At 46.0% G+C, this 120,545-nt stretch overlaps 1 protein-coding gene across 1 annotated transcript; it reads left to right on the top strand.

The window, feature by feature from the left end:
* The first annotated feature begins 29,763 nt into the window (after nt 1-29,763).
* Nucleotides 29,764-113,941, top strand: IGSF3 (immunoglobulin superfamily member 3). Its single transcript, XM_052638029.1, has 11 exons — nt 29,764-29,824; nt 50,985-51,395; nt 53,839-54,249; nt 59,209-59,598; nt 61,009-61,068; nt 63,795-64,196; nt 69,577-69,981; nt 80,640-81,050; nt 84,640-85,047; nt 92,502-92,990; nt 113,492-113,941. The coding sequence occupies exons 1-11, from the start codon at nt 29,764-29,766 to the stop codon at nt 113,740-113,742; spliced, it is 3,699 nt and encodes a 1,232-aa protein (XP_052493989.1). The 3' UTR covers nt 113,743-113,941.
* Nucleotides 113,942-120,545: the final 6,604 nt, after the last annotated feature.

A 120,545-nucleotide genomic window follows, 5' to 3' on the forward strand; every position in this document is an offset into this window, starting at 1 on the left:
CTGGCTCTCACGGAAATGCAACAGAATAGACCGGAGGCCTGTCTAATGTAGTGTTGTTCACTGACATTTTTTAGTAGATTACGTCAGATCAATCAAAAGATCGGGGATACAGGGTCTAAAGTTCTCATGTGCTTTGCTTGGAACCCCAGCGTAACTTTGTATAGGTGTCGTGTATTAGACTGAATTGGATTGCAGCTGCTCTCCCAATTGTCATTTTCCTTTTTTCCCCACCCACTTTCTTTCTTTCTTATTTATTTATGGGTTCATTTAAATTTTTTTTTACTCTTTATTCGTGTATTTACTTGGCTGCACCAGGTCTTAGTTGCGGCACATGGGATCTTTAAGTTGAGGCATATGAACTCTTAGTTGCCCCATGTGGGATCTAGTTCCCTGACCAGGCTCTGCATTGGGAGCACGGAATCTTAGCCTCTAGACCACCTGGGAAGTCCCTTCACCCACTTTCTGAGGTTAGCTCTGGTTCTCACTACCAGAAGTGTCCTGTAGAAGAATTTGGTGAATATTACACCAAGCGCAGTCTTCGCTGCTTTCTCTTAATGGGGTGGTAAAATCCCTAACAGCGGAGACTAATGAAGAAGATTAGTTTGAATTAGGAAAGTGTCTGAGTTACCAAATATTTCTCAAGAACTTCACTGTTGGTACTTTTAAGTAAATACCATAACTCAGACTAGGCTAACGGAACACCTAATAAAGATCCTTGGGGGATGCTGCTTTAGGAGAGAAACAAGGTTGATTTGCAATTAACATACCAATTGTTTATGTAAATGGTATTTCTGAAACACTGGGATTGTGGTTGAAAGCAATTTGTTCTCTTGAATATTTTGAATAGGGCCCATGAATCCCCATGTGTGTATACTGCTGGCAGTTTATATGTGGTGTAAGGACCTGTTTTTCGAGGACCTAATTCAGAATTATCAGCAATATCAGAAATCCCAAGTTGGTGACCTTTAACTTCCCAAAGTTAGTTAGATCACTTAGCCAGATGTTTCCACAGCACCAGCACTTGTCTCCTGTAACACAAACTAATAAGTTTAACAGTGTGTGTGTGTGTGTTATGTAGAGGAGACACAGCCATCCTTGGGTGGTTTGTGTGTGTGTGCATGCTAAGTCGCCTCAGTCCTGTCCGACTCTTTGCCAAGCTCCTCCGTCATGGGATTTCTCAGGCAAGAATACTGGAGTGGATTGCCATGCCCTTCTCCAGGGGATCTTCCCGACCCAGGGATGGATGGAACCTGGGTCTCCTGCATTGCAGGCAGATTCTTTACTGTCTGAGACCCCAGGGATGCACATTACAGCATATAATGTGGGGGGAAATATATGGCATTCATAATTTGGACAGTGTCAGACTGAACACACATATTCAAACACTGCCTTTAGACAGTATTGAAGAAAGGTGAGCAGATTTACTATGGGAACAGTTTTGTTTTTATTTTATTAATTTTTGTTAGCGTATAGTTGATTTACAATGTTGTGGTAGTTTCAAGTGCACAGCAAAGTGAATCAGTGATACATATACATGTATCCACTCTTTTTTTAGATTCTTTTCCTATATAGACCCTAACAGAGTATTGAGTAGAGTTCTCTGTGCTATACAGTGAGTCCTTATTAGTTATCTAAGGTATCTATTTTATATACATATGGGCTTCCCTGTGGCTCAGGGGGTAAAGAATCCACCTGCAATGCGGGAGACCTGGGTTCATGAAGTCCCTGGGTCAGGAAGATCCCCTGGAGAAGGAAATGGCAGCCCACTCCAGTACTCTTGTTTGGAGAATTCCATGGACAGAGGAGCCTCCCGGGCTACAGCCCATGGTGTTGCAAAGAGTCAGACACGACTGAGCGACTCAGCACATACATTTTATAAATAGTAGTTGACTGAGTGACTGAGCACACACATTATATATATAATAGTATGTGTATGTTTCCATCTCAATCTTCCAATTCATTGCTTCCCTGCTCTTCACCCCAGGGTAACCATAGTTTGTTTTCTACATCTGTGAGTCTAGTTCTGTCTTGTAAAGAAGTTCATTTGTACCCATTTTTTCAGATTCCACATATCAGTGATATCATTTGATATTTGTCGTCTGTGTCTGACTTACTTCACTCATTGTGACAGTGTCCGAGGTGACTTTTTAATTAATGATTTAGTGTACTAGACTGTAAGTTCCATCAGGACAGGAATTACGGCTCTGTAGTTGGTCCTGGGGTCCAAAGCCCGTCCTTAGCCTATTGCCTGGCATAGTGTAAATATTGGGTTGAACTGTGTAACATTGCCATGTTTAGAGGTCAAAAACAGTCGACTATCAGCAATTAGGTCACACAGTTCAACCTAATATTATGCCATCTTTGTGTATTGAATGTTGACTATGTATCATAATTGAAGAGTTCTTAGATGCCTGTATTTAACACAGTTTTCTTGCTTTACTTTTTTTTTTTAATCTTTGTTTTTTCACTTGGCTGTGCCAGATCATAGTTGCAGCATGTGACCTCTTAGTGTTGCAGCATGAGGGATCTAGTTCCCTGACTAGGGATCAAACCCAGGCCCCTGGATTGGGAGTGCAGAATCTTAGCCCCTGGACCACCAGGGAAGTCCCCAACACAGTTTTCTGTAGCCAACGAGATCCCAGCTACAGTATTTGAAAAGGAACTCTAAAACTGCCAATAGCTAAAAACGTGTGGACTCGTGATGCAGAGCTAGGGCATCCGTGAGACTTGAGACTTCAGAGCCTCGGATTCAGTAGATTTTCTCTGCAGTTCTTGGTGCATTTTCCAGCCAAAGATGGAGGCGTGTGCCTTGGGGTCTGGAGTGCTGTCCGTAGCCTGAAGAATCTGGGAGGGTGTGCTGGAAAGCTGGGCTGGAAGGCAAAGACAGGGATAAGGTGGCCCGAAGAAGGCAGAGAGACCCGTGAGCCCTGTTGATGGAGCCGCGTCTGATCCTGAGTGAAGGGAGCTCTTGTTTTCACAGCCGACTTACTGCACTCAGGTGTTCATGGTCCATGGATTTGAGGTGCCCACAGTGTGCTCAGTGACTGGCTAGGCACTGCAGACCTCATTGGGAGCGTCCTTTGTGCCTGAGCCACTGCGGGCTGGATGTAGACCCTGGCCCAATGGAGGCAAGGGTTGAAATGAGGAAAAAGCCCAGCTGGGCCCTGCTGGGAGAGGTCCAGCACTCTGGCCTGGGGCCTGCTCCCTGGCTGTGGAACTGGGAGTCAGGCCCAGCCTAGGGTTTGGACTAGGGCTTCCCAGCCTCCTCTGCTAAATCCTTTTTTTTGCATCTGTTTGGATTTCATGGCTCTCTTTCCAGTTTCTATGCACAAATGTCCAATTGTGCCACACTATTATAACACTCACTGTTTTCTCACACCCACAGGATAATTCCTCGTTCGGCTCAATTCCACCACTATTTGTTGAGCAGCCATATGTGCCAGCACAGGATGGGAGTGGCAGGGGAGGGAAAGCACAAAGATGCATGACGCTGGGTCCTGCCTGTGGCAGACACTGTTGGTTATCTACACGGCAGCCATTTTTTTTTCCCTCTCTCTCTTCTTGTTGGCAGAGCCCTGATGTAGTTTGAATGTCATGCCTCCCTTCTCCACCCCCACCCCCCAACTCAAGGAAAAGTGGCTCTGCTTCCAGCTCTAGGGTGAAATGTGATTGATTCAAGCCATGCCCGTGGTCTAGATATGGGCATGTGACATCATTTTAGCCAGTGAGATATGAGAAGTCCTCTGGGGAGGGAAGGGAGTGGATTCTGGGAAAGAGGTCTTCTCCCTTAAAAGGAAACACAGAAGGGGCAGCTTCTTCCATTAGATTCTTGGAAGTGAGCAGCTATTTTGTCACCATGAGGAAAGGAAATCTGTTGAGGCTGTCAGAGGGGTAAAGATGGGAAGAAACAGGGTCCTTAATGACAGAGCCACTGAAGGCTGAGTAGGCCGATCTTTGCACTTTCTGTTGTCACTGGTTCAGCCAGAGGAATTATAAGCAGATAGAGTAGGGGCTCACCAGAGAAAGAGAACCAGGCATGGCTTTCTTGACACAAGAGAAGTCATTTTTGGCCTGAGTTATTTTTGAATCTAAGCCTGGCCACAGTGCTTGTCCTGGAACAGAACTCAGTAGTTAATGATCATAAGAGAACAAAAGAATGCAAGAACTGTTATCAGGCAAGATAAGTAAGGATAGCAAAGATAGTATATCAGTTAAAAAGACTCCCAGTTCTCTTTCAGTAGTGAAGATTAGCCTGAAATGTTTAACCTCCAGATCAACTGGAATGTAAGGGATAATGTTGTTCAATCACCAAGTCATGTCTGACTCTTTGTGACCCCATGGACTACAGCTTGCCAGACTTCCTTATCCTTCACTATCTCCCAGATTTTGCTTAAACTCGTGTCCATTGAGTCAGTGACGCCACCTGACCATCTCATCCTCTGTCATCCCCTTCTCCTGCCCTCGATCTTTCACAACATCAGGGTCTTTACCAGTGAGTCAGCGCTTCACATTAGGTAGGCAAAGTTTTGGAGCTTCAGCTTCAGCCTTAGTCCTATCAATGAATATTCAGGTTTGATTTCCTTTAGGATTGACTATTTTGATCTCCTTGCAGTCCAAGGGACTCTTAAGTCTTCCCCAGCACGACAGTTTGAAAGCATCAATTCTTTGGTACTCAGCCTTCTTTATGGTCCAAATTTCATAGAAAAGCTATGACAAACCTAGGCAGTGTATTACAAAGCGGAGACATCACTTTCCCAGCAAAGGTCCATAAAGTCAAAGCTATGGTTTTTTCCAGTGGTCACGTATAGATGTGAGAGTTGAACCAAAAAGGGATGATGGTGTTGACCTTTTCTAATCCTTGTGATTTCAGTCCACTAAAACTTGGACTCTCAAGCCTCCATGAATATGTATGTACTCTTAGCTTTAAACTAGCCTAACTTTGCTGGTCAAGGTGACACTGCCTTGGGAAAGACCTCTCGTGGTCTCCTTACTTGCTGCAATAATAAATTCTTTCTTCTCCTAATCTTTGGCGTGGTTGTGTTTTTCTTGGCTCAGCATCCACCAAGAGGTAAACCTAGTTTTTTGGGTCACAGAATTGATGCTTCCCACTGCTTAGAGCTGAAGGCAACCTGTTTTAGATGCTCCCTCAAGGGAGCAGGAAATAGGATTTATTCTTATAAAACAATAAAAGGTTCTTTCTCTCTTATAAAACAAGGAAGGTTCTCATCACAAGGCGCAGTGTTCAGAGCCAGTGCTTACCCCTGTGGTAAAGCAGAGGAGAAAGAGGTGAAGTATGTTAGTAGGAGGGACTCAGGTGAGGAGACTGTATTTGAATGGCTCCTGAGGGAGAGTTTGGATTTGTGTAGAAAGAGAGGGGAGCGGATGGCATGAACAGACCTGTGCAGACAGGAGTGGACGAGGCTCTGGCAGAGAACAGGGAGATTATGTCCTAATTCCACAGGCAGATTCTAGAGCACTGCAAATTGCAGGCTTAGAAGGTGACCCTTGATTTATGTGGTGCGGGGACTGTGGGCTTTTGAGCAGAGAAGAAACTAAGAAAGCGGCCTTGGAAGGAAGGGTTTGGCAGGTCATCAGAGGGAAGAAAGTAAAAGCTGAATGACCAGTTTAAGCTCCTGGAATGATTCAGTTGTTTGTGATGAGATGTGAGTTGAAAGCAGGAGGACATGGCAGAAGATATCAAAGGAAAATTGTAAAGGAAAGTAACTGTTAAAAGAAGGGAGGATTGAATGAAGGGGTGATTGAATCTTGCATCGAGAAAATGACTGTAAGAGTTTGAGTGTGATGACTTGACATAAAATGGAAATTCTGGAGAGGGGACTGAATTTAGGAAGCTGCTGTGTGGGGTTTGAGGTAATGATGGAAGCTCTAAGTAATGAGACTTTGAATTCATATGAAAATAGGGGCTTGACCTTGGGAATGAGAGGTCAGGGCTTCAGATGAGGTGGCGGAGGCAACAGCTCACCAGGTATGCGCACGTTCCTTCAAATTTTGGCAGATTTGTTGAGGCCGTGTGACTAATGTGAGACAATAAAATGGGTGAGGAGGTGACAGGTGTCATCTTCTGGCCGAGGCAGCTAAAAGCCCATATTTCTTCACTTCCTCCTCCCGTGCCACAGCACTCTTGGGGCCAGGGGCCAGGGGCCGGGGATGTGGCCACAAGGGGAAGAGGGCCATCCTTCCAGACTTGCATTGCTTCACCTTTAGTCAGGGAATCTTTGTGGAATCCTTCTAGAGCTGTGACAGGGTGGCACTCTAACTGCTACTTGTGTGATCTGGGTGATAAGTGATCTTCATGTTATACTTTGTCCGCCGACTTCTGACTTGATTTGCTCAGAGATCTGTGTTGGAGGGGCTAGAGCATGCTAACTGACTTTCCTTCTCTCTCTGGGGCTCTCGGTATTTCTGGAGGGTGAGTTTACTTCCCCCCACCCCCTGCCCCAAGGCCCTTTAGCTTTCCAGGGAGGGGATCCCTGTCCCTGAGCCGTGCCAGCAAGATGACTGCTCTGCCCGCTGGTCACCAGGATGTCAGTGGCTTTCAGAGGGGAATGTTTTGGTGACTGGTATCTAACTGGTGACCAGCTTGAGCATCTCAATCACCTGACTAAAGGTGAGAGCTTTGGGAAAAAGTTCCAGACTTCTAGACTAGACTAAGAACGAGGTCTGAAGTCCTTTTCATCTTTCCTAGTCTGCAGAGATTCCAAATGTGCTTTGCTTAAAGGCTCAGGAGTGCCGAGCTGGCCCGGAGAGCACAGGCGCACTTTGTTTGAGGCTGCGTGCACTGGCCTGGCTGATTCAAGTTGTTTTCCTAAGGGCAGGGGCCCTGGTGCAGCGCTGGGAAGCATTTGGCATCTGGTTTTCGTCAGGCAGCGAGTAAAAGTGCAGATGCTGAATCTGATTTTGCTTGAAACAAAGCACAGTTAGACACAAAGGAAAGGCCTTTGTGCAGGGTCTCTTCTGCTTCGATGTGATCTCTGCTGTGTCCTGTTTCTCTTTTTACTGGAGACTTTGACTCTACAGACACTTAGACTCTACAGACACTTAGAAGAAAACCCTTTAGACCTGGGGACAGCTGGCCTGGGCCACTGGGGTGTTTCTCTATGACTTGAAAATTTAAGGACAGCGAGGGACTCTTTCTCTGTTTCATGGATAGTTGGTGTTTTTATTTTTCCTCCGCTTTCAGCAGACTAGGGCTGTCATATATATTTGTGAATGATGCCTTGTTCATGGGCTCGGTTTATTCACAGCTCTCCCTGCTCCCTCTGACAGGCCCAGAAGGGCCACGTCTAGTCGCAGGAGGAGCTGTCTGTCAGCCTGGCCTTGCCTTCATCCATCAGTCCATCCAGTCATCCATCCCTCCATCCACCTGATCACCGTTCGATAAGCACTGGTTATTGAGCCAGCAGTGTGATTTGGAGCAAATTACTTAACTCTTCTAAATGCCCCTTTCCTCATCTGAAAATAACGGGAGCCGCCCGTTTGGGTTGTTGGGTGAATTTAGTGGAACCATCGGGAGACAGTCTTTGTGTAGGGAAGGCTCTGTAAGCTGTAGTGATTGCTCATCGTTGTTCAGGACCAGGGTGCCACCCTAATCAGCTGACAGCCGCAGATTGCCTTAGTTAGACATACATGTCGTTTGGAGATTGGATTTAGGCCACAGTACATAGTGGCGAGCCATAAACAAACGCACAGCTACCTTTGGACCACTTTGACACCTCTCTCGGGCTATCTTGCTTTTCTTGCTTCAGCCTTGGCGAGGCTGTTGTAGCTGAAATCTCCTGGCCTTTGACCAGATGGCCCCTGGGCGTTCCCCAGCTTTGAGGTTCTTTCATGCTGAGGTGGCTCCAAGGGGTCCTCCCCGCATTGTCTGGGGGCTGCTGCCTGGATCTCTCCTGCCCCGCACTTCAGCTCTTTGCCACCTGCCACCTCCCTGCTTCTGGTGTCTTCACAGTGCCCACCACTCTTCCCTCTTCCCTTCTCCATCTCCTCAGCACCTGTTCCTGTTGGCACTGCTGTCTCTTGCCTGTTCTTCAGGGTCCTGGTACTTTACTCGGGATTCCCAGGTGGTGCTGTGGTAAACAGTCTGCCTTCCCGTGCAGGAGACATGGGGTTCAACCCCTGTGTTGGGAAAATCCCTTGGAGTAGGAAATGGCAACCCTCTCCAGTATTCTTGCCTGGGAAATCCCACGCACAGAGGAGCCTGGCTGGGCTGGAAACGAGTCAGACATGACTGAGCAACTGAGCGCAGGCACACCTGGTCCTTTGGGGAGCAGCGTTGACGTCCTCTGTGTACCGTGCTGGGCTTCACTCTCGAGCAGCGGCCCCTAACCTCCAGGATCTAATGCCTGATAATCAGAGGTGGAACTGATGTGATAACAACAGAAATAAAGTGCGCAGTAAGTGTAATGCACTTGGGTCATCCCGAAACCATTCCCTACTGCCCCCATGGAAGAAGTATCTCCCACGAAACTGGTCCCTGGTGCCAGAAGGGTTAGGGACTGCTGCTCGAGAACCTGCCCTGGCCCTGTGAGCGCCAGGCAGAAAGGATGTAATTGAATTGTCCTGGTGAAAGGGAGTTGCTTATCACTGGGTGGCGGGGACGGTTTGGGGAGGTGGTGGCCTTGCCTAGCTCGGTGGCACCTGAAACAAGGGCATGGAGCGGGCAAGAAGACTTGCCAGGCTTTCCTGAGGGAGCTGTGTTTTTGTGCCCAGTTTCCCGTGGTGCCCAGCTTAGCTGTCTACCCTCTCTGCACTTCACCGCTGACAGCTCACTTGATTCTGCCTCTGGCAATCCTAGTTTCCTGTGGATGCTTTTCTATGGCCGCTTTCTGCCTCATTCTAGCTCTCTTCAGAGAATTGAGGAAGCTCCCACCTTCATTACTTAGGAGCCAAAACTAGCCCTGTCTTGGCTGGAAAGTGTATTGTGCTTAGAGGAACTTTCTAAGTAAAATTAGACCTGGTAGAGAACCACACCTTGAATTTCCAAGCTTTTAAAGTTCCTGGAAAGTCCTTTGGATCCATTGTTTCTTTTTGACCCCTCCCCTGCCCCAAACCCTACCCCGCCTTCCTTCTCAAGATCCTGATGGTGGCATTTAACCAGAAGCCAGGCAGAGGAATGCTCTGTCCTGGCGCCTGTGGGAAGGGACGGAGAGCGGCCAGAGCTTGTGCCCAAGGGTTCAACGGATGGAAATGAACCGCAGTGTGTCATAACAGAGACTTTGTCCTGCCCCAGCTCGGCTCTGTGTTTACTCTGACGGCTGTATAGGGAGGTGATGCAGTTGTGGGAAAGCACTTCTGTGGCCCCTGGTTAAAGCAGAGGAAATGAGAGGCCTGCAGGCCACAGCCAGGCTGGCCTTGAGCAAATTGGTTGAGTGCTGGGCTCCGCCACCAGCCTCTGTGCTGTCTTTGGTCTCAGCCCTGCCCCCAGCAGCCACGTCCATGGCCTCCCCCCGCCCCCCCCCCCCCCCCCCCCCCCCCCCCCGCGCCCCTTACCCTCCTCCACCCCACTGGGCTGGGGTCTTTGTCCCTCACCCCCCTCAGTGTTTCAGTTTGTCACCGGGGCTCCAGTTCATCGCTGTCCGGGGCTGGTTGAAGGCCTGTGGATCAGTAGAGTCGCTCACTTGCACTGATGGGGGAAGCAGAAGCTGGCCTTAGGGAGCCCCGCTTCATGCCAGCTCTGTGCATTCACTCCCGTCCTCCAACTTCACCCTCGTAGTTTTGAGCCAGGGGACCGTGACGCAGCCCTTGTATAGGTGGCACAGTTGAGGCACAGCAAGGCTTTGTGATTTATCCAAGTCACAACCAGCCCAGTCTACTTCTCTGAGCTCCAGTTAAGCAAAAGGAACCTAGTGTTGTTTTAATTCACTTGATGGTGGTGTAATTTACATACAACGGAATTCACCAGCTTTAAGTGTATACCTCACTGAATGTTGACAAATGTAAACAATTATGGAAACCACCATCACAATCACATACAGAGTGTTCCCATCACCCCCCAAAATTCCCTCCCTACCCCTCCAGGTCTGCCAACCACTGATCTGATTTCTGTACCTACAGCTCTGTCCTGTCTAGAATGTGGTCCACATGGAATCCTGTAGTATGAAGCCTTTAAAAAAATTTTTAGTAATGTTTTTTAGGATGAAGCTTTTTGAATCTGGCTTCTCTTCATCAAAATGCTTCTGAGATTCATTCACGTGATTGTGGGTGTCTGGTTCATTCCTTTTTATTGCTGAGTAGTATTCCCTTGTATGGCTGTATCGCCATTTGTTTCTCCACTCCTCGGCTGAAGGACATTTGATCTGTTTGCAGTTTGAGGCTGTTATGAATAAAGCTGCTTTTCTCTGTGTTATGTCTTTGTGTGGACGTAGGTTTTCAGTTCTCTCTAGTAAACACCAGGAGCGGGATTGCTGGGCCATATGGTGAGTGTGTGTTTAACTTTTTAAGAAGCTGCCAGATTGTCTTCCAAAGTGATGCGCATCTCACATTCCCATGAGCAGAGTGTGAAGGGGACCTAGTACATTTGATTTTGTACAATGGTACATCTTGGGCCTTTCTGGTTATCCTGTAGGGTCACTTGCTGCTGAGGCGTTAGTGCCTGATAGTCACATTAATGAGTCCTGAGCCTGCCCTTGTAAGAGGGGATGTCAGGAGAGGTTTCCGGTTGATGCTGGAGAGGTTTTCCTAAGGTGCCCTCCAGCCAGCCAGGGCGGCCTTCTCCTCTGACAGCCCCATGCCTCGTGGGCATCCTCTGCTCACGTTCCCCTCAGACCGCACCTGGTTAACAACTAAGAGTCACCTGTGGATTCCCTGCTGTAACTGGGACCCCCTGGCAGTGTGGACACTGGAGCATTCCACACCGTGCTGCTCACTTCCCTGGCCAGCGTGGCCCCAGGAGGATGGCTGCCGGCCCGTGCTGGAGCAGGAGCCACTGGGAGCTGTGGGCGGGCTCAGCTCTGGTGGGCTGTCTGCTGGGGCCCGGGTGGCTGTGTGGGGGCTGCAACTTCATAGGCATCTCGGGACTGGAGCTCGCTCAGGATGCTCCTGAACAGGTGTCCAATGACTGCAGGGTCCTGGATTGTTTTCTTGTTATGTGCTGAGGTTTTGACCAAGCCAGTGAACGGTAGAGGCGGGTGCAGTTTGTGCTGATGTGACCTCCAGGGGAAATGGAGAGGAGGAGTTTGAGGACCTGTGGTTGGGTGTTACTTTTTTCTTTTATTTGTGGCAACATTTCCTGAACCGTGTTCTTGGTAGGGGTCCATGGAAGGACGCACAGGTCATCCTTTCTAAAGCAGTGATATCTGGAGTGAGAACGTTGTGGCTGTTCGTCCTGTAGCACGTGCACTTGTGAATCGGGGTCACAAGTCTGGGGAGATCAGAGCCCACTGGTGAACCTGCCTGCAGGGCCAGAAAGAGCCCTGCCCTCAGAGTGGGAGCCCCTGGCTGTTGCCATTTCCCTGACTCCTGCTGACTTCATGACCTTGGGTGAATCCTTGACCCCTTAGCCCTTAGCTTCCTCACAGTGGAGTAGGAATAGCACCCCTGTTGCCTGGGGATTTCAGTGCCCATGGGGAAGCCTCCTGAGTGCATGAAGGCCTGGCCTCGGCCCCCTTCCCTTCCCCTTTCTTGGATCTGATTGTTTCCTGGCACCTTCAGGAGGACCAGGCATGGATGGGTGCTTCTGGGGCAGGCTACCACCAGGCAGAGTCTGCTGAGAATGGTCAGGGTCTGAGCACCAGGCCTGGGAATTTCCTGCTTGCTCCCTTGGACTGGCAGGAATAGGTTCACAAAAGAGAAGAGAGCTATTGACAATCAGCCTGGAGTCGACACTGCAGGGGAGTGAGTCAAGGCCTCTGAAGGTCCTGCCACGAGTGTCCATCCAGATGAGGCCTCGGTGACCCTGGGTGTGAACAGAACCAACGCCAGGATTCCAGCACCAGGAGGATGCTTGGAAAGGGGAGACGCAGAACTTCCCTGGTGGTCCAGTGGTTAAGACTCCTTGCCTCCATTTCAGGGGGCACCGTGTTGATCCCTGGTCAGGAGCGTTCATCGCTCAGTCGTGTCCAACTCTGTAGCCTGCCAGGATCCTCAGTCCATGGGATTCTCCAGGCAAGAGTCCTGGAGTGGGTTGCCATTCCTTTCTCCAGAGGATCTTCCCAACTTAGGGATCGAACTCAGGTCTCCTAGGTTGCAGGCAGATTCTTTACCGTCTGAGCTACAGGAAAGTCATGGTTGGGGAACTAGATCCCCATGCCACATGGCCGAAAAAAAGAAAGGTGAGGGAGGCGCTGTGGGAGGGATGAGAGCCCTGATCTGGGAATCTGGCTTCACTAAGCCCTGTTGTTGGCAACTGGTCAAGAGACCTTGGACAGGTTGACCTCAGCTTCCTCTCCTGTAAAGGAGGGGATGGGACCGGATGGTGGGCTCTGGAATGCGTTGCCTCCGCAGAGGAGCTGGCGCCACAACCTCGGCCCCTCTCACTGTTCACACTGTGCTTTCTGGACCCCCAGCCTTGGCTACTGGCTGGCAGATCCCTGTGGTTAGTGAATAGTTGCTTCAGGGCAAAAGTGGGGGAGTGCGGACTGCGAGTGGAGACATGGGGGACACAAGTTCCACCAAGGTGAGATGATTTCAGGCAGCAACTTGCAGAGGAACTTGGAAACGACTTGGCTAAGCGGGTTTTGCCCTGGGCTTGCTGGCAGGTGGCCCTGGGGGCCCCCTGCTGACACCTGCCAATTGAGCTCCCGAGGCCTGGTTGGTGCTGTGATTGATGACACTACAGTGGGGCCTCTGCCCCGCGCCTGCCATTCAAGATGCTTCAGATGCCTTGAGTCCTGGTTCTGAACCACTAGCTGTACCTCTGGTTGAGGCTTTTCCTTTTCCACATTTCCTTAACCCATTTGAGCTAATCTGCCTCTTTCTGTGTGACAAGAATTTTTAGTTCTCTGGTCAAATTTTGGTTTGTCTGGAATCCCACTCTGTGTTTTTTTGGGGTTTATCTTTTACATCCTAGGCATCCTGACCTGGACCCTTTGCGCCTTAAGCGTGGGGACTCAGGTCTGCCTGCTTGGAAGCATCCAGAGCTCTCATATGATTCATCATGATTGGAGTTTCACTCAAATACATGCAGTATGACATCTTATCCTTACTGAAGTCATTCTAGACTTAAAAGCCAATTTTTTTTCATTAAAAAATTTTTTAAAATGATGTAATAGGTCACATCATTTAACCCGTTACATCGTTTAACCTGTTTTCACATATTGAACAACAAATTTGGGAGTATGAAAACAAATATTCTATAGTTCAGAGTAAAATTTCATGAAACAAAAACTTGAGTGATTTTTGAATGGTCCTCATTGTATCAGTTGTACATGTAAAATCTGATAACATTTTATAGGTATTTCTGACTCCAAAGTCCATACCCTCAGTTGTCCTGCCACTTAACCTCTGAGTATCAGAAGGAGGAAATGACATTTCCATGTACCTGAAATAAAAGTTGTTTCCTTCAAAATAAAATAAAATATGATAACATTTTATTAGGTGATAACATTTTATTATTTGTGAAGGGTCATCAAAAACACTAATCTCATAAATAATGTTCCTGACTTGAATTACGACACAATTCAAAGCCCCTCTCCAGCTTCCCTTTGTCCTGTGCTCCCTGCAGCTCCAGGCTCTGCCCTTTCTGAAGGCTGCCTTCTGTCCACTGTCACAGAGGCGCCTCTTCTTCACATTTTCTTTGCTCTGGATGCTGTAACTGCTTTTCTGTATTTTAATTTTTATTGTGGAAAATTTCAAATATAGACTAAAGTGGAGGAAATAGGATAATGAACCCCTACACACCCATCACCCAGTTCTAACAATTACCAGCTTATGGCCAATCTTGTTTTATTTGTACCCTCTCTCACTTCCCTATCCTTCCTGTATTATTTTCCAGCAAATCCAAGGATCACACATTCTATTCCCACATGTTGTGGAAAATTCTTGCCCACTAAGCTGCATTTATTAGTTATGTTATTGTTCTTGTTCAGTGTCTGTCATGTCCAGCTCTTTGTGACCCCATGAACTGCAGCACGCCAGGCTTCCCTGTCCTTCACTATCTCCCAGAGTTAGCTCAAACGTGTATCTGTTGAGTCGGTGACGGCATCCAACCATCACATCCCCTGTTGCCCCCTTTTCCTTCTGCCCTCAATCTTTCCCAGCATCAGAGTCCTTTCCAATGAGTCGGCTCTTTGCATCAGATAGCCAAAGTATTGGAGCTTCAGCTTCAGCATCAGTCCTATTATTTTCTCATTTAAAATTAATTTGCAGAATAGCAAGGAGATAACATTTCATCCCTGTCAGATTGGTGATAGTGTAATAGATGAACAATACCAGGAGTTGAGGAAGATACAGAAAGAATACTTAAACACTGACCTTGAGAATATGAAATTGGTGCATCGGTGTTGCAGAGCCATTTGGGCCAAGTCTCCTGTGACTGAGGATACCTCTAGACAAACATTTACAAGAACATTTACTGCTGTGAAATGTTGGAAATCTCTGAAAAGTTCATCAGCAGAAAAATGAATTTAAAATTTGTGATACATACGATGAATATTCTTGCAGTGATCTGTGATCTGCCGCAATCAGAATGAATTCACTAGACTGACATATGTCAACAAGGATTACTCTCAAAAATGTCTTGCCGAGTAAGAAAGATGCAAAAGAGTGCTTACAGTGTGATGCCATTTTAAAAAGTTTTAAATCATGCCAAAACTATGTTTTTGGATACACGCATATATAGTAAGAGCATAAAAATGCATGAGAGTGATAAATACCAAGTTCAGGATGTTATTTCTGGAGTTGGTGGGGGTAACCGAATTGGGAAGGGAGTGAAATAAGGGACTTGATCAGTGCCTCTAATGCCTTCTTTCTTGAAAGAAAAATCTAAAGCCAGTGAGGCAGAATATGAGGATTTGACAGTCTTTGATGTGTACAGGTATTTATTATTCTCTACATTTTCTGTATGTTTTAAATACTTCCTCATTCAAAAGTTGAATTTAATTGTTTTTCACGTGATGAACCTGAGACTGCCATTGTGTCACCTGATGTTGTCAGCATCTAAACTGAAGCTAAACACACTTGTCCAATCCTGAGAAAATGCTTATTTCCTTTGTCATTTAGTGATACTAGATCACAGATTGCCCCCTAAATTTAATGGATTTCTAGAAGTCCATGACTCCATGTATTTTCCAGACGCTTCTATTGATAGTTAGAAAAAGCCAAGTAATGAAGTCCTAAGGATTTGACTTACCAAGCTTGCAGAGGAAGCAGTTGCATTGTATTTTCTTTTCCCTGTTGCAGAAGGTGAGGACAGTGTGAGAGAGAGGCTGAGGAGGGCATCCTGCCTTGCCTGTGTGTGGACTGGTCCCACAAAACCTGCACTTGCTTAGCACCTGTCTCTACACCTGGTTTGCACTGGAGTAGGGCTCACAGGCCTTGGGAGAGGGAGGGTTTAGATAATGAGAAGAGAAGTGGTTGATCTGGTGTGTCTCAGGATTAAGGGCCCGCCTATAGTGAGACAAGGGGCTTCCTAGGTGGCTCAGTGGTAAAGAATCTGCCTGCCATGCAGGAGCAAGGTTCGATCCCTGGGTCAGGAAGATCCCCTGGAGAAGGAAATGGCAACCCACTATAGTATTCTTGCCTGGAAAATGCCATGGACAGAGGAGCCTGGCGGGCTACAATCCATGGGGTTGCAAGAGAGTCGGATATGAATGAGCATGCACCCACTATAGCTAGACAGACCTCTTGAGATCCGGTCCCTTCACCTCATCTTCATCTCTGCTCAGTAGCCGCCCCGCCCAGCCCTGCTTCCAGCCGGAGCCCTCACCAGCCCTCTCGGTGAGCTCACCCTTTGTCCTCTGGCTTTGCATGTGCCCTGGCTTCTCACATGGCATAAGTGCCTCCCCATACCTGCCTGGGCTGCCTGCCCGACTCCTGCTTCCCAAGACTCGGATCCAGGTAACCTCCGCGTGACACCCTCCCTGACCCTCTAGACTGACCCCGCCTGCCCCAGCACAGTTGGCTCCTTGTCTGGGTGGTGCTTAATTCCGCGCTTATCTCCTACACTTACGCAGGTGGAGTGGTTCCAAATATGGGCTCGATGGCTGCCCCGGGCAGATTACTTAACCTCTCAGTGCCGCTCTCATCTGCAAGTGAGGATGCGGATGGCAGCTGCCTCCTGTTGCTGTCAAGGCTCAGTGTTGTCCTGTGTGCTGGCATTTATAGCAGGGCCTGGCAGGGTGTCGTCGTTTTTCTGCTTTCTTCTTTTCTTCACTTTCTTTTCACTCTTCCTCTTCTCCCTTCCCTCCTTCCTCTTTCTTTTTCCCTTATTGTGTAGCTCTTCAACACTGGAAGATGGAAACCATGGGAAGCAACACCCAGTGACCAATAGCAGACAGGTGTGAATGACTAGTAGCAGACTTGGGGGGAAAAGGCAAATTTTGGAAGGACGGGTGGGAGTCAGATTAGATAGATGTGGGAGAGGGGCCAGAATTTGGAAACCTTGAGGCCCAAAAGGAGGAGTTTGGGCTTGAAGGGATGGGCCGAGTGGTGCGGTCATTATGCATATGGCGGAAAACTGCTGCAGCGCACTTAAGTGGCAGTGAGCTGACTGGGGCAGAGAGGGAGAGTGGCAGGAGGAGACAGGTTTTAAGATTTGCTAAAGAGCTTTAAGACTGAAGAGAAGACAGGTGGATCGGGTTGGTAATGGTGGCGGAGGAACTGGAGAGGTTCTGGCAAGGAAGGGACAGGGCTCAGGTGAAAGGGTGGAGGAGGGCAGGGCAAGCTGCAGCCTAGCGCTGAGATTTCTCACCAGTTGCTCTGCAGGAAGCTACCAAAAGATGGAAGATAGCAACGAGAACATTTTTTAAACTTTATTTTTACTTTTAATATGTGTGGAAGTGTGAAAGTGTTAGTCGCTCAGTCGCTCTTTGCAACCTCATGGACTGTAGCCCGATCTGTCCGTGAAATTCTCCAGGCAAGAATACTAGAGTGGGTTGCCATTTCTGTTTCCAGGGGATCTTCCTGACCCAGGGATCAAACCTCGGTCTCCTGCATTGCAACCAGATTCTTTACCATCTGAGCTACCAGGTGTGGAATGGCTTTGAATTTGGCATCAAATTGGTGTAGTTATTGATGATACCTACTGTGGATGCTAGCAAGAGGCACTGTGACCTCATATACTTACAGGCAAGACAAAAGTGGGGAAATAATATTCCAAGCATCATCGTCAGAGTTCTCTGGCTGGGATAGGTGTTGGAGGATTCAGTCCTCTACCTTTTTGCATTGTTCTAGTCTATTTTGATGAAGGTAGAGGTCATACTCTTCCAAATGATTTAAAGTTATGTACATGGCTGTAAAACAAGAACGGACAGCAAGTATGTGTCTTGATCATGAAGGAGGAGATGGGCTGATGGTCTGGATCCCAGTAGGATGGACAGAGATACTTGGAAGGTTTTGAATCCAGCAGCCCAAGTGTGGGAGTGAGAGGCTGTGGGAAGGATGGAGGGTTGATGCTGGCAGGCATCAACCATGCGATATGGCCACCAAACAAAGCTGTCTTGTCTGCAGCTAAAGGAAATGTGGTGTCTAGAACTGGGGTATGGTAGTCTACATGCCCTGTGCTGGCCAGACCACGTGTTTCAGAAATGGCAGGAAGTTCTGGGCCACACCCTTGGTGGGACAGAGGTGAACTGGAGCCTGTTTGTTAGAAACAGGGAAAGAGACCAAATCCATGTCATGCACAACCACAAAAGATCGCCAGCTATTCAGCCCAGGATTCGAGAAGCTTGAGTTTCTAGGTGGCAAGCTCCTTGAGGGTCAGGATTATTCTGTGCGTCTGTAGCCTCAGTGCCTCTTCAGTGTCTGGTGCCTAGAATATGCTCAGTTATTACCCACTGAATGGATGAGTGATAGACTGGGCTTGTCCAGGATCCTGGAGCCTACTTTCAGTTCAAAGTAGAGAACTTTCCAATAGAACTTTCCCGCCTGGGCTGCTATCAATGGTGACGTGTCTCTGCCAGGAGAGGGTCCGCAGGCAGACATGAGTCAAGTTTAGGTGGGTGGTTAGACCAGTGGACCCCAAGAATCTATCATTGTTTACATGAGTCAGGACTTTTTGGTGGAGGAGAGTAAGGGGGAGTAGGGAAAAAAAAATCTGTGATCACTGAGGGGTGGCCAGGAACAACTAGATTTGTAAACGAATCTGCTGGCAAATTTATTTACAAGTACATCCCCCCTCAAAGTGCTTTTTATAATTTCTAGATAAAATGCCCTAATTTGAAATTAGCATCAAGTGGAATTTAAGTTAATAGTGTGAATTGCAGTCCCATCTGCTTGGCTTCATGGCCCAGTAGATCTGCAGAGCCATTTGTCACAATTTGTTTTAAAGCCAGGAAGAAAAATACTCCTGGATGCCATCCAGAACTTCCTGTGGAGACGCTGTCTTTGGAATGTGGAAGGGGTGGGTGGTGAGGATGCTACCCCCTTGGGCAGAAGGAGGGCCGTGTGCTGGGAGCCCAGAGACGGGGGTTCCAGTTTCCCTCAGTGGCTTGCTCATGACCTTAGGGGAGCTGTACAACCTCTTGGGTTTCAGTGCCTGGTGTGGAGGGGCCTGGCAGACCAGAGCTGCTTCAGGTCAGGGCTGAGCCGGTTGACTGGTCATTCTTTCATTCATTCAACTAATAATTTTGAGCTCCTGTTAAGCGTCAGGCATCATTCTCAAAGGGCTTCCCAGGTAGCTCAGATGGTAAAGAATCTGCCTACAATGCTGGAGACCTGGGTTCAATCCCTGGGTCAGGGAGATCCCCTGGAGAAGAGAATGGCAACCGACTCCAGTTTTCTTGCCTGAGAAATCCCATGGACAGAGCAGCTTGGCAGGCTATAGTCCGTGGGGACGCCGAGAGTCAAACATGACTGAGCAACTAACACTCACCATTCTCGAACCTGGGGATTCAGCAGTGTTAATGCTTTTTCTAAGACCTAGGACGCTAAGAACATCACCATCCATTTCACTAATGTTACTGGAGAGCAGCGTTTCCTCCAGGCATAAGAACCATATGCGGGGAAAATTGTTCTGAGCTGGGAAAGTTGTGACCAGCCCTCCCGCTGATGTGCTTGAAGCCTGAAGGGGAACTAGGGCTGACTGGGAAGTGTGTGAAGATCAAGCTGCGAAGGCTTGGCCAGCTGAACAGATGCTTCTAGAGGCACCTTTGAGCATGGGAGGAATTGTAAACCTGGGATGGGGCATTCTTCCCAGGACAGGTGGCTGTGGAGTGGGGCTTTCAGCTGCACGAGGGGTCCTGCTTTGTTCAAGGAGAGGCTGAGGGAGGCCTCAGAGTGGGTGTGGGGTGATGTCAGCCCCTGTGAGGAGGGGCGCTGCACAGAGAGGATGTTCCTGGAGAAGAACCAATAGATTTATCCCACAAGCAGTAACCAGGAATGGGTTAAGGTGAGGCCCTGATTTAAGGTGCTCCAGGTCTGCGAGGTGGGTGAGTGCAGAGATAAACGTTGGTGCTGGGCAGGCACCACGCATGGAGAAAGTGATTGACAGCCCTCGGGGGTGAGGAGGGCTTCCCAGCAGAGATGACAAATGAGCTGGGCCTCCAAGTGTGACCAGGAGTTGGTAGGGTGTTGGGGAAAGAAAAGGCCATTCCAGAGGAGGAGCCTTGGAATCTTTCCGAGTTCAGCTCCGTGTGGTGGGTGGAGGCCAGGGACCCATAACCAGAGGGTGTTCATTTGATTCTTGGAATGCTGGGGCTAGACTGCTTCAGTTCTCCCCAAAGGAAATGATCATCCCTGTGTTTGAGGATGAGAATTCTTGGTGCTCAAGCTGCCTGGAGTCTTTTCTGGAAGATCGTGGGTGTAAAACAAACAAAATAGTCCTTCCTGCCCTGTGTGTGGGGAGGTGGGAAGGCTGAGGGATAGGGATGGGGAGGTGGCTGATGCAGCCCCGGGTAAAGGCCTGGGAAAGCGGATGTAGATGTGGGTGCAGAGAGGCGAGGAAGGATCGGGTCTAAGAGCTCCTACGGATACAGAGTTTAGGGACAGTTCCATGAGTGGGGGTGAAATTCAACAAGGAGAGGAGGAGAGCCTGGCCTCCTCAACGCCAGGAAGAGAACTTAGAAAGGCAGACATCAGTGGGACAGTTTTGGAGGAACAGATGTTATGGGAAGATACAATGAATTTATTTAAACAAATTTCTGGAACTGGAGATTCAAGGGCTCAATCAAGCTCAGTGCCTTAGAATCAGTAAGAAGTGGGCACCTAAAGTGAGTTTGAGATGGGTCTTTGGAATTCCGCTGTTAGAGGTAGCTTATTAGTTATCTAGTCTGGAAAATCCCATGGACGGAGGAGCCTGGTAGGCTGCAGTCCATGGGGTCACCAAGAGTCGGGCACGACCGAGTGACTTCACTTTTACTTTTCACTTTCATGCATTGCAGAAGGAAATGGCAACCCATAAAGTATTCTTGCCTGGAGAATCCCAGGGACAGAGGAGCCTGGTGGGCTGCCATCTATGGGGTTGCACAGTGTCAGACATGACTGAAGCGACTTAGCAGCAGCAGTGCTTTGTAATCAGTCATCCCAAATCTCAGTGTCTTAAAAGTTATTTTATTTTTCAGGAGTTGTCTGTAGCTCAGGACTCCAGGAAGGGCTTGAGTGGTGGCTAAGTCTTGATTCTTTCATGGAGTGGTGGTCAGCCAGTGGCTGGGACTGGGCCAGTATCGATTGACCTGGAATGGCAGGGCTACCATCTAATTGTCTTTATGGGGTCACTCCTGGGCGCTGGCTTGGGATCCTCAAGACGCGGTGCTCAGCAGTCAGGCTGCTCATGTGGCTCTCAGAGCTCCAGGTAAAGTCACAGAGGGTCACGACTGCCACAGTCATGTGTGCGTGTGTGCATGCTCAGTCGAGTCTGACTCTTTGGGACCCCCTGGACTGTAGCCCGCCAGGCCCCTCTGTCCATGGAATTTTCCAGGCAAGACTACTGGAGTGGGTAGCCATTTCTTTCTCCAGGGGGTGCAGTCATAAGCCACAGTCATAAGCACAGCCGGATTAAAGGGGAAGAAACACTGATCCCATCTCTTTATGGGAACAATGTCGAAGTCACGTAAGCGGAGCTGGTGGGATGGGAGATCGTGTTGCAGACAACTTTGGGAAATAACACCTGTGCTCAAGTGCTTCTGGAACAGATGAACTTCCTAATAGTGTGATGACGAGCAGAGGGGAGTGGGGGCACAACCCGGGTGGGCAACCTGAGTCTCTGGGCAGGGGGCAGGAGGAGACGCAGCCAGTGACGGAGGAGATGTGGGCAGGGGTGGAGGAGGAGAACCAGATGTTCTGGGCGCACAGCTGGGCTTGCTGTGGGGACTCCGAGGCAGATGTGAACAGTGAGGACAGGAGAGCGGCGGGTTTGGCCAGGACATATGGCTCTTGCTTATCAGTTGTTTTCTTCACTAGCTCCAGCCCTCTGCTCCCCCCCGCCCCTTGCCCCATTTCCGCCCTTAGCTTTCGAAATGACATTTCATTAGGAGAAGTTTTAAATTATCGTTGTCTTTTTTTAAAATTGTTTTCCTATTTTATTTTGGTATGGCGTGCATTTTTATTCATTTTTTTTGAATGGGTAACACCACCATCCAATTAATTTAAAAGGATGACCTAGAAGGTAGACTGTGAAAATAGTCTGCTTCTCATCCCATCCCTGCTGAGGTCACTGATGTTAAGTTGCACATTGTTGTTCAGTCGCTCAGTCGTGTCTGACTCTGCAACCCCATGGACTGCAGCATGCCAGGCTTCCCTGTCCTTCACCACCTCCCTGAGTTTGCTCAGACTCATGTGCATTAAGTTGGTGGTGCCATCCAACCACCTCATCCTCTGTCGCCCTCTTCTCCTGCCTTCGATCTTTCCCAGCATCAGGGTCTTTTCCAATGAGTTGGCTCTTCGCATCAGGTAGCCAAAGTATTGGAGCTTCAGCATCAGTCCTTTCAATGAATATTCAGGACTGATTTCCTTTAGGATTGACTGGTTTGATCTCCTTGCAGTCCAGGGGACTCTCAAGAGTCTTCTACAACACCACAGTTCAAAAACATCAATTTTTCGACACTCAGCCTTCTTTGTGGTCCATCTCTCACATCTGTACATGACTAGTGGAAAAACCGTAGCTGTGACTGGTTTCATAGATATTCTTCAGAAACTATTCTGAGTTGCTGCTGTGATGCTGACTGCAGACTTCTGCTCCCTGGCGTCCATTTCAGCCTGCATAGCAAGGGATGGGGTAGAGAGGGCGGTGCTTCATGAGCCGGCACCTCCTCTCCAGACCAATCCCGCCACCTTCACAAGCAGTCAGGGCCTGCAGACTCAGGGCTGACTTCACCCTGAACTTTGTTCAGGCTTTTCTGAACCTATAATTTTAAATGTTGCTTCTAATTTAAGTCAGATTCCTTTCATGGTGGCTTCATTTCTGCTTTGTGTGGTTTCTAAGTGTTCTTTTACTCCTAAGATAGTGATTCAGATATTTCATTCTGTTCTATCATTTACATGTAAAATTTCTTGAAAGGGGGAAAATATATAATTAGGGGAGGTCCTGAGGCTTTGGATTTTTGTATCACAAAATTATTCAGTCTGAAAAGGGACTTTTGAGATTGTCTGTGTTTTCCCATTTGTGTTTTGTTTGTGCTTAAAATTAAAAAAAATCTTTTTTTTATTTTGCATATAGGGAATTTAGCACTAGAGAGGAAGCTAAAATATTACCTAAAGTTGCTCCCTTGCTCTACAAAATGCACAAAAAACCCCAGACCAACTCTGCTGTACATCCTGGTGGGGATGGTCACTTGCTGAGACCTCTCAGTTCCCTGGAGCAGGCAGTGGGGAGTTCCTGGTCCAGCTCTGGACAAAAATGCTTGAACCTGGGGTATTCCAGCTGATCCAAGCATGGAGACGTTTGGTGCTATGTGCAGGCCTGGGGCTGACTTCTCCTTAGCCTACTTTCAAAGGGACAGATTGCCACTGAACTCTGCACAGGGCTGAGATGCAGCTGATAGAAACCCAAGGCGGTCTCTCTGCAGTGCGCAGCATCGATCCGGAGCGTTTGAGGCTATTTTTTCTCTCTGAGTGTCCACAAAATTCATTACTTTACAATGAGCCTGTCAAGGAGAGCTGCAGTAAAGAAACGCTCCTCTCCGCTCCCAGGGCCTCATACTTCTGGAATTTTGCCTTAACAAGTGAATCAAATATTCTGTAAACACACTAATGGCACAGTCCATACCCACCAGGAGTTAGAACTTTCTCAAAGCCCCTTTCTATCTGGTGCCTCACCTGTTACTCACTGTAGTCCTTTATTTTTTCTGGATTTGCTTGGAGGTTCTATGAAAACAGGATTTATGTAGGTCCTTTGCTCTCCAAATGCCCCCCTCCCCCTGCCCTCATGCCCCGGGGCCTGTTCTCTGGGCTCTGCAGGTTTGGTGAGTTAATCGTGTCAGACAAGGATGGCTCTGCATTAATGAGTACCATCTCTTCCCTCCCTGGAGGATGGATTTCCTTTAAAGTCCTTCCTAACTTTGGGAAAACAGAAATATATGGCTGAAAAAGGATTGCTGGGCAGGATTAAAAACTAATCCTTCCGCATCCACATGCCCATTTGTTGCCTTCTGGGTTTGTTCTCCTCTCCACCTGCAAGGGCTCTTCACTTGTCACGTTGTGTGGTTAGTTATTCCACAGTGATCTTGAAAGTGGTTTTTGAGACGCTGTTTCAGTCCTGGGGGATATGTCACTGTGCAATGACAGTCTGCTGTGCTAAGAGATGCTGACACCCCATGCCCACCACCACACCAGATCCTTGTCTCATCTGGGCACCACAAAAGGCAACTGCTTACTCCAGTTATCAGCACCAGATGGGCTGGAGACCTTTGGGGATAGTCACCATTTTCTGATTTTCTCCATGTGCAGCTCTAGCCAAGTGATAACCTTCACAGCTATATCATCAGAGCCTATGTTACTGGGATCGCTTTCTATTTTGAATGTTGGTTGTCTTTCCTCTCTCCGTCAATCATTCCTTCTTTGATTAAGTTGCATGAGTCTAGAGTCCTTGACTGCTTTCCAGGAACAGGCTCTGCCCTTGTTGACTTCTGCTGCATCTTGACCTTTGTGGTGATGATGCCGCCTTTGGGAGCTGTGGGGTCTGTAGCCGATGGAGATGTTGAGGATGGAATGCCAAGTACTTGGGAGCAGCCTGGAATTCACTGTCTTTTGGCAACTTTCTCCAGTTGATTGCTGGTTTATTATGGCCTAACAGGCCCCTCCCATCTGAGTGCTTGCCATCCATGAGCTATGTGACTGGTCTCCGCTCTCTCTGTCCTGCCAGGGGCTGGCTGGAGGAGATGATTTCTAGCTGTACATGATGGGGTGGTCTGGAGAGCTGGATGGGCCCAGGGATAAATTCTCTGTCCAATGACGACATCATCCCCTCCCCCCCTAAGCCTCCTCTGTTCCCATTCTGCATACCCACTCAGTTGCCTAAGATTACAGGGGTTGTTCTGGACGGCTCCCTAGACATCCTCGTGCACTCTTGACTTCTGACGTCATTTCCTTAGAATTTTTCCTGCCAGACCACCCCCCTCCACTCTCTGTGCTCTGCTCTAGCTGGGACCTCAGCAGCTCTCATCTGGGTCACTGCTGGAATCTTTGCCAGGACCATCTTCCTGAGACATGATTCAGAAGATTGATTGATTGATTTTCCCTTATTTACACCCCTCCCCATTGCCTGTGGACCATGGGCCAAAGTCTCTTTCCAGCCACACCCTGATCCACCCCTTTCTGCTGCTTCCTCTTGGGCTTCCTTTGCCCCTGTGTCCTCCTCACCTGTCAGCCAATTGCTCCGTCACTCTGGCCCCTCCGGCTCTCTCCTGGAGGCCTGCACACAACGTGGGCTGTTCTGTGCTGAGGCCCATGAAATATCCTCCTGCCCTCAGCCAGCAAGGGTGCCCACTCCCCTTAATTAAAACCTGGCTCAAGGAAACTCCTTCTCTGAAGCCTTTCCTGACTTCCCCTGGTTAGAAGGGACCCTTCCCCTGTGTCCTCCAAGTGTCCTTGACAGCCCCTCGAGCATATTGCAACCTGCGTGTACGCATCTGTCTCCCCTCCTAGACTGGGGGTTTGGGTCTGCACAGTGCCCGGCAAAGAAGAGCACCATCCATATTTGTGGAGTGAATAAGAAAGCTGGCTCTGCATCCACTGACAGCAAATTTCTCTGAGCGCCAGTTTGTCTCATCTGTGAAATGGGGTCATTACACTTACCTCATGAGATGGCTGTGAAGTTGAAATGAGCTGACACCTGGAAAAAAGTTGGTGTGGGGCACATTTGGTGAGTGCTTGGAGCTGAGGAGGGACTCAGTCCTTCTTGTCCACTTCTGTTGACAGCGGGGAGAAACCCTCAGTTTCAGGACGAGTCTCATCCTTACCTTCTCAGAGCAGCCTTCTCAGCTTGTCCCTATTTGGAGAGTGTGCCCAGGGCTCCTTATAGAAAGAGGGCTGGGTTTGCCACCATAGGGCAAAGGTGTGTGAGCCCTCCTCACTTTGTGGGGGCCTCAGCAAGTGTTTGGGCTTCCCTGGTGGCTCAAACAGTAAAGAAATCTGTCTGCAGTGCAGGAGACTCAGGTTCAGTCCCTGGGTCAGGAAGATCCCCTGGAGGAGAAAATGGCTACCTGCTCTAGTATTCTTGCCTGGAGAATTCCAGGGACAGAGGAGCCTGGCAGGCTGCAGTCCACAGGGTTGCAAAGAGTTACAATGACTGAGTGGCTAACACATTCACTTCACTTTCAGCAAATCTTCAGAACCCAGATCTTGTGCCTCACAAGTTTCTCCAGGGCCTTGGATAGTACACCTGCTGCGTCCAGTAGGGATTAAGAAACAGCCCTGTGTAACAGTGGCTGCCTGCATGTTAATGCCTGAACTTCTTTCTCAGGATTTCTCCAACTCTCCGTCACTCAGGTACCTTCTTTGTGCCCTGGAAGGATAAATTTGTCATCGAGGCTCATGGTATCTGTTAATGCTGCACAGAGGTGTCTAGTTGGAAGAAGCAGAAGAGATAACGTTAGAGAGATCAACCTGAAATGGAAAGTTTAATAACTTGGAAAATAAGGAGTTTTAGGGAAGTGACTAAACAGCTTTAGAAAAAAGGAGATGAGGTCAAACCTGTTCAACCAGGCCCTTGAGCAGAACGTAGCTCAAATAGGAGGCAACTGATGAACCACGTGACGCATCACACACCTGCCAGGCCACTTGGCCAGTCTGGCCCTAGCTCATTTTTGCATTAGTTTCTATCTCATCCCCTTCCCTATTTTACAGCACCCCAGCCCTATCCACCACCACCACCACCACCCCCCCGCCCCCCCCGCCAACTTACACAATTTCTGGCCTGTGTTAAAATGTTCGCCCGTCTTGACTGCTTTCTTGGACAGTGAGGAGGAAGGTGATTTAGGACCATTTGTCCTCATTATGAGCGTAATCCATGCAGAGCACAGAATGGTTAGAAAACCCCACTGAGTGGAGAGAAAACAGTCATCGGTTACCCTCTTGCCTTCTGGCATTTTCCTGTGTGTCAGCTCAGAACTTTCCCCACCCATGTGTGTGGGAGTGTGGGGGCGTTTTTTTTTTTTTTTTTTTTTACAGAAATACTTTCAAACGTTTTTAGAGCCTTTTCCTCCTGTAACTTAGTAATGAGCCTTCAACAGTGTTGACATCCGTCATTATTTTTCTGTGATTTTTAGTGGCTGCCTAGTATTTCACCACATGGGGCAGTGCTGTAATTAACCCAGTCTCTAGGTAGGCCTGTCCCAGCTTCTGGGAATGCCCCAGGGTGTGTTGCCCCATTCATCTACCTCCTCCTGGAAGGGTCTTGCACTTTGCCTGCATAGCCCTCCACATTCCAGTAATGTGTCTAGGTTCCTTCTCCTCAGTTCTCTGTTCAGGGTTATTACAGAATTAATCTCCACTCTCATGGTTCTGTATTATGCATCTGTGCCCCCATTAAGAACAAGTAGGGCTCGCTGCCCACCACCTGTTCACAGTCCTGTTCAAATCATATTCCTCTAATTGAATTGGGAACAATATGCAACCCCAGGGCTGCCCACAGAGGAGGGCAAAGAGCTAGTGACTGAACCACCAACAGGGAACGTTAAAGCTGAGATAGGGAGCGGGGCCACAAGTTGATCTTTTGTGTAACAGGTTGGCGGGGCAGAGAGGGAATCCCCGGAAACCATGTCAATGCACTTAACTATGAATTTTTAGTTGAGTGTCGATGTCGGTGTTTTAGCGTGCTAGATGCATAGGGTGCCTGGCTATCCACACTTAAAGCAGAGGGTGTTCCCCTCCCTGCATGGTCCTTGCTGCTCTGCGTGGTTATATGCCAGGTTATGGAGTGCAGATTGTATCTGGTCAAGCCTAGTGGACCTGCGTGGGATGAAAGTGTGTGTCGTGCGCACGTGCAAGTGTGCAAAGTTGCTTCAGTTGCGTCCGGCTCTTTACGACTCTGTGGACTGTAGCCTGCCAAGCTCTTCTGCCCATGGGATTCTCCAGGCAAGAATACTGGAATGGGTTGCCATGCCCTCCTCCAGGGGACCTTCCAGACCCAGGGATCGAACCTGCATCTCTTGCATCTCCTGTATTGGTAGGCGGGTTCTTTACCACTGGTGCCACCTGGGAAGCCCATGTATGTCATGACTGGTGCTCAAATCTCCAGTTTGGGAGGGCTGGTTAAGAGTTGGTCAGCCATTGAGGTTGCTGCTGGGGAATTTGCATCAAGAGGCATAGCGGGGAGCTGCCGGTGAGTGCAGCAGCAAGAGTAGGTACCTGTAGGCTGTGTTTTTGGAGCTCAGAAGCCGAGGCCAAGGATAGGAAGCACCTCCCTGAAGTTTTCAGTCCTGGGCCCTCCAAGGCTTAGCTGTGCTGTGACCATACTTTCGGGGTGCTCTGAGCGTCCACTCTGCGGGTACTCCTCGCTTCATTTTGCTCTGCTGATACACTCGAGCTAGTTGAATGGGCTCAGTTTCCTGTGATTATCCTAACAGGGCGGCCCACATGTGTCGGAGGTGGTCATGGTCCAGGAGGATAGTCATCTCTGCTGCCCATCCAGCCGCTGCCCTTGCTGTCCTGTGCAAACAGCCCAGCTCCCAAAGCTGCCCATCCTTTTCCAAGGGACACTGCTTGGGAACCTCTGGAACCAACTGTTAGGGCTTTTCCTAACCATGGAGAAGTGGACACTGGGAGCCAGGGCCCTGCTGGAGTCATCGACTCACATATCCGTGATGTTTACAGAAATCTCTCCTGGCTGAGCGCCGCCCAGGGCAGCACAGATAGTGACACAGTCACTCACTGTTTAGGGCCTCCAGCCTGGAGAGGCCAGCGGACCTGGAGGAGGAGAAGGCTTGGGGCAGGGGCCTTGGGTGGACTTGAGAAGAGCATCCATATATTGCATGAGGAGGCTTACGGGGCGGATTGTGCCAGGAGTGGGAAACTGGTGTGAGGTCCCCTGCAGGCCTGGGTTCACACCCTTGGCAGCGAGACAGCCCCCGCTTTCTAGTCCGGGTACTCGGAGGCAGAAGGCAGGGCATGTGTCTAGGAACATGGCAGACTGACCCCTGTGAGCTTCCTGACGCAGAGGCCATCCCTTCACATCACGTCTTATTCCTGATGCCACCAGGGAAGCCCTCTGGAAAGGTCCTCTGCTTCCCTCTGCTGCCCCACGAGCAGGCATCCTGATGCTGCCCGAAGAAGCCCATTGAGATGGTTCAGGAATGACCTGGGCTCAGTGGTCCTCTTCCTGATGGGACCTGCCATCCAGAAGGAAGGGCAGGAGGATGAGTGGAGGGCGGCTGAAGAGAAATTGCTCTGTGTGAGGGGAGGGTGTGGCAGAGAGTGAAGAGACTGTTGTGAAGCCCAGCAGACACCTCTTGATCAGACTCAGAATCTAGAGCAGCTGGAACACCTTTGGTCCAGAAATGCACCCTAAAATAGCAGCATGGCAGCAGTTCTGAGATGTAGGCTTGTGGGAAGGACCAAGGCAGTCAGTGGTTGTGAGTGATGCTCGTTTACTAGAACTCACGGTAAGCTTATGGCTTCTAGGCCCCTGGACTTGGCAGGGGCTGTTGTGCCATGAGGCCACCTTGTTATTAAAAAGAATCAGCCTGACACTCAGTCCACTTCTGTTATCTTTGAGACCGGATGGAGGGAAACAGTGGTCAGTAGATCTAGAGTAATTACAGGGAGAGCATTTACAGGCAAGTAATATGATTCCATCTTTTAAATTTTTTTCCCCTCCGGAAAGCAGAAGGCAAATGCTGGTACTTATATTCCATTATAACCATTTTCCACTGGGTTTGCTGCCTTGAAACATGATGGGACTGGGAGAGGATCTGTCTCATAGCCATGGGCATGGTTGGCAGGGTTACAGGGCTACGCCTTGGCTGCCTGTTCTTCCAGAGGTTTCCATGCCATCCTTAGGTTGGGGTGAGGGGTGATTCAGGTGAAGAATATTATGGGGTGGGTAAGACTCTGGAGCATTATCCCTGGCTTTTAGGGAAAGGAGTGGAGGGTATTGGCAAGAGGTGAGTGACGGGAGAGGAGGAGCCCAGGTGGAAGAGCAGGGAGGTGCAGTCTTTCGGGCTGGTCCTCGTGCCAACGACATCGTGGGATGAAAGGGCCATCCTGGACGTACACATGTCGTCCCTGTTGTTTAAACAGTCAAGGATAGAGGAGCTGGAAGATGTTATAAATTCAGGTGAGGAAAGGACAAGAAATTGAAGGCATGTGAAAAAAAGAAGGGTTTGTTGGTTATAGCCAAAGCTGTTCAGTTCAGTTCAATTAAGTCGCTCAGTCGTGTCCGACTCTTTGCGACCCCATGAATCGCAGCACACCAGGCCTCCCTGTCCATCACCATCTCCTGGAGTTCACCCAAACTCACGTCCATCGAGTCAGTGATGCTATCCAGCCATCTCATCCTCTGTTGTCCCCTTCTCCTCCTGCCCCAATCCCTCCCAGCATCAGAGTCTTTTCCAATGAGTCAACTCTTTGCATGAAGTGGCCAAAGTATTGGAGTTTCAGCTTTAGCATCAGTCCTTCCAAAGAAATCCCAGGACTGATCTCCTTCAGGATGGACTGGTTGGATCTCCTTGCAGTCCAAGGGACTCTCAAGAGTCTTCTCCAACACCACAGTTCAAAAGCATCAATTCTTCCGCCTTCAGCTTTCTTCACAGTCCAACTCTCACATCCATACATGACCACTAGAAAAACCATAGCCTTGACTAGATGGACTTTTGTTGGCAAAGTAATGTCTCTGCCTTTGAATATGCTATCTAGGTTGGTCATAACTGCTTAAAGGTTTGTTATATTGTAACTAAAATTTTTTAAAGTTTTGTCTAAAGTAAGTATTAGAATGTTTAAAAAACGTTTGAAGTCATAGTTTAGCAGTCCTGTGGCAGCTTTAACATTTAGCAATGAATAAATTAGGCAAAAGCTCAAACTACCAGGGGCTTATTAGCTAGATGTCCTGGGATGTGAGGCAGCCTAGTGACTCAGCTGTGCGGATGTCACGGAGATCAAAGTTGGTTTGGGATGAAGTGATTCATTGCATTTGCAGCCTTCTTTGTTCTGGAGCTGGTAGTCACACTTTAGAAGTGGCATCAATAATTTAACATTTATTCATCATTGTCTCTAGACCATCTCTTTTAGGTACCACTAGGGATTTCAATTAAAAAAAGAACGAAGAAATAAATGAGTGATGTTTTTGTCCTTGAACTTAACACCAGGTCAGGCCCTCATCTTGTCTCACCTGATTCTTAATTTGGTCTCCCTGCTTCCAGTCTTGCCCTCTGCTCTGTCCTCCATGCCACTTGGCTGATGATTCAGAAACACGAATCTGATCTGTCTCCTGCTTCCCTCTTCTCAGCTTCCTCTGGCCCAGAGGAGGGGGTTTGACTTTAGGAGTGTGGCTTTCAGTGCCTTTTCCCACCTGGCTGTGATATGCCCCACAGTCACGGGGCACAAGAGACCTTGGTACACCTCTGGCTAATTCTGGGACATATTGCAATGTTTTCACATGACATGTACCTCTCCTTGCTTGCTTCAAGACCCATGTTACTACTTCTGTAAAACGTTTTTGGCCTTACTTTCTCTGCTTTTGAGAGGTCTTAACCTTGTACTTTGCACCTCACTGTCATCACAGCCTCTTGTATAGTATTAATTAGTTACATGTATTTTTGGGGGGAGTTATGTTTTTTGTTTGTTTTTAAAGTGTTTATTTATTTTCTTTTGGGATTGTCAGCTTAGGATAAAACTGTGGCTTATTCATCTCTCCTTCACAATCTCCATGCTAGTCCCCTTCTTGTAACAGGTATTCAGAAAGTGTCGGCTGAAAGTGTAGCAGAGTTCTAGTTATCTTTCCCATGTAACACATTGTTCCAAAACTCAGTGACTTAAAATAATCACTTTATTATGCTCACAGAGTCTGTGGGTTGAAAATCTGGGCAGACACAGCAGGAGTGCCTTCTCTCTGCGCTATAGTGTCTACGGCCTCGGCTGAGAGGATCCCGAGGATGGGATCACTGCGGCTCCCAGCTCAGGCCTGGCACCTTGAAGTATTGTTCCTGCACTTACCTGGCTGGTGGTGCTGGCTGTTGATTGTGAGCTCTGCTGGGACTCTGGGCTGGAGTACCCTCCTCGTGCCCTCTTCCTGGGCCTTGAACTCCCTCACAGCATGGCAGCCTCAGGTCTTCTTCCATGATGGCCTCAGGTTGCAGAGCGGATGCCACATTGCTTTCTATGACCTAGCCTTGAAAGGCACCCCATGTCACAAACCTGCCCAGATTCAAAGGGAAAGGTTATGATAAACTTCATCTATTGGTCTTGTTGCAGAAGAGCACGTGGGACAGGAGATATTACTGCTGTGTTTGGATGGGGCTTCCCAGGTGGTGCTAGTGGTAAAGAACCTGCCTGCCAATGCAGGAGAGACAAGAGAAGTGGATTCCATCCCTGGGTCGGGAAGATCCCCTGGAAGAGGGCACAGCAACCCACTCCAGTACTCTTGCCTGGAGAATGCCATGGACAGAGGAGCCTGGCGGGCTATGGTCCATGGGGTTGCAGAGTCGGAAACTACTGAAGCGACTTCGCACGCATGCACATGTTTGGATAATAGAACCTATGGTGGTGATGTGGGAGAGGTTAGTTCACAGCAGGAGCTAATATCACTGACTGCTATTGCTTCTGGGACTTCCCAGGTGGCGGTAGTGGTAAAGAACCCGCCTGCCGATGCAGGAGATGAAAGAGGCACTGTTTTGATCTCTGGGTTGGGATGCGTCCCTGGAAGAGGGCATGGCAACCCATTCCGGTATTCTTGCCTGGAGAATCCCCACAGGCAGAGGAGCCTGGCGGGCTACAGTCCATAGCATCGCACAGAGTCTGACACTGCTGAAGCGACTTAGCGCACACTACTGTTACTACTACAGATGCAGGTTGAATGCATATTGAGTGCTTACGATGGGCCAGGCACTAAGGGTCTTAAATGGACTAAATCATTGATGCCTTCAGCAACATTATGAAGAATATATTACTTTAGAGGTGAGGGTGCTGAGGCACAGGGAGGTTGAGTAACCAGCCAGGGTCTCACAGCTCCTGCCTACGCTGGAGAGATCAGGGACAGAGAAGGTTCTGGAAGTAGCTCCATTCTTCAGGTCTGCTGCTGGATTGTGCCACTGCACATATCACGTGGGTGTTGATGGCTGCTTCAAGGGATGTTTTGATGAAAGTAAGGACCCGGATGCAGGTCTTTATGCTGGTGCTCTAGGGAAGCTGAACTGTGAGCCATCCTGGCTCTGTGGCTCCGCTGTGTTTGGACCTTGGTCAGGCCGCCTTTGGAGGGCAGAGACATTGACCATCCTTGTTAAGTGTTTTCCATAGTGTAGGTGTCTGCAGCCTGGCTCCATTAACCCCTCCCCCACCCCAACTCCTGCCTCAGGTTCTGATTCTATATGGTGAGTCCCTAAGAGGATGTGCGTATTGGGTTGCTGTGAGCATTAAAATTAATACATGTAGCTCACTGTCTAAAATCAGGGCCCGGCAAGTGCTGGCTCTCGTTGAGCAGGGCCAGGCTCAGTGTCTGTCTGTCCCCTGTCCAGAAAGGGATCAAATGAAGCTTGTTTTTAGCTCGTGCCCCTTCTTATCCTGCCTTGGCTGAAGGCCGGAAAGTGGGAATCCCCAGCCTTGTCATTGGAGTGGCCTTCCTCACTGCTGTCTCGGAGCCTCTCTGTTCTGTGAGGCCCTTGGGAGGCTTAGTCTCCACTCCATGGTCGGTCTGTTTGGCATTTTTAACCTGAGACCCTGCAGATACCCCATCACATCTTCAGGACCAAGTTGGCAAGGAAGCTCAGTGGGTAGATTGTCATCACTTATCACTGATATTCACTAGGCATGTTCAGTATGAACCACAGACTCAGAAAACCAATAATCATGTTCTTTGTCTTGGAGAAAGTGATTTAACCTGGAAGACCCTTTCCTCACCTGGTAAATTTGGCTATAATGAAATCCCCCTTGGAGGACTTCACTGATGGTCCAGTGATTAAGAATCTGCCTTCCAATACAGGGGATGCAGATTCGATCCCTAGTCGGGGAACTAATATCCCACATTGCTGCTGGGTGAGAGAGCCCGCCTGCTCTAAAGCCCGCACTCTGTGGTAAGAGAAGCCTATTTGAAAAGATAAAAAATAAAAAATAGATAGGTAAGGCCAAGAGACATTGAGTAGATTAGCAGAGTTAAATGAAATCATTTGTTTGTTGTAAGGATCAAATAAGATGATGTATGCAGAGAAGTTAGGATACTGCCTGACACACGAGAGTGCTTATCATCTTTGTCATTAACCTTCATTTTAAAACACATACTTGCTTATTTTAAAAAAATGGTAAAATAGAGGAAAGGAAAAGAGGGGGAAAAAAATCACTCACCACTCAGATTCAGCCCAGTATCAATGTTTTGCTTGGTCATTTTTCTAAGTACAGTATTTTTTTTAACATAAATTTACTGCCTGTGCCGTTTTGCATTTTTAACTGAAATTCAAACATTAATGTTCTCTTTAATGGTTTTACTTAGAAAAACTTTTCCTGTTTTTGGATTGGTACCTATCTCATGTTGATAGAACCAAGAAGAAAATTTTACATGTTCATTTGATGCCTTTCACAGTAGCATTTGATCTCTAGGATAACCTCTGAGCTGGATATGTGTTGTATTACATTATTCCCATTTTACAGGTAAAGAAGTATACTTACGTGGCCGAGTCACATGTAGAATTTGTAAAAGCTGTGTGCTGATTGAGCTCTGAGGCTTATAGAGGTCACAACTGAAATAGATGTGGGATGGTGAGCTAGATCCTTCTGACACTTTGACACTCTCACTTACGTGTCTTGAATTAGACATTAGATCCCGTGCTTAGAGATGTGAGTCTCTCAGCCCAGGCATGTTCCAGAAATGCATGAGAAGCTGACTTTCACAGGCACAGCAGCCACCCCTCCCTGCTCACTAACTCCTGAATCATACTGCCCCTAGCCAGGTTGTCTAGGACTCAGCACAAAGGAAACAGTGGGAGCAAACATGAATGAGCAGTATCTTGTTAAGCTGTATCATGTATTTATGTGAGTAGAAACTGTCCAAATTAATCTGAAAGGACATAGCCTTTCCCACTGACTATTTATTGTCTAAAGCAATGATTCTTAATCTTTTTCTTTTTTTTTCCTGGATCTTGAAACCTTTCAAGAATCTCTTGAAGTTTATGGAACTCCTTTCTAGAACATACACAAGTTCATGTAATATAATTTTTCAATCCATTTTAAGACCCATTGGTGTCTTTATCATTCATATGTTGGTACAAAAAAATTATCTCCAAACTTAAAGGAACAGTAAATTCTCATTTTTATTGTAAATGTAAAACTGCTCTAAAAAAATTGTCCTAAAATAAAAATCTTGATCGGAGAAACTGTGTTCTGCTGAACCACTAGTTACTGCAATTGTGAATATAATTCTTAAAGCGAAAACAAACAAACAAAAAACCCAGAGTATAAAACAATAGTAAGCATTATTCTCTCATACAGTTTCTGTGGATCAGGAATTCAGGAGCATCTTAGCTTTAGCTCTGGGGCTGGAGCTCCCAGGAAGGGTGTAGTCAAGATGTCATCTGAAGCTGCAGTCACTGAAATCTTGTCTGGGGCTGGAGGAGGCGGTTCCAAGAGTTGTCGGCGACCGTGGCTGGTTGTTGGCCCTCGGCTTCATGTGGGCCTGGTTATAGGCCTGCCTTGGTGTCTTTGTGACATGGCGTTTGGCTTTCCTCAGGATATGTGAGCCCATAGAGCGAGGCAGAAACCCCACTGTCTTTTTGCTTTGGAAGTCACACTCCGTTGTTTCTGCATTTCCTGTTAGTCACAGGTGTTAGCTCTATTAAGTGCAGAGGGCAGGTCTGAGGGAGTAGCTCTCCAGGTGTGCCACCTCCCAGCACTTTGACCTGGAAGTTCTCCTTATCCTATCATTTAGGGTTTTTATGCAGAGCAGTGGGGGCAGTGTGTGGTGTTACTACGTAGGCATGATTGATTAAATCTTTGGCCACTGGTGATTAAACTCTACTTCCAACCCCCTTCTCCTCCTTTAACTTCAGAGGGTGGGGCTGAAAGGTCCACCCCTCCAAGCGTGATGAGTCCCTCTGAAACTAACGACTCACCTTGAATTAGCTCATTAGCATAAACTTCTGTTTGTTCCCAGAGGCTCCTTGTGAATGACAAAAGACAGTGTAACTCAGGAAATTCCAAGAGTTTTAGGAGCTCTGGGTCAGGAACCAGTGACAAAAACCAAATACATAGTTTTTATTTTTACTGAACTTGAGTTTGGCTGCTTGCTGCTTGAAAGCCACGTAAGAGATGAGTATGGTTGGAAAGGAAAGGTTACTCTATTCAGGAGGTTGATAACCTGGGGAGATGACATTCATGCCCAACTCCCAACTCCGAAGATTCTGCTAGACCATGAAAGGGAAAGTCATCTGGCAGGGTGGTCAGAGTCTTCTTTATCTTCAGCTGTGTGCAGACTTTCTTCTCATTGGTTAGAAAGAAAAAAGAAAGTGAAGTTGCTTAGTCGTTTCCGACTCTCATTGGTTGGTGGTGAGGTAATAGGGTGGTGCTCCAGGAATCTCCAGCATAAGCTGAAGTTACCACCCTCTACCTGGGTGGGGGCCTTCGTACCTGTGGTGTGTGCTGTGCTTAGTTGCTCAGTCATGTCCGACTCTTTGCGGACCCCACGGACTACAGCCCTCCAGGCTCCTCTGTCCATGGGATTCTCTAGGCAACCCTCCTTCAAGGGATCTTCTCAACCCAGTGATCAAACCCAGTTCTCCCGCATTACAGGCGGATTCTTTACCGTCTGAGCCACCAGGGAAGCTGGATGGGGGCTTAGTACCTGCAGAATTCAAAACTATTGATGTTTTTTTGGTTTGTTTGTTTTTTTTGGTTTTGCCACATGGCATGGGCTTCGCTGGTGTCTCAGATGGTAAAGAATCTGCCTGCAATGCAGGAGACCATCTCGGAGGAGATGCAGGTTTGATCCCCAGGTCGGGAAGATTCCCTGGAGAAGGGACTGGCTACCCACTCCAATATTCTTGCCTGGAGAATTCTCTGGACAGAGGAGCCTGGTGGGCTATAGTGCTGGGGGTCGAAAAGAGTCAGACACAACTGAGCGACTAACACACAAACAACAACGACAAAAGTATGGGGGAATCTCAGTTCCCCGAGCAGGGACCGAACCTGTGCCCCATGCTCCCTGCAGTGGAAGTGTGGAGTCTTAACCGCTGGACCTCCAGGGAAGGCCCTCAAAAGCATTGTTTCTGTGTAATCCTTGAGGAAGAATCCAGACCCTGTCCCATGGTGGTGCTATTGTTTCTTAACTGTTTCTTCTCAATTTCTACATTTCTCTCCCTTCTCTGATTGTTATTTAGTCTTTGGAACCCCATGGACTGTATCTCACGCCAGGCTCCTCTATCCTCCACTGTCTCCCTGAGTTTACTCAAATTGGTCATTAAATTCTCTGATTAGCAACTCTTTGAATCTGCCCTTGGGAATTCAGAGAAGGTCAAGGAGGTTGGATGAAACCTATTTCCTATGAATGAGAAACAGGGGACCTGAAAAGGATTTGTATCCAGGAGGGCCCCATAGAGTCCTGCTCTGTTTCATTATTATTCATATATCACATGAGTCAAAACAGAAGAAATTTCGTGATCATGCATTGTTTTTATTTTGGTTAAATGTTTTTTCCCTAATTATACTGTTTGCAGAGGTCTGAGGGAAGAAGTAAAAATAAAGAAGAAAATAAAAATCAGTTGCCATTTTTTTCACCCAAGATTTTCTTTCTAGTCCTTTTATTTGTTTATGAGTTTCTTTTCTCTATGAAAAGATGTTTCTTCAAATATAATTGACATATAACATTATATTGGTTTCAAGTGTACAACATAATGATTCAGTATTGTATGTATGGTAAAATTGTTACCAAAGCAAACTCTGGTCTCCTGCCAGATGCATGCTGCAAAGCCAGTCTACTGACTGGTTGTGGTGAGGAAAGCACAGTGCTTATTGCAGGCACCAAGCAAGGCCGCTAATGCTCAAAAGATCCAAACTCCCCAATGGCTTTCAGAGAAGAGTTTTCAAAGGCAACATTAGAGGTGAGGGTTGCAGAATGTGTGATCAGCTCGTGACCTTTCTTCTCAGGGGTTGGTGGTGAGGTAATGGGGTATTGTTTTGGAAAACTTAACCATCAACCTTCTGGGTCTAACCAGTTTGAGGTCTAGTGCTTGTGGTCAGCATATAGTCTCCATCGTCCACCTTAGGTGGGAAGGGTCTTGGTTCCTGCAGAACAACTCAGAGATATGCATCAGATTGTTATATGTGTCTCTTGAGGAGAAAGTAGGAGCCCAGTGTCTCTGTTTGGTCTCTGCACTTTTGCTTAAGCTATCATTACTTTTCTTGCTAGACTGCTTTTCCTTTGTTCCCGCATTTCCTCAGTTCTCTAACTAGTTACTGCTTGAGTCTGCTGTTTGGAACTTGGGGAAGGCCTGCTGCTGCTGCTGCTGCTAAGTCGCTTCAGTCATGTCCAACTCTGAGCGACCCCATAGACGGCAGCCCACCAGGCTCCCCCGCCCCTGGGATTCTCCAGGCAAGAACACTGGAGTGGGTTGCCATTTCCTTCTCCAATGCATGAAAGTGAAAAGTGAAAGGGAAGTCGCTCAGTCGTGTCCAAGACTCTTAGCGACCCCATGGACTGCAGCCTACCAGGCTCCTCCATCCATGGGATTTTCCAGGCAAGAGTACTGGAGTGGGGTGCCATCACCTTCTCCACATGGGGAAGGCCTAGGAAGACTTAAAGCCTCTTTCTGTAGTCAAGAAATGGGGGACAGAGAGGGGCTTTTGTACCCAGGAAGGGCCGGCAGGATCCTGCTTGGTTTCAGAGTGATTACCTCCACAAATCTAGTTAATTAACATTAACTAGTTAACTACATTGCCACACGTAGTTATAGAACTTTTAAGATTTATTCTCCTAGCAATGTCGAATATACAGTACAGTATTGTTAACCGTAGTCACCATGCTATAGATTATATCCCTAGGACTTGTTTATTTTGTAACTGAAAGTTTGTACCCTTTGACCACCACCTACTTCCCACCTCTGCACCCCTGAGCATAACACCTCCAAGGTCTATCATGTTGTTGAAAATGGTAGGATTTCCTCCCTTTTTATGATTGAATAATATTCCGTTGTATTTATGTACCACAGGCTGTTTATTCATTCATCAGTTGATGCGCACTTAGGTTACTTACATGTCTTGGCTGTGATAAATAATGCTGCAGTGAACATAGATGATCATGTATGTTTTTGAGTTAGTATTTTTGTTTCCTTCAGGTAAATATCCAGAAGTGGAATTGCTGAGTCATATGGTAGTACTGTTTTTAATTTTTTTGCACAACCTCTGTCTTATTTTCCATAGTTCACTTCAGTCGTTCAGTCGTGTCTAACTCTTTGCAACCCCATGGACTGCACCACGCCAGGCTTCCCTGTCCATCACCAACTCCGAGAGCTTATTCAAACCCATGTCCATTGAGTCAGTGATGCCATCCAGCCATCTCATCCTCTGTCGTCCCCTTCTCCTCACTCATTTCAATCTTTCCCAGCATCAGGGCCTTTTTCAATGAGTCAGTTTTTTGCATCAGGTAGCCAAAGTATTGGAGCTTCAGCTTCAGCATAAGTCCTTCCAGTGGATATTCAGGACAGATTTCCTTTAGGATGGATCTCCTTGCAGTCCATGGGACTCTCAAGAGTCTTCTCCAACACCACAGTTCAAAAGCATCAATTCTTCAGTGCTCAGCTTTCTTTATAGTCCAGCTCTCACATCCATACATGACTACTGGAAAAACCAAAGCTTTGACTAGACAGATCTTTGTTGGCAAAGTAATGTCTCTGCTTTTTAATATGCTGTCTAGGTTGGTCATAACTTTTCTTCTAAGGAGCAAACATCTTTTAATTTCATGGCCGCAGTCACCATCTGCAGTGATTTTGGAGCCCCCCAAAATAAAGTCTATCACTGTTTCCATTGTTTCCCCCTCTATTTGCCATGAAGAGATGGGACCAGATGCCATGAACTTAGTTTTCTGAATATTGAGTTTTAAGGCAACTTTTTCACTCTCCTCTCTCTCCTCTTTCACTTTCATCAAGAAGCTCTTTAGTTCTTCTTTGCTTTCTGCCATAAGCGTGGTGTCATCTGTGTATCTGAGGTTATTGATATTTTTCCCAGCAATCTTGATTCCCGCTTGTTCTTCATCCTGCCCGGCATTTTGCATAGAAGTTAAATAAGCAGGGTGACAATATACAGCCTTGACGTACTCCTTTCCCGATTTGGAACCAGTCTGTTGTTCCATGTGCAGTTCTAACTGTTGCTTCTTTGACCTGTATACAGATTTCTCAGGAGGCAGGTAAGGTTGTCTGGTTTTCTCATCTCTATGAATTTTCCATAATTTGTTGTGATCTATACAGTCACCCCACTGCAGTACTCTTGCCTGGAAAATCCCATGGACGGAGGAGCCTGGTGGGCTACAGTCCATGGGGTCACTAAGAGTTGGGCACGACTGAGCGACTTCACTTTCGCTTTTCACTTTCATGCATTGGAGAAAGAAATGGCAACCCACTCCAGTATTCTTGCCTGGAGAATCCTGGAGACAGAGGAGCCTAGTGGGCTGCTGTCTATGGGGTCACGCAGAGTCGGACATGACTGAAGCGACTTCTCAGCAGCTTAGCAGCATACAGTCAAAGGCTTTGGCATAATCAATAAAGCAGAAGTCGATGTTTTTCTGGAACTCTCTAGCTTTCTCGATGATCCAACTGATGTCGGCAATTTAATCTCCGGTTCCTCTACCTTTTCTAAATCCAGCTTGAACATCTGGAAGTTCATGGTTCACGTACTGTTGAAGCCTGGCTTGGAGAATTTTGAGCATTACTTTGCTAGTGTGTGAGATGAGTGCAATTGTGCAGTAGTTTGAACGTTATTTGGCATTGCTCTTCTTTGAGATAAGAATGAAAACTGACCTTTTCCAGTCCTGTGGCCACTGCTGAGTTTTCCAAATTTGCTGGCATATTGAGTGCAGCACTTTAACAGTATCATTTTTTAGGGTTTGAAATAGATCAACTGGAATTCCGTCACCTCCACTAACTTTGTTCATAGTGATGCTGCCTAAGGCCTGCTTAACTTTGCACCCCAGGATGTCTGGCTCTAGGTGAGTGATCATACCATCATGGTTATCTGGGTCACGAGGATTTTTTTGTATAGTAGTTCTGTGTATTCTTGGCACCTCTTCTTAATATATTCTGCTTCTGTTAGTTCAGTCGCTCAGTTGTGTCCGACTCTGCGACCCCATGAAGCGCAGTATGCCAGGCCTCCCTGTCCATCACCAACTCCTGGAGTCCACCCAAACCCATGTCCATCGAGTCGGTGATGCCATCCAACCATCTCATCCTCTGTTACCCCCTTCTCCTCCTGCCCTCAATCTTTCCCAGCATCAGGGTCTTTTCCAGTGAATCAGCCCTTTGCATCAGGTGGGCAAAGTATTGGAATTTCAGCTTCAATGTCATTCCTTTCCATGAACACCCAGGATGTTCCTTTAGATGGACTGGTTGGATCTCCTTTCAGTCCAAGGGACTCTCAAGAGTCTTCTCCAACACCACAGTTCAAAAGCATCAATTCTTCTGTGCTCACCTTTCTTTATAGTCCAACTCTCACATCCATACATGACTACTGGAAAAACCATAGCCTTGACTAGATGGACCTTTGTTGGCAAAGTAATGTCTCTGCTTCTTAATATGCTGTCTAGGTTGGTCATAACTTTCCTTCCAAGGAGTAAGCGTCTTTTAATTTCATGGCTGCAGTCACCATCTGCAGTGATTTTGGAGCCCAGAAAAATAAAGTCAGCCGCTGTTTCCACTGTTTCCCCATCTATTTGCCATAAAGTGATGCGACCAGTTGCCATGATCTTCGTTTTCTGAATGTTGAGCTTTAAGCCAACTTTTTCCCTCTCCTCTTTCACTTTCATCAAGAAGCTCTTTAGTTCTTCTTCACTTTCTGCCATAAGGGTGGTGTCATCTGCATATCTGAGGTTATTGATATTTCTCCTGGCAGTCTTGATTCCAGCTTGTGCTTCCTCCAGCCCAGCGTTTCTCATGATGTAGTCTGCATATAAGTTAAATAAGTTAGGTTCATACCATTTATGTCCTTTATTGTGCCCATCTTTACATGAAATCTTCCCTTGGTATTTCTAAATTTCTTTAAGAGATCTCTAGTCTATCCCATTCTATTGTTTTCCTCTATTTTTTTTGCATTGACCACTTAACTCTCCTTGCTGTTCTTATCCCTCCTTGCTATTCTTTGAAACTCCAAAATCAAATGGATATATCTTTCCTTTTCTCCTTTGCCTTTAGCTTCTTTTTTTCTTCCTTCTCTCTTTTTTTCCATAGTGTCTGCACCAATTAAATTCCCACCAACAGGACACAAAAATTCCCCTTTACCACATCCTCGTCAACACTTGTTATTTCTTGTCTCTTTGATAGTAGCATTCTAATAGGTATGAGATGATTCCTCATTGTGATTTTAATTTGCATTTCCCTGATGATTAGTGATGTTGAGCATCTTTTCAGGTGTCTGTTGGCCGTTTGTGTATCTTCTTTGCAGAAAATAATCTGTTCAGATGCTCTGCCCATTTTCTCATCAGAGTGTTTCTTTGCTGTTGAGTTGTATGAGTTCTTTATAAGGACTTTGTTTTTTTTAGAGCAGTTTTGGGTGTACAGTAAGATTAAGAGGCAGATGCAGAGATTTTCCATATACTCTTAGTCCCTTAGGCATGCATAACTTGCCCCATTATCACCATCACTCATCAGAGAGGTAAATTTTTAAACCAGGAATATGTTAACATACTATAATCATCCAAAGTCCATGGTTTATCTCAGGGTTCTCTACTGGTGTTATACACTCTGTGGGTTTGGACAAATGCATAATGATATGTGTCCATCATTGTGGTATCATACAGAGTATTTTCACTGCCCTAAAAATATTAGTGCTCTGCCTGTTCATATCCCTGCCCTCCATTGTCAGTGATCTTTATGGAGACGGATCTGTCTCCATGGTTTTGCATTTTGCAGAATGTCATTTACTTGGAATCATACAATGTGTAGCATTTTCCGACTGGCTTCTTTCACTTAATAATATGTATTTTCAAGTTCCTCCATATCTTTTCATGGCTTGATTGCCCATTTCTTTTTACTGTTGAACAATACTTGGTTGTCTGGATGTATCACAGTTTATCCTTTCACCTACTGAAGGACATCTCATTTACTTCCAAGTTTCAGCAGACATAAAGAGAACTGCTATAAATATCCACGTGTAGGTTTTTGTGTAGATAGAAGCTTTCAGTTTCATTGTGTAAATGCCAAGGGGCACAAGTGCTGAATTGTACGGTAAGATACAAGATACCACGAAACTGTCTTCCAAAACGTCAGTACCGTTTTGCATTTCTACCAACAATGAATGAATGTTCCTCTTGCTGCACATAGTCGCCAGCATTTGGTGTTGTCAGTGTTCTGGATTTTGGCCATTCTCGTTTGTTGATTTAATTTGCATTTCCTTGATGACGTATGGTGTGGAACGTCTTTTCATATGCTCACTTCCAATCTGTATATCTTTTATGATGGGGTGTCCATTAAAGATCTTTGGCCCATTTTTTAATCAGGTTTTTTTTTTCTAATTGTTTTAAGATTTGGTTTTATATTTTGCATAACAGTTCTTTATCAAATATCTCTTTTATAAATACTTTCTCCCAGTTTGTGACTTATCTTTTAATTCTCTTGATATTGGCTTTCACAGAGGTGAAATTTTAAATGTTAATGAAAGCCAACTCATCAATTATTTCTTTCATGGATCATGCCTTTGGTGTTGTGGCTAAAAAGACATTACCATATCAGAGATTATCTGGACTTTCTCCTGTGTTATCTTCTAGGGGTTTTACAGTTTTGCATCTTACACTTAGGTCCGTAATCTGTTTTGAGTTAATTTTTGTGAAGTGTGTAAGGTCTGTGTCTAGATTCTTTTTTTTTTTTTTTTGGCATGTATCTAGTTGTTTGAACACTGTTTGTTGAAGAGGCTATCTTTATTCCATTGTTTTGCCTTTGCCTTATGTCAGAGATCAGTTGACTAAATTTATCATGCTAATGTAAGTGATTATTATGCTTTTAACTTTAAATTCTCATTTGTTAATTATTGGTTTATAGAAAAGCACTTGACTTCTGTATTAACCTATTGTATCCTGCAATCTTGCTATAATCACTTATTAGTTCAGTAGTATTTTGGCAATAATTTTTTTTAAATTTTAATACAGGCAATCATGTCACCTGCAAGCAAAGAGTTTTGTCTTCCTCCCCACTATGGATACCTTTTAAGAGTATACCAATATGTATACTCTTTTTTCTTGCCTTATTGTAAGGGAATGGCAAGAAGGGATATATTTGCGTTGTTCTTGATCTTAGTGGAAAAGTTTTGAGCTTCTCACTGGTCAATGTGATGTTAGCTAAAGGTATTTTGTAGGTAGTCTTTGTCAAGTTGAGAAGGTCTCTATTCCTAGTTTACTACAAGTGTATAGTGAATGAGTGTTGAATTTTGTCAAATGCTTTTTCTGCATCTGTTGATATGACCATGTGGTTTTTCCTTTTTAAAGTTTGATATGGTGTATTACATTAGTTGATTTTCCAATATTGAGTAAGTATACCTGGGATGAATCTCACTGGTTCTAGTATATATGTCTTTTTATACTTTTTGGATCTGATTTGCTAATATTTTCTTGGGAATTTTTGCACCTGTGTTCTTGAGAAATATTGGTCTGTAGTTTTCTTTCCTTATAATACCGTTGTTGATTTTGGTATCAGGGTAATGCTGGCCTGATATTAATAGAATGAGTTAGGAAGAGGTGTTCCCTTTGTTTCTGCCCAAAAAAGATATTGTGGAGAATTGGTATAATTTCTTCCTTAAACGTTGGGTAGAATTCACCAGTGTGACCCCATCTGGGCCTGGTGCTTTCTGTTTTGAAAGGGTTTTAATTATTGATGCAATGTCTTTAATAGGTATAGTGAAAGTGAAAGTCGCTCAGTCATGTCTGACTCATTGCGACCCAATAGACTGCAGCCTGCCAGGCTCCTCTGTCCATGGAATTCTCCAGGCCAGAATCCTGGAGTGGGTAGCCTTTCCCTTCTCCAGGGGATCTTCCCAACCCAAGGATCAAGTCCAGGTCTCCCTCATTGCAGGTGAGGTTGCTGAGCCAGCTTTACCAGCTGAGCCACCAGGGAAGCCCATACTATTAAGCCTGTCCTTAATAGGTATAGACCTATTCAGATCATCTTTGCTTCTTACGTGACTTTTGCAGATTGTTTATTTCAAGGAGTTGGTCTGTTTCATCTGGGTTATCAAATTTGTGGTCACGGAGTTGTTCATGCTACTGTTGCTAAGTCACTTCAGACGTGTCTGACTCTTTGCGACCCTGTGGACTGTAGCCCACTGGGCTCTGCTGTCCATGGCATTCTCCAGGCAAGAATACTGGAGTGGATTGCCATGCCCTCCTCCAGGGGACCTTCCCAGTCCAGGGACTGAACCTGCATCACTTATGTCTCCTACATTGGCAGGCAGGTTCTTTACCACTAGCACCACCTGGGAAGCCCAGAGTTGTTCATAGCTTTCCTTTACTATTCTTTTAATCTCCATGGGATCTTATAATTCCCTCTCTTTCATTTTGGATACTAATAACTTACATTCTCTTTTTTTCTTTGTTAACCTCGCTAGAGCGTTATTGATTTTATTGATCTTTTAAAAACACCAGCTTTGGTTTCATTGACTTTCTCTATTGCTTTTCTGTTTTTAATTTCATTGATTTCTGCCCTAATTCTTTTTTTTTTTCCTGCTCTAATTCTTATTTATTCTGCTTACTTTGGATTTACTTTACTCTTCCTTTCCTAGTTTCCTAAGGTGGAAACTTATTGATTTAAAGTTTTTCTTCTTTTCTAATTTAATACTATAAATTTTCCTCTAAGCACTGCTTTCCCTGAATATCATAGCTTTTGATAAGTTGTATTTTAATTTTCATTTAGTTAAAAAATTTATTTCTCTTGAGATTTTGTGTGTGTGTGTGTGTTATTTAGAAGTGTGTCATTTAATCTCCACATAGCTTGCTGTTTTCCAGTTATCTGTTATTGATTTCTAGGTTAATTCCATTTTGGTTTGCCAACAGATATTATATCATTCAATTTTAAAAAATTTGTTAAGGCTGGACTTCCCTGGTGGTCCAGTAGTTAGGAATCTGCCTTACAATGCAGGGAACATGGGTTCGATCCCTGGTTAGGGAACTAAGATCTCGCATGCCTCAAAACAACTAAGCCCTTGCACTGCAGCTAGAGAGCCTACATGCTCCTGAGCCCAGGCACTGCACCTGCAGAGTCTGCGTGCTGCAGTGGAAGACCCCATGTGCTGCAGCTCGGACCCAGTGCAGCCACATAAACAAACAAATGAAAAGAAGTTATTACGAGTTTTTTGTTAAGGGGTGTTTTATGGCCCAGAATGTGGTCTATGTTGGTGAATGTTCTATGTAAGCATAAGAAGAATGTGTCTTCTGCTGTGGTTGGATGAAGTCTGTAGATGTCTATTGTATCCAGCTGATTGAAGATATTGTTGAGTTCAGCTTTGTTCCTTATGGGTTTTCTGCTTGCTGATTCTGTCCATTTCTGAGAGAAGGGTGTTGAAGTCATCAGCTATGATAGTGGATTTGTCTGTTTGTCCTTACAGTTGTCTCACTTTTTGCCTTATGTAGTTTGAGGCTTTGTTGTTACATGCATACACAGTGAGAACTGTTATATCTTCTTGAAGAATTAACTCTTTTTTTAATCTCTATGTAATGTCCTTCTTCGTTGCTGATAATTTCCCTTACTTTGAAGTCTGTCTAAAATTACTATAGCCACTGCAGCTCTTTTGATTAGAATTAACATGGTATATTTTTCTCCACTCAGTGACTTTTCTTGTCTTTGTTTGCACTGGGCTTCGTTGCTGAGTGCAGCCTTCAGCTAGGAGCAGTGAGTGGGGCTTCTCATCACCGTGGCTTTTCCTGTCGCAGGGCACAGGCTTTAGGCCCACATTTAGTAGCTGTGGTGCACAGGCTTAGCTGCCCTGAGGCCTGTGGACCAGGGACTGAACCTGTGTCCCTGCATTGGCCGGCGGATTCTTATCCACTGAACCACCAGGGAAGTCCCACCCATTTATTTTTAATCTTTGTGTCTTTATGTTTAAAGTGGTTTCTTGTGGGTAAGATATTGCTGGGTCCTGTTTTTAATCCACTCTGACAATCTGAGTCTTTTAATTGGTACATTTAGATTGTTAACCTTTAAAGCAATTATTGATATAGTTGAATTAATATCTACCAGTTTCATTAATATTTTTTGTTGCCCTTGTTTTTTGTTCCTATTTTTGTTTCCCACTCTACTGTCTTTTGTGTCTGTCTAGTCCTTTTTATACAGTTATATATAATACTTGGGATTGTTTTAATTTAAAAAGTAATACTTGCTTATTGCAAAATAATTCAGAGAATGCAGAAATGTCCAAAGAAAAAATATTACTTAAAGGTGATCCCAGCCCGGAGGAACCTTCTGTTGTGGGCTGAGGGAAGATGAAAGGTGCAGTGGAGTTAGGGGATGCCTTGGCCAGGGTTGGGGACCTGGGTCTTTTTGAAGGTAGCAGTGTTTAGGAATGGCTTCCCAGGTGGTGCTAGTGGTAAAGAACCTGCCTAGCAATGCAGGGGACATAAGAGACACAGGTTCGATCCCTGGGTTGGGAAGATCCCCTGGAAGAGGGCATGGCAACCCACTCTAGTATTCTTGCCTAGAGAATCTCATGGACAGAGGAGGCTGGTGGGCTACAGGCCATAGGGTTGCAAAGAGCTGAACATGACTGAAGTGACTTAGCACAGCACAGCTTTAGGAGAATGAGATCTGGATGGTAGGGGCAGTGCCCAGAGAAGGAAATGGGGAAGGTGGGGGGTATGGAAGGGGAATTAGACCGCTGAGAAGAAAAAGTTCATTTCTATTTCTATGCTAAGGCCCACTTCCTAAGAACAGCATTATTTTCAGGGTTCAAAGGCCCTTTGTGTGGTGGGAGGGAAATTAAGGAGATATTTAATAAGCAAGGTAGCTGAATGTGTGTGGTGAAAGTACAGTCTACTCTCTGTTTGTTTATTTGCCAGGACTGTTTATAACCAGCTTCCGACAGGAGACAAGTTGTTTTGACCCTGGTGCCCTGGCTCATTCAGGCCACTTAGCACTGTTTACCTTTCTGGGGAATAATGTGTATGCTCCCCTGATGTAGTGCTTCCTTAAGGTCTGTAACTAGAATGCATGCTGGGTGGACTCAGCACTGTGTCACCGCAGCCAGTGTCTGATGGGCCTCAGCTGCTTTCTGTTGCCCATTCACTGGAGGAGAATAAAACTTTCTTGACCCAGATCGGTGAAGGCAGGAGTTCAAAGCTATTGAGAGCCTTAAATTAGTATCTGGTCTTTTCGTTTGAGCCCCTGGCTGATACTCTATCAATAGAGACATCTTGACACTGCTCTGTGTTGAGTTTAAAAAAAAAAAAACAAACCCTAATGCCCAGGTTTCTGCACACCAGATCAGTTACTTGGGGTGGGGTCCAGGCCCTGTTATTTTTTAAAGCTCTCTGGGTGATTCCAGTGCAGGTCTAAGGTTAAGTCCTGCCTTGAAGAAAGATGCTGGCTTGTCCTGACCTGTGTCCAGTCCTCTTTGTAGCAGGTGGGGACTGATTGTGGCTATTTTGTCATATAACACTAAAATGCAGGGAGACCTAAATGTTATGAATGTAGTTATATTGTTTTCAAAGTTCTCCATTTCCGGAGGGCTTCAAACATTTGGCTCAAGTGTCACTATGTATATATAGCACTCGCTCAGTCACGCCCGACTCTTTGCGACCCCATGGAGCCCGCCAGGCTCCTTTCTGTCCATGGGGATTCTCCAGGCAAGAATACTGTGGTGGGTTGCCATGCCCTCCTCCTGGGGATCTTCCCAACCAGGTCTCAAACCCAGCTGTCCTGCATTACAGGTGGGTTCTTTACCATCTGAGTCACCAGGGAAGCCTATATATATATATATATATATAGTTTGTTTGTTTTTTTACATTGTCAGAGAAAGAGTACACATAATAAAAACGCAACACACTACATTTTAACATACTGAAGATAACTAACGAGCTGTTTGTCAACCATCTTGAATACAGTCGTAAATGCTGTCAACCGGAATATGTCAAATGAATCCACATACCACTTTGATTTGATTTGCCACACTCCTACCCCCTTTTTCACTTTCCTTGCTTCTGTTGCTTAAGCCAAGATGGCATTCCATGTAAGATTTTGTTTGGGAAGGTCTGTTTTAGATTAGATCAGTTTGCTTTAAGGCCCAAGCATCCCCCAGGCTGGGCTTAGAGCTGCTTCCCACTAGGATTTGAGCCATCCCAGCTGTTCCCCAGCTGTATCCACTTCAGATACGTTTACACTGGGGCAGCCGTGATTGCCTTTCAGAGGGGGAGTGGGGGAAGTTTTCATGAAAATGGGAATGGGCTGCAGCTGTGGGTGGAAGTGGGTGGCCCAGAGATGGTGTCATTGTCAAGAGGCCATTGGCCTGACCTTGAGGGATCACTGGCCAAAATCCTGTTCCCTGTGGATCCAGAGCCATAGAATGTTCCAGCCAGAGCTCTTGCTATGTTGTTCTTCAGTTGCTATGTCCTGTCTGACTCTTTGCAGCCCCATGGACTGCAGCACACCGGGCTTCCCTGTCCATCACCAACTCCCGGAGCTTGCTCAAACTCATGTCCGTTGAGTTGGTGATGCCATTCAGCTATCTCATCCTCTGTCATCCCCTTCTCCTGCTTTCAATCTTTCCCAGCATCAGGGTCTTTTCTGATAAGTCAGCTCTTCACATCAAGTGGCCATTATATTGGAGTTTCAGCATCAGTCCTTCCAATGAATATTCAGGGTTGATTTCCTTTAGGATAGACTGGTTTGATCAAGCAGCTCTTCTTTAAGGACTAATTATGGGCTAGGCCCTATGCTAGGGGCGCTACAGATCTTGTCTTATTCAGTCTTTTTGATAACTCTGTGAGGCACACATGATTATCCCTATTTTATGGATGAGGAAATAGGCTTCAAGAGGTTAAGTCACTTATCCAAGGTCACAGGTAATAAGTGACAAAGCTAGTCACACATGCTAGTCCCCTCCAAAGCCTTCCTAGAAATCATCTTATGGATGAAGAGATCAAGGTCCAGAAAGGAAAAGCCTCTTGTCCAAGACAGTACCACCAGCTCCAGTTCCCGGCAGAGCTGCAACTAGCCCTTACCTGCCACAGGGTCATGTCCCCTGCCGCCTTCTCAGTGGCTCAGGCAGAGTCAGTTGTGCTGGCGTGGAATGAGAAAGCAAACTCACTATCTCTCTTGTCCCCAAGTCTGCAAGGGGAGACCATGTTAAGAGCATAGCAGAGGCCACTTGGAGAAGCAGAAGGCAGGCAGAGGCCACTTGGAGAAGCAGATCCCAGCCAGGACGTGGGGCAGCCGTTGGTGAACCAGAGCCCAGTTTCCAGGGCAGCCTGGAAACTTCTTTGACTTGGGGTGGCACTGACAGTTGCCCCCATCAGTGATATGTGGGCATCTGGGCTGCAGGGTTCTGCGTCAGCCCTTCCCATTCCTGTTCATGTGAACAGCAGCCTTTAGGAGCTCAGCTCTACTTCCACATGTGGAGGCAAGAGGGTGTAAGGAATGTGTCCATGGTGGCCTGGGAGTAGCTACCTTTGCAAATAAGGGTGTGGAACCAAAGAAAGGACCCAGGACTCCCTCCTTCCAGCTCTCCAATCAAGAAAGGAGCATTTAATTTCAGCCAGATTGCAAGGTGATTGCTTTTGTTCTCTGAATTTGTGCCAAGGATGCAACTTCCCATGCTCATTTTATTAAAAAACTTTATAAAGAGCACTAATAAGTAGATATAAAACTGCCGCCTAAATGACAGAGAGACTAAATGAAATTCCCAAGGGTCAGCCATTGAATAAATAACAGGACCATGTCCTTGCACGATCACATTCTCATATATGCAAATTAGGGACAGTGCCTTACCATGGAATGTTTTAATTAATATTTATAAATCACAGAGCGCCTCAGAAAGGGCCGCTAAGTTATTTATATTATTATCATGTCACTTGAATAACAAACCCTTGGTAGATTGCTGCCTGCTTTGCATTTTAGTCTGAGAAGTGAGAGAGCCCGTTGTGTGCGTCTCCCCCACAGGTGTCGTGTCAGCGCAGCGGCAAGTCAGCATCCAGGAAGGACCCCTGTACCGCACAGAGGGCTCTCACATCACCATCTGGTGCAACGTGAGCGGCTTCCAGGGGCCCTCTGAGCAGAATTTCCAGTGGTCCATTTACATGCCCAAGGCCCCGGAACGCGAGATCCAGATTGTCAGCACCATGGATGACACCTTCTCTTATGCCATCTACACGCAGCGTGTCCGCAGCAGGCAGATCTACGTGGAGAGGGTGCAGGGGAACTTGGCCCTATTACACATCATTGATCTCCAGACCCGGGATGCCGGGGTGTACGAGTGCCACACGCCCAGCACTGACGAGCGGTACTTCGGGAGTTACAGCGCCAAGACGACCGTCGTGGGTAAGGAGATAACTGTGTTCATGTGGCTGGTGTTCTGCCTGAGTGTCGTAGTGAGTTTGAGCTGTTAAAATAAATTATCATAGACTGGACTGGGTGCTTAGACAACAAGCAGTTACTTCTCACTGTTCTGGAGGCTGGAAGTCTAGATAATCAGGGTGCCAAAGGAGGGCCCTCATGGGGATTGCTGAGTACTAACTTTCTCTGGTCTCCTTACGTGGCAGAAAGGGAACAAGAGAGCTGTCTGGGGTCCCTTTATAATGGCACTAATCCCTGAATCTTTTTCCCTGGCAGTCTATGCTTTCAATGCAGGGGATTCAGGTTAGATCCTTGGTTGGGGAACTAAGGATCTAGTTGGGGAACTGCCATATGCCAGGCAGGGTGGCCAAAAAAATTTTTTTAAAGGAGCACTAATCCGATTTATGAGAACTTCATCCTCATGACCTAATCACATCCCAAAGGCCTCATTTCCAGATACCAGCACAGTGGGGATTGGGTTTCAACACAGGAATTTGGGGGACAGGGGAGAGCACAAACATTCAGTCCATAACACTAAGTCACTTCTTTTATACTACAGTTTTATTTGACTCTTTAGGGCTTCCCAGGTGGCGCTAATGGTAAAGAATCCGCCTACCAATGCAGGAGACGCAAGAGACGTAGGTTCAATCCCTGGGTTGAGAAGATTCCCAGGAGTAGGAAATGGCAACACACTCCAGTACTCGTGCCTGGAAAATTCTATTGGCAGAGGACCCTGGCAGGCTACAGTCCACAGGGCTACAAAGAGTTGTATACAGCTGAGCAACTGAGCACATAACATAGCATTTGACTTTAAAAGAAGAATCCAGAGCTCCCCAAATATTTTAGAGGTCACCAAGTGGCATAGGTGAAGCAAGTTTTGTGTGTTCACTTGTAAATAGAAGGTTGAAGCTGCAACCTAAAGAAGAAGGTCTAATGCAGATGTTAAGAACTTAAGAGGAGGTTAACTGACCCTCTTTAACTGATGAAAGGGGATATAAAAATATAAGGCAAGGACATTTGTGGTTGATAAGCTGAAGAACTGATGAGGAAGATGAAGCATGTGTCATCTGGAGGAAGAGGCCAAACCTCCAGGAAATGATGGGCCTTTAGATGGCGTCTCTGAGCCACCAGGGGTGCTGCTGTGTCAGGAAGCAAGTGTGGCTGCAGGACTCTGCTCAGACCTGGAGTGGGTCTGTGTGTCCTTTGGTGCCAGAGTAAGGAACTGTGCGCCAGCTCTTTGTGCACCAGTCTCCGTTTACCCCCGTGCTCCCTAGCTGATGGAGGGAGCTGGAGGAGGGAGGGAGGCGGGAGGGAGATTTCCGTGTGGTTGGCTCTGGGCCACATTGTTTCCCAGTGTGAAGGGTCAGAAATATCAAGGCCATTCTGTTTTTCTGTCCAAGTCATAACTTCCAGGCTTAATTAAGATAATAGAAACTGGAAATCAAAATTTCCACCCTTCAAATCAGAGAAGAGGATGGTGTTTAGTCTCCAGAGTAAAATGCTGACCAGGTGACCACAGAGGTAATCTTATCGCTTGCCTGACTCATCCCCATTTCATGGCTTCCTTCCAGCCCACGGACACATGTTGACACGAGTTATATGAAAATTAAACCTACTAAAAAATCGAGGACCCTGCTGTTTCCCTCTACCACAACCCTTTCTTTTTAAAAAAAGAGAAGAAATAGCTTTTATAGAGCACTGCATTGCTGACGTGAGTTGGGGGAACATGGGCGTGGAGTGGCTAGAAAGGAGAAAATGAGTAAGTTGTATTGAAAATGTGACGCTCCAACTTCCAGGAACTCCTTTTATTTGAAGATGAGTCAGTAGCCAAGTTAAAGTTCTGAAAGCAATTTCACCTTGAACAACAAAGTCTTACTTCACTTGACATAAAATTTCTTTGACATGTTATTTTCTGTGAGTTCATTTATTGTGTAAAATGAAATGTAATGTCTACAAACATTATTTTATCAATTTTTAATTGAAGTGTAGCTGATTTACAATATTTCAGGTGTACAGCAGAGTGATTCACTTACACACACACACACATAAATATATATGTACTTTTTCAAATTGCTTTCTGTTATAGGTTATTATAAGAGATTGAATATAGTTCCCTGTGCTATACAGTAAGCCCTTGTTGTTTTCTGTTTTATATATAGAGTGTGTCTTTGTTAATCCCAAATTCTCAATTTATCCCTGTGCCCCCAACCCACTTTTTATCCGAGTGTTATTGAAATACCAGACAGGAAGCACAAGTGCCAAACAGTTGCAGTCCAAACCCAGGCAGAAGTCTTGTTCTGTTTCTGTGCTGCCCACGGTCCTCCCTGGCCCCACAGAACTGTGGAAGCCCGGGTGGGTTGGCACTCAGCCCCTCGAGTGTAAGGTCTGTGGCCTACTGACCATGCTTGGGGCGGTTCCTGTGTTGCAGTGATCCCGGACACTCTGCAGGCCAGCTCTGTGCCCCAGACGTTGCACAAAGTGGAGCAGGACCGCCTGGAGCTCACATGTGACACGTCCACGGAGACGCTGCAGCACAGCCACGTGTCAGTGGCCTGGCTCCGGCAGCGGGGCGGCGAGAAGCCGGTGGAGGTCATCGCCCTGAGCCGGAACTTTGTGCTGCAGTCGAGCAGCGACTATGCGCAGAGGCAGAGCCTGGGGGAAGTGCGCCTGGACAAGCTGGGGGGCACCACCTTCCGCCTCACCATCTTCCACCTGCAGCCCTTCGACCAGGGCGAGTTCTACTGCGAGGCCACTGAGTGGATCCAGGACCCGGACGGCTCGTGGTACCCCATGACCCGAAAGCGTTCTGAGGGGACCGTGGTCAACGTCCAGCCCACTGGTGAGTCTGTCTGGTGGGAGGTGGTGCAGACTCCTTTGATGACTCTGCAAGTACTCTGGGTCTCTAGGGGCCAGGTATCCCAAGCCCTGACCCTCTCTCACTGTGCTCTCCCAGCCCCTGAGTCCAGCTGGGCTTCAGATTAGAGCTGACAGCTGTTGGTGGCTGCTTCAGCTGGCTGGGGGCAGGCGTACTATGGGCACTCAGTCCACTAATTTTGGTTGGAGGGTATGGTTGTGCCGGCATGGAGATGCAGGAAGTGCCCAAGGGTCCTTGCATTGCCACTCACCTCTAATGAGGGGCTGCCATTGTTCTGACAATCAGAGGTGTGGTTTGTGGGAGATGAGCTGGAGTGCCTGAAGTACAGGCTGTGGGGGGGACTTCTCTTCAGGACCTGTCTCTTGACTCTCCTGCCCCATTTGCTCCAGTTAAATGGTGGTGGTCTTGGTCTCTGCATAGCTCTCTTGTCACTTGTTCTGTCATTCTGGGGCTGTGCTTCTGACTTACCTAATAGCACAGATGCCCAGGCTTGGGCAGTACAAATTTCTGAGTCAGGCTTCCGGGTTGGGACCTGGGAAGCTGAGTTTTCAGTATACTTCCAGTGTATACAGTCTACGCTTTGTCAAGCACAGCTCTAGAGCCAACAGGGCAGAAGCGATTCTCTGGCTGCCTAATGGATGTTAGAACTTTACAAGGAGGGTTAGGCTCCTGGACTGGGAGCACTTTATCTGTTCTGTAGGATCCAGAGTATTTAGCAGCTTCTGAAACTTCTGGTACTAAGAAATCCACAGAAGGTGCTTTATTTCATATTTATCCCCTCCCTTCCTGGCTGGTTTTAAGAGCAGCTTCAAAAGTCTGGGCCACATTTTGAGTCTTAATGCTTTTAAATTAGGTTGCATCAGTTAATCTTCTTTATTTTAATCTTGCCAATTTGGAATCAGGATTTTTTTTTTTTTTTTTTTTTTGGAATTTGCTCAGCAAATGTATCCAGACTAAGCAAAGGGAAAACCAGGTGAAAAAAACCAAAAAGTCGATGATTTCACTCCGTGTCCTAGTGATGTTCTGGTTCAGTGGTTGTAGCCCCAGTGTTGCCCTTCTCTTACTTCATTTCAGTCACATTTAGTAAGTCTCTGCAGCACTGCAGGTGGGGTGATAGGCCTCGGGGACTCAGAGATGAAGAACCCTTGGTCCCTGCCTTAGGGAACTGCAGATATGAAAGCCAGGGGCTGAGTGGAGGGCAGTGAGTGTGATGATGGTGTGGTGGATGGGATGCCCTGGGGACACAGTGAATATAATTCTTCTAACAACAGTGTTTTCCCTGGATGGGGTCCTTAAAGCAGAGTCAGGAAAACCAACACATTTGGTGACTTTGAGTTGAGGCTTGAAGCTTGAGCAGGCATCAGGAGGAGAAGCATAAAGGTACAGAATTATTTGTCATGTTTGGCAAGCACAGAGAAATCAAGGGTAGGCAGATGCTGAGTTCCAGATATGAGTGGTGAGAGATAAGAGATAGGAGATAGGAAAGATGGCCTGAAGCCCTATCTGCTGTAATGTGAGCTTGGCTTTGACTCTCTGGTCCAAGCATCTCTCAAGCTGTTCTCTTTGGACTCGTAGGAGCCCCATAGAGGTGCCTGAGCAGTCGCTTTGTGGGTGGACGTGTGTGTGTGTGTGTGTGTGTGTGTGTTGGTGTGCGTGGGTAGACACCATGGTGGGAGGTGCTGAAGGAAGGCATGTGAGGCCTACAGTGTCCCCTCCTTGCCTCAACCAAATGTTTTCTGTATCGGGCAATAAAAGACTTTGTATGTGGAGAGGAAGAGCCCCCCTCTCCTCTGCCCAAGCAAAGTCTGAAAACCACTGCTGTAGACACTTGGAGGAGGGAATAGAGATTTGTAAACACATCAGTGGCACAATCAGACTGGGTTTGAGAAAGGAAAAACCATGGAGGCCACCTAGGGTTGACCTGACAGGTTGGATCTGAAGTCAGGAGACCAGGGAGGGAAGGGCTGATGAGGCCACAGCTGGGTCAGTGGCACTGACCTGGGAAGGGAGCAGTGGGTGCCAGGGGCAGACAGGATGGAGCGTACTAGGGAAGGAGGAACGCAACTGTTGGGAGCCCTGAGGCTGGGGCTCAGGGTGATGCCTTGAACTGTGATAAGGAGGGATGAGGTAATGTGCTGAGTCAGACTTGAAGGCCTCTGCTTCCCCTTGGTGGCAGCACTGGTTAGCTTTTCTGTTGTTCTTGTCAGTTTTGGTCAAGGAGGCCATCCTGCAAGCAGACTCTCACGGAGATGCTCTGTGTGTGAAGCAGCCAGCATGTCATCAGACATGGAGCTCAGTTGGAGCTTGAACTTGGGACTGATGAGGCCCCAGGAGAAGCCCGTGGGATGAAATTGGGAAAGGACCCAGGAGAACTGTGGCAGTGAGAGGTGGTCAAGGAAGCAAGTCCCAGTGACAGAGAAACAGAGTGGTCAGGCCAGTTGGCAAGAAGCAGGAAGGAAAGTGGTATGGACACAAAGTAGGAGAGCTGGTCCAGAGGCTAGAACCTAAGCCTTCGGCTGTGATGGGTTGGGGGGCGGGGGTGTCACTGGAGACATTTGCTCAGTCAGTGAAGTGTGGGAGAAGGTCAGAAGCAAAATTTCAGTGAGCTGAGGAGGGAGAGGGGATTGGAAAAAGCATAAATCAGAGGTTTAATTGACTAGAGAAGAGCAAGGGCAAATTGCTGGGCAGAAAGGAGGAATCTCATCTTAACCTGGCAATGTGAAGGCTTCACCATGTCAGGAGGGGGAATTCCCATGAGATCAGAAGACTCTAAGGAAGACTGCCACTGTTGCAACCAGCCTCACTCTGAGGAAGTGGGAAGTCTGAGGTCTGAGGGGCCTGTTTGTAAGTCTTTGGTGGCATTTATTTGGAAGGGGTGATTTTTTTCTTTTTTTTTTTTTAAATCACTGATGTTGAGTTATAAGTTACTGCAATGTGGTTGACCAGAAAGCTAGTGTCTGGCAGCTGGCATGGGTTCAGTCCCATGTGGGTGGGTGTGTCTAGACAGAGGCTGGCAGAGTGAAACCCACATCTCTCAGGTTGGTCTTTTGGGAGGGGAAGCGGAGGCAACAGGTGTCATTTTGGAAGTGAGACCCTAGAGTCATTGTCTAGTTCACTTTGTCAGCAAGTTTGGGTAATAAAAGGAAGAGGCTGATTCGCTGGAGAAGATAGGTATTTGGGGCAAGACACTGGCTCTGGTGGGAAGGGAGGAGATGAAGAGCCCGAGGAATGGGTGGGTACAAAACGAGGATGGTAATATGGAAGCAAGTGCTCTTGTGATTCCTGTGTTTTTAGGGAAACGGGATTCTCATCTGCTTGAATAGTGCATGGGATAGGGGATAAGAGCAAGGCAAGGTGGGATTTCCCTGGTAGTCCAGTGGTTAAGGCTGTGCTTCCCACACAGGGGGCGAGGGTTTCATCCCTGGTCATGGTAACTAACAGAGAAGGCGGCGGCACCCCACTCCAGTCCTCTTGCCTGGAGAATCCCATGGATGGAGGAGCCTGGTGGGCTGCAGTCCATGGGGTCGCTAGGAGTCAGACACGACTGAGCGACTTCCCTTTCACTTTTCACTTTCATGCATTGGAGAAGGAAATGGCACCCCACTCCAGTGTTCTTGCCTGGAGAATCCCAGGGACGGGGGAGCCTGCTGGGCTGTCGTCTCTGGGGTTGCACACAGTCGGACACGACTGAAGTGACTTAGCAGCAGCAGCAGCAGCAGCAGCATGGTAACTAAGATCCCACGTGCAACACAGGGTGGCCAAAAAAAAAAAAAAGAACAAGGCAAAGGCCCTAATAATAGACGTAAAGACCTGGGAATGCCAGTGTAAGGAAGACAGTTGAGATTGGAGCTTATGATTCTACAAGGAATTCAAACATCCCTGTGATGAGATTCTCCCTTCTGTGTTCTCTTTGGAGGAACAGAGCTGGAACTGGGAAGAGAAGGACTTGGGCAGTGGTTGAAGCTACAGCCTCCCCTACCCAAGGCTCTGTGACTCTGTTTCCAGAAGCTTCTCCAGCCCTTCACTCCTTTGTCCCCTGCCACCAGTGCCCATGAGATATGATAATTGTCTCATGGCATTGACTGACACACCATTACATGGTGTGCGGGACAGTTAGTGGCAGTGAGCCCTTCTTTGATCATTGCCCTGCTCCCTCCCCTCATTCCTGATTAAGCTTCTGGTTCTTTGAAGGGTGCTTGGGTTCATTGACTGTTTTAGAGGTCATGTGGCTGTCAGCGGAAGTAGGTACTTGCCCCCTCCATCTTTCTAGAGATTTGATCCGACGGATGATGGACTAGTGAAAAGACATTAGTTTTCACTTTTCCTATGCAATTTTGTTAGGGATTTTTATTTCCAGTATTCACATGAGGGTGGGAGACATTTTTCTCTCTATATATAAATAGACTGAGAAAAATAGACATTTTTTTTCTCTCTCCAGATAGATAAATAGACTGAGAGAAAGAATATTTATTAAGATTGGGGTCAGCACCTGGGGTAATTTTGTCTCACAAGTCTAGCAGGGTAATGTCTATAATATCTACTGAAAATATTTGTACTCCTGATGCTTTGATGGAGTTCTGGGCATATAGATCAAGGTTGGACCTTTGTAATCTGCCATGCAAGTAAAATTAGGAGTGATATTGCTTGCTGATCTCTGGGAGTGAAATCTAAGGCATTATAAGCTGCAGACAGAGCTTCGTCATCTTGATTGGGATTAACAAGACCCTTAAACTTTCTGGGTCTGGCTACCTTTGAGTTTCCTCTGAGATATTTGAGAGTTTTCTCTTAAGACAGGTGTGGCAGTGCCTTCCCAGTAGTCAGCTTGTTGAGAAGGTGGCGACGGTGGGAATTTGCTGATGCAGCTTGGAGCGCTGGGGCCCTTGGTCACCCAGAATGCGTCCACTTTGTTATTTGTTTTCTCAGACAAAGAGTTCACCGTTCGGCTGGAGACGGAGAAGCGGCTGTACACGGTGGGAGAGCCGATGGAGTTCAGATGCGTCCTGGAGGCACAGAACATTCCTGACCGTTACTTCGCTGTCTCCTGGGCCTTCAACAGCTCACTCATCGCCAGCATGGGGCCCAACGCTGTGCCAGTCCTCAACAGTGAATTCGCCCATCGGGAGGCCAGGGGCGAGCTCCAAGTGGTCAAGGAGAGCGACAGTGTCTTCGTGCTGAAGATCTACCACCTCCGCCAGGAGGACAGCGGCAAATACAACTGTCGTGTGACAGAGAGGGAGAAAACAGTGACTGGGGAATTCATCGACAAAGAGAGCAAGCGTCCCAAGAACATACCCATCATTGTCCTCCCCATCAGTAAGTATAGGGAGGGACCGCTTCTTTCCCCTCCTCCCACTGGTCTGGTCCTAGAGCTAGCATCATCAGGGAAGTCTGGGGAGAAGAGAAGAGCTGTGGGGAGGGCAGGGCAGGTTCCAGCAGCTGGCAGAGAAAACCTCCCTCCTTTCTCCAGCTCGCCTGCCCACACTTAGCACCCTGCCCCCTCCCCCCTCTAGTAGGCAGAGCATCAGATGTGTGTTTGCAGGCTGGCGAGGGGCATGGCAGATCCGAATGCTAGCAGCTCTGTAAAAATGCCAACAGTGCCAGCTCAGTTTGGAGACCAACCAGGACTCCAGCACAGCTGTTCACTCCCATGTGGGAATTAAATCCCAGAAGAAATGGGTGGGTGCCTGTCTTGAAACCTCACTTAAGAGGGTTGGTCTTTTATGGGAGGATTTTAAATCCTGAAGATCATTATTAGGAAAGATTTGCTTTCTGGGTTTGAGGGTGTAGGGATTGGCATTTCCCTAATTGTCTCTTCCCTCCTGGAAGTGGGCTTTTAAAAGTCAGTGGATGGGACCTCTCACATCATCCTGGAGCAGAGGCTTTTAAAGCTTTAGATCATTTCCAGGGTTGCTTAGGTGGGCTCCCTGCCTGCTTGTAGCTGGCATTGTCTGGGTGGGTATCGGTCAGGACTGCGGGATTAGGGGACTGCCTGTGTTTGCTTATCTTGGGTTTAATCATTCATAGTATCAGCATGTCCTTATTAATATCTCATTTCTCTCATAGTTTTATTTTTAGTAAAAAGAGAAACCTTAGAATGCTCTGATTTTAAACAAGATGGTGAAGTTTTTAAACTAACCTTTAACCTTTTTCTCCACTGCTCAAACTGTTCTTTCTCTTAGGCCTGTAATGATTCACTTTGTATTTTTATTTACACTTTGACATTTTTAATACAGTTTAAAGTGTGAAGAAAAACACAGACAACAGGGGTCTTGCCGCTCTTTTTTTTCTTTTCTCACCAACAGGATGGCTTTCTTTTGTGCTTATTTTTTTCTTTTTTTAAATTGCTCTCTGACACACATCTCATTGTCTTGAAATTCTTTTCTTTCTTATTTCCCCCTGCAATGCTTAGCATGGTGCTTTGCATAGGGTAGATGCTTGCTGAATATTTGTAGAATGGAATTTGTTGAATTGGATGCCCCTTCTTTACTATTTTCCTGTCGGTCTGTGCTTGCCTTAACCACGGACTCTCTACTTTTAAATCTGCTTGCCTTAACCACGGACTCTCTACTTTTAAATCTGCAACTAATTCCTCATTGTTCTCTAAGGATCCAGTGAAGGACAGCCACACTGTGTCCTTCCTCTGTTTTTTGTACTAAGCGATTTCCCCTATCCCCTTCCAAGAACTTGTTTGATGATCTGTGGCCTGCTATATTGCTTTTCCAGCAGATAACTGGGTAGTTAGAGTTCCCCAGCACCACCAGATCCTGCCCCAAGGCCACGTGGGTAAGTCTCAAAGAACACAGTGAATCACATCGGTAATGGTGATAATAAAGACCTGGATTTTAATGGCGCTTTGTCTCCCAAGAGCCCAAACTGCTTCTGCGCATCTCATCTCCTCCTCTACTCCCAGCCCTCCAATCCAGTAGTATTCTGTCCATCCTCTGAATGAAGAGACCAGAGCACCATACTGGGAAGTGGCTAAGCCGGTTCCGTTTAGTGGTCAAGCTTGCATTGCGTTAGAAATATCTGCTTCTAACTCCAGATCGACTGCTCTGCGCTTAGCCTGTGCTCCACCATCAGTCTCCTGATTTGGAATTTCGCTGTGACCATGCACTTAGATTCTCATTAGTTCTGTCCTGGTTTTCATTTAATCCAGAGAATTTTAAATTGCTGGCTGCCTTTTTCTCAAGCTTGGAAACACTTGTAAATAGTCTTAATGGGCAGTTAGCTTTGTGTCTGTATTTGCTTTTGCCTGGGCTGCAGAATGTTTTTTTTTTTTTTCCCCTTGTAGTTTCACATCTAATTGCTTGGTTTTTTCAGGCTTGCTCAAATAGCAGATTCCCAAACAGCAGCCCTCGTAACAAATGAGCCAGGGCTTATAGAAGAGCCCATTAGGGTGATAGTAGGGGGTGGGAGTGATGCCCTGTAAGTCATTCTGCTTAAGGCAAGAGGAGACTTTTTTTTTTCCATTGATGCCAAAGTTGCCCTTCTTTAATTTCTCGCTTTGAATTGATAGCACTGGAAGTGAGTCATTAATGAGTCTTTAATCTAAAGAGGAATATTGTTACTATTAACAATGATGAAAAATAATTATCTGATCTGATACTCTCAGTGTCATGACCTTTAGAAGTAGGACTATTAGTACTTCCATCTTGCACACGAGAAATGAAAGCTTGTGTAGATTAAGTAAGAGCCCCAAGACTGCAGGGTTAGGGGGCAGTAGACTGGGGCCTGGAACCTGGTCTGTCTGCCTCCAAATCCTAGTTTTTAGACATGAGTGCTGTAGAGGTAGCTACTCAGGAGATCTGTCATCACCATGAATCATCTTGGTGTGGCTCCTGGGAAAATTCCTATTCCCCACTCTGTCTATTTTTCATGTGAAACAAGCTTATCCAGAATGGGTGGCCAACACGTTCACTATAGCAAGAGCTCCATGCCCGGGCTCAGTGCTTATCTTTGCCTCTTTCTGCCTGTGGGGAAAACACAGGGCTAAGACTGACTCCAAATGCATGGTCATGGATATGCCTTTCCCCTCAGTAATTGGGTGTGCCCCTTGATCTGGGATTAGATTGATTGATTGATTCAAAATTGTTGTATATGTTTTATGTGGATGGTGCCCAGAAAATTGGAGCCAGATTAATCTGGTGCTTTCTGTTTTTTTATGCCTTGCTTTTTGATCTCTATAGATAATTATACAAAATAATATATGCATAGATCAAGATAGATTAAAATACCCAAAGTCTTTATGAAAAACAAATAGTTAATGGGAATAGTAAAATTAATTATCATGATGACCAGTTTTTGAAAACCTGTGTATTAGGTGATTTATAGACATTGGCTTATTTACTTTATAATCTTTAAAAAATTCACAATATAAATAACACTCTGCCCATCTAGCCCATTGAAGGCATGTAGAGCTTAAATAATTCCATTGGAGGAGGTCAGATAGCCAAGTGAGTAGCACAGGAATAAAGGGAGTGGAATCCTTATCCTGGAGTTTGATTGGCAGAAAGTCAGGGTCGAGAGCAGCAGAACCCCTGGGCGAGGTGGATGGCCACGGGAATGCGAGCCACTGCCTTCGGTCTGTTCCTCTTTGTTGATGAAAGCCTGAAAGGTTGCTCGCCACTCGCTCTGTGAAACGAGGCCATTGCCGCTGCATTGTTGCCCACAGCCAAGGAGGAAAGCATGTGCTGTCCTCCAAATACTTCCTGGCACTTTTTTTCCTACTTCCTAATATTGCTCTGAAAGACTCAAATGGCATATATGAATGCTCAGCTTTCATTTGACTGCTGTAGCCCTAAATGATGGGAAGATGAGGTGAAGTAGAATTTTCAAGCTATTTAACTCACTGAAAATCCAAGTCAAAAATTCTTAACCCTGCTGAAAACATTCCAGCCATCCATCAGACTCTGAGGGGGGATTGGTTCCAAGACCACCCCAAATCTGAGAATGCTCAAGTCCCTTATACAAGGTGGCTTTTTGGATTTACATCTAACCTACACTCATCATCTCTAGACTATTTATACCTAATACAATGTAAATGCTATGTAGAGCTGCCAATTTGCCAAAATTCAAGTTTTGTTTTTTGGAACTTTCTGGAATTTTTTTTTTTTTAATCTTTTCTATCCACCGTTGGTTGAATCCATTTATGTGGAACCTATGGATATGGAGGGCTGACTGTACCTGATGAATGGTTTTATGCCCTAAGGGTAATGTTTGATGACATATTTCTTAGGTTCTGATTCAGTCTTAGGTCTTAGGCCCTCAATGTCCCACATGTTATCTTTGCACCCAGCAAAGGCCCTCCTAGGTTGTCAGGTCTAAAATCCCAGGCAGCAAAGCCCAGAGCCAGCCAGGGCTCGTGGCAGCAAGCATCAGAGGGCTTGCATCCTCCCAGGTCCCCTGTACCTGAATAGAGTGACATTCGTACCCCTTCTCCTGTGACGTCTGTGGGGAGGGCACAGTGGAGCTCAGAAAGCCCCAGCGTGGCACTCTCTCCCTCTCCCCAGAGAGCAGCATCTTTGTGGATGTGGCCAGCAACGCCAGCGTCATCCTGGAGGGCGACAATCTGCACCTTACCTGCAATATCCGGACGACGGGCCGGCCACCCAGCCGCTTCTCCGTCATCTGGCAGCTGGTGGACCGGCAGAACCGCCGTAGCAACATCATGTGGCTGGACCGAGACGGCACTGTGGAGCCCGGCACATCCTACTGGGAGCGCAGCAGCTTTGGGGCCGTCCAGATGGAGCAGGTGCAGCCCAACTCGTTCAGCCTGAGCATCTTCAACACCAGGAAGGAAGACGAGGGCCAGTACGAATGCCACGTGACCGAATGGGTGCGGGCCGTGGACAACGAGTGGCAGATCGTGGGGGAGCGCCGGGCCAGCACTCTTGTCTCCATCACCGCTCTCGGTAAGTAAGCTCTGCTGTCTTTTGGTGGGACCGTTGTGGGAGATGCTCCCGTATCAAGACACTTATGAGAAAAAGTCACTCAGTCATGTCTGACTCTTTGCGACCCCATAGACTACAGCCTGCCAGGCGCCTCTGTCCATGGGATACTGGAATGGGTTGCCGTTTCCTTCTCCAGGGGATCTTCTCAACCCAGGGATCGAACCTGGGTCTCCTGCACTGGTGGACTCTTTATCATCTGAGCCACCAGGGAAGCACATGGGAAATGGACGGCACCTTCCAAAGGTTTTGATTGAAGAAAGCATTGACGAACTATGGATGGGTTCAGGGAACCAACAGTGGTTCAGCATGGTGGGCCCAGGGGATGGGTGACAGCCGGGCACTGTTACTACTCCTGGGCCTGGGTGGTAGGAATGAAGTTGTAAGGATTCTGGCCTGGGTGGTCCCAGATAGAGGAGCAAAGACCACTGCTAAAACTAACCTGGAAGAATGGAAGCAGGGGCTCAGCCCTCCTGGCAGTTTAGAGCCTGGCAGAGAAGGGTAGGACAAAACCTTTCACCATTTATTTAGCATTTACTACCCTTCCTGGCTGAGTGTAAATAAAGTTTAATTGTCCCTTAGAATCCTCACCTAGCCTACAAGTAAACACTGTCATTTTACAAGGAGACTCCTTAGAGGGGATAACTCATTTGCCCAGGGCTATAGCTTTTAAATGACAAACCCACAGTCTTGAACCCAGGAAGCCAGCAATCTGCCTTAAAATTTTTTTCAAAGCCTATGTTTTTATCTTTTCCTCCATACAGCTCTTCCTAAAGAAAGCCATTTCCTGATTAGCATGAAATTAAGATACCTTGATACCCTTGCTAAAACCAGGGTATATTAGATTTCCTTCTCATGGGGTAGTTAAAGAGGCTTCCATCAACATTTATCTGCCTAATGGAATCTGTATATTACATTTTACAAGACCAGTCAGCTACTTTGCTGGGAAGGTACCTTGTCATGTTAGGTGTTCCTGTTTGCCAAGAGACTGTGACATCAGTTGTCCTCAGCGATTTTGCATCCCACCCCTGGACCATGCTCACCTTCCTCGTTGGGAGGGCTGCTGCTGTTTCTGGGCACACCCCACTGGAAGGGGCAGCCCCAAGTGGTTTTGCCCTCACCAAAGCCCTGTGTCACCACCCGCCCCAGATCAGAACTACTTTTCCTTTCCAAAGCTTAATCCCAAAGATTGACCTGCTTTCTGCACTTACCATGCAGCTCAGATTTCTGTGTCTGGAAACCTCATCTAGTGGTTGAGTTTCCTGTTCAGCTCAATCCCTGAACCTCTGCTCAGCATCCTCTGTGGACATATGGGAAAGGAACCTATGAGGAGAGTCCTGGGTGTCCAACAGGGGGAGTCTCTCCTTCCTGTGAGGCTAGGAATGTCTTCAGAGGTGGTTAGAGGTAGAAGGAATTTTATAGCATCAGGTTGTCCTCTGAATTTTTTTTAAACTGTATATATATGGTATTTTTTTTTTAACTTTTGGCTTCTCTGGGTCTTTGTTGGGGCACAGGCTTAGTTGCACCATGGCATGTGGGATCTTAGTTCCCTGACCAGGGATCAAACCCAGTCTTCTGTATTAGAAGGCTGATTCTCAACTGCTGGACCACCAGTGATGTCCCTGTCCTCTGAAATTTTTTCATATTCATCGTATATCTGTGGTTCCCACAGCCAGGACTTACCAAGGGATTCTGACCTAACTCTGCCAAAAGATTTCATTCCGTACCTTGTCTTTTACCAATGAAGTTTAAAATACTTTCCTTTAAGTCTTTAAAAAAAAAAAAAAATGAACTATATATGTAACAATAAGTATTACAATGTATTACTATATATGTAACAAAATGCAGTAATACTGTAATAGTACCTTGGAAGGTACTATTCCAAGTATTTTATATATACTAACTCATTCAGTCTTCACAAAGACCCATTTTACAGGTGGGGAAATAGAGGCAGAAGATTAAGTAACTCGTTCAACGTCACACAAGTAGAAAGTGTCGAAGTTGAGCATCTGGCTCCAGGGTCTGTGCCTTTAACCTAACTACTGCCTTATGCTTCCCAGGAGTAAAGCCACCTAATAAGGTCCCTGGAATCAGTGATATACATGTTTGTAGTCTGACTGCCTTTTACTGGCAGCTTGATAGTAGGCAATTTATATACACTCTCTGGGCCTCCTCTGTTTCCTCTCTGTAAGAAAAGAGTGCTAAGCCCACCTGTCCTGCAGGTTGTTTTGAGGATTCAGTGAAGTGATGTGAAAGTGAAGCAGTTGGCACCATGCCTGGCACATGATCAGTTCAGTCGCTCAGTCGTGTCCGACTCTTTGCAACCCCATGAACCGCAGCATGCCAGGCCTCCCTGTCCATCACCAACTCCCGGAGTCTACCCAAACCCATGTCCATTGAGTTGGTGATGCCATCCAGCCATCTCATCCTCTGTCATCCCCTTCTCCTCCTGCCCCCAATCTCTCCAGCATCAGAGTCTTTTCCAATGAGTCAACTCTTCACATCAGGTGGCCAAAGTATTAGAGTTTCAGCTTCAACATCAGTCCTTCCAGTGAACACCTAGGACTGATCTCCTTTAGGATGGACTGGTTGGATCTCCTTGCAGTCCAAGGGACTCTCAAGAGTCTTCTCCAACACCACAGTTCAAAAGCATCAATTCTTTGGCATTCAGCTTTCTTCACAGTCCAACTCTCACATCTGTACATCACCACTGGAAAAACCATAGCCTTGACTAGATGGACCTTTGTTGGCAAAGTAATGTCTCTGCTTTTAAATATGCTACATTGGTCATAACTTTTCTTCCAAGGAGTAACTGTATTTTAATTTCATGGCTGCAGTCACCATCTGCAGTGATTTTGGAGCCCAGAAAAATAAAATCAGCCACTGTTTCCACTGTTTCCCCATCTATTTCCCATGAAGTGATAGGACCAGATGCCATGATCTTAGTTTTCTGAATGTTGAACTTTAAGCCAACTTCTTCACTCTCCTCCTTCACTTTCATCAAGAGGCTTTTTAGTTCCTCTTCACTTTCTGCTATAAGGGTGGTGTCATCTGCATATCTGAGGTTATTGATATTTCTCCCGGCAACCTTGATTCCAACTTGTATTTCTTCCAGTCCAGCGTTTCTCATTATGTACTCTGCATAGAAGTTAAATAAGCAGGGTGACAATATACAGCCTTGATGGACTCCTTTTCCTATTTGGAACCAATCTGTTGTTCCATGTCCAGTTCTAACTGTTGCTTCCTGACCTGCAGACAGGTTTCTCAAGAGGCAGGTCAGGTGGTCTGGTATTCCCATCTCTTTCAGACTTTTCCACAGTTTATTGTGATCCACACAGTCAAAGGCTTTGGCATAGTCAATAAAGCAGAAATAGATGTTTTTCTGGAACTCTCTTGCTTTTTCCATGATCCAGCGGATGTTGGCAATTTGATCTCTGGTTCCTCTGCCTTTTCTAAATCCAGCTTGAACATCTGGAAGTTCATGGTTCACATATTGCTGAAGCCTGGCTTGGAGAATGTTGAGCATTACTTTACTAGCATGTGAGATGAGTGCAATTGTGTGGTAGTTTGAGCATTCTTTGGCATTGCCTTTCTTTGGGATTGGGATGAAAACTGACCTTTTCCAGTCCTGTGGCCACTGCTGAGTTTTCCAAATTTGCTGGCATATTGAGTGCAGCACTTTCACAGCATCGTCTTTCAGGATCTGAAAGAGCTCCACTGGAATTCCATCACCTCCAGTAGCTTTGTTTGTAGTGATGCTTCCTAAGGCCCACTTGACTTCACATTCCAGAATGTCTGGCTCTAGGTGAGTGATCACACCATCATGATTATCTTGGTCATGAAGATCTTTTTTGTACAGTTCTTCTGTGTATTCTTGCCACCTCTTCTTAATATCTTCTGCTTCTGCTAGGTCCATACCATTTCTGTTGTTTATCAAGCGCATCTTTGCATGAAATGTTCCCTTGGTATCTCTAATTTTCTTGAAGAGATCTCTAGTTTTTCCCATTCTGTTGTTTTCCTCTATTTCTTTGCATTGATCGCTGAGGAAGCCTTTCTTATCTCTCCTTGCTATTCTTTGGAACTCTGCATTCAGATGCTTATATCTTTCCTTTTCTCCTTTGCTTTTTGCTTCTCTTCTTTTCACAGCTGTTTGTAAGGCCTCCCCAGACAGCCATTTTGCTTTTTTGCATTTCTTTTCCATGGGGATGGTCTTGATCCCCGTCTCCTGTACAGTGTTAGATGGGGCACACAGATAGTGCTCAGGAAATTCTGGCTGCTCTCAGTTTTAGGATCGTAACCAATGTGTTAATGGTCCATCATACTGTCAGGGCCGACGGGACTCTAATCACCCGTCCTGAGGAGTCAGTATTTGGGGTTAGGGATGCTGGAATATGGAGAGACTCAGCCTAGCACACCTGCAGGGCCCCGCTTTGCCCAAGGTCCCCCGTTCTGAAGATCGGTCCTTCCTGCTCTGGGCCCTTTGCTGCCTCTTTTCCCTGGATTCCATGAGGAGATGGAGGTCAGACTGGGGAGCCAGCCCGAGCTGCCCTGCCCAGGGAGCAAGGGCACCTGCCCCACCTGCCTCCCGCTTCTCCATCAGAAGCGCGCTGATGGGCCGGGCCTGAAGGCAGTCAGCACTGGGCTTCATTCGCCTGTTTCAGCGTGGAATCCAAGCTGTCTAGGGATGGTCCCGCCTCCATGCACTCAGTCTCTGCTGTTCAGGGGTGGGGTGGGCATCAGCGCGACAGAAATCCAACTGAACGTTTCACTGGGAAGGGTTTGCTAGTGCTGCTTAAGGAGAATCACCGCCAGCCTCTTTCTGTGAGGTCCTGTGAATTGTTGGGTTTGTGTGTCAACACGCTAGCAGAAGTAATACTGGCCTGAGCATCTAAAGAGCCCCGTGTTCTTCACATCTGTGTCTCTTGCTGTCTCGCATACAGGGTCATTGTTACCATCTTTCTAAATTCCATATATATGCCTTAATATACTGTATTAGTGTTTTTCTTTCTGACTTACTTCACTCTGTATAATAGGCTCCAGTTTCATCCACCTCATTAGAAGTGATTCAAATGCATTCTTTTTTATAGCTGAGTAATATTTCATCGTGTATATATAGCACAACTTTCTTATCCATTCGTCCGCCAATGCACATCTAGGGCAAAAACCACTACAATATTATAAAGTATATAGACTCCAATTAAAAAAAAAAAAGCCCCGTGTGTGAGCCTTTGTTCTGTTAGCTTTTGCCAGGAGCTGTCACTGCGTCCCACTGCCCTGAGGAAGCCAAGTGTCTGTCTCCATGCAGATGGATGTGTTTATGTACCTCTCTCTGCTCTCTCTCCAGAAACGGGCTTCTCAGTCACTGCCATCTCCCGCACGCCGGGGGTAACCTACAACGAGTCCTTCGACCTGCAGTGCATCATCAAACCCCATTATCTCTCCCGGGTCCCTGTGTCAGTGACGTGGTGGTTCCAGCCGGTGGGCACCAACGAGTTCCATGATCTGGTGACCTTCACCCGGGATGGAGGAGTCCAGTGGGGGGACAGATCTTCCAGCTTCCGGACCCGGACGGCCATCGAGAAGGCAGAATCCAGCAACAACGTCCGGCTGAGCATTAGCCGAGCCAGCGACACGGAGGCGGGCAAGTACCAGTGTGTGGCGGAGCTGTGGCGGAGGAACTACAACAACAGCTGGATGCGGCTGGCCGAGAGGACCTCCAACCTGCTAGAGATCCGGGTGCTGCAGCCAGGTGAGGGTCCCGGGTGGGTCCCACGTGCCTCTGCCAGCTGTCGAGATGCAGGGAGGCAGGACGAGTCGAGTGCTGAGCCCTTGGACGGGCTGCTTCTATTTCCCAGCTTTCTAGTTTGAGAAATTTCACGTGTGCAGGAAGCTACAAGACTCGTATTCCCTTCCTGTGATGACCAGTTGTTCACATCTTACCATGTTTGTTTCTCCCTCTGTGTGTCAGTTTTTGTCGATTTTGAGTCATTTAAGAGTTAAGTTGCCAACATCAGGACACTTCCTCCTAAATAGTTCAGTGTGGGTCTCTGAAGATCAGGACTGGGTCCCACCCAACCATAATACCGGGCTTCCCAGGTGGTTCAGTGGTAAAGAATCTGCCTGCCAAGGTAGGAGACGTGGGCTCGATCCCTGGGTCAGGAAGATCCCTTGGAGCAGGAAATGGCAACCCACTCCAGTGTCCTTGCCCAGAGAATTCCATGTGGTAGTGAAGAGCCAGACACGACTGAGCGCACGTACACACTCTAGAACCACAACAGCATTGTCAGACTCTGGGAATTTAACACGATTATAGGACAGTACTAGTATTTTGCCAGTTGTCCTGAAAATGCCTCTTATAGTGTTTTCTCCTTCCAAACCCGCATTGAGTCACGGGTCACAATCGTATTTAGTTGTCATGTCTCTTTAGATTCCTTTAATCCAGAACACTTCCCCAGTTGCGTGTATGAGTGTGCGTGTGTGTATGTGAGACGATGTTGACGTCCGTGGGGTATGCAGGCCAACTCGACTGTGGAAAGCTCTGTCTCTTAGCGTCGTCTCCTGTGATCCTCGCAACAGTGATGTGAACAAGGTACCCATTGTCCCCTGTTTGCAGACAGGAACCTCAGAGGCGAAAGGGAGAATACAGGCTCTCACTGAATGTTTGCTTTGCACTGGGTGCTTGGGATTATTTTACGAAAATTTCACAACAACCCCAGGAAAGATCAAGTGATCAGCCCAGGGTCATGTAGCTGGTGAATGGAGCCATGTTTGAATCGTTTCCCCCACACTGTTTGCCTGACCCAGGCCCTGCCCTCCTGCCCTGGATTTGAGCACTTGAGAGCTCCCCTCTCCCGGGCAGGTGGGGTCTCTCTTGCATCAGGTTGTAAGGACACACTCATTTGGGGAGCCTTAGTCAGGGGGCAGTGTGCAAACACTCTCACCTTAATCAGGCTCTTCCTCTAATGAGAGGGTAAGTTTCTGCTGCTCTTTCTCTGGGTCTGTACCTGTCTCCAGTTAGGTTGGTGGCAGGCAGAGGGAGGAGCCTGGCCCTGAGCAGGAGAGCACCAGTAGCCATGCAGTGAAGGGTGGGATCTTTGCAAAGACTTTGCAGAGATACCTCACCGACTTTGCAAAGAAGGTTTGAACACCATGCAAAAAGGGTGTTTCTGATTGCTCACAGCCATGGTGTGCGCCCAGACCCGGTCTGCTCCACCACTGCAAATGATCACAGTGTTTGTTATTTTCAGCAACGTGAGGTTACAAAGTGGCAACATCTGGGCTTATCCTTCACCTCTTCTAGCCCCCAGCAGGGTCCTGTTTGGAATGAATGACTTGGATAAGTGATGGGATGGTTCCCTGGCCAATTAGAGCTGAAACTTGGACAACAAGATGCCAGGGAGGAGGCTGTTCTGCTGAAGTGGATTTGGAGGTTAATGGGGGGTTAAGCAGAGACCCTGTTTTGTTTGAACCCTTGTTGCGGAAGTTGCTGAGGGATCCGTTTGTCTGCTTCTCTGAGTAATTGCATCCTTTGTGGTCTCCTCTGTCCTCACGGTCAGATTGTGAACCCCCTCAGTGCCCATCACATGGTTCCAGCTATAGAAGGCAGAGGAAGTACTGACCCTAGGACCTTGACTGGTGCTGCCTTTTCAAATAAATTCCTAATATTTGCTTGCTTGTCTTATTACTTAGAAGCTAAGACGGAATTTACAAAAAGAATTTGTTCATTGAAGATTCTAGTTATTTGGATTTGGATTAATTCTGGTGCTACTAAAGGGGAAGTAGGGCTTCTCAGGTAGCTCAGTGATAAGAATCCACCTGGGATGCAAGAGATGTGGGTTCAGTCCTTGGGTCGGGAAGATGCCTGGAGAAGGAAATGGCAGCCCACTCCAGTATTCTTGCCTGGGAAATCCCCTGGTGGGCTACAGTCCCTGGGGTTGCAAAGAGTCAGACATGGCTTAGCAACTGAAACAATAACAGCTAAAGGGGAAAGGGGACAGAAATGTACTAAATACCTCTTGGGTACCAGGCTTTGTGCTTAATACCTCTGTTTTCTTTTCATATTCATCCAGCAATGAAATAATATAGATGTCTTTATGCCCATTTTGCTAATGAGGAAACCCAGGCTCCCAGTGTTTAGGAGCCTTATAGGGACAGTTTGCTTGTCAGATGGAAAACAGATTGGAACAAGGAGCCTAGGTTGCTCTGATATCCACATACCTCCATTTTCCATTATATCATTTTATTGCCCCCTGAAGAGTTAGGGGACCCAGGATCTGCTCTGAGGGCTATATGTTTAACTCTCACATGGCTTACACTGAGTCAGTTTGTTTGTGATTTCACCATGAAGCGAGAACAAGCAGCGACTGGCATGGGAGACTTGGGAGCAAGTGCCTGGCTGCTTGGCCTCTGCTCAGAGGAGCATGGTAATGCACTTGGCTGGCCCTCTGGGGGCCGCAGAGAGCAAGGTGGGAGCTGAGGCTGAGCGTGCGCAGCTCCTGGGAGGGACTGCGGCACCAGAGAGAGTGCATCCCCCTTAAGTGTTCTGATCGCTCCTTATCAAATATTTATGCACTTAGCACTTAATATTTTCCAAAGGGCTTTGTGTTCATTTTTACTCTTTTCCTCACACACCCTGGTTGTTACTAGAGCTTTTATTTGGGGAAGTAGGAGTGGAGAAATTCCAGAGGGCTGGCCACGAGTCAGAGCTTGTATTGGAGACTTGGTGTGGATGGGCCTCAGTCGCCTTTCCTGCAGCCTTGAGAAGAAAATACTGCTTGCCCGTTTTATAAATGGAATATCTGAGGCTCCGAGAGATCAGGACTCGCCAGAATCCAAAAACAGTGGGAAGTAGGGGTGGGAATCCGGGTATGAATGTCATTCAGAAGCAGTTGGGGTGGATGAAAGGGAGACTTTGGCCTTTTTTAGACCGTATCAGAAATGATCCTTTCTTGAGCTCCCCCGGTGGTCCAGTGGCTAGAATTCTATGCTTCTACTGTGGAGCCTGTGCTTCCACAGGTTCCGTTCCTGATCAAGAAACTACGATCCTGCGTGCTGCATAGCACACTCCGTCCCAACCCTGCCCCCCCTGCGCCAAATCCTTTCTGCACTCAGTTAATCTCATTTACAGAAGCAGTTTCTCTTTGTAGGGTGCTGTGTGGAGGTGTTTCAGCACTGGTGGCGGAAGAAGTAACTGCAGTAGTGATATCAGCTGATCTCTATTGAGCACTTCTGGCGTGCCCATCACCACCCTGAATGCTTTATATACAATAAAGCTCTTCATTCTTAGTCCATGCAGTTCCACGAGGGGGTGCTGGTTTCACCCATTTTATAGGTGAGGACACTGACACAGAGGGTAAATAAATTACCCAGCGATCCATAATAAGTGGCGGAGGCAAGATTCAAATCCAGACAGGCAGTCTGGCTCCAGAGCCCAGGCTCTTAATTTAATTCTATTATAGTATTGCCCCCGCCCCCCCCCGCCTCAGGAATCTTCTTCGGTAACATATACTTTGATTTAATCCACCCTCTCTCTCAGGTTTACCATCCCTGAACCCCTTTAGCAGACTGTTAAATTTGTTTTCTTAAACTGGAATCACAAAGTCTCTGTAGAGGTTCCTCCAGACACAGTTTGCTCATGGTGAAGGAGTTTCAGTTGGGCCTCCTTGAGCACCTCTGATTCTTCTCACTTCTGCCACCAGATGGCTCTAAGGCCTGGGGACACCAGAGCTCGATCCAGTGCTGGCTTCTCTTCTCTTTACTCTTCTTCCACGTCTTGCCTCTCAAACCGTGGATTCTTAACCCTGCTCTGGTGTTTTCCACAGGAACATCATTGCCCCCCTGCCCGGCCTTTTAGAAGATGCTTTTGTTGAATATGCTTGTTCGAACAGCATGACGTAGAAACCCAGGGACTATTGGCTTGCTCATGGCGGTCCTTTTATCAGCCCTCTGCAGCTGGTGTCACCTGCTCCCAAGAAGACTGTGTGCTTTGTGCCCTAGACCAGTCCTTGTCAGGGCCCCTGACTGACCTGGCCACAGCACGGCTCTTTGTTTCTTTGAAATCCCTGGCTGGATGGCGTGATAAACATGTGGATCCAATTACTGACCATTCCAGAGGTACACTTCATGTTCCAAAGGCACATCCATAAGGACCTCTTCAAGGAATCCCGTCACCCTTCCTGTCTTGTTGATTTAGCGTAGCCTTTACTACCATTGAAGGCAGAGTGTGACACCACAGGGGCATTAAGCAGGACTCTTAAGCTAGTTCAGCATATTTGATTCTTAGCTCTTAATCACTTATTTTTCCTTTTAATTTTGAAGCATTGCTTTGCTTCCTTCTGATTTTCTTTAGCACCCAAAATACCCTCCAATTACATATTCCTAAATACAGAAGCAATAAGGGAAATGTCAGCACTCATTTTCCAAATATTTACAACCGTATCTTCGTCTGGCTATTAAATATTGCACATTAAAATTGACAAAGCAATAAACAAGCTTCTAGGAGGACAGCCTCCGGTGTAGAAAGCCGACTTGTCAGTGGGTGTATTCTGCGGGGATTTTGCTGATGGGCAGTTGGGATGAATATTTAATACCCTCTGGATGCTGCCAGATCCGTTTTCTCCAATTTCTTATTGCTGACCTGGCAGGTTGGGCGAGCTGAGGGCTCTTTTCTTTGACTTCCTTGAGTCCGGGGCCTGTGACAGTGGCTGTCCCTGTCACAGGCTAGTAGGTGACAGGCTGTCCTGTCCTTCAGAGAGGTTGGCCCCTCCTTTCTTTCAGGAGAACCTGAGGCTCTCTTTGCATCTCGTGTGCCTGTGGCTTCTGCCCAGTGGGTGTTGAGAGCAGGAGCGAGCCTGAGAGCAAGCGCCCTGGAGGAGCCCCAGCCCTCCCCCCATGCCTCGGGCCTGGTTGTCATGGTTACACCGGGTGCACCTGTTTGGAGCCAGTGAGCAAGGGTCAGTGCTCTATCTGCAGACAGGTAAGGCAGACAGGGCATGTCTGGGTTACCCTAATTAGCTGTTTCTACCTCCTGACTTTTGCTGGTTTCTCCTCGCCCCTCCCAGTGCCTTCTACGAGCATGTTTGAGCACCTGCTGTGTGCCACCTTCTGTGCTGGGTGCTGTAGCTGCAGTGATGGGTGTGTCACAGGGCTTGCCTCTCAGGCTGGCCAGAGGCTAGTCCAGGGGGTAGGCCACAGGGTTGAGCGGAGAATCAGTTTGCATGGGGGTGGGTGGCAGGAAGGAGCAGCACAGCTTTCAGGCTCAGAGTTGTGAGTAAAGAACATCACAAGGGAGGCAGCAGCGTGCTTGTGACTGAAGCCTAGGGTTGGGGAGAGGTTGGGTTGGCAGGGGCCAGGGGAGCCCCACTTCTACAAGACAGCGTGGAGTGTCAGAGTTCATGAAGGTTAGAAGCAAGGACAGAGCAGACAGCCTGGGTTTGAATCTTGGCCCTACCACTTATCAGAAGTATGCCTTTGAGCAAGTATTTTTATAGAACTGGGGATGATAATATTTATTGCATAGGTCTGGTGAGGACCAGACAGTTAATATTTATAAAAGGCTTAGAGCACTGCTTAGCACATAGAAAGGACTGCATAATTGTGTGAAGTAAGAATATTCTAAACTGGGCAGATAAGACTTGGGACTGCACTTATTATGTTTTCATTTTTTTTAATAACAGTTTTTAGTAGTCCCTTTCCTACTCTAAAATAAAATTTATGGAATCTTTAAGAATTGTTGCTGTTGTTGTTCATTGTTGTTCAGTTGCTCAGTCGTGTCCGACTGTTTGCTACCGCATGGGCTGCAGCACTTCAGGCTTCCCTGTCTGTCCTTCACCATCTCCCGGAGTTTGGTCAAACTCATGTCCATTGAGTCAATGATGTTACAATGCCCTTATGGTGGCAGAATGGAGAAATTTTTTTAGAAGTAGTTTGTAATAAAGCAATAAACTCTAACATGTCAGTGCTCGGGGGCGGCTACTGTGGGAGGATCGGTCCCCAGTTCCTGCTGCTGCCAGGCAGAGGCCCTGCTCCCCACCCCATTGCTCCGCCTGATTGTGTCAGTGGTGCCACTTCTGAGCAGCACTGCTGTCTGGACCAGTTTCCAAGATCCTGAGCAACTCGTGAGATAACGCTGAACAAAGCAAAGGAAACCCTTCCCTTGACTTGCCTAGCATATGTTAAAGCTATGGAAAAAAACAAAAAGTATTGTGCTGATAGCAAAATGAAAAGTGCTAGGTACTAGCCCCCGAGTTTTCACTTCGATTAATGTCGTGTGAAAGTCACATGAGACACGAGGCAGAGACCTCTTGCAGAGTCAACCCAGGTTGGTTTGCAGAATCTACTGGCTTTAGGCCATCTCATATTCTGTACCCTCCCTCCGCCACCCTCCCCCAACCTCAATTTCCCTGGTGTCCCTGAGAGCATTGCTGTCCTGTTGAGAACTGCAATGTGGGGAGCCACAGGCAGGCCCTAAGCTGGGAGCAGCGAGGTCCTGTCTGCAGCCTAGGAGGCTCTCCCTGGTGAGACTGAGGCTGGAGTATAAGGTCTGAGAAGGAGACAGTTAGGGGCTCAACCAGGGTATGAGCACGGGGAGGGAAGGGAGGGGTGCTAAGGTGGTGTTAAGGCTGTAGGGACTCTAAGGTGTGGTAACTGCTGACTAGCAGGTGCCTTTGCCCCCTCCTTTCTGTTTATGGGGGTTGGGGGAAGTTGGTTGCAGAAGTCTCTAGCCGTAGTGTTTTGTTTTAATTTACTTATTTTTCTCTGAGCTGGGTCCGTTGCTTTGTGAGGGCTTTCTCAAGTTGGGTGGGCAGGCTTCTCATTGTGGTGGCTTTTGTTAGAGCACAGGCTCTAGGTGCACGGGCCTCAGTAGTTGCAGGCTTCTGGCTCAGCAATTGTGGCGCAGGGGCCTAGTTACTCCAAGGCATGTGCAGTCTCCTCAGATGAGGGATTGAACCCGTGTCCCCTGCATTGGCAGGCAGACTCTTATCTACTGCCCTCCCAGGGAAGTCCCGCTCCTTCTTTGAAGATGGATAGGATTTGCACATGCATGCGCACACACACAACACACACACACACTTCTGCAGCCCTTCCTTCATTCTCTCCCAGTCTCCTGGCTGACTTAACGTCCCTCAATTTGAAAAACCTCTGCTGTCCAGCTACTGCCCCCTGTAGTCCTAACATGACTGATGACTGTCACAGATCTCTAACAAAGACAGAGCCATCCCTCTCTCCTTCTGCTCCTCACTGCCTGTTTGCTGCCCTCTGGCTACTGCTCACACCACTGCGCAGAAACTGTTATCTCCAGAGTTACCTGCAGCCACCTCGGTGCCACACCAGTGATTTCTCAAATTTGGTGCATCAGAATCACCTGGAGGGCTCCTGAAACCACAGGTCGCTGGGCCCCGGGCACAGTGTAAGTCAGTGTCTTCACCCCACATGATGCTGATATTGCAGGTCCACAGGTGATCGGAGGCCTCAGATGGAGACTCTCCAGGTACAGAAAGAGCCTTTCTCTCCAACAGCGTACAGTCCAGCTCTGGGAGCTGGGAAGTGCCTGGTATCTGTGCAGACATGTGGGGTGTGGGAAGGATCTGGCCTGCAGCCTCTCACCCATCTTCCTACCTTTTCCTCCTGCTGACTCATGGTTGGGAATTAACAAGTCCTCAGCGACTTTTCTTTCACCTTTGTGTTTATTGTCTAATTCCATTCCATTCACTCTCGCAGCTGAAAGGTTTCTCAGGCTTTCAGGTGCATTGGAACCACCTGGGGATCTTGTTTTTAAAAAGGCAGGGTCTGGTTCGGGAGGCCCGAGGTGGGCCCTGTGTATCTGCATTTCTAACAAGCTCCCAGGCGACACAGATGCTGCCAGTCTGCAGACAGTAGTTTCCGTAGGAAGTGTGCAACTTACGATTGGCAGTTCTTGACTTGGTAGGGAGCTTTGAATGTGGGATTGAGCCCAGACACCAAAAAGAAAGGGGAATGGTGAAAACATCCTGCATGTTTATTGTATACCAGGCTCTGTGCTAATTTCTTTCTGTAGAATATTGCTTTTTAATCTGCACAACATTCCTCGGAGGTGAATGCTGTGATGTTTCTCATCTTGCAGATGAAAATGCCTCCGATTCTTAAGGGGGCTGGGCTCTCCCCACCCCATAGAGGAAGGTGGTGCCGGCTGGCCGCACATCGCCCAGGGCAGTGCCGGGTAGGATGCGAGAGTGTTTCCTAATTACTGGTGCAGGCTGCCATCTCCCCTGGGCTTCAGGAAAGGTCCTTTCTGTCCTTGAGACGCGAGAGGAAATTCAGAACGTAGGCATGGAGCTGACCCCTTGCCCACCTGTCAGACATGCACCAGATTTCAAAAATGCCTCTCTTTCAAGCTTTTCGACACTTCACAATATTTTGACGTGGAAAGGAAGAAAAAAAAACCACCTGAAATGCTTTGAAACATTTCTCTTCCTTGGATTCTTGTTCTCAGACCATGTGACTAGTTGAAGTTTAGTCATAGGAATACAGTTTAACATATGCAGTTACTATAGCAATGGAGGTTTCCTTAGTAACAGTTGCAAAAATAATCTGGCCCCAATTAATAATACATTTTAAATCTCTTTCTATTCTACACTGAACAACCCAGTTATTTTGGCCAAGCACCAGACAATTCAGGTGGTGTCATTTGCTCTGATATAGATATCATTTGCATGCAGTGAATCGGGTTGGAAAGGAATGAAAAGGGAGCTGGTTGTTTCAAGTATTAGAGGCATCGGATCTGAAAAGTCGACTGGCTGGTTAATGTGAATCTAGTTTCCAGAGCTTGGGTGCTTGTTGGTGAAGCCTGCCCTGGATTCCAGTGCCCTGGGGATGTTGTGCGTTTGAAGAAGGAATAAGGCAGGAGACTGGGCTTGTTGCCCAAAAAAGATGAAACCAGAAGGGTGGGGTCATGGCCCAGGGGATTTCTCCCAGGTTATTTCAACCACATGTGTTGATGCCTTGAGAAGGTCTGTAGGTATGTGAATTCGGCTTCGTGAAGAGTGTCAACCTGATTTAGCACCGGAAGACACAGCCTGAGAGTTGCTTTTGTAGTCATGGTATTGTGTATTGGACTCTGCTATACTTAGCTTGCTGAATCCTTTCAGTCACTCAGAACCTTTGTCTGTGGCTTAGCCGGGTGTCCAGGTGACAGTCTGGAGCTTTCGAAAGTTTCAGTTGCCTTGGGGCGTGGGACTTGGACCTCGATCCTGCCTTTCCACTCTCAGCTCTAAGAGAGCCAGCCAGCTGGAGCTGACAGAGAGACCCAGGCATGACCAGTGGACTCAGTCCTGTGTCTGGATCAAGAGACTGATCAGCAGGGATGCTGGAGACAGGCCCAGGCCAACCTGCCCTGGCCTTCCCTCTGGGCAGACTCATTGGAGGAAGCCCAGCTTGCTCTCCCTGTCAGGGTCTGTGCCTTGTCCTGAGTCTCTTAGCTGATTTGGTCCTCAACACACACAGTAAGAAGAGAAGGGTGAGGGTAAAATGATGTGTTTACTTTTAGCTTCCTAAGGGAAACTCGGAATTGTGATTTTTTTTTTTCCCTCTTTCTCAGTAAGGGGAGGATGGTGAGTAGGGGAAGCAGAGCCAAGTATAATAATGATGAAGTGGGTGAGATCTCCAATTACCTTCATAAGATATATTTCATTAGACCATGGCTTCTTGGCACTTTAAAGAAGAGCACGGTAATTAATTAGGTAGGGTAGATCAGGAGAGAGGGGAAGGGGGGGCTGGAGTTAGCTCTGTTCTGTCCCATTGTCCATCATTTTTTTCTCTACCTTCTCCTTCCCCCTCCTCCAAGCAGAGCACCCCAGCATCCTCCCACTGACTGCTACCATATTTCTCCAGCTCACTCTCATTCACTCACCCACTCACCCACTCATGCATTCGCATATCCCAGAAAATGTTGAGTGAGTGAGTGCTCTCCGAAGCCCAGATCTGGGGGTGCAGTGATGAGAGCGTCTCCAGGCAGGACCATCTTATTCTTCAGAGCACCCCTACCTTTAGCCTCATGAGGGACATGGAGCGGGTATACTCTAAACAGTATGAGCAGTTGGAAGCTGCTAAACTGCTTCAGCAGGAAAATGCTATGGGCAGGTGTGTGTTTTTGCCAAATCTCCCTGGAGGCTCTGTGATGGGGTTAGCAGCCAGGAGAGACAGTGAGGACCTGAGCTGGGGGCGAGGAAAGGCAGAGGCAGGAGAGGCTGTTTGGGATGAGATGGGGTCTGTGCTGCTTCCTTGTGTGAAGCCATGCTTTGAGGGAAGCCCGTCAGTGTTGGGTCCTCTAGGAACTGTGCTAGACGGGGAACCTGGAGGCAGGACCTGGGATAGGCCGCATTTCCAGGAGTATGTGGTGATTCTGCTAAAGCGCCCCCTTTTGCTTTGCAGTGACAAATTTGCAGGTGAGCAAATCAAAGCGGACCCTCACCCTGGTGGAAAACAGGCCCATCCAGCTGAACTGCTCAGTCAAGTCCCAGACCAGCCAGAACTCCCACTTCGCTGTGCTCTGGTATGTTCACAAGCCCTCGGACGCCGACGGCAAGCTCATCCTCAAAACCACCCACAACTCTGCCTTTGAGTACGGCACCTATGCCGAGGAGGAGGGCCTGAGAACCAGGCTGCAGTTCGAGAGGCACGCGTCCGGGGGTCTGTTCAGCCTCACTGTGCAGAGAGCCGAGGTCAGCGACAGCGGCAGCTACTACTGCCATGTGGAAGAGTGGCTGCTGAGCCCCAACTATGCCTGGTACAAACTGGCAGAGGAGGTTTCAGGGCGCACGGAGGTCACTGTGAAGCGGCCAGGTAAGAGCAGGGGTGCAGCCTGGGCAGTGGGCGGAGTGCAGAGAGACTGCCTGGGGGTGGCAGGCTCCGCAGGTTCATGCTGGATGCAGTGTGGCACAGAGTGTCAGCCTAGTACACTGTGGGCCGTCCACTTTACCTCATGGGTCCTGGCACTGATGGCAAACTCAGAGGCGCATTCTTGACTCTGCTGTTGTAGACGGCATCTTCACCAGGGAAAAGCCCAAGGGACAGACGGGGGTCACAAGGGGCAGCAAGGCAGGGCCCCTGGTGCTCCCGGACCTCGGGCTGGTGCCAGCTCCATGCCCAGGATTCCTGCCCGGAAGGCGTTTTCTGGTGGCCTTCATCTGCTTCCGCCTTCTTCCTTTTCACCCAATCCCAGTCCAGGAGTGAGCCCTTCCTGTCCGGACCGAATCACCCCTCGGCCCCTCTCAGGTGCTGTAAGTGCGGCCTTTATCCTGTTGATGCTCTGCTCCGTGACCTCTGCTGGCGCACTTCCAGGGAGGGAGCGCTGACTGCCTCCGCCCCACTTGGTTCCACTTTTGGGTGGCCCTGGTCGTTAGAAAGTCCCCTTCCCTGTAATTTCCCTCTCGGATGTTAGGTCTGTCCCAGAACAACCCGAGATTAGTCTAAGTGATACCCTTTCAAATATGTGAAGGGAGCCCCTTCTCCTTGTTGAAGAGTTCTAGTTCTTTGCGCTTTTCACACAATGTGGCCTTGCGCTCCTCTCCATCCCGCATTCCTGCGTTACCACGACTGGTGCTTCCCGGTGGGCTGTGGGATGCTGTGTTGCCCCCTTAAGCCTTTGCGTATGCTGTTCTCTCCTGGAGTGCACCTCCCCTGACGCTTCTCCCCTGTCTTTAGCCCGTTTCTAAGACTTCACTCAGCACCTCTTCCAGGAAGCCTTCCCTGGTTTCTCCTGTGTCACCAGGGGTTCCACAGAAAACGCATAGTATAATAGGTGTTTTCATTTCTTCTCCACGATACTGTAAGCACTTAGAGGACAGGTGCTGTGCCTTTGGATCCCCAGCCACTGGCATGACACCCGTAGTAAATATTGGTTGCTTTCCCTGACACCCCCAGGGCCTTTGTGCTTGTTATCCTCTCACCCTAGGACATGTTGACCATAGATGTCCATCTATCTCATTCTTCCTCAGAGAGGCATTCCTAGCTCATTTTAACTAAAATGGTACCCGAATCACCTCATTGGAAAAGACCTTGATGCTGGGAAAGATTGAGGGCAGGGGGAGAAGGGGACGACAAAGGATGAGATGGTTGGATGGCATCATTGACACAATGGACAAGAGTTTGATCAAGCTCATGTGTGCCCGTGAAACATGAGACAGTGAAGGACAGGGAATCCTGGTGTGCTGCAGTCCATGGGATCGCAAAGAGTCGGACATGACTTAGCGATGGAACAACAATCTCTCTGTGTCTCCTTTCTCCAGCCTCTTCAGAGCATGTCACCACCTGGAACAGCTCTTTGTATATAAGTCATTATGAACTGCCTGTTCGTATTTATACTTGTGGACATTCGTTTATCATCAGTCACTATGTGTTACTTGTTTACTGTTTATATATTCAGAATCAGTAGGCGGGAAGCCCCATGAGTGAGCACAGGTCCTGTTTTCCGCACCATGCTATTCTCACGGCTTGTCTCCCAGGAGACCTCCATAAAAGGTTGTTCTGTAAGCAGATGAAAGCAGATGCAGAAGGGGTGGCCCGGCCCAGGCCGAATGCCATGGGGCTGGTCCCCTCCTCTGCTCAGGACACTGTATTTCTCAGGCCACCCGGTCCTGGGCTTCTCATCTGCCTCATGGTCCACCCCTTCTGAGGCATAAAACAGGAAACTCCAGTCTAAATGATTGCTGTTGGTATTTCCAGTGACCTATGCCCTGCCTGCAGGCCAGTCCCTGGGGCTTTTGAGAGCTGAAGATTGCCATTAGCCCCACAGATGTTCTCTTGGGTTTCTGTTCTTCGTGTCTGTTTTCAGTTCTGACCATTTTCCCCACTGGGAGGCCGTTCACCCCTCCCCCAGCATGTGTTTCCTCTTAGTCATCATTCCTCCTTTCCCTTTTCTCGTTTGTGCTGAAACTGAGAAGTTCTTGGTACAGCCTAAATTTATCAAGGGAATTTCCCTGTTGGGGATAACAGACTCAGCAGCAAGCTAACTGGGGCACAAGGGCTGTAAGGATCCTTGTCAAAACACAGCTAGTGAAATCTCTGTTAATGGGGAATATTAACACTGTAAACAGAAAACTCACAGGACACAGATTAAAACAACGCATTCCCCCTTTTTAGTTGAGATTAAAAAAAATTTTTTTTTGATGTGGACCATTTTTAAAGTCTTCATTGAATTTGTTATAGTATTGTTTTTATTGTTTGCATTCTTGTTGTTTGGTCATGAGGCATGTGGAATCTTAGTTCCCCAAGCAGGGATTGAACCCACACCCTTTGCATTGGAACGTGAAATCTTTACCACTGGACTGCCAGGGAGGTCCCCAGTTGAGATTTTTAGTTTGTATGTTTTTCTTTTTTTCCCCTCCCCTACTTCTTCCAGTACCCCCTACCCCCTTTAATAAGAAAGCATATACTCATAGAACTTTTGGAAAATACTAAAAACCACAAAGGAGAAAATAATCTTTCAACCTTGAGACGAGGGTATGTATATATTTTCAGAGATTGGTTATTTAAAATATTCAGTTGTTTTTTAAATTTTTTGACCTTTTATTACAAAAGTGGAATAAATGTGCCTTATAAAATATTGTGACAGTGTTGAAGTGGAAAAGTGAAAAGTGAAAGTTCCTCCCCCTCCCTGACTTAGGAGGTGTTCTTTCCAGGGGCTTCTGTGCATTTACAGTTTCATAGCTTTTTAACCCCTTTAGTCCAGAGAGGCTCTTTGGGCCCTTTTGAAATGGCAAGGATGCCATCAAAGCATGTTTAATGACCATATTTAATGACCTTTTTCTCTGGAGAACAATCTGATTGGCTGAGGTTTCAAACCACCGTCCATACCAGTCTTTTCTTTACTGATGTTAGATCAGTTCTGCTCCCATCTTCAGAGGAAACCCTTATGGTCTTTTTGTTTTTGGTTTTTTTGGTAGAGAAGGTAAGAACTGCAATTCTTAGGACCAACTGGTGTACATATTAAGCTGGCTTTCCCCTGCTGTTCTCTGAGGTTGATGGCTCAGCATATTCTGGCCATAATGTGGTCAGTTTTGAACATTTGCTGTTACTTCCAGCAGGGTTCTCACCATGCCCTTTCCATCTCTGCCCTGCCAACCCCTCCAGTTGGCCACGTTCCTCATGCTCTGCTGTCACTTGGACGTGGAGTTGTCTACCGTGCATGCTTGTCCTCTCCTAAGCATCTGAATCTATGAGGGTTATAAATTTGGGGGCAGCTGCTACTGTAACAGCAAATTCCTTGAAACTCAGGAACTCAGACCCATGATCAAGAACTCAGAGTGCACACCTGAGCCTGCCACTGTCCTCCTGTCTTTGGAAGGCATGCACTCAACATCCACTGGGAGAGGTTGCATGCAAGTGGCTCGTTGTTTGCCTGTTGGCAACTTCTCTTTCCTCACTTTTGCAGACAGCCGCCTGAAGCTCAGCCAAGCGCAGGGCAACCTGTCTGTTCTGGAGACGCGGCAGGTGCAGCTGGAGTGCGTGGTCTTGAACCGCACGAGCGCAGCCTCACAGCTGCTGGTGGAATGGTTTGTGTGGAAGCCCAACCAGCCAGAGCGGGAGACCGTGGCCCGCCTGAGTCGCGATGCCACCTTCCACTACGGAGAGCAGGCAGCCAAGAACAACTTGAAGGGCCGGCTACACTTGGAGAGCCCTTCCCCGGGCGTGTACCGGCTCTTCATCCAGAACGTGGCCGTGCAGGACAGCGGCACCTACAGCTGCCGTGTGGAGGAGTGGCTGCCCAGCCCCAGTGGCATGTGGTACAAACAGGCTGAGGACACCGCTGGCCAGATGGCTGTTCGCGTCACTCGACCAGGTGAGAGTTAACCTCCCCAGGCCTCCTCTCCTGTGATCGTTTATGCGTTGCATAAAATTAATTTCAAAATGAACCCATTGTTAATTAAATTAATACAATTAATTAGTTACTTGCAGTTAAATGTATGAGCATTTACGTTTTACATTTGCATTCACAAGTGTCTGAGATCTTTTTTTCCCCTGGTGAGTGAAAAACTGCACATCTGGCTTTGGCCTAAGGTGATTCCATTTCTTAACTAGAATAACATTTGTCACTTATTCCAGAGCCTGGAATACTTTTTAAAATTTATTTTTAATTGGAGGATGAGTGCTTTACAATATTGTGTTGGCTTCTGCCACACAACAGCGTGGATCAGCCATAGGTATACATATGTTCCCTCCCTCTTGAACCTCCGTCCTGCCCGCCACCCATCCCTCCCCTCCAGGTTGTCACAGAGCACTGGCTTGAGCCCCCGGTGTTATATAGCAATTTCCCATCAGCTTATCTGTTTTACATATGGTAATGTATGTTCAATGTTACTCTCTCAATTCGTCCCACCCTCTTCTTTCCCCGCTGCGTTCAAAGTCTGTTCTCTAGGTCGCCATCTCTATTTCTGTCCTGCAAATAGGTTCATCAGTACCATTTTTCTAGATTCCATATATATGTGTTAATATATGATACTTGTTTTTCTCTTTCTGACTTACTTCATTTGAGTCAGTTCTGGTGATGTGGATGAATCTAGAGCTTGTTATACAGAGCAGTGTTCAGCTGCTTCAGTTGTGTCCGACTCTTGTGACCCCGTGGACTGTAGTCCACCAGGCTCCTTTGTCCGTGGGATTTTCCAGGCAAGAATACTGGAGTGGGTTGCCATTTTCTTTTCCAGGGGATCTTCCCGACCCAGGGATCAAACCCTCGTTGTAGGCAGTCTCCTGCGTTGCAAGTGGATTCTTTACTTACTGAGCCACAGGGAAGCCCATTTACAGAGTAGAATATTTTCTTTTCAAAGAGTACATTCAGATTCAGACAGGTGGCAAAAATCTTGAAACAGTATAATCATGTGGTTCTGAAAATTCAGTTTGTGGATTTTCAGTGGAAAAGAATTGATTCACATGATTTAAATAGAAAATGAAGTAGCTGTAGCCTTTACACTCTCACTTCCTAATAATTTTATTGGTGCTAATGACTATTCTGTGCAGCCTCATGGTTTTCTTTATTGTTGGTTCTAAAGTACCCAAATGTGCATAATTACTGGGTAGAATTGTTGTTCCATATTCAAACACATAATTAAAGCAAAGATGTGCAGGATTCCTTTGTCCTCTGAAACACCATGTCATCACTCATCCCTATCAGACCACAGGTCAGTTAAGGACAGTCCCCTGAAGGACATGGGGCAGAAATGCACTGGGACCTGTATCCAGAGGAATGTTTTGTCTTATGTTCTGAGCATCCCAGGGTTCTGTTTGTGGTCACTGGTGCTGAGGGAAGCTTTCATGATGTTTTCACATCTAAGTAGAGCAGCTCTTTTTGTTGTTGGAATCCTGGAGCCTCACGGTTATGCCCGCCCCACACATCATGGCACACACTTCAGTGAGCAGATACAGCCTTTGTTATAGGAGAGGGACATTATCTCTGCCCTCCTGTCTTGCCTAAGCTGGAGAGGGAATTGCCTCTGCTTTGAGATGTATTTCTCATGAGCTTTCTTCCCCTTTCCCCCTTGCCTTGAATGTGCTGCATGTCTTTCCCCAAAGACAAATGGTAGATACAGCAGCTGAACACTGTCTCCCTCCTCCTCCCACCCATTTTGTAGATCCCCACATGAGGCCCCAGGCAGCATGGGAGCAGGCAGCCAGCTGCATCCCTCCCAGCCACAGAGGGGAGGTTCATGTTCAGTCCTCAACAGGGCCCTGAGTGTAGGTACTCTGGAGAGAACCAAAGCCTAATGAGAAGTGTCACACTGCCAGTATGTTGAGCAGACTGAGGGGTTGCCCAGGTTTCCCTCCTGCCACCCTGTGTGCTCAAAGTGTGGCCCCTAAATCGGCAGCCTCGAGTCTGCCTCCTGTCTAGCCAGTTGAGTAGCCTAGATTAACCAGCTGTCTGCCTGCCTCACTTCCTTCTCTGATTATATAAGGTGATCATACTAATAACATAGCATTTGGAAAACAGAAAAATACAGTTTTGAAATAAAAAATTATCTGTAGGGACTTTCTTGGCAGTCCAGTGGTTAAGTCTCCGAGTTTCTACTGCAGGGGCCGCTGGTTCAATACCTGGTGGGGTAACTGAGATCCTACCGCATGGTTTGGCCAAAAAAAAAAATTCTGTAATCTCACTGTCTGTATATCTTCATGGACTTCCCTGGTGGCTCAGTAGTAAGGAACCTGCCTGCCAAGGCAGAAGATGCAGGTTCAATCCCTGGGTCGGGAAGATCCTCTGGAGAAAGAAATGGCAACCCACTGCAATAATTCTTGCCTGGAGAATTCCATGGGCAGAGGAGCCTGGTGGGCTACAGACCATGAGATTGCAAAGAGTCAGACACAGCTTAGCGAGTAAACAACATATCTTCATATTCCCTCTGTGTGTATGTGTCTCTCTCTAAATGAAGTCAGCATCTTACTGTTTCATGTGATTCCCACCCTGCCGCCCCAGCATTCTTTTGTGAGCCTTTCCGCATGTCATTGAAAGAATTTCATGACCACCATTTTTACTGCTTGCCTAAGATTCTTTATGTAGATGTACCTCAGAGCTTTTTTTTTCTGATATAAGTTGAACATATAGAAGATTGGAAATAAAAGAGCTCTAAGAGTTAAGAATCGCCTGGCATTGCTTATGAAATATGGCAACTGAAGGAACTCAGTTCAGTTGCTTGATTGTGTCGGACTCTTTGCGACCCCATGAATCGCAGCACGCCAGGCCTCCCTGTCCATCACCATCTCCCGGAGTTCACCCAAACTCATGTCCATCGAGTTGGTGATGCCATCCAGCCATCTCATCCTCTGTTGTCCCCTTCTTGTCCTGCCCCCAATCCCTCACAGCAGCAGAGTCTTTTCCAATGAGTCAACTCTTTGCATGAGGTGGCCGAAGTATTGGAGTTTCAGCTTTAGCATCAGTCCTTCCAATGAACTGGAAGAGGTCAGTTTTCATTCCAGTTCCAAAGAAAGGCAATGCAAAGAATGCTCAAACTACCGCACAATTGCACTCATCTCACACGCTAGTAAAGTAATGCTCAAAATTCTCCAAGCCAGGCTTCAGCAATACGTGAACCGTGAACTCCCTAATGTTCAAGCTGGTTTTAGAAAAGGCAGAGGAACCAGAGATCAATTGCCAACATCCACTGGATCATCAAAAAAGCAAGAGAGTTCCAGAAAAACATCTATTTCTGCTTTATTGACTATGCCAAAGCATTTGATTGTGTGGATCACAATAAACTGGAAAATTCTGAAAGAGATGGGAATACCAGACCACCTAACCTGACTCTTGAAAATCTGTATGCTGGTCAGGAAGCAACAGTTAGAACTGGACATGGAACAACAGACTGGTTCCAAATAGGAAAAGGAGTACGTCAAGGCTGTATATTGTCACCCTGCTTATTTCACTTCTATGCAGAGTACATCATGAGAAACGCTGGACTGGAAGAAATACAAGCTGGAATCAAGGTTGCCGGGAGAAATATCAATAACCTCAGATATGCAGATGACACCACCCTTATGGCAGAAAGTGAAGAGGAACTAAAGAGCCTCTTGATGAAAGTGAAAGAGGAGAGCGAAAAAGTTGGCTTAAAGCTCAACATTCAGAAAACGAAGATCATGGCATCTGGTCCCATCACTTCATGGAAAATAGATGGGGAAACAGTAGAAACAGTGTCAGACTTTATTTTTCTGATCTCCAAAATCACTGCAGATGGTGACTGCAGACATGAAATTAAAAGCCGCTTACTCCTTGGAAGAAAAGTTATGACCAACCTAGATAGTATATTCAAAAGCAGAGACATTACTTTGCCAACAAAGGTCCGTCTAGTCAAGGCTATGGTTTTTCCAGTAGTCGTGTATGGATGTGAGAGTTGGACTGTGAAGAAGGCTGAGCACTGAAGAATTGATGCTTTTGAACTGTGGTGTTGGAGAAGACTCTTGAGAGTTGCTTGGACTGCAAGGAGATCCAACCAGTCCATTCTGAAGGAGATCAACCCTGGGATTTCTTTGGAAGGAATGATGCTAAAGCTGAAGCTCCAGTACTTTGGCCACCTCATGTGAAGAGTTGACTCATTGGAAAAGACTCTGATGCTGGGAGGGATTAGGGGCAAGAGGAGAAGGGGACGACAGAGGATGAGATGGCTGGATGGCATTACGGACTTGCTGCGATTTATGGGGTCGCAAAGAGTCGGACACGACGGAGCGACTGAACTGAGCTGAACTGAACTTCCAATGAACACCCAGGACTGATTTCCTTTAGAATGGACTGGTTGGATCTCCTTGCAGTCCAAGGGACTCTCAAGAGTCTTGTCCAACACCACAGTTCGAAAGCATCAATTCTTCCGGGCTCAGCTTTCTTCACAGTCCAACTGTCACATCCATACATGACCACAGGAAAAACCATAGCCTTGACTAGACGGACCTTTGTTGGCAAAGTAATGTCTCTGCTTTTGAATATGCTATCTAGGTTGGTCATAACTTTTCTTCCAAGGAGTAAGCATCTTTTAATTTCATGGCTGCAGTCACCATCTGCAGTGATTTTGGAGCCCCTCAAAATAAAGTCTGCCACTGTTTCCACTGTTTCCCCATCTATTTTCCATGAAGTGATGAGAGCAGATACCATGATCTTCGTTTTCTGAATGTTGAGTTTTAAGCCAACTTTTTCGCTCTCCTCTTTCACTTTTATCGAGAGGCTTTTTAGTTCCTCTTCACTTTCTGCCATAAGGGTGGTGTCATCTGCATATCTGAGGTTATTGATATTTCTCCTGGCAATCTTGATTCCAGCTTGTGCTTCTTCAGGATGGGACTATTGCTGAACAGATTAGTAGTTGTGTTTGGTTCACCAGGGGAGAGGGGAAACCACATTGCTCCCCAAGAGCGGGACCACAGACCAGAGTCACTGGTCTAGGTCACAGCTTGGAAGTATCAGCATGACCTCTGGGTGGGGCAGGGACAAACTTTTTTTCTTGTAGCTTAAACATGGGAAAGTAAGGAAAGAGTGTTAAAGGCTGACCAGGGAGATGGTTTTGCCTTTTCTAGAAGGGGACAGATGCAGAAAACTAAATTGGTAGAGAGGCATGCATGTTAAGGGGACTGGGCTTGTGGGAAGGTAAAAATTAATTTTATTCAAAAAACTTGTGTTGAGTGATTAATGTAAACAAGGCATTTGAGTGTTAGTCCCCTCCAGGCTCCTCTGTCCATGGATTCTCCAGGCAAAATACTAGAGTGGGTAGCCATTCTCTTCTCCAGGGGATCTTCCAGACTCAGAGATCAAACCTGGGTCTCCTGCATTGCAGGTAGATTCTTTACCTTCTGAGCTACCAGGGAAGCCCCTTGAAGGGGCTCCAAAAAATTGTGAGCCTTAGACTAGAAGACAGAAAGGGATACTAGATGGAAGAGGCCCTTCTGGGGAACTGAATGTTCACAGCCCCTGACCACCTTGCCATGATGGGTCCAATGCCTCACTCGGGCCAGTGCAGCTTTTCTCTGTTGGCACATCAGCTGTGCTCCCTGGAGGGGTAAGCTGATGAGTGAGACAGTTTGAGTCGCCAGCAGACCGATTTCCTGTCCTGCCACTTTCTGCCCTCTGGCCCCTCCAGCGTCTCCTGCCACCACCATCACCGCCCCCCCACCCCCGACCTTGCCCCCCAACGCGTCCCTGGTGATAGGTGGGTTGATGCACCATGCCCATCACCTATAGCTGGTTCCTAAGCTTTGTGTCCAGTGGTGCACACGAGATTCCAGATGTGCAGAGAGGAATGTGGAAGGGCTTAGCAGAGCCCCAAGTTAGTGGCGGTAACCAGCTTTGTGGTCACCTGCAAGCCAGTTCAGCCCATTCATTGAAAGCCCAGGACAGTACTTGGGAATGGTTCCTATTTGGTCGTCATCCAAGTAGAATCCGATTTGGTCTATTTTTGTTGATGCTACATTGGCATCTTGCGTGAGCATTGCTTAAACAGAGCCAAAGGGAGGAGGTACGGAGTGAATTACACATTTAGAACCTACTCTAGAGAGCCCAAACTTGCAAAAGAAACAGATAGAGCCGTCTGGTAGCGTCTGTGGGATATGACTTACTTGTTCAGTTATCTCTTAGTGGTTATCTCTTATCTCTTATCTCAATCTCCTACGTCCATTGAGAGGACACTGTCCATGTTATCCTCCTGGGGATTCCATACTTGGAGTAAGGAGCCCTTTCAGGTTTATTGTCTGTGCTTGGCTTCAATCCTTGGAGAATGTTTACTTCCTTGGGTTTCCTGTGTTGTAGCCAACAACCGATACACACAGTTTAAATTCAAAAGCTACTAAGGGGGTGAATTCATTTCCAAGGGCCGTCATAACAGATTAGCACAAACTTCATAGCTTCAAATAACAGAAATCTGTTCTGTCATAGTTGTGGAGGCTGGAAGGGTGAAATCAAGGTGTTATCAGGGCCCTGCTCCCCTGAAGTTCCCAGGGAAGAGTCCTTCCTTGTCTCTTTCAGCTTCTCATGGCCCCGTGTTTCCTGGCTTGTGGCTACATCATTCCAGTCTGTCTCTGCCTTTCTGTGTCCTTCTCCATGTGTCTCTGTGTGCCCTCTTCCCTCCTGATATGCAGGCCTGCCCCAAATCAGTTATGAGCACATCTTAACTAAGTATATCTGCAAAGATCCTATTTCCAATTAAGGAAATTCAGAGAGTCCAGGTGGACATGACTTTGGGCAGAAATCTGTTCAACCACTACAAGGGATCACAGTGAAAAATGTGCCCCTCTCCCTCTGGATTCCTATAAGCATCCATGTTACCAGCTCCTTGTGAATTCTTCCACAGATATTCCAAGCAAATAGAATAAAATGTATTTTCTATTTTCTTCCATGGGGCTTCCCAGGTGGTGCTGGTGGTAAAGAAATCTACCTGCCAGTGCAGGAGATTCAAGAGAATGCGAGTATGATCCCTGGGTCAGGAAGATCCCCCTGGAGTAGGAAGTGGCAACGCACTGCAGTATTCTTGCTTGGGAAATCCCATGGACGGAGGAGCCTGGCAGGCTACAGTCCGTGGGGTCACAAAGAGTCAGACATAACTGAGCATCTGAGCACACACACACATTTTCTTCTGCAGAGTGACATCCGGAGTACACAGTGTGCCGTACTCTTAACAGTTTTTCTTGAATTTCCTTCCTCCTCTCTGTACACAATGCCCCCTCATTCCTTTCAATAGATGCATGGAACTCTTGTATGTTACTGTATTCCTAAAACATATTTAATGGTGGACATTTAGTTGTTTTGAGCAGAAACTAAAACATCCTTGTCTCCCCCAGATGCTGCCCTGCAGGTGGACACAGTGGTCCCCAATGCCACGGTGTTCGAGAAGGCAGCTTTCCAGCTGGACTGTAGCATTGTGTCTCGCTCCAGCCAGGACTCCCGCTTCGCTGTGGCCTGGTACTCCCTGAGGACTAAGGCTGGAGGAAAAAGGGGTAGCCCTGGGCCAGAAGATGGGGAGGAGGAGGAGGAGGAGGAGGAAGTGGAGGTGGATGAAGAGGAGGAAGAGGACCCCACAGAGCGGACAGCCCTGCTGAGTGTGGGCGCAGATGCTGTCTTTGGCCCAGAGGGCAGCCCCTGGGAGGGCAGGCTTCGCTTTCAGATGCTCTCCCCGCTCCTCTACCGGCTCACCGTGCTGCAGGCCAGCCCACAGGACACGGGTAATTACTCCTGCCGCGTGGAGGAGTGGCTGCCCAGCCCTCAAAAGGAATGGTACCGGCTGACCGAGGAGGAGTCGGCACCCATCGGCATCCGCGTTCTGGACACAAGTAAGTTTTTTAAGTTTTCAGGGGAAGGTGTCACACTGTTGATTCTAGCTGTCTGGAAGAAAAATCAGAGCTTGATGGGGGACTGCTAAGCTGTTTTCTTGCCTGTTACAGGCATTTAGGATTTGACACACCAGTTTAAGTAACTGACTCTTGATTGCCCTTGTGGGAAAAAAAAAAAAATGGCGATAGGAATTAAAGTGATCATATGCCCTCTCATTTTTATAAAAAAGTTGATTCTCCACCAGATTAAATTTTAGTTAGATTTCATTATACATGTATATATTTGATGAAGGTGAAAGAGGAGAATGAAAAAGTTGGCTTAAAACTCAACATTCAAAAAACTAAGATCATGGTATCTGGCCCCATCAGTTCAGTTCAGTTGCTCAGTGGTGTCTGACTCTTTGCGACCCCATAAATTACAGCACGCCAGGCCTGTCTATCACCAACTCCTGGAGTTCACTCAGACTCACGTCCACTGAGTCAGTGATGCCATCCAGCCACCTAATCCTCTGTCGTCCCCTTTTCCTCCTGCCCCCAATCCCTCCCAGCATCAGAGTCTTTTCCAGTGAGTCAGCTCTTCTCATGAGGAGGCCAAAGTACTGGAGTTTCAGCTTTAGCATCATTCTTTCCAAAGAAATCCCAGGGCTGATCTCCTTCAAAACGGATTGGTTGGATCTCCTTGCAGTCCAAGGGACTCTCAAGAGTCTTGTCCAACACCACAGTTCAAAAGCATCAATTCTTCAGTGCTCAGCCTTCTTCACAGTCCAACGCTCACATCCATACATGACCACAGGAAAAACCATAGCCTTGACTAGACGGACCTTAGTCAGCAAAGCAATGTCTCTGCTGACCCCATCACTTCATGGTAAATAGATGGGGAAAAGGGGGAAACAGTGACAGATTTTATCTTCTTGGGCTCCAAAATCACTGTGGACAGTGTGTGCCGCCATGAAATTAAAAGATACTTGCTCCTTGGAAGAAAACAACCTAGACAGTGTGTTAAAAAGCAGAGACATCACTTTGCTGACAAAAGTCCATATAGTCAAAACTATGGTTTTTCCAGTAGTCACATACGGATGAGAAACTAGGACTATAAAGAAGGCTGAGCGCCAAAAAATTGATGGTTTTGAACTGTGGTGCTGGAGAAGACTCAAATTGAGAGCCCCTTTGACAGCAAGGAGATCAAACCAGTCAGTCCTAAAGGAAGTCAACCCTGAATATTCATTGGAAGGACTGATGCTGAAGCTGAAGCTCCAACCTTTGGCCACCTGATGAGAAGAGCTGACTCATTGGAAAAGACCCTGCTGTTGGGAAAGACTGAAGACAGGAGGAAAAGGGAGAAGCAGAGGATGAAATGGTTAGCTAACATCACTGACTCAAGAGACACAGTTTGCACAAACTCCAGGAGAAAGTGAAGGACAGGGAAGCCTGTGTGCTACAGTTCATGGAGTTGCAGAGAGTCAGACATGACTTAGCAACTGAACGACAACAACCACGTACAGGTATATTGTTAGATGTTACCTTGTGACTCATTAGAATATCCAACTTAGACTCTTTTTAGCAAATCAGCAACATAAGGAGAAGAATCCCAAAGAAAGGCAATGCCAAAGAATGCTCAAACTACCGCACAATTGCACTCATCTCACATGCTAGTAAAGTAATGCTCAAAATTCTCCAAGCCAGGCTTCAGCAATACGTGAACTGTGAACTTCCAGATGTTCAAGCTGGTTTTAGAAAAGGCAGAGGAACCTGAGATCAAATTGCCAACGTCCGCTGGATCATCGAAAAAGCAAGAGTTTCAGAAAAACATCTACTTCTGCTTTATTGATTATGCCGAAGCCTTTGACTGTGTGGATCACAATAAACTGTGGAAAATTCTGAAAGAGATGGGAATACCAGACCACCTGACCTGCTTCTTGAGAAATCTGTATGCAGGTCAGGAAGCAACAGTTAGAACTGGACGTGGAACAACAGACTGGTTCCAAATAGGAAAAGGCGTACGTCAAGGCTGTATATTGTCACCCTGCTTATTCAACTTATATGCAGAGTACATCATGAGAAATGCTGGACTGGAAGAAACACAAGCTGGAATCCAGATTGCCGGGAGAAATATCAAGAACCTCAGATATGCAGATGACACCACCCTTACGGCAGAAAGTGAAGAGGAACTAAAGAGCCTCTTGATGAAAGTGAAAGAGGAGAGTGAAAGAGTTGGCTTAAAGCTCAACATTCAGAAAACGAAGATCATGGCATCCAGTCCCATCACTTCATAGTGTCAGGGAATGTTTAACAAGAGGATTCCTACGTGCTGTTTCTCATAAATCTTCTGTTCCCTATCAGTTTCTGTTGTCAGAAACTAGTGGAACAGCAAGCTGCTCCCAGGACTGAGGTCATTATGTGAGACAGGCTTGAGTCTCCTTCAGTAAACATTCTCTTTAAGGCAAAAGTGCTTAGTCCCGATCCCCTTTCTTGAGATATGGATTGTCTCCTGACCTTGTGACCATTATTAATCCCTCGTTCCCTTGGTAAAGGTTGCTGTACGTTTGGTTTTCTGATCTTTATCATTGTCGAAAGAAATTTCTTGTACAACAGCCTATATATACTCACCGAAAGATCATTAAAGCACCTTTGCTCCATCAGAGCTTGGGTCCCCGTGTCTGTCTTTCTTTCTTTCTTCCTCTCTCCCCCTCCCTCTGGCTCTCTCTTTCACTTTCTTATTGTCGACTCCGGACCACCAGGTTCAGGTCCATTAAAGGACCCCAACAAGTGGCACCCAGAACACGGACACTGGTATATGTGGCATTTCGGATGGAGTGACTCCAGGCTTATTGAGGTCAGGGCCTATTGAGGTCGGTAAGTACTAAGACTCGGGTCAAACGGCTGGAAAGCCCCATTATTTCTCTGCTTTACTTCACTATTTGTTTAAAGTTCAGGGATTTTTAGTTTCGCATCAATGAATAGAGGCTTGCTTTCAAACAGTGGTTAAATATAATCCTTGGTTCCCTGATAAATGCAGTTTTGATTTAGAAATTTGACACCAGGTCAAAGAAAATGTTGAACGAGCTACCAGGCAGGGAAAAAATATTCCAATTGATTTCTGGCCCCTATGGGCTCTCATGAAAGCTGTAATTCTGCCATTCATTTCAAGGTAATTCTAGCCCTCACGATATTCGACAACAGACTGAACATTTATTGCATGAATATCAAGTAGATGATAAAACTTTACAAAAGGCCCAATTAGAACAATGTAAAATATTTCAAAATTTTCTTACTAGCCCTGCCCCGGCTGCTTCAAATGCTCCTCCTGTGCCAACAGGCACAACTCCAAAAGTCTCTCCTTTGTTAGAACCTAATGAAAGTTATGCTAATTTTTTAGCTAGACTAGAAACTGCTGTTTCCCATACTGTAATCGGAGAAGAAACCAAGAAACAGCTAGAGAAATTACTTGCTTATGAGAATGCAAATCAGGAATGTTAAAGAACTATCCCTCCAATTCGTGAGAGCGGGACTAATATTGATTATTTGAAGGCTTGTCACAATCTGTGATCAGAAACTTAAAAGACGCAAATGCTAGCTAAGACAATGGCTGCTATCTTTAAAAAGGGAAATGAAGGATGCTTTACATGTGGAGATAAAAATCATTTAAAAAGGGACTGCCCTAAGAAGGCTAATAAAAAACCTCCAAGAATTTGCCCTTGCTGCCGTAGAGGAATGCATTGGGCCAAAGATTGTAAATCTAAATTTGATAATGAAGGAAAACCTATTCCCGGAAACTCCAAACAGGGGACCCCCTAGGTCCCCTACAACAAAAACAAGGGGCAAATTCTATCTTTTCCCTCAAACCCTCAACATCCGGCAATGCTGCCATCAATATACCAGCCCTAAATGATTTTTTCCTTTACCCTCAAGCAGTCCCTTCGAGAGTACTTACCGGACTTTTTGGACTTCTGCTTCCACAAACCTTCGGTCTTTTACTTGGCCCATCTAGTTTGACTTCTAAAGGAATTAATGTTCACCTGGGAATAATGGATTCAAATTATAAAGGAGAGATTCAAATTGTGATGTCATTTCAGGTTCTATGGCAATTCAAAACGGGGGACAAAATTGCTCAATTACTTCTTTTGCCTTACACTTCTATTAACTCCTCTAGTGATACACGGACAGGCAGATTCAACAGTACAGATCAAAAACAATTCTCATGGACATCATTGGTATCTGAATATGCCCAACTAAAAATAAGTATCAAAATTAATGGTAAAAGATTTTCTGGTCTCCTCGACACTGGATCTGATATTACTATTATTTCCAAACACTTATGGCCCAAATCCTGGCCTATACAAACAAATCTCTTGCCAAATTGCAGGAATTTCTCAAACCAAAGTACAAGAAATTTATCAAAATGTTCAGATCTACCCCTATGAAGGACCAAAAGGCCAGCCTGCAACACTAAGACCTTATGTGATAGATGCACCCCTTAATCTAATAGGAAGGGACTTATGCTATGGCAAACTCAGATATACATTCCACATTTTTCCTAAGGGCCACTGCTCATTTAACAAACAAAGCAATTATTAAAATAACTTGGAAGAATGACGAGCCTATTTGGGCAGAGCAGTGGCCCCTTACGAAAGAAAAATTACAGGCTACTGAAGAACTTATAGACACACAGTTAGAATTAAAACATATTGAGGAATCTTGCTCCTTGGAACTCTATTTTTGTTATAAAAAAGAAATCTAACAAATGGCCTCTCTTAACAGACCTTAAAAAAGGTTAATGCATCTATGAAACCTATGGATACATTACAACCGGAGATCCCATCACCTATTATTGGCACATTATTATTGCTGATTTACAAGATTGCTTTAGACTCCAGAGAAAACTGATTAAAATAAATTTTTTTTTGAAATTGCAAAACCAATTCTTTTTACATGTGCAGTTAGGAAAAGGTTAACTTTTGTTAAAATTTTTTGGAACTCCAATTCTGCCTGGGAAACAAAAACAGGCCTAAGAAAAAACCTAAAGTTAACTCTTATCATGTCCTTGGGATACACAGCCCACTCTGTCTAGGATTCCAGCCATAAACAGATTGGTGGAACTCAAAAAAAAACAAACAGATATTTTAAATTTCAAGCGGAAAACTGTGCCTGTCTATCTGAAATTATCTATGTCTCAATATATGTCTTTATTTTTAGATAATATGAAATTAATAAGCTCTATTTAAATTCAAGTCCACATGAACTGAAAAATATTCAATATTCAATATAATGTTTATTTAAATATAAATATAATTTAAATATAATTATTTGCTAATCTAACTAAGACATGTCTTAAGTCATCAACATTATATAATACTTTTATTGTGCCTAGGTTTAAGGTAAACTAAATTTGTCAACAAGAAGGTAACTATATATATATGAATATATAAATGAGATGAAAACTTTTAGATAAACTCTATTAAAAATAATTATATTTTTAATAGAATAATCTATTATTATAATCATCTAAAATAATCTCTTAGGATTGGGGTAACTTAAGTTTCTGGAGATACACTAAACTAAATAATAAAAGTTTATTAAATAGCTAGGTCATTTCCAAATGAGGTAAGATTTTAAAACATGAATTACTGAACGCTAACTTCCTCTTACAAAAAATTTTTTCTTACTAAAAAACTAAAGAGATTTTAGACTATTAATAAATATAAATAAAAATAAATATATATATTATATTCATCAATCTATAAAATGCTAACATACAAGACACTTCATAGTTGCTAAAGAAAAGTAAGATACATGCTTTTAATAAAAAGATATGACATGGCAAAATGAATATGAAAATATAAAAAAGGTTTAAGACAAATGAAAGAAAATTTGATGGCAAATGGATGTAACTCATTGCCCTGAACTTTTTTTCTCTTCCTTCTTACATGTCTCAATTGATATAAATTCTTCTTTTATATGGGCCACACCTCTCCAAGGTGAAACTACACAACATATTATAACCCACCTATTAACTTACTTTGCAATAACGAGAACACCTAATTCTATAAAAACAGGCAATGGCCTGCCTTTATTTCTAAGCAAATTCAAACAATTTTTACATTCATTCTCTATTAAACAGATTACAGACATTCCTTATAATCCACAAATACACGACATAATTAAACACATTACACACTGTAACTGCAAGTAAAAAATTAAATAAGAAATACACAGAAACACCTTTATCTTCCTTATCCAGAACAGACTTTACCAGATTCTAATGCAATATATTCTTTAAGCCTATAACTATTATTATTATAGCTTTATTTCTGTTTCCAGTCTGTAAGATTCTTAAAATAACATCAACTTCACTGCCTATTTCACAATACAAAACGAAAACAACATTAAAAAAGACACCATTTGCCAAATAAGTTATTTGTTCCTAAGAATATCAAAAATACAAAATATTCACCTTCTTTTCAAGTCTGTCGTGAAAGTACAATCATGTTCTTTAACACACTGAACAGAGACTTTCAACAACCACCAGGTTGCATTTCTTTTTCCAGGGACAAGGTCAGGTATTTGGATGCGAGCAACGTTTCATTTGTCAACTTGTTCTGCATCAGCTTTTCAGTAATTTCACTTAGGAAAAAATGTTTGACTGTTTGCTCCTAATCCTTTGCCCCAGATAACACAAACCACTTAAAACACAGTCAGATCCCATTTCTTTTTATATCAAGAAAAATGTATGTACTGAATGAGGAAGAAATCAACCCATTAATTCAAAACCACAACCAAATACCAGGCCCCAAACAGATCTCTAGATGATTTTTTTTTTGGACTAAAATATTTCCTAGAAGTGTTTTCATCATTATCGCTTTCCTTTCTTTCTATAACTATTGTTAATATAGCTTTATTTATTTTAAATTTTTTAAACTTACCACAAGGAGATATTTTGACAAAAGCAGAAAAACATTTCGAGACATTGAAGGACACCTCCCTTCCTTTGCCTATTTGGTATCAAGACAGATTAATCAATGGAAATCTAAGAAACTAATCTTACAGGGTAAAGGGTATGCTTCTATTTCTCCAGATGGATCCAACGAACTCACATGGCTTCCTCTTCGGAAGATTAAACCTAAGGGGGCCCGCAACATTCAAACTAGAGACCAAACAACAAAAACCCCAGGAAGAAGAAATTCCAATACAAGCCATGGCAGCTTTAAAAATTTCCATAAAACCACACTCGATGTCACCGACCTCATGATCTCCCTACTTGGGGACAGATAAAAACCCTTACTAATCAAACTGAAAATCTGATTTTTCAACAGGGAACGCCTTGGAATCCTGAGAATATTTTCTTTGCTATGTTTGCTTTGCTTGCTTTTCCTTCCCCCGCTCAGGCTGACTTTATTGATCACACTTATTGAGCTTATAGTGGGGGCCTAACCCCCGCCCCCTTTTTATTGTAGATTACAGAATGGACAGATATAGGACCAATCGTATCCACTAATGACTCAACACATATGCCCCCTCCTTGGAGCTTGGAGGGGCCCTCTCATCCTGAGGAAGAAGGAAGACTAATTAACATTTCTCTAGGCTATGAAATCCTTCCTTTATACATGGGCCCAATAAAATTATGTATTAATGTTAATCGACAAACTTGGGCTTTCGTCCTGCCTCCAAAAAAGAACTTCCACACATTGCTTGGATTATTTACTGCCCTTTCTTTGTCCATGAACCATGTTTATACTACTGAAACTTTAGGGAAAGAATTAGGGAAAGAACAAAGAACACTATGCAAAGGTTTACTAATAAGATCTTTAAGTATAATCCTTGTTCATTGGGACAAATGTCAGGCCAAATCAGGAAAATTAATAAAATTGCAAATTATATACTTGTTTTAACTCTTCTTTTTTTAAAATATAAATTTATTTTAATTAGAGGCTAATTACTTAACAATATTGTATTGGTTTTGCCATACAATGACATGAATCTGCCACAGGTATACATGTGTTCCCCATCCTGAATCCCCCCTCCCACCTCCCTCCCCATACCACCCCTCTGGGTCATCCCAGTACACCAGCCCTGAACATCCTGTATCACTCATTGAACCTGGACTGGTGATTCGTTTCACATATGATAATATACATGTTTCAATGGCATTCTCCCAAATTATCCCACCCTCGCCATCTCCCACAGAGTCCAAAAGACTGTTCTATACATGTGTCTTTTTTGCTGTCTCACTTACAGGGTTATCGTTACCATCTTTCTAAATTCCATATATATGTGTTATTCTGGAAGACATGGGAATACCAGACCACCTAACATGCCTCTTGAAAAACCTATATGCAGGTCAGGAAGCAACAGGTAGAACTAGACATGGAACAACAGACTGGTTCCAAATAGGAAAAGGAGTACGTCAAGGGTGTATATTGTCACCCTGCTTATTTAACATATGCAGAATACATCATGAGAAATGCTGGGCTGGAAGAAGCATAAGCTGGAATCAAGATTGTCGGGAGAAATATCAATAACCTCATACATGTGGATGACACCACCCTTATGGCTGAAAGTGAAGAGGAACTAAGGAGCCTCTTGATGAAAGTGAAAGAACAGAGCGAAAAAGTTGGCTTAAAGCTCAAATTTCAGAAAACGAAGATCATGGCATCCGGTCCCATCACTTCATGGGAAATAGATGGGGAAACAGTGGAAACAGTGTCAGACTTTATTTTTGGGGGCTCCAAAATCACTGTAGATGGTGATTGCCGCCATGATATTAAAACACGGTTACTCTTTGGAAGGAAAGTTATGACCAACCTAGATAGCATATTCAAAAGCAGAGATATTACTTTGCCAACAAAGGTCCGTCTAGTCAAGGCTATGGTTTTTCCTGTGGTGATGTATGGATATGAGAGTTGGACTGTGAAGAAAGCTGAGTGCCGAAGAATTGATGCTTTTGAACTGTGGTGTTGGACAAGACTCTTGAGAGTCCCTTGGACTGCAAGGAGATCCAACCAGTCCATTCTAAAGGAGATCAGTCCTGGGTGTTCTTTGGAAGGACTGATGCTAAAGCTGAAACTCCAGTACTTTGGCTACCTCATGTGAAGAGTTGACTCATTGGAAAAGACTCTGCTGCTGGGAGGGATTGAGGGCAGGAGGAGGAGGGGATGACAGAGGATGAGATGGCTGGATGGCATCACCGACTCGATGGACATGAGTTTGAGTGAACTCCGGGAGTTGGTGATGGACAGGGAGGCCTGGCGTGCTGCGATTCATGGGGTCGCAGAGTCGGACACGACTGAGCGACTGAACTGAACTGATACTGTATGGGTGTTTTTCTTTCTGGCTTACTTCACTCTGTATAATAGGCTCCAGTTTCATCCACCTCATTAGAACTGATTCAAATGTATTCTTTTTAATGGTTGAGTAATACTCCATTGTGTATATGTACCACAGCTTTCTTATCCATTCATCTGCTGATGGACATCTGGGTTGCTTCCATGTCCTGGCTATTGTAAACAGTGCTGTGATTAACATTGGGGTGCACGTGTCTCTTTCAATTCTGGTTTCCTCAGGGTGTATGCCTAGAAGTGGGATTACTGGGTCATATGGCAGTTCTGTTTCCAGGTTTTAAAGGAATCTCCACACTGTTTTCCATAGTGGCTGTAGTAGTTTGCATTCCCACCAACAGTGTAAGAGGGTTCCCTTTTCTTCACAACCTCTCCAGCATGTATTGCTTGTAGACTTTTGGATTGTAGCCATTCTGACTGGTGTGAAGTGGTACCTCATTGTGGTTTTGATCTGCATTTCTCTGATAATGAGTGATGTTGAGCATCTTTTCATGTGTTTGTCAGCCATCTGTATGTCTTCTTTGGAGAAATGTCTGTTTAGTTCTTTGGACCATTTTTTGATTGGGTCATTTATTTTTCTGGAATTGAGCTGCAGGAGTTGCTTGTATATTTTTCAGATTAATTCTTTGTCAGTTGCTTCATTTGCTATTATTTTCTGCCATTCTGAAGGCTTTCTTTTCACCTTGTTTATAGTTTCCTTTGTTGTGCAGAAGCTTTTAATTTTAATTAGGTCCTATTTGTTTATTTTTGCTTTTATTTCCAATATTCTGGGAGGTGGGTCATAGAGGATCCTGCTGTGATTTATGTCAGACTGTGTTTTGCCTATGTTCTCCTCTAGGAGTTTTATAGTTTCTGGCCTTACATTTAGATCTTTAGTCCATTTTGAGTTTATTTTTATGTATGGTGTTAGAAAGTGTTCTAGTTTCATTCTTTTACAAATGGTTGACCAGTTTTCCCAGCATCACTTGTTAAAGAGATTGTCTTTTTTCCATTGTATATTCTTGGCTCCTTTGTCAAAGATAAGGTGTCCATAGGTGTATGGATTTATCTCTGGGCTTTCTATTTGGTTCCATTGATCTATATTTCTGTCTTTGTGCCAGTACCATACTGTCTTGATGACTGTGGCTTTGTAGTAGAGCCCGAAGTCAGGCAAGTTGATTCCTCCAGTTCCATTCTTTTTTCTCAACATTGCTTTGGCTATTCGAGGTTTTTTGTATTTCCAGACAAATTGTGAAATTATTTGTTCTAGCTCTGTGAAAAATACCGTTGGTAGCTTGAAAAATACCGTTGGTAGCTGGATTGCATTGAATCTATAGATTGCTTTGGGAAGTATACTCATTTTCACTATATTGATTCTTCTGATCCATGAACATGGTATATTTCTCCATCTATTAGTGTCCTCTTTGATTTCTTTCACCAGTGTTTTATAGTTTTCTTTATATAGGTCTTTTGTTTCTTTAGGTAGATATATTCCTAGGTATTTTATTCTTTTCGTTGCAGCAGTGAATGGAATTTTTTCCTTAATTTCTATTTTCTCATTATTAGTGTATAGGAATGCAAGGGGTTTCTGTGTGTTGATTTTATATCCTGCAACTGTAACATATTCATTGATTAGCTCTAGTAATTTTCTGGTGGCATCTTTAGGGTTTTCTATGTAGAGGATCATGTCATCTGCAAACAGTGAGAGTTTTACTTCTTCTTTTCCAATTTGGATTCCTTTTATTTCTTTTCTGCTCTGAGTGCTGTGGCCAAAACTTCCAAAACTATGTTGAATAGTAGTGGTGAGAGTGGGCACCCTTGTCTTGTTCCTGATTTTAGGGGAAATGCTTTCAATTTTTCACCATTGAGGATAATGTTTGCGTGGGTTTGTCACATATAGCTTTTATTATGTTGAGGTATGTTCTTTCTATTCCTGCTTTCTGGAGGGTTTTTATCATAAATGGATGTTGAATTTTGCCAAAGGCTTTCTCTGCATCTGTTGAGATAATCATATAGTTTTTATTTTTCAGTTTGTTAATGTGGTGTATTACATTGATTGATTTGTATATATTGAAGAAACCTTGCATCCCTGGGATAAAGCCCACTTGGTCATGATGTATGATCTTTTTAATGTGTTGTTGGATTCTTATTGCTAGAATTTTGTTGAGGATTTTTGCATCTATGTTCATCAGTGATATTGGCCTGTAGTTTTCCTTTTTTGTGGCATCTTTGTCAGGTTTTGGTATTAGGGTGATGGTGGCCTCATAGAATGAGTTTGGAAGTTTACCTTCCTCTGCATTTTTCTGGAAGAGTTTGAGTAGGATAGGTGTTAGCTCTTCTCTAAATTTGGTAGAATTCAGCTCTGAAGCCGTCTGGACCTGGGCTTTTGTTTGCTAGAAGATTTCTGATTACAGTTTCAATTTCCTTGCTTGTGATGGGTCTGTTAAGATTTTCTATTTCTTCCTGGCTCAGTTTTGGAAAGTTGTACTTTTCTAAGAATTTGCCCATTTCTTCCACGTTGTCCATTTTATTGGCATATAACTGCTGATAGTAGTCTCTTACGATCTTTTGTATTTCTGTGTTGTCTGTTGTGATCTCTCCATTTTCATTTCTAATTTTATTGATTTGATTTTTCTCCCTTTGTTTCTTGATGAGTCTGGCTAATGTTTTGTCAATTTTATTTATCCTCTCAAAGAACCAGCTTTTAGCTTTGTTGATTCTTGCTATGGTCTCTTTTGTTTCTTTTGCATTTATTTCTGCCCTAATTTTTAAGATTTCTTTCCTTCTACTAACTCTGGGGTTCTCCATTTCTTCCTTTTCTAGTTGCTTTAGGTGTAGAGTTAGGTTATTTATTTGACTTTTTTCTTGTTTCTTGAGGTATGCTTATATTGCTCTGATCCTTCCCCTTAGCACTGCTTTTACAGTGTCCCATAGGTTTTGGGTTTTCATTTGTTTCTATGCATATTTTGATTTCTTTTTGATTTCTTCTGTGATTTGTTGGTTATTCAGCAGCATGTTGTTCAGCCTCCATATGCTAGAATTTGTCATTGAGATCTAATCTTACTGCCTTGTGGTCAGAAAAGATACTTGGAATGATTTCAATTTTTTTCAATTTACCAAGACTAGATTTATGGCGGAGGATGTGATCTATCCTGGAGAAGGTTCCGTGTACACTTGAGAAAAAGGTGAAGTTTATTGTTTTGGGGCAAAATGTCCTATAGATATGAATTAGGTCTAACTGGTCTATTGTATCATTTAAAGTTTGTGTTTCCTTGTTAATTTTCTGTTTAGTTGATCTATCCATAGGTATGAGTGGGATATTAAAGTCTCTCACTATTATTGTGTTATTGTTAATTTCTCCTTTCATACTTGTTAGCATTTGTCTTACATACTGTGGTGCTCCTATGTTGGGTGCATATATATTTATAATTGTTATATCTTCTTCTTGGATTGATCCTTTGATCATTATGTAGTGTCCTTCTTCGTCTCTTTCACAGCCTTTGTTTTAAAGTCTATTTTATCGGATATGAGTATCGCTACTCCTGCTTTCTTTGGTCTCTATTTGTGTGGAATATCTTTTCCCAGCCCTTCACTTTCAGTCTGTATGTGTCCCTTGTTTTGAGGTGGGTCTCTGGTAGACAACATATATAGGGGTCTTGTTTTTGTATCCATTCAGCCAGTCTTTGTCTTTTGGTAAATTGAACCCGTTGGTTGTAAATTGAACCCATGGGTTGTAAATTCAACCCATTTATATTTAAGGTAATTATTGATAAGTATGATCCCGTTGCCATTTACTTTGTTGTTTGGGGTTTGAGTTTATACACCTTTTCTGTGTTTCCTGTCTAGAGAAGATCCTTAGGCATTTGCTGGAAAGCTGGTTTGGTGGTGCTGAATTCTGTCAGCTTTTGCTTGTCTGTAAAGCTTTTGATTTCTCCTTCATATTTGAATGAGATCCTTGCTGGGTGCAGTAATCTGGGCTGTAGGTTATTTTCTTTCATCACTTTAAGTGTGTCCTGCCATTCCCTCCTGGCCTGAAGAGTTTCTATTGAAAGATCAGCTGTTATCTTTATGGGAATCCCCTTGTGTGTTATTTGTTGTTTTTCCCTTGCTGCTTTTATTGTTTGTTCTTTGTGTTTGATCTTTGTTAATTTGATTAATATGTGTCTTGGGGTGTTTTGCCTTGGGTTTATCCTGTTTGGGACTCTCTGAGTTTCTTGGACTTGGGTGATTATTTCCTTCCCCATTTTAGGGAAGTTTTCAACTATTATCTCCTCAAGGATTTTCTCATGGTCTTTCTTTTTGTCTTCTTCTGGGACTCCTATGATTCAAACGTTGGGGCGTTTAACATTGTCCCAGAGGTCTCTGAGATTTTCCTCATTTCTTTTAATTCATTTTTCTTTTTTCCTCTCTGATTCATTTATTTCTACCATTCTATCTTCTACCTCACTTATCCTATCTTTCACCTCTGTTATTCTACTGTTGGTTCCCTCCAGAGTGTTTTTGATCTCATTTATTGCATTATTCATTATATATTGACTCTTTTTATTTCTTCTAGGTCCTTGTTAAACCTTTCTTGCATCTTCTCAATCCTTGTCTCCAGGCTGTTTATCTGTGATTCCATTTTGTTTTTAAGATTTTGGATCATTTTCACTATCATTATTCAGAATTCTTTATCAGGTCGATTCCCTATCTCTTCCTCTTTTGTTTGGTTTGGTGGGCATTTATCCTGTTTCTTTACCTGCTGGGTATTTCTCTGCCTCTTCATCTTGTTTATATTGCTGTGTTTGAGGTGGCCTTTCCGTATTCTGGCAGTTTGTGGAGTTCTCTTTATTGTGGAGTTTCCTTGCTGTGGGTGGGGTTGGACAGGTGGCTTGTCAAGGTTTCCTGGTTAGGGAAGCGTGTGTCTGTGTTCTGGTGGGTGGAGCTGGATTTCTCTCTCTGGAGTGCAATGAAGTGTCCAGTAATGAGTTATGAGATGTCAGTGGGTTTGGAGTGACTTTGGGCAGCCTGTATTGAAGCTCAGGGCTATGTTCCTGTGTTGCTGGAGAATTTGCATGGTATGTCTTGCTCTGGAACTTGTTGGCCCTTGGGTAGTTCTTGGTTTCAGTGTAGGTTTGGAGGCATTTGATGAGCTCCTGTTGATTAATGTTCCCTGGAGTTAGGAGTTCTCTGGTGTTCTCAGGATTTGGACTTAAGCCTACTGCCTTGGTTTTCAGTCTTATTCTTACATTCAGCTCAAGACTTCTCCATCTATACTTCACTTTCAGATAGTTCCTTGATCCAGCTTATACTTCTCAAGATCTATAGGCCCCTTCCTATGTAGTCGTTGCTAACTACAGGGTTTTGATCTATTGCACCTGTCACTTCCAAGGCGGTTCCCTCTGTTTTCGCTTCTTCTGTTTGCTGGCCTCTTCAGTGTCTAATTTCTGCCCTGATACAAGGGGGCGGTGGTGGACACTTTTTTAGGCTCACTTGTTCAGTCGTGCTGTGGGGAGGGAGGGACGCTGCAAACAAATATCACTGGCATGTGCTCGCAGTGTCTCGGCCACACGGAGTTTGCCTCCGCTGACAGCATGTGTGCTTTCCCCATATACATTGCTTAGGCTGTAGGTTTGCTCTGCCGGGAACTGTCTGAGGCCGGCCCTGGATTGTATGCGCTTCCCAGGTCTAAGCCGATCAGGTTCAGGCACTCGGGTACTCCTCAGAGGCGCAGACTTGGTTGGGCCTGTGTTTTGTGCCCTTCCCAGGTCCAAGCAGCTCAGGTGATCAGGTGTTTGGTGAGCACGGTAGCTGTGATTTATCACCTCCCCCGTCCCTGCTGCTTGGTTTTCTGGGTGTGCAACTGGCGCACCATCTCAGGCGGATGTTGACCATCCAGAATCCCAAGAAGTCTCGGTTAGCAACGAAACCTGTTTGCAGTTTGGTAGATAATGCCTCTCTGGGGCCATGATTGCCCCATTTCCAGCTCTGGCTGCCTTTGCCTGCCTGTCTCCGGCGGGGGATGGGCCGGTCCGCAGCTGGCTAGCTCTAGTCAGTCCTTTGTTCTGTGAGCCGGTTTTCATGTGGTAACTATCCCACAGTCTGGTTTGCTATCTCAAGTTAGTTCCCTCAGATTGCCCTCGGGGCATTCAGGCCCGGTCCTTACTCTAAGCAATGCAGCCCACGCCTCCCTGCCCAGCACCTGCTTGCTAGTGGCGGATGCGGGTGTCAGTGCTGCTTCTCTGCTGGGAGTTACCGTTGGGCACATAATCTGTGGGTTTTAATTTTTTATTTTTCCTCCCAGTTATGTTGCCCTCTGAGGTTCCAAAGCTCACTACAGACTTGGCAGTGAGAGTGTTTCCTGGTGTTTGGAAACCTCTCTCTTTTTTAAGACTCCCTTCTTGGGATGGATCTCCATCCCTACCTCTTTTGTCTCTCTTTTTATCTTTTATATTTGTTCCTACCTCCTTTCGGAGACAATGGGCTGCTTTTTTGGGTGCCGATGTCCTCTGCCGGCATTCCGAAGTTGTTTTGTGGAATTTACTCTGCATTCAAATGTTCTTTTGATGAATTTGTGGGGGAGAAAATGGTCCTCCCATCCTATTCCTCCACCATCTTAGGACCACCCCCTGAACTGTTCTGTTTCCTTAAGAAATGAATCCCTTTTGATTCTTCAATCTCGACATAGTCTGTGGTTACCAGTAAATCTCCAACGACCCTGGGAAGGAGATCCAGTGGGTGGACTTGCTTCCCAGTTACTTGCTAAATTGCTCTGGCAATCTAAACGATTCATTGGATGGCGGATTTTTGGCATTTTGGGATTAATAGCTATTTGCACCACTGCTGTTATCACTGGTGTTGCTTTACAAACCCCAATTCAAACACATGATTTTATTCAAAATTGGGCTAAAGATGCCCACGCAGGCTCAGATAGATGAGGATAGATGAGGCTATTCAAGATGAAGTACAGGAACTAAAAACAGCCATCAAATGGGTTGGAGATTAATTAATAGATGTACAAAAACAGGTGATGCTAAACTGTGATTGGAATTCTACTCAGTTTTGTGTTCAGTTCAGTCGCTCAGTCATGTCTGACTCTTCGCGACTCCATGAATCGCAGCACGCCAGGCCTTCCTGTCTATCACCAACTCCCAGAGCTCACTCAGACTCGCTTCCATCGAGTCAGTGGTGCCATCCAGCCATCTCATCCTCTGTCGTCCCCTTCTCCTCCTGCCCCAATCCCTCCCAGCATCAGAGTCTTTTCCAATGAGTCAACTCTTCACATGAGGTGGCCAAAGTACTGGAGTTTCAGCTTTAGCATCATTCCTTCCAAAGAAATCCCAGGGCTGATCTCCTTCAGAATGGACTGGTTGGATCTCTTTGCAGTCCAAGGGACTCTCAAGAGTCTTGTCCAACACCACAGTTCAAAAGCATCAATTCTTCGGTGCTCAGCCTTCTTCATAGTCCAACTCTCATATCCATACATCACCACAGAAAAAACCACAGCCTTGACTAGACGGACCTTTGTTGGCAAAGTAATGTCTCTGCTTTTAAATATGCTATCTAGGTTGGTCATAACTTTTCTTCCAAGGAGTAAGCGTCTTTTAATTTCATGGCTGCAGTCACCATCTGCAGTGATTTTGGAGCCCCCAAAAATAAAGTCTGACACTATTTCCACTGTTTCCCCATCTATTTCCCATGAAGTGATGGGACTAGATGCCATTATCTTCATTTTCTGAATGTTGAGCTTTAAGCCAACTTTTTCACTCTCCTCTTTCACTTTCATCAAGAGGCTTTTTAGTTCCTCTTCACTTTCTGCCATAAGGGTGGTGTCATATGCATATGAGGTTATTGATATTTCTCCCGGCAGTCTTGATTCCAGCTTGTGCTTCTTCCAGTCCAGTGTTTCTCATGATGTACTCTGCATATAAGTTAAATAAGCAGGGTGACAATATACAGCCTTGACATACTCCTTTTCCTATTTGGAACCAGTCTGTTGTTCCATGTCCAGTTCTAACTGTTGCTTCCTGACCTGCGTACAGATTTCTCAAGAGGCAGGTCAGGTGGTCTGGTATTCCCATCTCTTTCAGAATTTCCCACAGTTTATTGTGATCCACAAAGTCAAAGGCTTTCAGTTCAATAATAGTGCCTACAACTGGGAACAAATGAAATTTCACTTACAAAACATACATGATAATGCCTCTCTGAATGTGCAGTTATTTTTAAAAAAATCTTTGAAACATTTTCTAAAAATCTGCCCTTTTCCACTAATTTGAACACTTTAGCTGAACAACTAGCTGATCTGGGCTAGACCCACACAGATGGTTTCAAAGCATTACTCACAACATCAGGTCTGGAACTGTAATTTTGGTGATTGTCTTAACAATTATATTTGTTGTCTACCATTGCCTTCATGCAAAAATTGTTAAAACTAAACACACTCTAATGGTCAGAACCCTTTTTGCAAATATTAATAAATAAGGGGGAATTGTCAGGGAATGTTTAACAGGAGGATTCCTGCGTGCTGTTTCTCATAAATCTTATCAGTTCCCTATCAGTTTCTGTTGTCAGAAACTAGTGGAACAGCAAGCTGCTTCCAGGACTGAGGTCATTATGTGAGACAGGCTTGAGTCTCCTTCAGTAAACATTCTCTTTACGGCAAAAGTGCTTAGTCCTGATCCCCTTTCTTGAGATATGGATTGTCTCCTGACCTTGTGACCGTTATTAATCCCTCGTTCCCTTGGTAAAGGTTGCTGTACGTTTGGTTTTCTGATCTTTATCATTGTCGAAAGAAATTTCTTATACAACAGCCTATATATACTCACCAAAAGATCATTAAAGCACCTTTGCTCCATCAGAGCTTGGGTCCCCGTGTCTGTCTTTCTTTTTCCCTCTCTCTCTCTCTCTCTCTCCCCCTCCCTCTGGCTCTCTCTCTTTCACTTTCTTATCGTCGACTCTAGACCCCCAGGTTCCGGTCCATTAAAGGACTCCAACGTTAAGGCAAATAGATGGTGAAACAGTGGGAACAGTGGCTGACTTTATTTTTCTGGGCTCCAAAATCACTGCAGATGGTAATTACAGCCATGAAATTAAAAGACACTTACTCCTTGGAAGGGAAGTTATGACCAACCTAGATGGCATATTCAAAAGCAGAGACATTACTTTGCCAACAAAGGTCCGTCTAGTCAAGTCTATGGTTTTTCCAGTGGTCATATACGATGTGAAAGTTAAACTATAAAGAAAGCTGAGTGCCAAAGAATTGATGCTTTTGAACTGTGGTGTTGGAGAAGACTCTTGAGAGTCCCTTGGACTGCAAGGAGATCCAACCAGTCAATTGTAAAGGAGATCAGTCCTGGGTGTTCGTTGGAAGGACTGATGCTGAAGCTGAAACTCCAATACTTTGGCCACCTGATGTGAAGAGCTGACTCATTTGAATAGACCCTAATGCTGGGAAAGATTGAGGGCAGGAGGAGAAGGGGATGACAGAAGATGAGATGGTTGGATGGCATCACCGACTTGATGGACATGGGTTTGGGTAGACTCCAGGAGTTGGTGATGGATAGGGAAGCCTGGCGTGCTGAGGTTCATGGGGTCACAAAGAGTCGCACATGACTGAGCAACTGAACTGAACTGAACTGAAGGGGAAGAAGAAAAGAAAATGAAGTCTGAGTACCTCACTGCCTTCTTGCTTTTTCTCAAGTTCCTGGGTCATTTTTATTTTGGAGGGTGACGTGGAGGATTAGGTGGATTTTGCATGATTAGTTGGGAAGACCAGCCTAGAAGGGCAGTGATGTTACAGAACATCTGGTAAGAGCTTAGCAGCAGTTAACCAGCAGCTGCTGCTGCAGAATGGTCCAGAACACAATGTTTTCATCATGCTGACCTGAATTATTAGTTCTAATGAAGAAGTCTTTTGAGTGATCTTCTGTCAAAGTATGGAACTGATCAACCTAAAATGATGTTTGTTACAGTAGAATTAGCCTATGATGTAGAAGTTAAAAAACAGGCTGGAAATTTCAGCTTTTTTTCCCAGCATGACATTGTATCAGATAATTTTGAGTTTCATCAGCTTTTTCTTTTCTTTGATAACTTCCTGTTTATTAGATAGAACTTATGAAATTGAGGTTTCATTGGTCAAAAGTGGTTAATATCACTAGTCTCATATACTTTGGAAATCTGATACATTTAAGTGTGTGTTAAATTTTCTTAATAATGATGAACAACAGCTATTCAGTAGAAAACAAAAAAAAAACACCCAACCCCCTGAATTGTACTTTAGACCCTCTGAAGATCTGCTGAATAACCCACTGACCAAAAGCACAAGGGAAAGTGATTAGACCGTATTTTATCTGCCCACTGTGGCTATCCAAATTTAGTAAGCTTTATAGAACACAGAGATCATCCAGCAGCCTTACTTTACAGAGAAAATGCAGTCTCCTAGAGCCCAGGCTCCAGTCTAGAGCAGGCCTTGATGGGGTGAGAGGTGTGGGGTTTCATTCTCCTCTGTATCCAGGAACAACTAACACTGTATTCTGTGCAGCCACAGATACACTGCAGACATGTGTAAGTGGGCCATAATGACTTTTTAAATGGTAACATTAATCAAATAACCATCAATTCTGGTAAACCTGCTCTCAGAAGCTGGTAGGTAGAGAATGTGTTCTATCCCAAAGAAGGACATTGGCAGCAGAACCGAATGCAAAGGGACATGTAAAAATAGAACCAACAAGGTGGTTCAAGCTGAAGTGAAGCTGGCGTCTTCACCATCTCAGATACAGCTGAGTACATAATCAGTAAATTACACTTTCTTATGTGGCTTTCCAAGTGGTAATACTGACTCACAGTGGGAAATGGAGGCCTGGCTTTGTTTGAACTTCCAACTATGAATTCGAAGAGACACAAGTGTGAGAACAAGAATACATGGGGAGGGGAGGGGTGTGGGAGGGGGGGTTCAGGATTGTGAACACGTGTACACTGTGGCGGATTCATGTTGATGGATGGCAAAACCAATACAGTATTGTAAAGTAAAATAAAGTAAAAAAAAAAAAAAACATAGGTAGTCTGCCCTCCATTAGTAGCAAGAGCGGAAAGATAGCGTAGGTATGGGAGTTCTGCCAAGTCACTTCTGTGCATCTGGGTGGGGTCTTCAGGAGTGAGCAACCGTCCAGGTTCTCGGCCCTCATGTCTTGTCTCCCTGTCTGTCCTTTTCAGGTTCCACCCTGCAGTCCATCATCTGCTCCAATGACGCACTCTTCTACTTCGTCTTCTTCTACCCTTTCCCCATCTTTGGCATCCTTATCATCACCATCCTGCTGGTGCGCTTCAAGAGCCGGAACTCCAGCAAGAACTCCGAGGGGAAGAATGGGGTGCCCCTGTTGTGGATCAAGGAGCCACACCTCAACTACTCCCCCACTTGCCTGGAGCCCCCCGTGCTCAGTATCCACCCAGGAGCCATAGACTAAGGGGACTGCAGGTGATCGTAAACCACGGAGGAGCTGAGGCTCTCCTCGCTGCATCTTGCTCTACCACCAGGCAGCGGACAGCACCTGACCTCTGGGGCGCCCTCGCAGAACACAGTCAGACTTCAGAAGTGTTCAGTCGCCCATCTGTCAGAGGCAGACTGCCGCTAGGTGGCAGTCTTGGCCGGTTAGCTATTTTCGAGCAGATGGCGCCATCCTGCCAGTTAGGTTTCTTGTTTTTGTTTTTGGTAATGTGGTGAGTAGCTCCCGGTGGCACGTCTACTCGCTGGTTTATATAGTATTCTCAGATATAGATGTTACAGGGGTTCTTATTCTTTGTAAGGGACTCTTTTTCAATCCCTTTGGTTTACCCTTTTTGGATTCCATGATGTTGTGGATGAATTACTCTGAACTACCACTGATGGCAAAAGGAAGGACAGACTTTATAGTGCAAAGGACTCTCTTCCAAGGCTTTTTTCATTTTTGCACACTTGAAAATCCCACCCATGGATCAAAATGTACTCCAACATTTTTTACTTCCTTAACGAGACTTGAAAATTATGTGTAGTATGGGCCCAATTTGTATCTTATCTTTTCCCTCAGCTGGAGTTGTTGGAACCACTTTGTAGTCAAGATGAAAGCATTGAATTTAGCTTCAAAGAACTGTGTGTGTACAAGATAAATCCTGCATATAAACCCCACTAGGAGTAGGTAGTGCCCAGCCCAGCCTATCTGTCTTGGGGGGCAATAGGCTTCATCCTATCCTTGCCAAAAAATAAGCAGACTTGGTTGGAGAACAAGTCAGAAACTCTGAACAGTACACACTTTGCAAGTTAAAGTGGGCAGAAGGTTACTTTCAGCTACTGACTTTCAGATTGATCAAAGTCAGCAATTAGTGAAAGAAGGAAATAAGGCTGGTTGTTGGCTTGGTCTGTTCTGCAAGGGCAGTCTCTGATAACTGTGAGCAGGTGGGCTTCTGTTTCCAGGTGCTTTATCAAACTCTTAAGGGCAGGTGGCCAGTGAGCCTGGAAAGGGCCAGCAACTGAGCTGAACACACGGGGCTCAAGCAGCCACCACATACACCATCGGAAGGCACGGGAGCCGGCTGACAGCTTAGGTTCATGAACACTGGGACAGTAGCCAGCAGTGGTTTCCAGAGCCTGGCGCTGGAGAACAGGGAGGAATAGCTACCTCGCTGGAGGTATGAAGACGACGTTTTCCTTCTTCCTTCTGACTACATCATTCTCAAAGATATTGATGTCTTTCTTCTTCACCATTTGACCTGCATCTCACTGCCATAAGAATACCTGCCCAGGGGAAGCCCAGACGCAGCCCTTTGTAATCCTTATGGATTACCCCATCTCAGCAGAACGTGGTCACATGCGTGGACTTTGTACCCTTCCCTTTCTTAGATCTTATTTGTGGCTTTAGGTGATTTGGTTGTTTATTGTTGACTTTTTATTTGGATGTCCCTTAAAGCCTGGTGAAGCCAATGTCACCTGTTATTTTTCACTTGTTGGGCAAGATCCTGGGCTCCGGAGCATCCTCAGTTGCAAGTGCTTCCTTTTGCTTGCTCCATGAAGATGGTTTTCTTTTTTTTTGCCTGGCTTCCTCATACTTTGCTGGCCACTTCTCTGGTGGCCCAGACGGTAAAGTGTCTGCCTGCAATTTTGGAGACCCAGATTCAATCCCTGGGTGGGGAAGATCCCCTGGAGAAGGAAATGGCAACCCACTCCAGTACTCTTGCCTGGAAAATTCCATGGACAGAGGAGCCTTGTAGGCTACAGTGCATGGGGTCACAAGGAGTCGGACACGACTGAGCGAATTCACTTCACTTCACTTTCTCATACTTTGCTGGCCACAAGTGCCATCTTCCTTTCTTATGAACTTGCAGCTTGAATCCCAAGGGAGAACCCACTTTGGAAAAAGTGTCCAGGAGTTCTGGAACTAAGTCTAACCCAAGAGATGAGTGTGGAACCCGATCCTGAGGCTGAACAGACGCCAGGGGAGGCTGTGGGATTCCAGGCCATGTGGACGCTGACCCTTACTTGGGTGCTTGGCAGGTACTTGGATGTGTCATAGCCAAGGGAAAGCAACGCCATTGCCTGGCTGTTTTCTGAAGGGCTTACATAGGCTGCGTTCTCTCCCTCGCAGATATGCCAGTCCTCTCCTGTGACTCTGTGTAGGCACCACCACCTTAATCCCACCAATGCCTCAAACGCTCATCCCCGTTTCTTGTGCTGCATCAACGCTGTAGAGGCACAGAACAGGTGGAGTGGTGAGGAAATCAGATGGCCTTTGGCCCCATTTCTTCATGTCAGGGTGTGGACTTTCGGTGGGAAATTGCTAGCCCCTCATTTATAGACTGAGTCAACCTGAGAAGATGATGTACTTTCCATCCATCTGAATGGAAAGATGCTGGAGGGCTGGCTGGAACTGGGACATGTAATGAAGATTTGAGTTTGAACAGGTTCATGGAAAAAAGAAAAGCCAGTGCTGCATATAAATAAGTGAAGCACTTGCTGGAGATTTGAAAGGAAAAAAGAAACCGAAGCCAGTATTTTAATAATTGTCTTTTTTTTTTTTTTTAATTCTTGTGCATTTTCTGTTGGGCCAGGGGGTACCATCAAAGGGTGAGCTCAAAGGGTGAGCTTTTCTGCTTTGTATGAAAATCCCAAGGACCTTCTTTCTTTGGCCATTTCTGTGGATATGTGGCATCTGCTGAGTGGTAATGCTGGCCTCCAGTGGCCGGGAGACCTCATTGCAAGTTGCCTACAGGAGAGACCCAGAGAGGAAAACAGCCAACAGCTCTGTTGACTTATCTGTATCTACAATATTGCATTAATAAAAAACAACACTGTGCTAGGCCCATTCCAGGACATGGCTATGACCACACCCTCTTTCCCTAGGGGGTTTCTGTAGCAAGTTTTCATGTTTTTTTCAAACAATGGTTTCTCTGCGTTTACTGTTGAAGAAAAAAAAAGTAGGGTAGACAGACTACCCATGCATGATGTAGAGAGCTGTTGATTTGTTTTTTGTTTGTTTTTTTTTAAAAAAAACTATTTGTAAGATGTTGCACTAAAATGTTTTATATACACTTCAGAGACCTGTAGTAAATTATGTTGAAAATATGGCTGTTTACATTGACTGAGTCCACTGTCATCCTTTCTGGTCACTTAATCAGCCACTCTTGGCTATGGAACTATGCCCTGGGGGCCTGGAGTTCTGCCCCTGACATTGGCTTGCTAAACTCAGGGTTTGTGAATTGTGGCCTTTATTATCACACCCCACCCCCAGCCCACGTGGCACCTTTGTATACAGGATAAAAAGCAACCCTTCCTCAAGACACTTTACTAAAAAATGCTAAAAAATGTATGTTTATATATATATATATATACACACACACACACACATACACATATGTATATTTGACAGAGTAAATGTATGTGTATGTATGTATGTATGTGTGATAGGGCTTCCCAGGTGGCATTGGTGGTAAAGAACCGCCTGCCAGTGCAGGCGATGCAAGAAATGCGGGTTCAATCCCTGGGTTGGGAAGATCCCTTGGAGTAGAAAATGGCAATCCACTCCAGTATTCTTGCTGGGATAACCCCACGGACAGAGGAGCCTGATGGACTGTGGCCCAGGGGGTCGCAAATAGTCCAACATGACTGAGCATGCACAAGCATGCAAGAGTAGACATCTACCCTGACTGTCAAGACCAGAGTCGTCTCAACACACAGACCCAGAGGCCAGGTAGGCCAGTTCAGAATCTAGCTTGCTTTGGGGTGGGGTAGGTGGGGTAGAGGTAGGGAGACAGGACATGGTAAGAGGAAACTGATAGAAGAGAGCAGGAACTTGGGACAAACTTCTGCTTGGTCTTGGCAGCAGGACCTCACCACCTTCTTCCAACTCTAGTATTGTCTTGACCACAAAATGCTCAGCACACCTTTTCCAGAATGGAAGAAAACCCAAGAGCTGTGGGTTCCTGTGCATTGAGGCCACATGGCACACCCATCTCTTCCCTGCACAACTCAAATGCTGGGAGGTTTGGGGGTGGGGGGAGTTCACCACATCTGCAAATTGGGAAGAATGATAGCATGATTAAAGCTATAGCAGTGACACGTTGTTAGTCAGAACCCAACTGTAATTCTTCAAAATTCACAGAATGTGCAGAAGGAACTAGATGGAGGTAAAAAGCAAAAGGAGGTACTTCCTTTTTTTTTTTTTTTCTTTTTAAAACTCAGGCCTTTCAAAGGCTTTCAGTATGTGCTTTCCTCTGCTTCCCAGCCCCATTTGCATGCTTATCAACTTCTTGCAGCTGCTGGCTTGGCCAGGAGTTGAAATGTGACTGTTTATCTCTTGGGTACCCGGAATGGTTCCATGTTAAGTCTTATGTATTATTTTCGCCTAATTTTCTCCTAATGCTGTCTTTTCTGCTGGGGAACATTTGAAAAAGGGAAACAGAATATTACAGAATAAAAATTACCCCGACACACACACACACCCTCTTGGTGCTAACCTGCCCAGTGTTTATTTAAATAAAGTGAACGTACACTTCCACATGGGGCAAGGACCATTTTCATGTATGCAGGATTAGAAGCAGTGTTTTGTTCTATCTAGGATTCCTAAGCTTCCTGGGTGTGGTTCCAAGTTTGGCAGGAACTACAGCCAGAGAACCAGAGGGTGACATGCTGGGAAGAGCAGCAGCCCGTCCAGGCCACACAGGCAGACTGAACAAGCCCTCCTTTCTTCTAGGCCATGTTTCTTTACAGTGACAAGCAGATAAAACTGGACCTCTCCACACTGGCCACAGGATGTAAAATACATCCAGCCCTTCTTCTGGTGCCCAGTCCTCAGTAGCCCATCTGCCTGATACACTGCAGATCCAGCCTTTCTGAGCCATGTTTGATTCATGAAGTCTGCTACCAGGCATATATAGGCATATCTGAAAATGTTTGTTGGAACCATAGCATGTCTCTTAATGAAAGAGCTGGCATCATTCATTTGGCCAGAGACATGGCCAACCAAGGAAGACTTAATGAACCATTCCTTACCTGGTACTTGGAGACCATGACCTGGAGATGCTTCCCGGTCCCAGGTGACTTGGTGGTCCTTTACTTGTCCCTGCTCAGAGGGGGTTGAGAGCTTTTGCTGGCCCAGTCCCAACAGTAGTATAGCTGCCCATCCTATATGAAAGGGTAAGAGTGGTGCTTTGGACTTAAGCTTGGTTGGACTCCCAGTTCTGTGCCTTGCTGTGTGTTCTTGGGCAAGTCATTTACCTTCTCTGATCCTCAGTTTCCTAATCTGTAAAAACAGGGACATCATTAAGATGAAATTAATGCAGGCAATGCACTTAACACAGGGCTTGAGTACTCAACAGATGTTTGCTGTTATATCACTTCCCAGTTCAAAACCTTTGAGGGGTTTTGAGCGGCTCCCCAGAGTTTAAAGGTCTGACTCCATCTTACCTTTCCAAGTTAAACTGAATTCTTGCCAGCCCAGAGTAGAGGAGAAACTTGACCTTCTCACTTTCTGTGCTACACACTTGTACCTGCCTTATCGTACATTGGTCCCAGGAATTTCACAGATAGAGACACCTTTTACAATTTCATGGCTAATTTAAGAAATAATTTATGGATTCTTACAGTGTAGTTCAAGTATCTTGAGTGGTTTGGGGGTCCCCACCTGAGGATGATGGCCGTCACAGCAAGAATAAAGCACATTTCCACTCTTTCACAACTGGCAAACAGGTTGGTGTTTGTTAGGACAACAGAGGGTCCAGTTCATGAGTCCAGTTCATGGGAGGAGTTTCCTGCCCACATGGTAAGGAAGAGTTCCCTGAGCCACAGTGGTTGAGCAGAGGTCACTCTGGTGCTTCTGACTGAAAGAAAAGGAGCTGTCAGGGAGGCCCATGCCAGGAGCTGGTTCTGGGAATACAGTAGTAACTGAGCCTGGGAGCAGGTGGATTTGAGGCGAGAGGACTAGCCAAGAAGATAGAGATTGCAAGTGCCCACTGCAGCTTGAGGGACAGAGATTTGGGGAGGCCAAACACTGAGGGAGTGAACAGGTCTGACTCCTCAGCCTGAGGGTTAGGAGGAAGAGTGAAACAGAGCAAATGGAGAAGGGAGAAACCCGAGGCTGGAACTCCCAGCTCCGAGTAGGGGAGTGCTGGGGTGGGAGTCAGTCTTAAGGAAAAGATGACTGCCCTGCAATGAGGAAAGGTAGGCACTTGAGAGGGGTGGGGAGGTTGGGGCTGCACCAGGGAACTCCACACATTCTAGCAGTTGTCTAGCATGTCCCGTTTCCTTTCGTTTTAATATTTGATTGCCTTCTCCGAGTATTTGAGGAAAGAGTGCTTCAAAGAGGCTGTTTTATCTAGAGTCAGCAATGGGGCGTGTGTGCTACTCGCTCAGTCGTGCCCGACTCTTTGCGACCTCATGGACTGTAGCCCGCCAGGTTCCTCTGTCCATGGGGTTCTCCAGGCGAGAATACTGGAGCGGGTTGCCGTTCCCTTCTCCAGGGCAATTTTCCTGACCCAGGGATTGAACTCGGGTCTCCGGCATTGTGGGCAAGTTCTTCACCGTCTTAACCTGCAGGCAAAACTTCCGCGCTGCTGCAGCTGCTGGAAAGCGCTGGAAGAATAAAGCGCTTCGGAACCTCCGTGTCCCACCGGAGTTCTCCTGTCACCTCCCGCCCAGTGGGGCGCAGCTTTCGGGGACCGACAGTCCGATACCTCCAGCTGCGGGGGCGCCTCCATCGCTTTCCTAATGCCAAGGAAAAGTGCGGGAGGAACGAGGATAAAC

The sequence above is a fragment of the Budorcas taxicolor genome, chromosome 3 (assembly GCF_023091745.1).
Source record: "Budorcas taxicolor isolate Tak-1 chromosome 3, Takin1.1, whole genome shotgun sequence".
NCBI classification, from domain to species: Eukaryota; Metazoa; Chordata; class Mammalia; order Artiodactyla; family Bovidae; genus Budorcas; species Budorcas taxicolor.

Bases quoted from the DNA above. Each gene is read 5' to 3' on its own strand.
- IGSF3 (XM_052638029.1), top strand. From the start codon at position 29,764: ATGTCGTCCCTGTTGTTTAAACAGTCAAGGATAGAGGAGCTGGAAGAT. The intron at 51,396-53,838 runs GTAAGGAGATAA...CCTGTGTTGCAG, and splicing joins CGCCAAGACGACCGTCGTGG to TGATCCCGGACACTCTGCAG. The intron at 81,051-84,639 runs GTAAGAGCAGGG...TCACTTTTGCAG, and splicing joins GGTCACTGTGAAGCGGCCAG to ACAGCCGCCTGAAGCTCAGC.